General features: G+C 50.1%; 4 protein-coding genes across 5 annotated transcripts; all 4 read right to left on the bottom strand.

The window, feature by feature from the left end:
- Positions 1-323: 323 nt before the first annotated feature.
- Positions 324-26,756, bottom strand: LOC142257228 (indolethylamine N-methyltransferase-like). 2 transcript variants are annotated; one of them, XM_075329381.1, is made up of 4 exons: positions 26,655-26,756; positions 8,790-8,990; positions 4,047-4,254; positions 324-2,174 (listed from the first exon to the last, which is right to left on the bottom strand). In XM_075329381.1, the coding sequence occupies exons 2-4, from the start codon at positions 8,938-8,940 to the stop codon at positions 1,745-1,747; spliced, it is 789 nt and encodes a 262-aa protein (XP_075185496.1). In that variant the 5' UTR covers positions 8,941-8,990; positions 26,655-26,756; the 3' UTR covers positions 324-1,744. The 2 variants fall into 2 exon arrangements, with proteins under 2 accessions (XP_075185496.1, XP_075185495.1); XM_075329380.1 differs by lacking the exon at positions 26,655-26,756 and adding an exon at positions 23,908-24,119.
- A 5,145-nt stretch (positions 26,757-31,901) lies between these two features.
- On the bottom strand, positions 31,902-37,035 carry LOC142256598 (indolethylamine N-methyltransferase-like). The gene is made up of 3 exons (XM_075328353.1): positions 36,838-37,035; positions 36,070-36,277; positions 31,902-32,444 (listed from the first exon to the last, which is right to left on the bottom strand). The coding sequence occupies exons 1-3, from the start codon at positions 36,989-36,991 to the stop codon at positions 32,006-32,008; spliced, it is 801 nt and encodes a 266-aa protein (XP_075184468.1). The 5' UTR covers positions 36,992-37,035; the 3' UTR covers positions 31,902-32,005.
- Positions 37,036-50,142: 13,107 nt separating this feature from the next.
- Positions 50,143-57,168, bottom strand: LOC142256596 (indolethylamine N-methyltransferase-like). The gene is made up of 3 exons (XM_075328351.1): positions 56,916-57,168; positions 56,153-56,360; positions 50,143-53,708 (listed from the first exon to the last, which is right to left on the bottom strand). The coding sequence occupies exons 1-3, from the start codon at positions 57,067-57,069 to the stop codon at positions 53,270-53,272; spliced, it is 801 nt and encodes a 266-aa protein (XP_075184466.1). The 5' UTR covers positions 57,070-57,168; the 3' UTR covers positions 50,143-53,269.
- A 15,608-nt stretch (positions 57,169-72,776) lies between these two features.
- LOC142256597 (indolethylamine N-methyltransferase-like) lies at positions 72,777-77,698 on the bottom strand. The gene is made up of 4 exons (XM_075328352.1): positions 77,403-77,698; positions 75,906-76,151; positions 74,672-74,879; positions 72,777-73,398 (listed from the first exon to the last, which is right to left on the bottom strand). The coding sequence occupies exons 2-4, from the start codon at positions 76,057-76,059 to the stop codon at positions 72,960-72,962; spliced, it is 801 nt and encodes a 266-aa protein (XP_075184467.1). The 5' UTR covers positions 76,060-76,151; positions 77,403-77,698; the 3' UTR covers positions 72,777-72,959.
- Positions 77,699-121,896: the final 44,198 nt, after the last annotated feature.

Here is a 121,896-nt window from a genome sequence, read left to right as displayed (position 1 = left end):
CCATGGGTTCCCGACTTAAGGCAGTGATTGCCTCCAAAGGATTCGCAACAAAATATTGACAATAAAAATATTTTGTTTGGGTTTGGTTTATTTGTCCAATTACTTTTGACCTCCTAAAATGTAGAGTGTTTGTAAAGAAATGTGACAATTCCTACAATTTCTATCAGATATTTTTGTTCAAACCTTCAAATTAAACGTTACAATCTGCACTTGAATTCTGTTGTAGAGATTTCATTTCAAATCCAATGTGGTGGCATGCAGAGCCCAACTCGCCAAAATTGTGTCACTGTCCAAAGATTTCTGGACCTAACTGTATGTCTTGGTTGTGATATATATATATATATATATATATATACACACACACACACACCCCGTATTTTTCGCTTTAAAGGACGCACCTGATTATAAGACGCACCCCCAAATTTGGTGAAGGAAAAGATAATTTTTTTCTTTTTTAATGTTAAATGGGGTCCATCTTATCATGCAAATCATATAGGGTTATGTCCCTCATAGCCCCCCATCCTAAAATTAGCCCCCCTTAATCTGGATATGGCCCCGTTATATTGAATATAGCCCCCTTGTGCTGGGACACGTCCCCCTGTGCTACCCATGGCCCCTATAGATGGCACACCTCCCCTGGGTTTGATATGGCCCCCATGTGTGCTGCCCATGGCCCCTATAGATGGCACACCTCCACTGTTAGATATGGCCCCCATGTGTGCTGCCCATGGCCCCTATAGATGGCACATCTCCCCTGTGTTTGATTTGGCCCCCATACAGCTGCCCATGGCCCCTATAGATGGCACACCTCCCCTGTGTTTGATATGGCCCCCATACAGCTGCCCATGGCCCCTATAGATGGCACATCTCCCCGGTGTTTGATATGGCCCCCATACAGCTGCCCATGGCCCCTATAGATGGCACATCTCCCCTGTTAGATATGGCCCCCATACAGCTGCCCATGGCCCCTATAGATGGCACATCTCCCCTGTGTTAGATATGCCCCCATGCTGCTGCCCATAATAAAATAAAACACTCTTTCCTTACCTTCTCAGCGCTGTCTCTCCGTGTCTCCCACTTCGCAGTTGAGCTCCGGCTTCCTTACTTCCTGGTTCTTGCTGCCGGTCATGTGATCGGCACGGCAGAGTGATATCATCTCTGCCTTATCACAGACAGCAGCAACAGGAGACTGAAGATCAGCACTGGAGGTGAGTAAAGCTTTTTTATTTTACTATGGGCAGCAGCACGGGGGCCATATTAACACAGGGGGGATCATGTGCGATCAAAGCAGGGCGTAGGCAGATATAATATGCCCCGCTGCCCCAGCCCCTTAGCGTGATGCAGTTTCAGCACCACACTGCTGGACAGCGGCTGTGCATATTATATGAGCGGGAGCAGGAGATCAAACGCTACCGCACGCAGCTGTCACCTGCCCCCAGCACCGCTCCAGAGCGGACCCTGCAGTATATATATATGTAATGTACACCCCCCCCCCGTAAATTCGGTTTATAAGACGCACCCCCTACTTCCCCCAAAATTTGGGGGAACAAAAGTGCTTCTTATAAAGCGAAAAATAGAAAAATACGGTGTATATTATATATATACATATATATATATATATATATATATATATATATATATATTTTATATCTCTATCTATATATCTAATCTATATATCATGCAAAGCAGATTTCGATAAGGATTTAAGCTCCTGTAATAACACCGGGAAGATGCTCCCTACTTCTTACTTTGGTTTTCGGGCACAAATATAATAGTAGCCTCTATAGTCACAGACGTCCATCCTTGATTGATCGTTACGCGGAGCATAGATGGCTTTTTCAATCTCGTATCCCGCCTCTTTAAACGCCTCCTCCAGCTCCTCCTTTCTTGTGGTCATACTGGAAAAATAGCGGTTACCAACATAGTAAAAAGTGGCATCTAATATACTTAAGATCAGTAAGTGGCCTCCAGGTTTAATCAGGTCTTTGAAATTTTTCAGAACATTGCAGAATGACTTTATGTCTTTACAAGGGGCTTCAAGGCAGAGACAGGTAAGGAGACAGTCAGCAGGTTGCAGAACAACGGGATCGAAAGGCTTTGTTTTCAGAGCATCACATTTCAGGACTTCTTTCACCTTACTGCGGAGCGTCTCAGCTTTTTTCTCATAATTATCCCTTGGAACACAGAAAAATAAAATTGTATTTATTCCCATATTAATATTTTTACATTTTTGAATATTTTATTAAATCAGATCTCGATTTATGAATTTTTAGAGGATATACACTTTAATATCCCATATTTTTCCACAACTCCCCCCACCATCTACTAGGGGAAAAAAAGATCCAAACCTACAGGCCCCTGTGTGAAAAAGTGACTGCGCCCTCCCCACCTCCCTATTAAAACATAAGTTAACCGTGGATTATCACAACTTGGGAAGCAGAGTTCAATTTCCTTTGCCACAGCTGTTCTCAATCAAGAAATCACTTAAACAGGACCTGCCTGACAAAGTGAAGTATACCAAAAGATCCTCAAAAGCTAAACATCATGCCACGATTTTGAGAAACAAATTAATTGAGATCTATCAGTCTGGAAAAGGTTATAAAGCTATTTCTAAAGCTTTGGGACACCAGCGATCCACAGTAACAGCCATTATCCACAAATGTGAAAAACATGGAACAGTGGTGAACCCCTTTCCCAGAAGTAGCTGACTGACCAAAATTACCCCAACAAATCATCAAATAGGTCACAAAAGACAATATTAACAATATGGACACAATTTGGAAATTTTCACTTAGGTTACAGGCCCTTGTGTAAAAAAGTGACTGCGCCCTTGCCACCCCCATTAAAAGATAAGTTAACTCTGTATTATCACAACTTGGGAAGTACAGTTCGATTTCCCTAGCCACACCCAAGCCTGATTACTGCCACACCTGTTCTGAATCAAGAAATGACTTAAACATGACCTGCCTGACAAAGTGAAGTATACCAAAAGATCCTCAAAAGCTAAACATCATGCCACGATCCTGAAAAACAAAGTAATTGAGATCGATCAGTCTGGAAAAGGTTATAAAGCCATTTCTAAAGCTTTGGGACTCCATTGAACTACAGTGAAAGCCATTATGCACAAATGTCAAAAACATGGAACAGTGGTGAACCTCTTTCCCAGAAGTGACTGGCTGACCAATATTACCCCAACAAATCATCAAAGAGGTCACAAAAGACAATATTCACAATATGGGCACAATTTGGAAATTTTCACTTAGGGTGTACTCACTTTTGTCCTTGGAAATTAGACTGAAGTCAGATGTCATCAGGTTTTTGCTATGTAATCTGACAGCAGCATGATGTAGGGGCCAAGACACGGATTCCACAGAGACAGTATATCTCTTTGTTTACTGGGTGCAGCAGTTGTGAGAGTGAGTTTTTTCGGCTGCGGATCTAGGAATGCTGAGCTGTGTATAACCCCGCCCACATCACTGATTATTAATGATTGAAAATGGCTAATCAGTACTGGGGGTGGGGTTGTACTAGGAGGCACAAGGCCAGTTGTCCTGTAGTGATAATCTCCTACTGATAAAACACAGAGCCCAGTAAGTGACATCACTGGAATCAGGGTCTCTGCATTATACTGCTCTCAGATTACATAACAAAAACCTGCTGACAGATTCTCTTTAAAGGGGAATTTCGACAACTTTTCTTGAATTTATACATGACCTGAGGGGGCTTTAAAAATGATAAATAGAACAAATTTGATTACTATACCGCTGGCTGAATCCCCTACTCGTCTGCACAACCTGCCCTTACACTCCTGGCAGTATGTGACAACTGCAGCTAATTAGTGGCGGCAGTGATGATGCATTGGTTGACATTGTGGCCAGGTCACTAATTGGCTGCAGCAATCCCAGACCAACAACTCCCGAAAGAGGAGACCGACGGGGGACCCGGCCAGCGGCACATTATGGCAATAGGCAAATATGTGCTATTAGCTTTCTAAACACGCGCTGACCACATAGAAAGCCCCTTTAAGTTAGGAATCATCCTCATACCCGTCTCCTTCCAGCTCACACACTCGTTTTATAGCTGCAGTCCAATCAAAAGCATCCGGATCCTTCTTCAGCCATTTTTGCAAAGCGGCACGATTCTGCTCCAGGAAATCAGAGGTGATAATTTTATCAAACACTTCGCAAGCAGAAAGTAGGTGATAAATGGTGGGTCCAGCGCCAAAGTCAATGAGAGTATCTCCTTTTACTCCACCTTTGAAAATGAATAATAATGAATAAATAAATAATTAAATAAGGAATTGTAAAAAAAAAATAAAAAAAATTATATATATACTGTATATATACGGCTCAAAAAAATAAAGGGAACACTAAAATACCATTTTGTTGTTTAAGTGTTCCCATTATTTTCTTTGAGCAGTATATATATATATCACAAGATCACAAGAACACAGAGTTTGTGTAGTGCGACCCCGGTAACTGTGTACAATGTAGAAGATAGGGATTAAGTTTGGAAATGGTACCGTACATGTAATAAATACATCATAACACGGTCACTCGTCCTCAGTAGCCGTTTGTGAATTCTAGCGGGTAGGACAGATTATATCTTTCAGATCCGTGGGGTCTGACCACAGGAAGAGGGACTGAAAGGACCCCCATTATGATGCCTATATACTACTACTGTATAGTAAAAGTTTTTGCCCAGGGTCATTTTACTTACAGGTTTAGCTGCAATACCAGGAACAGCAGAGGGACAAGGGTGGCGCTGTTTGCCTAACTGGACACATAGGTTTTAGGAGCAGGTCTGCTTTACAAACACCTGAAATATTACTTAAAACACTCCTCCTATTCATTTCGATGGTAATCCATTTTGCTGCTCATACGTTCAAAGTATATGAGGTTTCGTTGTTTTTTTCTTTCTTTTTTTTCTCTCTGCTTCAGATTTTGAAAAGCGTTTACTGGAACAAAGAAAGTGCGTGTCACGATGGTTTCTCTGGTGTCTGGGAGCAGCACAGGCAGACTCAGGTGTCGACCTGCTGTGTGCTGATTCATAGGCAGGCTAACAGGAGTTAATCTGTGCTGGTCTGCTTGCTCCTTTGGTCGCATGTTGTGGGGAGGCCTATCACATCTGCTCCCCTCCTATTTATCTGCTCCCCTCCTATTTATGCTGGTTGAAACTGTCCACCTATGCCATCTATAGTTTATTCTGTGTTGGTCTGTGAGGTGTGGTGTTCCAGACTTACTGGTGAAAGTTGTGCTCATTGCTTGATGCAGTTGTGGAGTTTACCCCTGCTGTTTTGTAGCTTCCTTCATGCTCTTATTTTTTTCTCCTGAATAGAGATTCAGGAGTGTGTGTGTGTGTGTATGTGTGTATATGTGTGTGTATATATATGTGTGTGTATATATATGTGTGTGTATGTGTGTGTGTGTGTGTGTGTGTATATATGTGTGTATATATGTATGTATGTATGTATGTATGTATGTGTGTGTGTGTGTGTGTGTGTGTGTGTATGTATGTGTGTGTGTGTGTGTGTGTGTGTTATGACAGAGTTTTGATTTTCCCTTGTCTGTCTTTATTTGTGGATTTCATCACACTCCTGTTCTGTCCCTACCTGCCAGGAGGGGGAATCAGATCAGGAGCAGGGCCAGGAAGGAGACTGGCATCTCCACTATTAGGAGTATCCCTGAGATTAGGGATTGCATAGAGCCCCTTAGCTTTAGGGACAGAATAGGAGCCCCGGTTCCCCTCTATCCATAGTCTTCTTGACATGCACAATGCCTCTCTGGGGGAAAAAAAACTCATAAAACTTTGCTTGGAGGAATTTTGAAAATATACCTATAAATTCACTTTGCTTCCCATTACCGGCTGCAGATATAAATTGGGTTTTTATTGCATGGAGACTGTTCTGCGGTTCTCAAATACTTAATGTTACGGACTCTGATCACCATAAAAGTTGGTTTATTATTAATCAAAATTAACGTTGCCCCAGGCTCATCACGCTGTGCCACATCATGGATTTGAACGCTTCTATACAAAAAAGAAGAAAAAGGGAAGGATCTGCATTCTTGGGCTCTGCAGATCGGCTCTGATTCATTTGATTTTCACTCTTATTTTCTTTATTTATATTTTATTTTATTTATATTCTTTATTTTCTGATTTTCAACTGCTAAACAGAATTCTAGTTTTCATTAGAGGGGGGCACACAAGTTGAGTCTACGGGTGTCCGTCCCCTGCAGCAAAAAAGCAAAAATTCTGTTCGGGGAGAGGGAGGGGTTAAGGGTCCCCTCTTTTTTTTTTTTTTTTTTTAATTTTCTATATAAGTACACCAGCCCCCTCAGGTCTGAGATATTGATTTAGTAATGTATATAAATTGCTATTGTGAAATCCAGTTACTGATACTATTTAAAAGATTTGCAATAAATACGGTATGTACAAGTAGCAATTTTTTATCTGGTGTAAATGCCGCCGGCCTACTGAATCTGGAGTTGTTTTTGGGGGTTTTTGGGTTCCTCTCCGCTCACAGGGACCTTTTTCCTTGCATATAAATCTAGTCTTGTTACCAAGTGGGTGTGATCATCAACTCTTTATGGGCATCTTCTGTATAATCACACGTACTTGGTTTGCAAGAATATTTACAAACAGTGAAAAAAGGGAAATGGAGAGGTGCAGGAAAAAAAAGAAGAATAACAGCTCCAGATTCAGGATCACAGAGGCTTTTATAGCAGTTAAAGGAGTTGTCCGACATAAACTTTTGGTAAGCTAATCTGTGCTGTATTGTCATATAAAACACCCCTACATTGTTATTTTTTGTTTTCTAACTTTTGTTCCTCTTGAATTCACCCTTTATTCTCTGCAGCTCCTTGTTTTTATTCAGCACAAGCAAACTGACCACTTCCTGTGCAAAACCTCAGTCAGAGCTGGCACCGCCCGGCCTCAGTGTCCAGCCCCACCCCAGTGTCCAGCCCCACCCCAGTGTCCAGCCTCGCCCTCTGCCCGTCCCCTGCACACACATTCCCTGTCAGTATTCAGCCTCAGCACTGACCTGTTATCACTACAGCATTGCAAATAACAGCCCCACATCAGGCTCTGCACCGCACACCTCATCGGGCTCTGCACCGCACACCACATCGGGCTCTGCACCGCACACCACATCGGGCTCTGCACCGCACATGCACATCGGGCTCTGCACCGCACACGCACATCGGGCTCTGCACCGCACACCACATGTGGCTCTGCACACCACACACACACATATGGCTCTGCACCACACACACGCACATATGGTTCTGCACCACACACACACGCACACATATGGCTCTGCACACCACACACACACATATGGCTCTGCACCACACACACGCACATATGGTTCTGCACCACACACACACGCACATCGGACTCAGCACCGCACACCTCATCAGGCTCTGCACCGCACACCACATCGGGCTCTGCACCGCACACCTCATCAGGCTCTGCACCGCACACCACATCGGGCTCTGCACCGCACACCACATCGGGCTCTGCACCGCACATGCACATCGGGCTCTGCACCGCACACGCACATCGGGCTCTGCACCGCACACCACATGTGGCTCTGCACACCACACACACACATATGGCTCTGCACCACACACACGCACATATGGTTCTGCACCACACACACACGCACATCGGACTCAGCACCGCACGCGCACATCGGACTCAGCACTGCACGCGCACATCGGACTCAGCACCGCACGTGCACATCGGGCTCTGCACCGCACACGCACATCGGGCTCTGCACCGCACACGCACATCGGGCTCTGCACCGCACACGCACATCAGGCTCTGCACTGCACACGCACATCAGGCTCTGCACCGCACACACACAGAGCTCTGCACCGCACACACACAGGGCTCTGCACCGCACACGCACACCTATGGCTCTGCACCGCACACGCACACATATGGCTCTGCACCGCACACACACACGGCTCTGTACCGCACGCGGCGCTCTGCACTGACCCCCACCATCCCCATCCCCATCCCCATAGGGAACACATGTAGGGAGTACATACTCACCCGTCCTCGGTCCCCGCCGCTCCTGCACGTTCGCATGCTGTCTGTGCTCTGGTCATATCAGCACAGTAGTGACGTCACCGCTGTGCTGAAGAGAGCACAGACAGCGGAACAGTGATGAGAAGCTGCGCTGCTTCTCATCAGCACTTTCAAATGTACCGGCATCTGTGATCTGCGATGCCGGTACATTTGAATGTGTGATCCTGAGCAGGGGGCCCGGTGCTGGAGCTGACACCACGGCAGCCGCCGCCAGGCCCCTCCCCCAGGTCACGGACCCCACAGCAGTGCAGGGGGAGGTTGCGGGGAGAGTAAGAGTTGCGGGGGAATGTATGGGAGGGTGCAGGGAAGGGGGGTGGGGCTCATCGCACTGTACAGCCCAGCAGGGAGGCGACATGCTGTTCCAGATTTGCATGTCAACATGGTCCTGCCCATGTTGACATGAAATGACCGGAAGCAGCAAAATCGCGGCAGGAGCGGTCACATGACCACTCTGAGCCGGGGAGAGGGGCTGACAGCAAGGCAGGTAAGTGCTCACTACCTACTTACCTGCCCCAATGTAGCCCAATAGGGTAATAAAAAAAAAAAGTCAAAAGAAGCTGGATAACCCCTTTAAGCAATTACATGTTATTGACAGGGTCTCCAAGTTTAAGCTCTAATATAAAGCTTGATCCCAACATTCAGGTTCTGTAGCAATAATCCCAAAACAACAATCATTTCAGTATTGTCATTACCTGTAGTGAACGTCTCATGAAGGTTCCTCAGTACAAAATCTGTCCATTCTCCACAAATTACGCCTTCCCCTTCTTTGTAGTACGTCTGAAAATAATCCGAGGCGCTAAAATCATCGATGTAGGATTGCTGACTGCTAAAAGGGGTCTCCATGTCATCCTTTTCTCAGGATCTCTGTATTGTAGATACTTTGGATTATAATCCTACGTATAAAATAAAACCTTTAATTCTTATCCCAAACAAATCACCACAACGATACGTATAAGAAATGGTGAAAGTAGAAGGGATTTTGCTAAATTAACTTAATCAATGAAGGGAATCTGTCATCCGGTTTTTGTTAATCTGAAAGCAGCATGATGTAGGGGCTGAGACCCTGATTCCAGCGGAGTCACTTACTGAGCTGTTTGCTGTCATTTTTATAAAAACACAGTTTTCTCTACCGCAGTGTCATGGTCATCTCCCTCTGTTTGGAGACTAGTGACAGCATTAGGACTGGAGTCTCTCATCTCCATCTGGAACTCTATATTTAAATGTTGTTTCGTTTCTCTTGGTGCTAGCAGCTTCCCAGAAGTGCATGTCAGCTGCAGCTGCTCTGTAGCCACACCCCTAGGGGTTTAAGTAGCTAGGTTTCCCAACAGTCTTTGCTGTAATATAAATCCATTTATATTCTGGCTGCCTTGGTGGAAGGAGCTGCTGTGGATTCTTCCTGAGGTTGTATCTTCTCCATTCTGTTTTTTTGTCCCATTTATCTCACCTTTCCTCTTATTGTATTAGTGCAGCGGTGGGTCTAGTGTATCTTACTAGAGTTGAGCGAGTACCTAACTATTCGTAGTCGCTATACTCATAATGAGTACTGTCTAATACTCGCGTATCCATTCGAAATAGTGCGTGCAATGTAAGTCAATGGAGAAAACCTCCCAATGTAACGAGTAACATGAATTCCACACTGTTCACTACTCGCACAAATAGTATGACATTCAGGTTACTCATTACTTTGCGAGTATTCCCCATTGACTTGCATTGCACACGCTATTTGGAACGAATACGTGAGTATTAGACAGTACTCATTATGAGTATAGCAAGTACAAATAGTTAGGTACTAGCTCAACTTTATACCTTACCTTCCCACTCACTAGCCAGGATTATTGTAAGGTCACTCAGGGCTGCAGGTTCCTGCTTAACAACAGGTGAGAAACCTGTATAGGGTCTGGCTAGGAGTGCAGGGTACAGTGGCAGGTAAGGGCAGGGGGGTCCATCTACCCTCTCTCTAGTGCCAGTGTCGCGGGCGGGGGGGGTGCGCCGCTGCTCGCGCTGCACGCACGGGTCCGGCGCTGCTGCGATGGCTGCTCGGTGGCTCGAGCGGTGGGCCGGATCCGGGGACTTGAGCGGCGCTCCTCGCCCGTGAGTGACAGGGGTAGTTTGGTTTGGGGGATTTTGTCCGTGACGCCACCCACGGTTTGTGGTGAAGGTGGGCACCACCGCTGCTGGTGACGGGGATCCCGGGAGCGTTGTTAGGGAGCAGCTGAGATGTTTTCCCCCTCCGTGGGTAGGGGTTGGTGGTCCCGGGGCCCGGTGAGGTGACGGGGAAGCAGGGCTGGCGAGGTGCAGGGTCGCGGGGACAGCGCGGCGCGGTGCCGGATGGCACTGGTGTACTCACTCAGCAACAGATACACGCAAAGTCTCTGGTAAACCAAACGGCTGGATGGACGGGTCCCGCAGCCGGCTGCTGTGGCTTCTCCCGGACAGTTGATGGCGGCTGTCTTTCCCTGCACCTGTTTATGTGTTCGGCTCTGATGGCTTTCCACCGGTAACCCGCTCCCCAGCGTATAGGTGCCGGAGGAGCCCCTTTTGCCCGCAGGCTCTGGCCCTTGGAACTCTAGCTGTGGCGGTAGCTGTATTTCCTTTCTCTGGTCGGACGGTTTCTATCGGGTCTTGGCTGCTAGGAAACCCCTGGGGTTCTGGTCACTGATGGATTTGACCTTTAACGGCGGCTCCAAGCCTGGTCGGGGTCCGCAGGCCCTGCCTGTGTGTGCTGGCTTCACTTCGCTCCCCGGTTCAGTACCGGCGGGCCACCGCCCGTCCCCGGTCCTACGGTTCCGCGTTGATCGGCCTCTCCTGCAGACGGCCACCACCGTCTGCCAACCTTGCAGTATGTGTCCGGGCCACGCACCCGGACACGGTCAGTTTGCTCCTCCACTACCACCTCTCTAACTGATCTGCCTTCCTTTTCCCGCCTCCAGGACTGTGAACTCCTCAGTGGGTGGGGACAACCGCCTGGCTCCACCCCACCTGGTGTGGACATCAGCCCCTGGAGGGAGGCAACAAGGATTTTGTGTCTGGCTGATGTGCCTGTCTTAGGGTGGGGGTGTGTGTTGCAGTACCTGTGACGACCTGGCTTGCCCAGGGCGCCACACCAGGGACTACCGTTGTTATTGTATTTCCAGTGTCCCCCTTGCTAGTGGTGTTGTTGTGGTGTGTTTTTCATGGTGCGTCAGACATCTGTTAGTCTGAACGCACATGCCATGTACATAGCGTGACACGCAGATCTAGCAAAGCTCTGTATAACCCTGCCCACATCTCTAATTGGCAGATTTCTGCCAATGCACACAGAAAACTGCCAATCAGTGGTGTAGACAGGGTTATACAGAGCAGGAGTACTACATGGCACCAGACACCTAGTCCTGTAGTGATAACCTCCTGCTGATAAAACACTGATTTTACTGAGACAACAACACAGTCTAGTAAGTGTCACATGGCTGGAATCAGTTTCTCAGCCCTTACATCATGCTGATCTCAGTTTACATAGCAGAAAACTGCTGACAAATTATATTTCAATGACCCCTGTGTGGTACCAAAGTAGTCTGATTGCTCTGTACAACCCTTCTATTACCAAAATCAATGGTGGTCTAAGGCCAGACTTCAGTAAAGTGATTTCACTTTATTTACAAGATATCAGAAAATCATTTTACTTGCAGTTCTCCTTTAAAAAAGGTAAATAGAGAATGTAGATGACAAAAAAAAACCAAAAATCAACAACAACGAAAAAACTTCAAATGTGAATCTAAAATAAAAATGCTAAGAAGATAAATTGACAGAAACTCAGAGCAAGATACAGGTTTTCTCCAAGATGATAAATGGGGAGGCTCCTTTAGATGGGGCTTAAAAAAATAAACAAAAACACAAAAAAACAAAAAAACAACAAGCAAAAAGAAAAAAACAAAACAAAATCAAGCAAAAAAAACAAAACAAACCAAAAACAGCGAAAACAAGCAAAAACAAAAAAGAAAAAACAAACAAAAAAAACCAAACAAACAGAGCAAAACAAATAAAAAAAAACAAAAAAAAACAAAAATTGGCCAGCCCCTCCAAAAGGAAAAAAACAAGTGTGAACAGGTGCAAGCTGCTATGATGTAAAATATACATGTAAAATAATACAGGGACCTCTGTGAGTGCCAAGATATATGCAACCACTTAGAATATGGAGTTTGGACGGCTTTCATACGGCATAGTCCACATGTTTGAGGTCCGCAGCCTGCACATTCCCTGGATCGCTTACGTTGGGACAGAGCCAGGCTTCAGAGGAGGACATATGCGTTTTCCTTCTAGTGAATAGCAGAGAATTACAAACTGGAAAAATACTTAAAGCCGCACTCCAGTGTTTTTTTATTGCACGACTGTAGTGGAGCTATAAATCTCAGCCCCCTGGTCATATACTGACCCTCCGCCGTCTTTGTTTTTTATCGCCGCTGCTCCGGTTTGCCTTTTTTTGTGCACACTACATCCGATAATGTTGTTTTTACCCCAAATAGGACATAAATTAAAAGTAAAAAAAAATTTAAAAAAACACACCAGGCAACAGCCAACAAGGGTCAGATAACAAATGCACTTTTGTGGCGCTCCTGAGGCTTCCGTCGCCACAGAGATATTACACCTCCGCCAGAGGTGTGGTATCCCATCCTGGGTAAGAATGGGGTCAACTGCCGGTGTACAGACAAAACTTGCACACACACCAATTGGCAGGCATACACCGGGTCAGGGATAGTGGCAACAATCCCCATAGATTTAGTCATGGGGCCGTAAGTGCCATTTCTGGAGTGGAGAAGGGTGCAGCCGAGCGTTGGGGGACGAACGCTTGAGAGCAGACACGAGCGGCAACCGGGAAGGCTGCAGGAGCACAATGGCAGGGTGCTCAGGACCCAGTACACCCGGGGAGGCATGGGAGGAAGAGTGCGATCCAGGCATGAACTACCGGATGATGGAGATGTGGCAGCTGGCCCGCCAGTTGCGGAAGCTCGTAGAGGACGCCGAGCGGCAGGCGGGAAAAGGCACTTGAACCGGAGTGCGCAGGCGACCGCCAGGTTGTATCTAGTGGAGCAGAGAGCCAGGAGTCCCAGACCGCTGCAACCAGACCGGGTAAGGGAAACATCACCCCCGCCGAGCTAGACACGGGATCTCCCGCAGCGCTCCTGCCTAGTCCCCCTGCTGGTGAGCCAGAGGCTGCTGCGGATTGCCTAAAGGCCTGGGCTGCCGTCGCGGAACCCGGTAGCGGATGCACGAGCCCCGGCAGGCAGAGCCCCGATCTCCTCCTGGGGCCCTTACCCAGCCCTCCCACTGGGGAGCCCGGTGCAGTCTCACCCGGAGTAAATTGGGACGCCACACCGGTCTGCGAGAGTGGACTGGCGGTACCCTTACGGCCGGAGATGACCAAAGTGGCCACGACCCTGGTGTGCCAGCGGCAGATAGAGCAGTTCAGGTTGGAACGAGAGCGCCGGGAGGCGAATTGGGCCAAGAAGGAGGCTGCCAACCTGGGCCAGAATTCCGGAAGGCGAAGAGAAGCAAGCACGGCCCAATCCGGAAGGGCCAAATTATAGACTTTGACTTAGAGAGAGGCTGGGGCTTTATACGCGAGCCTGGTCTGGGCAAGGACATCTTTGTGTCCCACCGGGACAAAGAAGAGCACCTACATCAAGGCCACCCAGGGCGCAACGTCAAAATCGGCGACCGGGTCGAGTACACCCGCTTAATGGGGACCCGAGGGTGGTATGCCCTGGATGTGCATGTCCACCGGGAGGATGCAGCACCAGTCCCTCTTCTTGCAGCCCTAGCTTGAGCATCACAAGTCAAGGGACTCAAACCAACCTGGCATTGGCATTTGTGCTGCCAGAAGATGAGCCCGAAGATTGCTAAATGAACAGACATTTCATGTAAATAGTCCCTCTTCAGCCCCCTCCCTTTGTTCTTTTTGAAGAAGCCACCCTTTCCTGAATCCTTGGCCCCTGTTCTTTTTGAAGATGTCCCTACCCCCCCACTGTTTATGTTTACCGGGCCACTGGACTTAAGGTGGTCGGCGGTTATATGTATATCGTGTGTTTTCAGTGATATAAATAATTATGTTGATGGACAACTGGGCCACTGAACTATGTGTGGCCAGGACTCTAATATGTAAATAGTTGCACCAGTTGTGCACCCTACCAGAATTATGGTGGGAAAGTATTCCACAGCACTTGTGCATTTGGACAGTAAAGTGCACCAAAGACTCTAAAGTTTAAAATGTTTTGCAACATTCAAGAAAAGTGCCTCCCATAAAGGGATGAAAAGTTTATTGCTATTACAGCATACAAAAATTTTGCAGTTAACACCACTGTATTTTTGTTTCAGCCCGCGGACGTGCTGGGATTTGCTGTGGGGGAGTGTGGCGCCCCTGAGGCTTCCGTCGCCACAGAGATATTACATCTCCGCCAGAGGTGTGGTATCCCATCCCAGGTAAGAATGGGGTCAACTGCCGGTGTACAGACAAAACTTGCACACACCAATTGGTAGGCATACACCGGGTCAGGGATAGTGGCAGCAACCCCCATAGATTTAGTCATAGGGCCGTAAGTCCCATTGCTGGTCCCAATGGTGTGGGTGGGGCCTAGTCAGTGGGTGTGTGGGAGGAGTCAGCAAGTGAGAGTAGACAAAGGGAACTAGGAAGTTCAAGTTTAGTCAGAAGAGTAGTCTGTCAGAGACAGCGAGTGAGTGAGGAGGTGGGCTGTCAGGAGAGGACAGCAGACAGAAAGGACAGAGACAGAAGGAGGTTCCTGGTGAAGATCTTGGGGTCTTGTTGGGCCCAGGTGACACCCAAAGAAAGAAAGGATTCCAGGGCCACGGAAGGGCCATAGTCCCGTGACCTGTTCCACTGACAACATCGGGTGGAGGGATCTGGCTGCATTCAGGGACAGTCCCTAGACAGAGGGAAGAAAGACAATTCCTCAAAAGTAACTCCGAAGGCCTGGGAGATCGTTGCAAGCGCCATGGGCCACTACCCGCCACAGATCCCCTGTGAAGGGGGCAAGATACGACTGAGGTCAGCCCCCTTTGTATAGGCCCTGTGGTGGAGGCCAGAGACCAGCTAAATCAGTCGAAGGCTAGGAAGCCAGTCAGAAAAGGACACAAACAAACAAAAGGGGTACACCGGGACTGACCCTTGACCTATCCGGGATCGGCGGCGGCCCCGGACAGCGGATCCTGGCATTCCGTGGGTAACCGGTCAACTGCAGTACTGAGACTGAAGAGTGAGTAAAACATCTTGACTGCAAGCCCTGTGTAGTCTGGTTTATCTGCACTTCATCATTAAACACCATAGACTTTACCAAGCACCCAAATGTTGCCCAGGGGTACCCGCTGTACCTGTGGAGAGCAAGAAAGACCTTAGCTGCCATAACATCAACCCCAGAGGTCCCTCCCAGCAGCTGCGGCTTCATAGCTGCAAATTACCACAGGTGGCGTCACGAATCTTAAATAAACATTATCATCACCTCCCCAATATCGCCACATTTTAATTGACTCCACCAGGGTCACGGAGTCGGGCCCCGCCACTGCTGACTACCCCGGATTAGTCCGGCCCGACACCGAGTCACCTAAGGCCCTGTGGTGGGTGAGTCACTTGCAGGAAGCAGCAGCCCCCACAATAAAGGCGGGGGCAACACAGGTGCAGAATACCGATGAGACAACCACTCTCAGCCTACCATATCATGGAGGGGGTGGCTGCTGGTATTAGACACACAGATGAGGTTTGTATAGGGCACCAGTCACACAGGCACATGCAATGAACAGTGTACTGATAACGCCCATACTAATGTGAGATATTTGTTCATATTTTGACCAAAATACGTACCTGTGTGACTGGCGCCCTATGCAAACCCCATCTGTGTGCTTGTTTAATACCAGTAACCACGCCATCCATGATATGATAGGCTGAGTGGTTGTATCATCAGTATTCTGCATCTGTGTTGCCCCCCACCTTTATCATGGTGGGCTGCTGCATCCTGATAGTGCATTTGCTTTTAGAGCCTTGTTGCATTGCCAATGTATGTAAAGTGCTGTGGAATTGATAGCGCTATATAAATGAATACAATTATTATGAATTATTATTATTATGGCTGTTTCTGGTGAGTTGTCACCCCCAGTGGGAGCAAGAGACTGCAAGCGGCTTGAACGGGGCTGAGTACCTGAGCACAGCGATGCTCGCTTGAGTGGTTAACATGTAATGTGGTGAAGAGTTAGGCCCATCTCTGCATCTGTACCTGGCACACTTATGGCCTGTAACTGTAAATGCTTTGTATAGTTGGCAAGCAGGTGGCAGTGTTGCAGTGTGCATGACCTGGTTAGGCAGGAAGAGGAGAACAGGGACTATATAAGGGAAAGTTAAGGAGAGGTAAGGAGGAGAGTCCCCAGGAAGATGAAGCTGTAGGAATCCCCCTATTTTGATGATTTGGACCCTATGGGTCACCCCCACGGCTGCGAAGTGTGGGTTTCTGTCCAAATTGTGGAACCGCGTCCCCCACAGAGAGGGGTTTAGTCAGACGTTAAGAAGCCCCACTCACAGAAAGGTCAGTGCGCCCCCTGGTAGTGGGGTATGTCTGGATGGCCTGGCATGAAGGAGAGACCCCTGTGCGGATATGAAGTGTAGTGAGGGAAGGAGGAGCCCGGGTGTCAGAGATACTGATTGCTGTGAAATTATGTCAAGTGGGAAGAGTAGAAGGAACCCCCATGAGACGGTTACCGGTGCCGGCAGGATGCGGACCAAGGTGTTGTGAAGATTCCAGAAAGTTAATGTGTTTAAGAAATAACTGAGACTGGACTTTATTCTCTGAAGAAGTGAGAGACTGTGGTGTCGTCTGAAACTGTTATGGAGTCCTCCTGTGTGTGGTGCAGCAACGAGGAGGCGAGGGGTTAATGACAGGCTGTGCTCTGGTCGGTTGTTGCCCTGTATGCATAACTACTAATGCTGCCTGCCCCGTGCCCTCCACCATATTTTGTGTAGTCAGCAGGATATTCACAATACCTCGGTCCGCAGCATACATGAAAAACCTGAACTCCAAATTTGAACACTGATTATTTTTTTGGGGGAAAGTGCCTAAACTTTTACTGTTTGGGTTCGTTCCTCTCTCGTCAGGACTTCAACTGTGCCCCCTGGAGACAGCTGCAGTTTAATACAATGGTGGAGCAGAGAGCCATCACATCCCTGCTCCTCCATTACATCTGGGCATAGACTGAAGGATCTACCGGTCATGTGAAATTCTCCGGTCAAATCACTGGGCAGCAAAGATGAGCTCAGTAGCAGAGAAACAGATGTGAAAGGACACTGGCGAGTGGGACGCTTGTATGGGGGCCACTATGGGATCATCATATTGCATCAAGGAGTTTTGTGGATGTGTGCCGCCCCCGTGCCAGCAGCCGGCGCTGCTCAGGTCCGAGCCTTCAGGGGTGGTGGCTCGAGGGTCTCCAGACCCGGGGGTCTCGCGGACACGCCGAATAAAATGGGGGAGACGTAGATGTACGGGCTAGGCCCACGGTGTGTGGTGAAGTGGGACACCAACGCTGCTGTTACGGGGCGCCCGGGGGAGATGTTGTGGAGCAAGATGTTAACCCCTCCGTGGGCAGGGATGGTGGCCCCGGGACCCGATGGCTCTGGAGAAGGGGGAATGACAACCGTAAGGGAGTGCTGGTGTACTCACTGTCAGTAGTAAAATGCGCAAGTCTCTGGTAAACCAAGGTGATGGTGGGCGGTGCCGCGGCCAGTTGCGTTCGGGATCCCCCACCCGGCTGGTGGTCTCTGTCCTTCTCCTGCACCTTTTTGTGTCAAATGGAACTTCCCGGTGTAAAACTTGGGAGTCCGCTCCCGGCTGGATGTGGCCTAAGGAGCCGTGCCTGCAGACGCTGGCCCGTGGGATCTCTGGGCCTTGGCAGTGACTTTTTATCCTGAATTGGTGGGCTGTTGTCTTCTATGAGGGACTTTGGGTGGGACAGGACCTCTAGTCCTGGCCTCAATTGGTTGATTAACCAGTTCCAGTAGGTGCTGTCTTCAGGGTCTGAGTACCTCCCTTTGTGCACGGTTTTCGGTCGGGTCCCCGGTGTAGGTACCGGCGGGCTACAACCCTGTCCCAGTCCACCTCGGTTCTGCCGAGCCGTCTTCCCATCTCTTGCTGACGGAGACCACCGTCTGCCTCCTAGCCAGTGGCACCAGGGCTCCTACCCTGGTACCGCTCAACTTGAACTTCACTGCTGAAGCTACCCCTAGCTCCAGCCCACACGCCTCTGCAAACTGAACTACAAACTCATCTGTCTGTTTTCCCGGCCCGGGCTGTCTAGACTCCTCGGTGGGCGTCTTCCAACCACCTGGTTCCGCCCCCTGGTGTGTCCATCAGTCCCTAAGTGGGGTGACTAGGGTTTTAATGGTTGGCTGTGTGTTTCCTTGTGAGGGAAAGGTGTAATGCAGGGGCCTACCTGTGACTACCTGGCCCTGCCAGGGCATCACAGATGCATTATACTTGGGGGGGGGTGAGGGGGTAATTGTATTATGGGCACATTCTGTGTGTGGTGGGCACTGAGGAGGCATAATGCTGTGTGGAAACTCTAATGTGCTTCACTAGGAGTGACATTTGTGTGGGCGCATACCAATAGGTCAATAGAAACCTGATACAAGGAGCAAAATAAGGATTCATCAAGTGTTACAAACTTTTAATAAACTTTAAAATCCATCGTTTTTGGCAGCACATGTGCTCCCGAGAGTGTGACATTGTAACAGTGTGTCCCTCCCCCGCCTGTGCTCATGGTGTAATAGTCTGTCTCTCCTTTGTACTGCTTCTGGTGGGAGATTGTCATTCTCAGTATGGGACTCCTGAAATCCACAACTTGGTAGACAGAACAGAGCCAGGACGTCTAGAGTCCTTTCATGTATCAAATGTCCAGGGGAGGTGGGCCCTTCTGCCCCCCTTAGGGGCTGATCCCAGGAGAGGAGAACAATGAGACAAATGTTAGTTCAGTTAGTTGGATCTCGGCTGGAGAAGGACTAGGATCTATAGTTGAGGCTAGATCCTAGTGCCTGTGTATGGACTGTTACAGATTGGAGATTGTGTTTTGTTGTTCACCCTGTTGCTCAAGGAACTCATATAAGGACCATTGCCATTTTTTCCCTGGCATCGGAATACCGGGAGGCGCCCCTGGATCTGTTGTTTTGTTGTGGACTCCTTGCAGACTTTAAGGATTTATATTCATGTTTGCTGCTTTATCTTTGTGGTGCCAATAAAACCCTTTGGATTGTTCTTCGGCCTGGCGTCCCTTACTGCTCTGTCGCATACCCTGTCACAGACATTCTATGTGCAGAATGACTGTATTAACAGCAGACTGAGGCTCCTGTCCTAAGAAAAAGACTGATGGCACATCCTATCTTTCTAATGTGAACAGGTTCAAACTGAACGTAAAACCTAGTAACAAAAATGAGACAGTTGCACTCTGTAGTGCTAAGATATGTGTAACAATGAATATGGGAATATAGACATGCATTACTGCTATGAAAAAACATGTAAAAATTGAGATAATTAGCACACAAAACTGGCCAGTTTTATATGAGACCAACAGCCAGTGGCAAGGTGACCTTATTTTTGTTTGGTCCCTATCAAACTAATGCCTCTGTTTGGGTTAAAAAAAAAACCCCTACAATTTATGGGCGGAGAGGAACATGCACATGGAGAATTAAAATAACCTAAGGCTGAAGAGCAGGAGTGCTCAATCAGAAAGCATGACCCTGTAATCTAAGAAAAAGACTGATGACACATTCTACCTTTCTAATGTGAACAGGTGCAAACTGAATATGAAACATAGTAATAAAAAGGAGACAGCTGCAATAAATAGTGCTAAGATATGTGGAACAATGAATATGGGAATATAGACATGCATTACTGCTATGAAAAACATGCACAAATTTAGATACTTACCATACAAAAACGGCCCATTTTATGTGAGCCCAACAGCCAACGGCAAGGCGACCTCATTTTTGTTTGGTCCCTATCAAACTGATGCCTCTTTTGGGTTAGAAAAACTACAATTTATGGGTGGACAGAAACCTGCAAATGGAGAATTAAAATCGGCTGAGGCTGAAGAGCAGGAGTGCTCAATCAGAAGGCATGACCCTGTAATCTAAGAATAAAAACTGATGGCACTTTCTACCTTTCTAATGTGAACAGGTGCAAACGGAACATGAAACATAGTAACAAAAAGGAGACAGCTGCACTCTGCAGTGCCAAGATATATGTAATAATGAATATGGGAATACAGATGTGACGCCCTGGCAAAACCAGGTAGTCACACATTAGGCCCCCGCATAACACCTTCCCTCAACTAGGTCACATACAGCCGACCTGAAACCCTAGCCACCCCCCTCAGGGCAAGAAAAACACACCAGTGGGTGGGACCAGGCGGTTAGGGAATGTCCACCTAGGGGACTAGACAGCTCAGGGCGGGAAAACAGTCAGTCTAAGGCAGATCTAGTCTGTAGTTCAAGTTGAGAGTAGTGTGGGCTGGAGCTAGGTGTAGCTCCAGCAGAGGAGAAGTTCAAGTTGAACGGTGCCAGGGTCGGAGCCCTGGTACCTTGGCTAAGTGGTAGACGGTGGTCTCCATCAGCAGGAGACGGGAAAATGGTTCGGCAGATCTGAGGAGGACCAGGACAGGGTTGGAGCCCGCCGGTACCGACACCGGAGACCCGACCGGAAACCGTGCACAGAGGAGGTACTCGAACCCTGAAGCCAGTACCGAAACCAACGGCCTAGCTAATCAACCGATTGAGGGCAGGAATACAGGTCCTGTCCCAACCAAAGTCCCAAAAGCAGACAACCACCCACAGATAGGGATAGGGCAACCGCCAGGGCCCATAGATCCCACGGGTCAGCGTCAGCGGGCACGGCTCCTCAGGCACACAGCAAGCCAGGAGCGGACTCCCGTGTTCCATACCGGGAAGTCCAAACACACAGCCACAACCAGTGCAGAGGAAGAGACGGCCACCACCAGCCCGAGTGGGGGACCAGAGTACAACCGGCCGCGGCGGCCAGCAACCAGCACTTTGGTTTACCAAAATACTCGTGTGGTTCATTTACTTGTGAGTAACCAAACATCCCCTGCTACGTATGGGCGCGCAAGCCCCTGCCACCGCCATACCCTGCACAGAGACATTGGGCCCCGGGGCAACCATCCCTACCCACGGAGGGGTTAACATCCGGCTGCCATTACATCTCCCCCGGGTATCCCACAACAGCAGCGGTGGTGTCCCACTTCACCATACACCGTGGGTGTTGTCACGAACCAAATACGGTCAAGGCCATACAACTACGTCCCCCTTTTCATTCGGCGTGTCCACGTGACCCCCACGTCCGAAGGATCCCTCGATCCACGCAGTGGGTCCGGATCCAAGCAGCGCCGGCTGCTGGCAAGGGGGCGGCACACAGACATGCATTACTGCTATGAAAAAAACATTTGATAGGGACCAAACAAAAATGAGGTTGCCTTGCCGCTGGCTGTTGGGCTCACATAAAATCTGGCCATTTGTCTATTCTAAATATCTAAATTTTTTAATAGCAGTAATGCATGTCTATGTTCTGATATTCATTGTTCCACATATTTTAGGCTACTTTCACACTTGCGTTGTTTTGCATCTGTTGCTATCCATCGCCTTGAGGAAATACGGTATCCTGCAAAATAATTTGCAGGATTGCGTTTTTACCCCATAGACTTGTATGGACGACCAATTGCGACTGATGGCATTGCGTTGCATCTGCTGTGTGATGGATCTGTCGTGGAACGACTGACCGTCGGGCGGCAGGAACGCAGCATGTAGCGTTTTTTGAGCGTCAGAATCCTTTTTTTTTCACTGCGCATGCTCAGTTCTTGTGGTTAGTAATTGAAATCAATGTTTCTCTCTCTCGGTGGCCGAACGATCAACTGATCGACCGGCGGCGGCTTTTGTGAGCAATCAGCTGATCGCCCGGCTTTTGAGAGCGATTAGCTGATCGCCCGGCGGCTGGCTTTTGAGAGCGATTAGCTGATCGCCCGGCAGATGGCTTTTGTGAATGATCAGCTGATCACACGGCGGCCGGCCGGGGTGTGAACTCACAGGCACATAGTAACCAGGTCTCCCACTTTCACCTTTGAAGGGACCCCTGGGGAATCCAGGAGGGGGCGTGGCCTCCATCTCCACTCAAGTGGTGTGGTAGAGAGGCTGGTTGCTATGTTGCAGAGGCAGGCACAGAGGGGAGGTAGTGGTGAGACAATCAGTTAGTGAAGCTCAGGGAGAGGAGTCGTAAGAAGCAGACCCTGCAGGCTGTCACTAGTCAGACACCGCAGGTGCAGTGGTTGCTGGCGGGGGAGAACGGTCACCTTGTAGTGCCGCCCAGAAAACCACCTGAGGCCGGAGTGCAGAGAGGTGGCTGAGTACGGGGACTGCCAGGTGAACCAGGCCCGCACGGGGTTACAGGTCCCCAGAGCAGGGGCCCATTCAGTTGGCCTGCTCAACCTGCTGGTGAGGGCACTTCATACCCTTCACCTCATCAACACAGAGTCCGCAGCCACATAGCATCGAGAGGGCCCATAGGTGACAAGAGGAAAGCAGCCGGAGTTACCTTGTCCAGGCTACAAGCAAACGGGCCGAAAAGGGGAGAACAGGCGGAAGCAACATCCCTGGGTGACCCCGTAGGACTTCAAGTCTGGGTGACCACAAACAAAAGAGGGCTCGGAAGGCGAGTCAGCAGCCACCCCTAACTGAATAGGATAACTGAAGTGAGCACTAATATATATATTATGAGTGCAAGCCAAAAATTACATACTATATACGGATAAGGCTGCACATCAAACTTAGATAATAGTATAATGCCTCAAGCATATGGACAAATATTGAAATATACAATGAAAAATGCTACTTGCTAATTTGAACATGTGAATAATGAATTGCATACCTGCCATGAATATTAGGAAAAAGGAGATATTTAGCAATCGCATTGATCAATGTAACTGAGCCCCAAGGCCTCGTCAAGGCATATCTCTATATTGGGGTCCCTAGCTCTGTGACCCTAACTGTGTGTCATCTCATTGCAATTAAAAACTGCTATGGGTGGAGAGGGGTAACTAAGGACTTTCTTATATAGGAGATGGAAAAAACATGGCCATGTTTTTTCCATCTCCTATATAAGAAAGTCCTTAGTTACCCCTCTCCACCCATAGCAGTTTTTAATTGCAATGAGATGACACACAGTTAGGGTCACAGAGCTAGGGACCCCAATATAGAGATATGCCTTGACGAGGCCTTGGGGCTCAGTTACATTGATCAATGCGATTGCTAAATATCTCCTTTTTCCTAATATTCATGGCAGGTATGCAATTCATTATTCACATGTTCAAATTAGCAAGTAGCATTTTTCATTGTATATTTCAATATTTGTCCATATGCTTGAGGCATTATACTATTATCTAAGTTTGATGTGCAGCCTTATCCGTATATAGCAGCCACCCCTAAGTCAGCCTGAAGGAGCCTGGTTCCCCTCTTGGAGCATCACAGCATCGCCCGGGTTAACTCACCCCTGCCATCTGAAGTGAGTAAAAACCCTGAAAGACATCCCTGCTGTGCGTGTGAGTTCTTCTGCGACCTGTGGTACCACACACCTACACCGGGCCCTGAGGCCAGCCTCACTCTCGGGAGGCCACCACATCTAACTGCACCTACCATCAGCCCCAGGTGTCCCCTAAACTGCAGTGGCGGTCGCCCTGACCGCTATACCGAGAGTGGCGTCACAAATCCCATAGAAGTCAACCTACCTGTGACAAGAAGAATCCAGTACGTGGAGTCCCTGAAGACCCTGAGGCGACCTGAAGGTAACGGGGCACAGGGCGACACAACAACATCAAGGGATAGCAGTAGGGGTCAGCCCATCTCGCAGTTACTGCCAGAATTCCCAGATGGCCAGTCCAGCCTTGTTGCTGCTACAATAAAAACCCGGCACAAAAACTTCCCAGTCCACGCCATCAGTCTGGCTATAGTGTAATAATAAACAACTTGCAATACCCAGATTCCTTCACTAGGTGGCACAGGAAACAGCTTGCCTGAATTGAACTTGGAACATACAGTAGAGAAAGTATTTATCATTTATGGCTTCCTCTGTATAAACAGGGGGGGGGGGGAAGCAAAAAAAAAAAAAAGACATAAATAATCAAATAACAGCGTTTGGGTCATCATCCAGTACAGACCAGCATCTAGCCACAAAGTTATAAAATTAAAGAGTGCCAAAACTGCAATTAATTCATAGAAAAGATGCAAAATTTGCAGAATTCAAAGGAAGATTCGAATATTCTCTGAGAAATGAATGTTCCTTATTATGCTCTGCAGTCTATCCACACCTGAGAACACAATGTATATGGAATATATATGTACAAATGTATTTCAACCCTTTACCGACATGTGACATACTGGTATGTCTTATGCTGGCTCCCTGACTTTGATGCAGCAACTTTTGACCACACCAATCTATCTGCCATTACTTTTTACTCTGGCAGGAGGAGTTGTCAGAGGGGCGGGGGCAGTGAGAGACATTCAGCAGACGCCCTGGACTGAGGGCGCAGATCCCAATCCAGGACGGTCGGCTGCATCCAGGACGTTTGGGATTAGAGCTGAGCGGATTGCCTCACGGGACTCTGGTCAAGATCAGTGGTCCCCGGCGTCTGGACGGGAGGCCAGCAATCTCTCACCTTCCGGCGTCTGGTCGGGAGGCCAGCAATCTCTCACCTTCCGGCGTCTGGACGGGAGGCCAGCAATCTCTCACCTTCCGGCGTCTGGACGGGAGGCCAGCAATCTCTCATCTTCCGGCGTCTGGACGGGAGGCCAGCAATCTCTCATCTTCAGGCGTCTGGACGGGAGGCCAGCAATCTCCCACCTACCGGCGTCTGGACGGGAGGCCAGCAATCTCTCACCTTCCGGCATCTGGACGGGAGGCCAGCAATCTCTCACCTTCCGGCGTCTGGACGGGAGGCCAGCAATCTCTCACCTTCCGGCGTCTGGACGGGAGGCCACCAATCTCTCACCTTCCGGCGTCTGGACGGGAGGCCACCAATCTCTCACCTTCCGGCGTCTGGACGGGAGGCCACCAATCTCTCACCTTCCGGCGTCTGGACGGGAGGCCACCAATCTCTCACCTTCCGGCGTCTGGACGGGAGACCACCAATCTCTCACCTTCCGGCGTCTGGACGGGAGGCCACCAATCTCTCACCTTCGGTGTCCCCGACGGCTGGACAGAGTGCACCAATTTCTCCCCTTCGGCATCCCCAGCAGCTGGACGGGAGGCCGCCAACCTCTCAAATGTTTGCAAATTTTTTAAATTATTTTTTAGTAATTTTATAGGAATAAAACAATATGAATATTTGTTCACCTCTAGAATTCTGGTAAATAGCGATACCTTACTATGTACAGATGTATCTCTATGTACCTGTATATTCTGCTTCTGGGTTTCCTGCCTATACTACAGATCAGCTATGCCAAATCCTCCTACTCTATCTCCATCAGTGTGTATAGTGGCTACAGACAAGGATTTCATAGGTTCGGAGTCTGAAGGATACCAGATATGGCTATGTGCACACGCTGAAATATTGGTGCAGAAATTTTCAGCACCAAGAAATGCACCTTGTGGCAGAAAAATGCACCAAAAAAACATACATTCTTGGTGCGTTTTTGCAAAATCAATGGCTGGAAGGACTAAAAAAACAAAATACAGGAAAAAATGCCCCAAGACTTGCACACACTGAGTTTTTGGTGCAGAAATTTTTCGGCAACAACAAAACCCCCAAAAAATGCATCTTGTGGTGCACAAAAAACAACTCCTTCTTTTATGGGTACTTGTTTGTGTAATGTTTTTTTTTGTGAAATGAATGGCTAAAATGTGCGGGAGAAAAACACAAGAAGAATTGACATGCCACAGTTTTTTCTGCAAGCAAAACTGCAAGGAAAAACTAAACAACGTGTGCACAGCTCTTCAGAATTCTCATTGACTTTGAAGATGTGGGCCACAAATTGCACCAATAAATGCTTTAAAAAAAACTGCACCGTGTGCACAAGGCCTAAGAGAGCTGTTTAATTTATGAGCAGAAATATGTTGTTTCGAGGAGGAGGAGCTATGGAGCTAGGCTAGGTAAGAGGAAGTCGGGACAAAGCCCTGACTGCCGGGACAGCGGGACTGAGCTCTCAAATCGGGACAGACACACTGAATCCTGCCCAGTTGGGAGCTATGGGCAAACATGTCAGAGGAACCAACTTTACAGCTGCGGACAATAGCATATTGTTTATGTAGAATATTATGCTGGTATAACAGAATACACTGAGGACCTCCATATAACGAGTACAAGGCCACGTGGGTCAATGTGCATTGCTGTGATCACTGTACCTAAACTAGTTTCTTCGGTCTATCTTCCAGCTGACTACTCCTTACTGATGTGCCCCAGCCTGGATTTCTTCACAACGACCTCCAAAACCTTGACTCGCACTCCTAAGCCTCTTTCTGACAGGTGCCCCAGCTTACCTGCTCTGCAGAGAACTGTGCCCGCTGTTGCTTGATGTTGGAGACGTGAACTACCAGGTCTGGTCTGCACTCACCCAAATACGGCTGCTCCTCTGAGAGCCTCTTGTCCTCATCTCACACCAAATACTAGAATCAAGAAATGATCTTCCCTTACTCTGCAATTCCACCCCCCATCTGTGAGCTGGAAAAGTGTTAACCCTGTCACTGCTGCCAATAGGGGAACAAAAACCACACAAAATCACAAATAAAACAGCAAGTCCAAAAAAAATCCCATATCAGATTTTCTCCACCTTTACATACTGTACAAGTAACAGAGAAGAAGCAGCAATTTATTTTTTATTCTACATGAATAATTAAAGGGAATCTGTCAGGTCCAATATGTACCCAGACCCACAAGCAATTCTGGGTACATATGTCAAATCCCTGCCTAACCGTCCCTGCCTCTTGTAGCATAGAAAAATAGATCCTTAGAAAATGTATTTCTAAAGATTCTTTATGATATGCTAATGAGGGCATGGACTAGTCATGAGGGTGTTAGTTCCCTTGGCTAGTTGGCCCCCTTAGCATATTAGTATGTCCCTGTGGGTGTGCTATCATGCTAATGAATGTGCAGTATTAGAGGATGATCACACTCACCTCTCTGCTGCCATCGTGTCTGAGTTTTGGATTTGAGCTCTGTGCGCATGATCCTGGACTTTCGGTCATGGGCACTATGAAGCCGGGTGTACACGTCCTGGCTTCAAACTGAAATAGTGCGCATGACCCAAAGTCCAGGATCATGCGCACTGAGCCGAAATCCAGGAGTTGGATAGGATGGCAGCAGAGAGGTGAGTGTGACCATCCTCTGACGCTGTGCATCAATGGGGCACGAACATGCTAAGGGGGCCAACTAGCCAAGGGAAGTAACATCCTCACGACTAGTCCCCGAGCTCATTAGCATAAGATAAAAGAAATACTTTTTCTAAAGATCTCTTTATCTATGCTACTAGATACAGGGACAGTTAAGCACGGATTAGCAATATACACCGAGAACTGCTCATGAGTCTTGGTGCATATTGCACCTGACAGGTTCCCTTTCAATCACAGGTATGCCCAAATTTCAGTTTATGATTTTTTTTTTAAATCCAATGACTGATTCTTATGTTTACTTATGGTTGGTGGTTGGTGCACAGTGCCGCACCACAAAGGCTTAGGATAGGGACCCACTCTAGAGGTTCGCCGTGACGTGATAGTGGGCTTAATACAGTCTGATCAGAATGGTAACTAAGAACCTCACGTTCTATTTAAATTTTTGCCTAGCGGCTTTAGATCAATGTATTTTTGGGATGTGCGATCCATGTCTTTTACTCCAATTGGCATATTTATATATAAAAATGTATTGAATATTCATTCTGCAACTTTATTAGAAATTAATTATTGCGCCTTTTTCTTTTATCTCGATCCCTTTCCTCTAAAGGCCCCGTCAATTGCTACGATTTATCTGCCGATCTCATGAGCGACGTGACACGCCCAGATCGTATTTACGATTTGCGGAGAACGTTCATAGGTCGTTTATTAGCGGTCACACGTAACGATCGTACAAACGACACAACAGCTATCAGTGATATATTGGTTGGCCAAGACGGTCGTTTGAATGTTGTTCGTCATTGGCAGGGTGTCAGACATACTAATATGTCTGCTGCGATCCAAACGATGAACAATATTATGAAACTGAACGACGTGTCAACGATCCATGATCTTCAATCTATTTGCGATCGTTGAGAGTCGCTCGTAGGTGTCACACGCAACGACGTCGTGAGCGATGCCGGATGTGCGTCACGGAATCTGTGACCCCGACGACATATCAGCAGATAAATCGTAGCGTGTGATGGGGCCTTTAAGGCTGCGGATGTTCTCTGTGGTTCCCCCATCATCTTCACGTTCCATCTACCTTGGTATTGCGTCGTTCCATCCCCTTGATATCTTGATGATATCTTTCTCCTTGCTCATCGCAAACCGCATCAAGCTTTTCAGGAAGTTCATCGAAATGGGAATGTAAAAAATATAACTTGAGATTCATCAGACAACCCAAGGCTTTGAAACATTTCAGTATGTTCTCCACAGTGGACTTCAATTTTGGATCTTTGTTGTTACCTAGAAATTTCTTCACAACGTCTATAAGAGAATCCCAAGCCCATTTCTCAACAACTTTCATTTTGGTTTGGAACACATTGTCCTTCATGAGTGTCCCAATATCCGAACGTGCAAAAATGTCTTCCTTCACTTTTGCTTCAGACAGCCCATTAAACGTTGTACATAGGTACTTAAGTCTCACCTTCTTTTGGTAGAGCTTTCAATAATGGCTTCGCCAGTCCAAGCTTAATCTAGAGTGGTGGCAGGAGAACTTTAGTGGGATCAACTAAACTTTCCGCAACTATGTTCTTGAGTTCAATTTTCAAAGATGTTCTCGTTGTCCAACTTTTTTGGTCTCCAGTGATGAGTTATATCTGGGCTGTCCCATTCACACAATAAGCATGGGTTATTGGCAGTGGCGTAATTAGAGGTCGATGGGCCCCGGTGCAAAGTTTGGAAGAAGGCCCACCACTGTACACTGACACTCGGGGTATGGGAAAATGATGACGACACTCGGGGTACAGGATAATTACGCTGACACTCTGGGTACGGGATAGTGTTGCTGACACTTGGTTCTTTCCCTCAGCACCCATGTTTCCCATTATCTGAAATCCCTCTTTCTATCAACCCCCAGCTTTCCTATGTTCTGATATCCATCTTGTCTCCAGCATACACCTTCCCCATGCTCTGCTATACATCTTTTCCTCCGCACACAGCTTCCCCATGCGCTAATATACATCTTTCCCCCAGCACTCAACTTTCCCATGATATCAGTGCATGGGAAAGCTGGGTGCTGAGGAAAAGCTGTATAGCAGAGCATGGGAAAGCTGGGTGCTGAGGGAAGGAGCCTCTTTTCCTCTGCACAAAATTATTATTATTTTCCAGGATAACCTTGTATGCGGCTTGATTCAGAAGTTCTTCGCAAAGTTTAATCTGCCCAATTTCTAGAGTAAGGTAATCTTCTCAGATGAGTCTAATTTTCAGCTTTGCTCAACACCTGGTCATCTAATAGTTAGACAGAGACCTGGAGAGGCGTACAAGCACCCACTGTGAAATTTGGTGGAGGATCGGTGATGATCTGGGGATGCTTCAGCAAGGCTGGAATTGGGCAGATTAAACTTTGCGAAGGACATATGAATCAAGCCGCATACAAAGTTATCCTGGAAAAACAGTTGTTTCCTTCTGCTCAGGCAATGTTCCCCAACTTTGAGGATTGGTTTCTCCAGCAGGATTATGCGCCATGCGACACAGCTAGGTCACTCGATGTGTGGATGAAGGACCACCACATCAAAACCTTGCCATGGCCAGCCCAATCTCCAGACCTGAACCCGATTGAAAACCTCTGGAATGTAATCAAGAGGAAGATTGATAGTCACAAACCATCAAACAAAGAACTGCTTATATTTTTGCACCAGGAGTGGCATAAGGTCACCCAAAATCAGTGTGAAAGACTGGTGGAAATCACACATGAAACCTGTGACTAAAAATCATGGTTATTCCACAAAATATTGATTTCTGAATCTTCCTGAGGTAAAACATTATTAGTATTGTTGTTTCTAAATTATTATGAACTTGTTTTCTTTGCATTATTTGAGGTGTGAAAGCAATGCATTGTTTTTTGTTATTTTGACCATTTCTCATTTTCAGAAAATAAATACAAAATTTATTGCTTGGAAATTCAGAGACGTTGTCAGTAGTTTATAGAATAAAAGAACAATTTACATTTCCCTGACAATTTTGCAGTGGTCTCTTAATTTTTGCCAGAGCTGTATTATAATGCAGACCCCATAGTTCTCCATATTTTATAGTGCACCCCATAGTCCTTCATATTGTGTTATACAGCCCACATGCTGTTTAATGCATACCATTAGGCCTCCATATATTATAATGCAGCCCCATAGTCCTGCATGTTTTATAATGCAGCCCCATAGTGCATGTATAAGGTGTCCTTCATATTGTATTATGCAGCCCCCTTACCATTTAATGCACCCCCATAGGCCTCTGGCCACCGTGTACTCACTGATTAAAAAAAAATAAACAAGTACTCACCTCTCCTCGTTCCCCCCTGCTCTGGTCAGTGTTCCCTGCTTTGCAGTCTCAGCTCAGCAGCGCACAGTAGTGACATGCACTGAGGTGTCGTGTGCAGGCACAGGGGGAGAATGATGAAGGATGGAGCAGAGCGCTCCACTCCATCCTTCATCATTACTTTCTGTGATGTCAGGCAAGGGGGTGTCGCAGCTGGCACCGGGCCCCCCTGACTCATGGGCCCCATAGCGGCCGTGTGGTCTGCCACTGAATAGCGCAGCTCCTCTCTCACAGAAAGAAGCCAGCTGCTTCTCTGCAGGGCGCATGCCTGGCCCAATCAGAGTCGTAATCTCTGCGACCGCGACTGTTATGTCCGTGGTCCTTGATGTATCAGCCACACATAGAAAAACCTGCACCAGCAACTGCATGTAAGATTCCAGTTTTGGGCAAAAGAGAGATTTGTACATAAATGCTACAAGAAATCTGCAACACAAAAAACTCAACAAAAGCTGATTGTTTGAACTTAGCCTATTGCCGGCGTCACACGGGACGATCTATCGTGCGATCGCACGAGCGATCGTACTCGCCCCCGTCGTTTGTGCGACACGGGCAATTAGTTGCCCGCGGCGCACAAAGTCATTAACCCCCTGTCACATGCACTTACCTCCCGGGCGACGTTGCTGTGGGCGGCGAACATCCTCTTCCTGAAGGGGGAGGGACGTTCGGCGTCACAGCGACGTCATACGGCAGCCAGCCAATAGAAGCGGAGGGGCGGAGATGAGTTGGACGTAACATCCCGCCCACCTCCTTCCTTCCTCATTGCCGGTGATACGCAGGTAAGCTGTGTTCGTCGTTCCCGAGGTGTCACAAGGCGCGCCGTGTGCTGCCACGGGAATGACGAACAACTGGCGCACAGAAGGAGGAACGACATTTTGAAAATGAACGACGTGTCAACGAGCAACGATAAGGTGAGTATTTTTGCTCGTTCACAGTCGTTCGGAGGTGTCACACGGTACGATATCTCTAACGATGCCGGATGTGCGTCATGGATATATCGTACCGTGTGACGCCGGCATAAAGGAGTTAATAAAAACAATGTTTATTTTACAATTGATTTAAGGATTTAATTTTGTGAAGCTATTATATACGTATTACTAACGCAGCAATGATCATCAATAAGCGAATATTCATAAATCAGACTTCTCTTTCTCCGGCTACAGATCTTTAATCTTGCGAGCCAGAACGAACAAGCTGGAGTCGTGGTCGCACAGCTCGTACTGGTCCTTGTCGTACTTTCTGTAGATGACTTCCAGGTCTACGATCTCATATCCTGCCTCGGTTATAGCGCTTCTCATAAAGTCCTCTGTCAGCACCACACAGGACAACCTCTTACCCCCGGATACGTAGGAGCTGCAGTTAAGGATCTCTGTTATAATTAAATGCCCTCCTGTTTTTAACAAAGAAGATACATTTTTAAGGACCTTTCGATAGGTGTCCAGATCGCTGCACGCACACTCCAGACACCCGAGAGACATCACACAATCAGCCTGGGGCAAAACCAGCGGTTCTAGTGGGTTAGTGTTCCGGACATCACATTTCAGAGTTTTCGTTACGGTGTCTTTGAGCTTTTTCTTCTTCTCTTCTACGGACGTCCTGAAACAGAATCACAGATAATCTTGAAATCAGTTATGTAATATCATGTAACATGTCCCCAGGTCTCCAAGCTTTCCTTATCATGAGCTAAAATCACGGCTTGTTCTCCAAACCTGCTGGAACCAGAAATGTACTTTATGAAGTACTTCCTTCCAATGTTTCTTCCTTCCTTCCTTCCTTCCTTTCTTCTGCTTCTTTCATTCCCTCTGTTCCCTTCTTTACTTCTTTCCTTCCTTCCTTTCATCCTTCCTCCCTTCTTCCCTCCCTACACTTTCTTCATTCTATCTGTTCCTTCCTCCCTATCTTCTTCCCTTATTTACTTCCCTCCCCTTCCCTCATTCCCTCTGTTACTTTCTTCCCTTTCCTTCATTTCTCCCGCCCTCCCTTGCTTTCATCCTTCCTCCCTCTTTCCTTCCCTCTCCTTCACTCATTCACTCTGTTCCTTCCTTCTTTCATTCCTTCCCCTTTACGCATTCAACTGTTCCTTTCTTCCTTCATTCCTTCCTTCTTTCCTTCCCTCCCCTTCCCTCATTCCCTCTGTAATTTCTTCTCTCCCTCCCTCCATTTCTTTTATCCTCATTCCCTTCTTTCCTCTCTTCTTTCCCTCCTTCCTTCCCTTTCCCTCATTCCTTCTGTTCCTTCCTCCCTTTCTCCTTTTCTCCCTTCTTTCCTTCCCTCTGTTCCTTCCCTTATTCCCTCTGTTCCTTTCTTCTCTCTCTTCCTATCTCCATTTTTTTCATACTCATTCACTTCTTTCCTCCCTGCTTTCCTTACCCCCTATTCCCTCATTCCCTCTGTTCCTTCCTCCCTTTCTTCCTTCCCTCCCCTTCCCTCCCCTTCCCTCATTCCCTCTGTTCCTTTCTTCTCTCCCTTCCTTCCTCCTTTTATTTCATCCTCATTCCCTTTTCTTCCCTTGTTTCCTTCCTTCTCCTTCCCTCTGTTCCTTTCTCCCTTCCTCCTTTTCTCCCTTCCTCCCTCTCTCCCTTCCTCTCACCCTTCCTCCCTCCCTTTATCCCTTCCTCCCTCCCTTTATCCCTTCCTCCCTCTCTCTCTCCCTTCCTCCCTCTCTCCCTTCCTCTCACCCTTCCTCCCTCCCTTCCTCCCATTCTCCCTTCCTCCCTCTCTCTCTCTCCCTTCCTCCCTCTCTCCCTTCGTCCCTTTTTCCCTTCCTCCCTCTCTCCCTTCCTCCCTCTCTCCCTTCCTCTCACCCTTCCTCCCTCCCTTCCTCCCATTCTCCCTTCCTCCCTCTCTCTCCCTTCCTCCCTCTCTCCCTTCGTCCCTTTTTCCCTTCCTCCCTCTCTCCCTTCCTCCCTCTCTCCCTTCCTCCCTCTCTCTCTCTCCCTCCCTTCCTCCCTTCGTCACTTTTTCCCTTCCTCCCTTCCTCCCTTTCGCTCTTCCTCCCTCTCTCCCTTCCTCCCTTCGTCCCTTTTTCCCTTCTTCCCATTCTCCCTTCCTCCCTCTCTCTCTCTCTCCCTTCCTCCCTCTCTCCCTTCGTCCCTTTTTCCCTTCCTCCCTCTCTCCCTTCCTCCCTCTCTCTCTCTCCCTCCCTTCCTCCCTTTCTCCCTTCGTCACTTTTTCCCTTCCTCCCTCTCGCTCTTCCTCCCTCTCTCCCTTCCTCCCTTCGTCCCTTTTTCCCTTCTTCCCATTCTCCCTTCCTCTCTCTCTCTCTCTCCCTTCCTCCCTCTCTCCTTTCGGCCCTTTTTCCCTTCTTCCCTTTCTCCCTTCCTCCCTCCCTTCCTCTCTCCCTCTCTGCCTTCCTCCCTTCGTCCCTTTCTCCCTTTTTCCCTACCTCCCTTCCTCACTTTTTCCCTACCTCCCTTTTTCCCTTCCTCCCTTTCCTCCCCTTCCATCATTCCCTCTGTTCATAATTCCCCTCCTCCCTAATAACTGTTACCAGCATTTAAGCGTTTGTGCTTTGACTGGTTAAAAGAAAAAGGTTTTGGTACCGTGTTAGCCAGTTGAAAAATGATTGAAGAGGAAGGAAGGAAGGAAGAGACCTGAGATGTCTCGAAAGCTCGCTTTATAACATCATACTTTATCTTAGTTAGCCATTAAAAGGTATCACAACTACAAAATTTTAATTTTGTTTCTCTCACTGAGAGCAATCAATCATGCTTTGACTGGAACATTTGTTTGGTCACATATTTCCCTCCCCCCCCCCCCCCCCGACATCTCAGAGAGTTGATGGGGGGGGCGTTGAATGCTCTTGTGCCTGACATGTGATGTCTCCTCTGATGTCCAGCCACAGACAGGGCAAAAAAGTTAAGGCTGTGCTTGAAAATAATGGTGGCCACCCAAAATATTCATACTTTGGCATACTTTGGGCACAATTTGGCCATTTTCCTTAGTGGTGTACTCACCTTTGTTGCCTGCAATTGTGGCATTAATGCCTGTGTGAGTTTTTTAGTGGACACCATATTTACCGTGTTGTACAAGCCGCACACTGATTATTACTGGAAATGACTCGCCCACCCCAGGGCCTTAGGTGACTCGGTGTCGGGCCGGACTAGTCCGGGGTAGTCAGCGGTGGCGGGGCCCGATTCCGTGACCCTGGTGGGGTCAGTTAATGTGGCAGTATTAGGGGAGATGATAGGGTTAAAGTTTATATAAGATTCGTGACGCCACCTGTGGTAATTTGCAGCTATGGAGCCGCAGCTGCTGGAAGGGACCACCGGGGCTGATGTTATGGCAGCTAAGGTGTTTCATGCTCTCCACAGCTAGAGCAGGTACCCCGGGGCAACCTTTGGTGCTTGGTAAAGTCTATGGTGTTTGTGGACGAGGGACAGGGCAGTGGAAAGGAACAGACACAGACAGTAATTTCCTTTTACCTTCTCCTTTACTTGTCCAACCAGTGAAGTCCAGGGAGCCTGTTACAGGTGGCGATCCAGTGGCCTGGAAGCAGTCGGGGGTCTCACACTGGCCCGGTGAGTAATGAGGCCTGCTCCCTACACTCTGTTTGTGTAAACGGGGTCCCACTGTTTCAATATACTGAGTCCCGTTCTGCTGCTCTGAGGTAATTTGTTACCTCTCCCGTATGGCGGGCTGCGTGGACTGTCAAGGGTGCCGTTCTTTCTATCTGGGCTCCCAGCTCTGGCTTTGCAGCTGCACCTCCGGGTGCGGGGTGGACAGAGACCTGCAGTCCTCTTGTCCTCCGGATGCGACCACCGGTACTCGAGTGGCCCTGAACTCCGATATTCAATTTCTTTAGCTATGTCGGGGTGAGCTGGCTGCGCTCCACTCCCAATGTTCTCCTTTTTGCCTCCCTGTGGATGTGTTTTCCTGGGCCGAGCAATCTGGCTCAGCTCCCAGCTCACACACCACACTACTCGAGTCCTTGTCTCTCTGAACTCTCCTCACAGACTGACTAACTCCTCCCCCAGGTCAGGGCTTAAGGAAGACTCCCTGGAACTCCAGGTTTACAGCTCCCTCTGCTGGCCTGGGAGAGAAACTGTGTTGAATGATGGTACTTACTGGCCAATGGATTTCCCCAACTACCTCAAGGCTCAGCATTAACCCTTTTGAGGAGGGCAACACTGCTGTGGCAACCAGACCGCTGGGGCGCCACAGTAGTTCTTTACCTCTCACCCTCTAACCAAATTTTGAGACACATAACAATGGCACCTACCCTTTCCCTTCCATGATGCAGACTTTTTGGGTGGTATCGGTCCAGTCGAACGTTCCAGGTTCGTCCCTCAGGCTTCTTTCATAGTACTCTCGGTTGCGATCAGTGTATTCGGCACCAATGATCTCATCAAAAGATTCACAAGCCGAGAGGTCCTGATAAATGGTCGGGCCATGGCCAATATCAATCAATGTTTTACCCCTTACACATCCTGGAGGCAAAAAGGGTTGACACGCGTTACCTCCCTGACATTTGAAGTCCCAACCTGAATTGGTTGGTAAGTTTGACTCCTACATTATATTTAAAGGGGGTTTTAAACATTAGAAAAAGGGTGGACCGTTAACCATGAACAGTCCTCCTGTCCACGAGAGTCTGGGATTACAACTCATGCACATTCTAATCTTGGTACAACCTATTGATATGACGGGGGGTGTTTTTGGAAGAAAAAATAGATCCTTCTTCGAATTCTGGATATCCCTTTAAAATATCAAAATCTGCAACTTTTTGGATAAAACGAGTGATGATATCAGTTATGTCTATTCATTTCCCACCCAAGATATTTCTCATTCTTTGTCAGTTGACATGGACCTCCCGGACCCCAAGATTGCTCCCACCTTCCGAGTCATGAGTGCCAACCAGAACAATCTACAAAACAACTCTATATCTAGACCTTAGGGACCCAGAACTGTGATTACGACCAACAACTTATCTATAAAAAGTAAAAAAAAACACTTTATAGACCAATATACGGTATACACCAGATGCACTTACTTGTATTGAAAGCCTCGTGGAGCTTCTTCAGTTCAAAGTCAAGAGTTCCATCAAGCACCAAAATTCCTGATTTGGGATTATAATAGGTATGTAAGTATTCTTCTGGATCAAAGATTTCTCCATAAGTGTCATTATCAGTAAAGGCTGTCTCCATTTTTGCAGTCCTCGCAGTAAACTGAAGCTAAGAACACAATGTACTATCTATTATATGTTTGGCTGAGCCATCTCCCTGTACAGGCGGTAACAGGCTAAAAGTTTCAGTAAAGTGGTGGCATCTGGCCAGTCTTCTGTGAAAACCTTAAATGGAATCTGTTTCCAGATTTTTACCACATAATCTGAAAGTAACATGATGTAGAGATAGAATCCCTGATTCCAATGATTTGTCACTTACTGGGCTGCTTGCTGTAGTTTTGATTAAATCACAGATCTACCAGTTCTATGAATGCTGAGCTTGGAATAACCACCCTCACATCACTGATTGACACTGTCATGATTCATGCATGGCTCTGCCGTCCCTGAGCTGGTGCGTGTATTCTGCCTCTGGGGTTTAGGTCCCTTGGGAGGGGCCTGTTTGTTCTGGCCTCATACAGGGTGTTGTGCCGCCATATCTTGGTGCTGCTACCTCCGGGACGCCGCCAGTAATATTTCCGGCCCTGCTGAGTACATTGTTCCTGAGAGAAGATCTCTGTTTCTTGTCCTGCTACCCGGTACTGTTTGTCCTGACCTCCGTCCCTCCTGTTCTACCTGACATGACCTCCGTTCCTCTTGCCTGAACTAACTTCCATCCCTCCTGCCCGACCTGACTTGACCTCTGTTCACCCGACCTGACCTCTGTTTCTCCGGCCCGTCATGACCTACATCCCTCCTTTCTGACCTCACCTCCATTCCTTCCTGTCCTCCAGACTTCGGTCCAGTTCCGTGTCCTCCACTCCCTCCCCTGTGCTTACTTGCTCTCCCGATATTCGACCTTGGCTTTGTTCTTTGACTTTGGCTTGTTTTCTTCTCGGTACAGACATGACATCCCGGCATAGACCCTAGCTGATCGACTATCTCTGCTCTTATTTTAGCGTCCTCTAGTGGGTTTCTGTCTTACTGCACTCGGGAGTTCTCTTTCTACCTGAGTCCCAGCACCCCCTAGCCGTAGCTTGACAGGCAGCTTTCTGCCTAGGCACAGTGTACACAGAAATTTGTCAATCAGTGGTCTAGTCTAGTTGGGGTTATATATAGCTTAGCATTCAGATCTCTAAATTGGAGGAAAGTCACACTTTTTCACATTTTTGGGTGCAAATTAATTAACTAAAGTGAAATAAGATGAGATGGCTTGAATTCCTGGGCACCGACTAGTAATCCAACATCCTTCTAACACAATTTTGTGACAACATCCAACAAAGACCATACTTTCATCACATATATATTTTCTAATCATTGGCATGTCTTAAGCATTGATCCCCTATTGAGGACTCGGTTCCAAAAAGCCCTAAAGGGTGCTTTACATGCTGCGACATCGCTAGCGATTGCTAGCGATGTCGAGCGCAATAGCACCCACCCCCATCGTTCGAGCGAAATTTGGTACTCGCTGCCATAGCGAACATTATCGCTACGACAGCGTCACATGCACATACCTGTTCAGCGACGTCGCTGTGACCGCCGAACAATCCCTCCTTCAAGGGGGAGGTGCGTTCGGCATCACAGCAACGTTACAGCGGCGTCACTAAGTGGCGCCCAATAGCAGAGGAGGGGCGGAGATGAGCGGGCGGAACATGCCGCCCACCTCCTTCCTACCGCATTGCCGGTGGACGCAGGTAAGGAGATGTTCGTCGTTCCTGCGGTGTCACAAACAGTGCTGTGTGCTGCCGCAGGAGCGACGAACAACATTGTACCGGTGACCGCAGCGATATTAAGGAAATAAACGACGTGTCAACGATCACCGTTTTTTAAACGATTTTGCGATCGTTGATCGTCGCTCATTGGTGTCACACGCTGCGATGTCGCTACCGGATGTGCGTCACTAACGACGTGACCCTGACGATATATCGGTAGCGATGTCTCAACGTGTAAAGTACCCCTAAGATTGCATATCTAGAGATACCTTAACCAACAAGAGGCTTTTTCTTAGCATCCTAACGGACGTAAAGAGGAACTGTCACTTGCTCAAAAATTTAATCAATTACCTTATAAATACCCCTGAGATTCCCGGATTCTGACACTGCTTTCCATTTTGCGCTGCATTGCTCCATTGCAGAAATATTCACATTTGTTTGTTTTCTTTCTGGAGCGCAGCATGTGAAATCTCTGCTCGTATCACAACTACGCATTTCTACAAAGTCTTCTCTGGAGTTGTGCGCATTCACACCTCCCTCCACTACTAAACACAGCTCAGCTGCTGATCTAGCAGTGTCAGATGCCGATCTGGGATTGGCAGTATATAAGGAGGGCTCGTCAAAGTGCACACTGCCAGTGAAGACTCTAAAGAAATACCCAGTTATACTCTGAGTATAGATTTCACATAGTGCACTCCAGAAGAAATAAATGTGAATATCTCTGGAATGGAGCAACACAACACAAAACGGAAAAATGCAGCTGAATTAGAGGAGCTCATAGATTTTTACAAGGTATTTAACTCCAATATTTAATTTTTTTAATTTTTCATCATTTTCTGTTCCAGCCAGTTTTCATATTTGCCATCATATTTCTTTATCTAGTACCACAAGTCCCAGCATTTTCTGTTATTGTATTCATAGTAACTACTTCACCTTCTCTTTTTAATTAACCAATAGAGTGTTAGGCGGGCTTTGCACGTTGCGATATTGGTAACAATGTGTTACCGATGCTGCAGCGATAGTCCCTGCCCCCGTCGCAGATGCGATATCTTGTGATTGCTGGCGTAGCGAATATTATCGCTACGGCAGCTTCACATGCACTCACCTCCCCTGCAACGTCGCTCTGGCCGGCGACCCGCCTCCTTCCTAAGGGGGCGGGTCGTGCGGCGTCACAGCGACGTCACACGGCAGGCGGCCAATAGGAGCGGAGGTGTGGAGATGAGTGGGACATAAACACCCCGCCCACCTCCTTCCTTCCGCATTGCAGCCGGGACGCAGGTAAGGGGATGTTCCTCGCTCCTGCGGCTTCACACACAGCGATGTGTGCTGCCTGCTGGAACGAGAAACAACATCGTACCGTCGCTGCACCGGCATTATGGAAATGTCGGACCCTACACCGATGATACGATATTGACGCTTTTGCGCTCGTTAATCGTATCAAAAAGGCTTTACGCACTACGATATCGACTGCAACGCCGGATGTGCGTCACTTTCGATTTGACCCCACCGATATCGCACCTGCGATGTCGTAGTGTGCAAAGTGCCCCTTATAGTTTACACCTTGCAATTAATTTGCAGTGATTAGCATTCTCATCAGCATGTTTGTGATGCGCACACTGGGCCTGGGGTTTTACTCGTCACCGGGCCGGTGTAGGATTTGGGTTGTCACAGCAGCCTGCCCCAGTTTCGTGACCCCGGCGGTATCAATATAGATGAAAGGGTTGGGGAATGTTGGGAGTAGTTGTCTCGTGACGCCACCTGTGGCATGCAGCTACGATGGGACCCGCCGCTGCTGAAGGTCTCTCACTTCTGGGGCGGATGGTAATGCAGCTCGGGTGTTGAAGGTCTCCACAGGGAGGATGATGGTGATAGTAGCCGATGGCGCGAGGGCTCCGGCGCCGACAATGATGGGAAGACAGTGGCTGCGGTCAAAGTCTTTACTCACTAAGCTGTCACCAGCTTTGGAGTGCCGAGGTCCACTGCTATGGACTCCAGCCAATCCCGGGTAGTTCGGAGGTCACAGCCAATGTTCCTTCTGTGTGTCCTTTCTGGTTGGTGTTCCCTCCCCTCCAGGTCCTGGACTGAGGAACGGGCCGTGGGTGCTCACTGCACTCACCGCTAACCCTGGGATCCCCTTTCTGTCTTGAGAACCCGGCTGATCTTCCAGCTCCAAGCCTCGGGTCCTTTGCTGCCCTTCCGTTCCTGTGGTCTCCCTGGACCGAGGTCCCGACTAGACTGACTATGTGTCAATGTTGCTTCTGCTTCCCCCCAGGTGTAGCCTCACAGCCCGGATGCTGACTAGTGAGTGGAAACTCCCTTCCTCATGACGGCCACCCCCAGTAACTACCCTAGCCGAGTCCCGGTGGCTGGCTACTAAGCTGTGTGTTGAATGAATTGTGATAAACACTGGTGACTAACCTCCTCCTCACCCGGGATGAATACTACACCTCGGTTGCGGTACAGTACCCTGTGGCACCGGAAGCCGCAGGGGAGCAACATTTGCACGTGTCCTCCCAGTAGAAGTTCCAGTTTTTAGTGTTTCTTTTTACAGAATTGACAGTTTACATAATTGTAGTCCAAATCTGTATCATACATTATTTTGTTTGATATTATACTTAATTATATATCATTTTTACTAATTACCGTATTTTTCAGATTATAAGATGCACTTTTCCTCCCAAAAATTTGGAAGGAAAATGAGGGGTGCATCTTATAATCCCAATGTAGCTTACCAGGAGGTGGAGAATGGGCGCTGTGCTGGCTGCGTGGGACTGCACAGACTGTGGTGGCGGCTGTGCTGGCTGCGGTGGGTGCTGTGCTGGCCGCGGTGTGGGTTGTGCTGGCTGCGTGGGACTGCACAGACTGTGGTGGCGGCTGTGCTGGCTGCGGTGGGTGCTGTGCTGGCCGCGGTGTGGGTTGTGTGGCTGCGATGGGGGCTGTACAGGCTGTGGTGGTGGATGTGCTGGCTGTGGTGTGGGCTGTGTTGGCTGCGGTGGGGTTGTGCTAGCTGCGATGGGGGCTGTGCTGGCTGAGGGCACCGTGCTGGCTAGGGTGGGTGCTGTGCTGGCCGCGGTGTGAGTTGTGCTGGTTGCGAAGGGGGCTGTACAAGCTGTGGTGGGGGCTGTGCTGGCTGTGGTGTGGGCTGTGTTGGCTGCAGTGGGGTTGTGCTGGCTGCGATGGGGGCTGTGCTGGCTGAGGGCACCCATGCTGGCTAGGGTGGGGGCTGTGCTGGCCGCGGTGTGGGTTGTGCTGGCTGCAATGGGGGCTGTACAAGCTGTGGTGGGGGCTGTGCTGGCTGTGGTGTGGGCTGTGTTGGCTGCGGTGGAGTTATGCTGGCTGCGGTGGGGTTGTGCTGGCTGCGGTGGGGTTGTGCTGGCTAGGGTGGGAGCTGTGCTGGCTGCGGTGGGGGCTGTGCTGGCTGCGGTGGGGGCTGCTCTGGCTGCGATGGGGGCTGCGCTGGCTGCGGTGGGGGCTGCGCTGGCTGCGGGCACCATGCTGGCTGTGTGTAGCAGGGCGGTGTGGCGGATGTCCCAGATGCTCTGTTGGTGGTGTGGTCTTCAAATAATTGCGCCCGGAATTGAGACATGTGCAGATGGATCTCTCGCTTCAAGATCTCATCTGTGCACGTGACGCCTCCGGCCCATTAACCTCCCAGCAGCGAATTTAAGGAAAATGGTGCCCGGAGGTGGTGCATGTGCAGATGAGATCTCAGCTTGTCATTAAGCTGATGGCTTAATCTGGACACGTGTTGACTCCAAGTGCCATTTTCTTGCAGTCAGGGGCGTAACGACTGCGGTCGCAGAGGTCGCCACTGCGACCGGGCCAGCAGGGTTATAGGGGCTCGGCAGCCGCTCTGCAGAGCCGGCTGCCGGGCCCCTATGTGTAGTGCCGCTGTGTAGTGGCCGACAATGCGACCGTCAGGGGAGCCCAGTGTCAGTAGAGGGGCCCCTGACCTGGAGGGGCCACCAGCCGTGTCTGAGCTGCAGCAGAGCAGGAGTGCTCCTGACCTGCACAGCAGACGGAATTAGTGATGGGTAGTTCGTGAGTGAGTAGTTTAAAATGAACTACTCCTCAGAGTGAACTAGTTCATCTATCACCATCCTGACAGAGATTAGTTCATTATGAACTAAACAGCAGTGTGCGGAGACAGCGAGTGACCCGTGACCCTCTACAGCTCCAGGAGGCTCCTGCTCTCACACTGGCTCTTTATAGCTCCTGATGCTGGAAAAGAAGGTAGTAAACCCTATACCACACATCAAATACAAATATAATAGTAATAATAATATTAATTAAAACTGAACTTGCACAGTAGACAGACACAGCTCATATGTGTGTATGAGAGAGAGAGTGTTTGTGTGTGGTTCATGCCCCTCACCTGTCTGTGTGATAGGAGCAGCCTCCTGTAGAGGATCGTCCTCCTGTAGAGGATCGTCCTCCTGTAGAGAATCGGCCTCCTGTAGAGGATCGGCCTCCTGTAGAGGATCGGCCTCCTGTAGAGGATCGGCCTCCTGTAGAGAATCAGCCTCCTGTAGAGGATCAGCCTCCTGTAGAGAATCAGCCTCCTGTAGAGGATCAGCCTCCTGTAGAGGATCACCCTCCTGTAGCATAGATCAGTCTTGCTAAAATCGTTACCACTGGCTCCTGTTCTGTTCTCAAAATGGTGGCTGCTGAACTGCTTCTCAGCTCCCTCATACACATTCATTATGAGTCAGTACTCTACACTACCACAGGGGGCGCTGCTGGGCTCAGTGAGATGTGTGTCGCCCGGGGACCAGGGGGTACTCAGATCCGGGCCACGGGGTCACTTCAGTGGGTATCACGGTGGCGTGACCCGGTCTGTGATCCCAGGCTCCACAGTAAAAGGGGTTTTGTTAAGGGAGATTGTCCGTGACGCCACCCACGGTTGTGGTGATTTGTTGACACCACCGCTGCTCTTTATGGGGATCCCGGGAGCGGTGACAGGGAGCAGCTTGGTTGTTATTTCTCCCCTCCGTGGGTAGGGGGTAGTTGTCCCGGGGCCCGGTGATGGGGTAAGCAGGGAGCAGGGCGCAGTGCTGTGGTGCGGTGCCCGAGGGCACGGGCGTACTCACAAGTATTTCACACAGAGTCACTGGTAAACTAGGAATTGCCGGTGTCCGCAGCCTTTGGTACGGGGGTGTTAGTGTCCCACACACGGTGCAGCAGCCCTTGTTGTTCTTTCCCTGCAGCCAGGTGCCTTTCTCTCCACTCTCTTCCTCTTTCTCCTCAGCCGGGAACAGGGAATCCACTCCCCTGCAGTGATCCGGGTCACCCAGGTACCGGGGGGGCCACTACCCTGCCCGGCTACCTCTGGCCCCTTCCTCACTCACAGCCTGTCCCGGCCCTCTCGGAGCACGCTTCACCATCAGCCTGGGAGCTACAACTCCAGACTCCTCTTCTGTCTGTCTCTCCACACACTCTGCTCCAGCCCCTCCCCTCTGCTCTGCTTTTCTCTTACACTGGGGGCTGTGGTTTGTCCTGCTGCACTGCTGTTGTGAGATCAGGTTACCAAGGAGGATTAACTCTTTCTGAGACAACCTGACTTTGCCAGGGCGTCACAGATGCATCAGACTGAACTATGCCGTCCTGATTCATTCTCAGTAGAACATTTAGTTCAGCAGTTCATATAGTTCATTTAGTTCACAGGTCACATGATGCATTTCCTGTCAGCTCCTCACAGGAGAGGGTCAGAGAAATACTCAACTAAATGAACTAATCTTTTGAACTAATCACCAAAATGAACTAGATTTCCCATCACTAGACGGAATAAGCCATCCTGCAGGACCTGCGATGATGTCACGCCCATGTGACTGTGTGGGAGGAGACACAGGATGCCGGGCAGAAAGCAGGAGATAGTGAATCCTGAAATAGATTTGGAGGACACATGACTGGTAATAAGAAAAGAGGGGACATGAGGGGGAGGGGGGCTGCAGGGTGAGTGGCATATGAGGGCTGCAGACTGTGACAGAAGGATGTGAAGGGGTGCAGAGTGTTTGAGAGGGGTAAGTTGGGGTACAGGCAGGTTGAGATATGTGGGCAGGGTGTGTGAGATATGGGGGTGCAGTGTGTGTGTGTGTGTGTGTGTGATATGGGGGTGCAGGCTGTATGGGGAGCAGGGTGTGTGAGATGTGGAGTTGTAGTGTGTGTGATATGGGGGTGCAGGCTGTATGGGGAGCAGGGTGTGTGACATATGGGGGTGTAGTGTGTGTGTGATATGGGGGTGCAGGCTGTATGGGGAGCAGGGTGTGTGAGATGTGGGGGTGTAGTGTGTGTGATATGGGGGTGCAGGCTGTATGGGGAGCAGGGTGTGTGAGATGTGGGGGTGTAGTTTATATGATATGGGGGGTGCAGGCTGTATAGGGAGCAGGGTGTGTGAGATATGGGGGTGTAGTGTGTGTGATCTGGGGGGTGCAGGCTGTATGGGGAGCAGGGTGTGTGAGATGTGGGGGTGTAGTGTGTGTGATATTGGGGTGCAGGCTGTATGGGGAGCAGGGTGTGTGAGATGTGGGGGTGTAGTGTGTGTGATCTGGGGGGTGCAGGCTGTATGGGGAGCAGGGTGTGTGAGATGTGGGGGTGTAGTGTGTGTGATCTGGGGGGTGCTGGCTGTATGGGGAGCAGGGTGTGTGAGATGTGGGGGTGTAGTGTATATGATATGGGGGGTGCAGGCTGTATAGGGAGCAGGGTGTGTGAGATATGGGGGTGTAGTGTGTGTGATCTGGGGGGTGCAGGCTGTATGGGGAGCAGGGTGTGTGAGATGTGGGGGTGTAGTGTGTGTGATCTGGGGGGTGCTGGCTGTATGGGGAGCAGGGTGTGTGAGATGTGGGGGTGTAGTGTATATGATATGGGGGGTGCAGGCTGTATAGGGAGCAGGGTGTGTGAGATATGGGGGTGTAGTGTGTGTGATCTGGGGGGTGCAGGCTGTATGGGGAGCAGGGTGTGTGAGATGTGGGGGTGTAGTGTGTGTGATATTGGGGTGCAGGCTGTATGGGGAGCAGGGTGTGTGAGATGTGGGGTTGTAGTGTGTGTGATATGGGGGTGCAGGCTGTATGGGGAGCAGGGTGTGTGACATATGGGGGTGTAGTGTGTGTGATCTGGGGGGTGCAGGCTGTATGGGGAGCAGGGTGTGTGAGATGTGGGGGTGTAGTGTGTGTGATCTGGGGGGTGCAGGCTGTATGGGGAGCAGGGTATGTGAGATGTGGGGGTGTAGTGTGTATGATATGGGGGTGCAGGCTGTATGGGGAGCAGGGTGTGTGACATATGGGGGCAGCGGCGTAACTACCGCGGTCGCAGGGGTCGGAAGGAGAAGAGAGGTACTTGTTTTTTTATTTTGCTGGCTGCATGACACATGGAGGCCTGGGGGTGCTGGCTGCATGATACATGGAGGCCTGGGGGTGCTGGCTGCATTATCAGTCTATGGGACTGCATAATAAACATGAAGGACACCTTATACATGGACTAGGGGTGCATTATACATGGAGGAGTATGGGGCTGCATAATACAATATGATGATTTATGGCGCTGCATTATAATACATATAGGACTATGGGGGCTACATTATAATATATGGAGGAAAATGGAGGCTACCTTATACATGGACTATGGGGGTGCGTTATAAAACATGGAGGACTGTGTGGTGCAGTATAATATATGGAGAACTATGTGGGGAATTATAATCCATGGAGAACTTTGGGGAAATGCATTATAATACATGACGGGTTATGTGGGACCCTTTATACTATTTGGAAGGCTATGTGGGGGCCATTATAGTATTTGGAGATCTATATACAAGGGGGGACAAAGATACAAGCAGGAGATGGGAATGTTTTGTGCTGAGGGAAAAAGGCTCTTTCCCTCAGCACCCAGCTTTCCCATGCTCTGCTATACATCTCTCAGCACCCAGCTTTCCCATGCTCTGATATGGGAAAGCTGGGTGCTGAGGGAAAGATGTATAGCAGAGCATGGGAAATCTGGGTGCTGAGGACAAGATGGATATTAGAACATAGGAAAGCTGGGTGCTGATAGAGGGATTTCAGATCATGGGAAACCTGGGTGCGGAGGGTAAGAGCCAAGTGTCAGCGTCTTTATCCTGTACCCCGAGTGTCAGTGTCATTATCCCATACTCTAAGTGTCAGTGTACGTTGAGGGGGGCCCCGGTCCAAATTTTGCACCAGGGCCCATCAATCTCTAGTTACGCCACTGATTGCAGTCCACGCGACAGAGCATCTGGGACAATCGCCGCATTGCCCTGCTCCACACAGCCAGCACAGCTCCCACCACAGCCAGCGCAGCACCCAACGCAGTGCCTGCAGCATCACCCTACTTCATCACCGCCCCTGCCTCCTGTGACCCCTGCTCCACCACTGCTGCTATCCCCCTTCGGTAAGACACCACCGGAGTATAAGACAGACCCCTTTTTTTACCTTTTTTATCTCTAAATTTGGGGTGCATCTTATAATCCAGTGCGTCTTATAAAACAAACAATACGGTATATATATGTATACTGAACTTTGATCCCATGATGTCATTGGTAGCCTTCTTTTAGCATTTTCATTTTAACATTGAAAATTTGTATTCTTATGTTCAACGTTTATATAGTACTGTACCATGTGTTAGCACTATGTGTCATTATTATTATGTAACTATTTCTTCTGCACCTGAACCATCACTTGGGAAGAGCGGCAGCTGAATCACTCCATTCATGGCTTTCCAATAGTTTTGTGCCTGGTTTTTGCACATCCATTAAAGGTGAACCACTACTACTACCGTATGTCCCTTCTGTGCGCCTTCACCAACTTAATTTCGATTACTCGATTCTGGAGCCCTCTGCCATGATGATGTGTACCACCCCCGTGTCAGCAGCCGGAACTGCTCGGATCCGGATCCGCGGTGGCTCGAGGGGTCTCTGGATCTGGGGGTCGTGCGGCTACTTAAAACGAAAAAAAGGGGGTATTTACAGGGGACTGTATAGTTAAAGTTCGTGATGCCACCCACGGTGTTTGGTAAGGCGGAGTACCACCGCTGCCGTTGGGAGCACCCGGTGGCGATGGGATGGCAGCCAGGTGTTTGACCCCTCCGTGGATAGGGGGATGCCCCGGGGCTCGGCAAATGCTGGCGGAGGGATACCGTTAGGGAGGGAAGGGGTCACTGCGTACTCACTCAGTCTAATAACGCTGACACCGACAACTTGGAAACCAAAGTTCTGAGCACCACTGTAGCAGGGAGGGAGCACGCATGGATCCCGTGCCCATTGGTATTGCTTGTTGGCTTGTGACCTTTTCCTTGGCACCTTTGTACTGATTGGCCCCTGTAGTGTAAAACTAGTCGGGTCCCGTTCACCAGTGTGGCTAACTGGGTGAGCTTGCTCTCAGGGTTCACGCTTGGGATTTTCTGGACTGCGGATTGGGAAAGTCCTATCCCCCTCGTTGCGCTAGTACCCCGATTTTTGGAGCGGGTTGAGGACGAATCTTGAAGGCTCTGTCCTCGTCGGGTGAATTACCAGGAAGCTTGAAGCTACTTCCCGACCTAGGGTCCACGTACCCCATCGTGTCCTGGCCCCTGCCCGAAGATGGCACAAGGCCGCCGGCTACCCTCCTCGGCAGTTCCGTGATCCTTGTCACGATCCCCTGCGACTAGGGTTTCAGCTCCTACCAGGCCCAGACCAACGTCTGCCACCTAGTAAACAAGGAGCCGAGCTCCTGACCTCTCCTCTTGAGAGTCACCACACAACTACTGTCTCCTAACACTCCTGACCTCCCCTTAACCAAACCTCCAAGTGGCCAACCCTATTCCCTTCAGGGTGTCCATTGGTGTGTCTGGTGGGTGCGGTGCAGAGTGTTCCTAGGATTTTGATTAGCTTGTTCTTAGCAACACCAAAGGCCAGGGACCCGTAACCAAGGAGGATCGGATACCGTGCAGAAGGGCAGATTGCACAATGTCCTGTGACGACCTGATAGGCCAGATGCACTTCTAGCTTTTCAGCCTAACGCTGTATTTCCTACCTAGGAGCACCCTCCTCTGGTTGATTGACAAGTTATTTGCCTTGGAACCAGGCCAATGACCTGTGAATCATCAAAAGGAGGGTGGTGCTTGGTAAGAAATACAGCGTGAGGTTTATAAGCTGGACGTGCATCAACACGCCCCAATGCACTTCCAGACACAGCTACAAAACGCGTTATCTCGCTACAGGACAAGTGTTTTGTGATCATAAAGGAATTGACTGGTTTATTATTTATAGGGCTACACAATCAAATTAATAGTTAAAAAGTGGTTAAAAGTTTTTCAGAGATTCCATTTAACACTTTATAACATTCTATTTATTAAAAAACAAGTTTCACAAGGGTGCATGCTTTATCAGGGAAACAGTAATGGATAGATACATGGTATAAAATAGTCATGATATATAATTTTCTCTTCGTATTGCTTGTTATTCACATTGTATGATGTGTAATTAGAAATGTACATGTTCTTTTTATTTTAAAATCCCTTTATTTGTTCTTTATTGGAATGAATGATTCCGAGCTGCTATACCAGCTACAACCTGTGGTCAAATGTGGCGCTGTTTTAAGTTAAAAGCGGCTATGCTTTCTAATCATGTGCAACCCCAACAGAGTACTGTGTGTCAGTGAAAATATTTGCTCTGAGACCGGTATTCTTCTCATGATTCTCTTGTGCCTCTGTTATTGCTGAGCCATTGTGTGTGTTTGTCTTTCTATTATCTGTATTCTCCGGGGGTTATGTCCGACGGGAGGGGCTCATTCTATCGTGTCTCGCTCCAGGGGTCACGCTGCCTTATCTTGGAGCAGTCTCCCTCGGCACTCCACCAGTAATAGTTCCTGCTCGGCATTGTGCGCTCTAGTTCCCGCGAGTCCTGACCTTGTCCTGCTACCTGTTGTTCCATTCCCTGACCTCTGTTCTCTCTGTCTTGTCAGTGTTACTTATCCCCTTGACTCGCTCCCTGTATTGTTACCCCATCTCTGTTCCCTCCTTCATACTGACTTGTCCTCTCGGTTTCCGACCCCGGCTTCGTCCCTGACTACGGCTCCGGATACTTCCTGACTTACTGACCTTTTGACTTCCTTGTGACTTCGGCTTCTCTTACTCCTCTGTTCTGACTTTACGTCAAGACGTCTGACTTTGGCTCTAACGACCATTCTACTCCCCTCCCCGTTTAGATGATAGTGACCTCTAGCGGGATAGCTCCTCACTACACCTAGGAGTTTTACATCCTTCTAGTGGATCGGCACCCCCTGGTGGTGAGCATCACTACTCTTTTCAAAACGTTGAACTTGAGTCATACAGTCAGGGCCAGAAATATTTGGACAGTGACACAAGTTTTGTTATTTTAGCTGTTTACAAAAACATGTTCAGAAATACAATTATATATATAATATGGGCTGAAAGTGCACACTCCCAGCTGCAATATGAGAGTTTTCACATCCAAATCGGAGAAAGGGTTTAGGAATCATAGCTCTGTAATGCATAGCCTCCTCTTTTTCAAGGGACCAAAAGTAATTGGACAAGGGACTCTAAGGGCTGCAATTAACTCTGAAGGCGTCTTCCTCGTTAACCTGTAATCAATGAAGTAGTTAAAAGGTCTGGGGTTGATTACAGGTGTGTGGTTTTGCATTTGGAAGCTGTTGCTGTGACCAGACAACATGCGGTCTAAGGAACTCTCAATTGAGGTGAAGCAGAACATCCTGAGGCTGAAAAAAAGAAAAAATCCATCAGAGAGATAGCAGACATGCTTGGAGTAGCAAAATCAACAGTCGGGTACATTCTGAGAAAAAAGGAATTGACTGGTGAGCTTGGGAACTCAAAAAGGCCTGGGCATCCACGGTTGACAACAGTGGTGGATGATCGCCGCATACTTTCTTTGGTGAAGAAGAACCCGTTCACAACATCAACTGAAGTCCAGAACACTCTCAGTGAAGTAGGTGTATCTGTCTCTAAGTCAACAGTAAAGAGAAGACTCCATGAAAGTAAGTACAAAGGGTTCACATCTAGATGCAAACCATTCATCAATTCCAAAAATACACAGGCCAGAGTTAAATTTGCTGAAAAACACCTCATGAAGCCAGCTCAGTTCTGGAAAAGTATTCTATGGACAGATGAGACCAAGATCAACCTGTACCAGAATGATGGGAAGAAAAAAGTTTGGAGAAGAAAGGGAACGGCACATGATCCAAGGCACACCACATCCTCTGTAAAACATGGTGGAGGCAACGTGATGGCATGGGCATGCATGGCTTTCAATAGCACTGGGTCACTTGTGTTTATTGATGACATAACAGCAGACAAGAGTAGCCGGATGAATTCTGAAATGTACAGGGATATACTTTCAGCCCAGATTCAGCCAAATGCCGCAAAGTTGATCGGACGGCGCTTCATAGTACAGATGGACAATGACCCCAAGCATACAGCCAAAGCTACCCAGGAGTTCATGAGTGCAAAAAAGTGGAACATTCTGCAATGGCCAAGTGTATCACCAGATCTTAACCCAATTGAGCATGCATTTCACTTGCTCAAATCCAGACTTAAGACGGAAAGACCCACAAACAAGCAAGACCTGAAGGCTGCGGCTGTAAAGGCCTGGCAAAGCATTAAGAAGGAGAAAACCCAGCGTTTGGTGATGTCCATGGGTTCCAGACTTAAGGCAGTGATTGCCTCCAAAGGATTCGCAACAAAATATTGAAAATAAAAATATTTTGTTTGGGTTTGGTTTATTTGTCCAATTACTTTTGACCTCCTAAAATGTGGAGTGTTTGTAAAGAAATGTGTACAATTGCTACAATTTCTATCAGATATTTTTGTTCAAACCTTCAAATTAAACGTTACAATCTGCACTTGAATTCTGTTGTAGAGGTTTCATTTCAAATCCAATGTGGTGGCATGCAGAGCCCAACTCGCCAAAATTGTGTCACTGTCCAAATATTTCTGGACCTAACTGTACTTCCCAATTGTATATTTCTTTTGGAGGGACACTTTATACTTGTGATTTTTTTTCTATTTGTCTTTGCACCATAAATATTGCTCTTTATGCCTTTATAGATAGATCCTAGGCATATCATGTTTGGTTAATAGCCTTAGGCAAGCTTTGCACATTGCGACATCGCAAGCCGATGCTGCGATGTCGCACGCGATAGTCCCCGCCCCCGTCGCAGGTACGATATCTTGTGATAGCTGGCGTAGCGAAAATTATCGCTACGCCAGCTTCACATGCACTCACCTGCCCTGCGACAGTCGCTCTGGCCGGCGACCCGCCTTCTTCCTAAGGGGGCGGGTCGTGCGGCGTCATAGCGACGTCACACGGCAGGCGGCCAATAGCGGCGGAGGAGCGGAGATGAGCAGGATGTAAACATCCCGCCCACCTCATTCCTTCCGCATAGCCGCCGGCGGCAGGTAAGGTGATGTTCCTCGCTCCTGCGGCGTTATACACAGAAATGTGTGCAGCCGCAGGAGCGAGGAACTACATCGTACCTGTCGCTGCAGCATAATTATGAAAAAGTCGGAGCCTGCAACGATGATACGATAACGACGCTTTTGTGCTTGTTAATCGTATCATCTAGCATTTACACAGTACGATCTCGAAAGTGACGCCGGAAGTGCGTCACTTTCGATTTGACCCCACCGACATCGCATGTGCGATGTTGCAACGTGCAAAGCCGCCCTAAGGCTACTTTCACATTGTGCTTTTACCTCCGTTCCGTGCTCCCGTCGAAGCTTCCGTCCGAACACCCCCACAAAACGTGTTTCCAACGCATGCGCCGACGTGGTTATTGACTGTAATGGTGTAGACGGAGTCAGCGTGTGCACTGTCTTGCACCATTTTCGGGCGTATACGCTTTCTGCAGGCAGACACCCGGACGTAGCAGACTACTTATCATGTCAAGGGTAGGAGGAGCATGTGACCACCCTTGCCTATCAGTCTCTTCCAATAGAAAAACAGTTTTCTTATGTTGAGTGTTTTTCAACGGGACGAGGCTGATAGGCAGGTCTAGTCACATGCACAGGCTCTGTGTACTGCCTTATGGGCTCTGCGTACTGCCTTTTGGGCCTTTCTGACTTCTCTACATTGCTGTACAGGTGATCTACACTGCGGTACCGGTGCCCCTCATTGCCGTGCAGACTCCATACACTGCAGTACAGCCATCGCTAATTGCCATGCAAGCTCTGTGCAATAGATGGCCTAAAGATGGCCAAACACATGACCTATCTCTCCTGATCAGGAGAAGAAAGAAACTGACACATATCTCTGGTAACAGATTATTTTCACTAAAATTAAAAGGATCGACCATAAAATTTCAACATCCTGATCCTTCATTATGCATGAGCTGTTGGGATAGTTGGGAGGCCCCATACTCATCAGATGGTAGGCCAGTTTTGCCTACTTTGGTGGGCCTTCCATCTTGGTGGTGGACAATGTGTTGGGTCCTGTATATGTTATTTGTTTTAACCTGACAACCCCGCTAAGTCTTTCCACCCTTATCCCAAATTTTAGCACTGATAATGTATGTGATTTTTGTTTGCATAGTTCCATCACTGACCATCGAATACAAATAAGCGAATATTCATAAATCAGATTTCTCTTTCTCCGGCTACAGATCTTTAATCTTGCGAGCCAGAACGAACAAGCTGGAGTCGTGGTCGCACAGCTCGTACTGGTCCTTGTCGTACTTTCTGTAGATGACTTCCAGGTCTACGATCTCATATCCGGCCTCGGTTATAGCGCTTCTCATAAAGTCCTCTGTCAGCACCAGACAGGAGAACCTCTTACCCCCGGATAAGTACGAGCTGCAGTTAAGGATCTCCGCTATGATTAAATGCCCCCCTGTTTTTAACAAAGAAGATACATTTTTAAGGACCTTTCGATAGGTGTCCAGATCGCTGCACGCACACTCCAGACACCCGAGAGACATCACACAATCAGCCTGGGGCAAAACCAGCGGTTCTAGTGGGTTACTGTTCAGGACATCACATTTCAGAGTTTTCGTCACGGTGTCTTTGAGCTTTTCCTTCTTCTCTTCTACTGTCATCCTGAAAGAAAATCACAGATAATCTTGAAATCAATTATTTAATATCATCTAACATGTTTTGATGCCTTCTAGCTTAAGATCATGGTGTCACACCAGAAGAGAGAGGACTCCCGGTGAGTGATGCAACACAAAAGGGAAAACCAAGGAAGCAAAACCATGGAAAACCCTGGTGATAGGGAGGTGGAAGCGGGGTCGCCTTCTAACACTCGCCTAAGGCTGTTTCCTGCACTTCCTAACATCCCTAGATGGGTCCTTCCCCCATGTGCCATCACTTGCCTAGGCCCTCGCTGGCCCTGAACTCACCCTGACTAGTGAAGGCCAGAGAGACGCTAATCTCGCCACTGCAAGAAGACAACATGAGGAATATAAGAAAAGCCGGTTGGGAAAGTGCCACATAGACAGTGGTGAACTCCGTGTTATACCCAGCTATGCCACTCGCCACGCTACTATACTTTCTGAGGTCTGATGAAGGTCTTCTGACCGAAACGTCTGTGCTTGTGCTGGTCCTACAAGTTCTTCACACTAAAAAACACTATTCACATTGATCTTGAGTGCCAAGTTTCTACATCTACTCCAACTGGTTGCTTTTGAAGCAAGAACTTCTCAGCTGCAACAGAAGTGAACACTTAAGCTTCTCCAGAGACAGGCTACATCAAAGTGAACAGTATAAAATGAACTATAGCTGGCATAGGGAGGAGTGAATATTTATAGTACAAGGGAGTGGGAGATGGAAATGGGAATGGCGAAGGAGGAGACGGGCATAGCAGATGAGATTACAACTACCTGTTAGATCACAGCAGGATAGAAAGTAACCTTATCCCTACAACACCACATGGAATTAAATAAGCTCCAACTCAGGGTAAATGATAAGAGGGCACTAAAGAGGATTTGCAATCAACTATATGCTGTGACTTTCTGATCCCAAATCCCCCCTAGATCACATCAGGCAGTGACACACACGTGATGCATGGCTTGTCCTCCTAATATCACCCTACTTATTGTCTAGGTTATCCAAATTTGATGGAGCCAGGAACTCACTATAATTGTAGTTGTCTGTCTGTCTATCTATCTATCTATCTATCTATCTATCTATCTATCTATTGATTAACAGCCTTCCTTGCATTAGTGTGCATATAGCGATCTCACTAATAAAGACCACCACTGGACTCCTAATATCAAAAGACTGCAAGAATTGAAATTAAATTATTAATAAATTATAATTTATACTAACAAACGAAGTGGAGGAAAGCTTGACATGCCCAATGGAATAGGTCACCACACATCCATGGAGTGCAACGACATGAAGTCTGCCAGGTGGACTATAACTTGAATTGGAGGAAAAAATATCGGCACATCCAATGTAAAATAATTTCTTTCTTTATTGTCACATGGTATTAAAAAAGTCCATCCGTATTTAGAAGACCCTGACGCGTTTCCGACACAAAAGAGCGTCCTTAAGATTAAGGACGCTCTTTTGTGTTGGAAACTCGTCAGGGTCTTCTAAATATGGATGGACTTTTTTAATACCATGTGACAATAAAGAAAGAAATTATTTTACGTTGGATGTGCCCATATTTTTTCCTCCTATTCAAAATATAATTTATACTACGGTATATCTTTTCCCCATAGATCTACACTGTATAATTATTTGCTTTGCATCTACTGCCCACAGTTTACCTGTATAATGCAATACTTTCCCTTCAGTATTTTTTCATGATAAAGCCACACCAGGAGCTTTAGGAACAGAGTCCTTGATACCTGAGTATATATGTTGTACCTTACATTTTAGATTACTAATTCTAATAGTTGCTAAAAGAATTGAGTTTTCCAAAATTTGGGAACGGTTCCTACACTATATAACAATACGGAATATTCGTAGCTTCTCTGCGTAGAAATTGAGCAGCTACATTTTTTCTCCGAGAATCGTGTAGGGTGCAGCATGTTATTTATATCAGATTTTTAATTCTAAAGTGTCACGACTATCTTAGCGGGAGCTGGTGTAACGTGTGGGTGTGACCGGTGGTATCCACTATGAGACTACCAAGTCTGTCCAAAAATTATTACAATGACCCAATGTAAATCTCACACTCTTGGTTCTTATTACCCAACGCTCCCCTCACCCTGTGACGCCACGATAATTGCACTTTATGCCTCTTGTTATTGTTGTCCCCACCACCTCTTGGTTGCTATTTTTTTTAATTCAAAGAAATGCAATTTCCCCCAACCCAATGTGAAAAGTAAACTGTCCACACAGGAATCCTTCACAGTAAACCCTATATCTTGTACTGATAATATATTTTCCGTGACACTCAGGTGCTTCTTAACCTCTAACCATCAACCCAACTTCTAAAGACTACGGTCATAAAATAGCGGCACATTACATGAGTTAGTTCTTTACCTCTCTCTCGCTAACCAAATTTTGAGTTACATAATTATGGCACCTACCCTTTCCCTTCCATGGCGCAGACTTTTTGGATGGCATCGGTCCAGTCAAACGTTCCAGGTTCGTCTCTCAGGCTTCTTTCATAGTACTCTCGGTTGCGATCAGTGTAGTCGGCACCAATGATCTCCTCAAAAGATTCACAAGCCGAGAGGTCCTGATAAATGGTTGGGCCATGGCCGATATCAATCAGTGTTTTACCCCTTACACATCCTAAAGGCAAAAAGGGTTCACACGTGTTACTTTCCCTGATATTTGAGGTTCCAACCTTACTTGAGTGGACGATAGACATTTTAAGACAACATTATATTGAATGGGATTTTTAAGGGTTAGAAAAAAGTATCAACCAAGAGTCCATAATTACAGCTTATCCCCATTCTAGTCTTGCACAACCTATTGATACGAGTGGTGTTTTTGGAACAAAAAGCAGATCCTTTCTCTAATTCGGGCCATCCCCTTACAGTATTATAACATATAGTGACAACCTATGTAGCTTTTTGGATTTTGGACATAAACAGCTCATGATATGATGTCTTATCACTTACCGCTCGCCCAACAGATGTCCTATTTTATGCCAGTTGACATGGACTTCATCGACCCTAGGATTACTCCCACCCACCGAGTCATGAGTGTCAACCAGAATAATCTACAAAACACCTTGATTTCTAGATCATAGGGGCATAGAACTGGTTTTTGGATCAACTGTGCAGCTATAAAAAGTTAAAAAACAACTTTATAGACCAATATAATCACCCGTGCTCTACTTACTTTTATCGAAAGCCTCGTGGAGCTTCTTCAGTGCAAAGTCAAGAAATCCATCAAGCACCAAAATTCCTGTCTTGGGATTATAATAGGTATTTAAGTATCCTTCTGGATCAAAGATGTCTTGATAAGTGTCTTTATCAGTAAAGGCTGTCTCCATTTTTGCAGTCCTCGCAGTAAACTGAACCTATGAACACAAAGTACTTTGGATTGAACGTCTGGCTGAGCCGTCTCCCTGTACAGGAGCTAACAGGCGAAAAGTCATAGCAAAGTGGTGGCATCTGGCCAGAGTCTTCTGTACAAAGCTTAAACTCGAGGCCATTTGCGATCCAATCAGATTTCTGAATTGGAGGGAAGCCATTTCTTTTTAACCCTTTTTTGGTAAAAATATAATAACCATCTAGATGGAAATTGAGACGGGCTGAATCATACCGTCCTGATTCCTCATTAGCTATAGCCTTTCTCAAAGCACACCAGTTGGTATTTGCTTAGATTGGAACTTTCTACTCAGCTAAAGAGGTATTCTAGCCAAAACTAATGTCACCAAAAATATTCAATAACTTCTAGATCAGCGTCAGTTACAGAATATTAGAACTTGGGACCGGTGTCTCTCCTAGTTTTACCCTGGCTGATTGTGGCGTGATAGGGCCACTAGTACAACTTGCGGGTACAATACATGCTCTGTTTCAATGTGTAGGCACAGAGCGGACACTATTGTGATATATTGATGCAATGCACGCATTATTTATTACTATATGAATGCACAATAGGGGCACAATTACCCCACGGGGCACAGAGAGGGCACTATTACTATATGGAGCTACAATGCAGCATAATTACTATATTGAGGTACATTGGGAGTGTTATTACACCATGGAGATATAATAGGGCACTATTAGTATATGGGGTACAGAGGGGGCACTTTTACCATATGAGGCACTAATACTGTATGGAAGCACTGAAGGTGCACTATTACTGTATGGGAGCACAATTACTGAATGTCGGTACACAGGGGGCATTATTCCTGTGTGGTGGCACTATTGCTGTATGTGGGTACAGAGGGGCACTATTACTGTATGTGTGGCGCCCCTGGGGCTTCAGGCGCCCCAGGGTATTACACCTCCTTTAAGGGTTAATATCCATCCCAGGTTGGGAGGGGGTTAACTGCCGGTGCCTTCACAAAACCACACACATAAAATAATAAGGTGCTTCCCACGGGAGGGGGGGGGGGTACTAGGGCAGACAGGGAAGTTGGCCATCGGGAGACATGGGACTTCCCCGGTCACTGGGACAACCACTGAGGGCAGGCGCCGCTTGGGATAGAAGAAGTAGGCGCAACCATCTCACTAGAGCAGACTTTCCCGGGCACAGCTTGGGATAACATCTCGCACAGACAACAGGAGTCGAGTGTTTCTCTTTCTTCGTGGGGCCCGTGGCTTGGAGCTGGAGGCTCAGCCCGAGTTCCAGATAGAAAACGGGGGACACTCCACTATAAAGACTTCCATGGGCACCAGCGGTTACCGCCGAGTATCCTGGATCAGCTGGAGCCCATAGTGGCAAAGACGGGTACTCTGGGGCAGCGCCTGAACTACCAGTGAGTAAAAGATCTGGAACCGCAGCCCCTGCCTCTGCCTCTCATTTGCCGTCGCCCAGTTCTGTGGCGCCAACGGGGACCACTGTCACCCCCGTCTGTCCTCCATCATCCTACCCGGGGTAACCCCTCTCCGCCTGAGGGGAGCGACACCATCCCGGCTGCGACCTTCACCATCAGCCCCGGAGAGCAGCACCCGCAGCGGCGGCCCATCTCTGGCCGCGGACTACAGGTGGTAGCACGATCTAAACAGACCTTCCTCGCCGACACTACCACCCCCATCCTCCATCCCTCCGCTTATCCACTGCCTGCCCTCTCTCCTGTACGCCTCGAGGTCACGAAACTGGGCCAGGCCAGCCCGTGATGATGCAGAGGATCTGCAACCCCTGGCCCGGCGACGAGTTGTGTAAAAACCCCTCGACCCCAGGGTATTACATATGCAGGCACAGAGGGGCAGTATTACTGTATGTGGGTACACAGGGAGCATTATTCCTGTGTGTGGGCACTATTACTGTATGTAGGTACAGAGTGGCACTATTAGTGTATGTAGGTACAGAGGGGCACTATTGCTGTATGTAGGTACACATGCGGCATTATTCCTGTGTGTGGGAACTATTACTGTATGTAGGTACAGAGGGGCACTATTACTGTATGTAGGTACACAGGGGGGATTATTTCTGTGTGTGGGCACTATTACTATATGTAGGTACAGAGGAGCACTATTAGTATATGTGGATACAGAGGGGCACTAATACTGTATGTGGGTACACAGGGGGCATTATTCCTGTGTGTGGCTACTAATACTGTATGTGGGTACAGAGGGGGCATTATTACTGTACGTGGGTACAGAGGGGCATTATTACTGTACGTGGGTACAGAGGACAGAGGGGCACTGTGTGTGGGTACATAGAGACAGTATTAATGTATGTGGGTACACAGGGGGGATTATTCCTGTGTGTGGGTACTATTACTGTATGTGGGTACAGAGGGGCACAATTACTACATGGAGGCACAAAGCAGACACTAATACTATATAGAGGAACAATAGGGGCACTATTACTGTGTGGAGATCTAAAGGAAACATTATTACTGTGTGGAACACAAAACAGAGGTACTAAAACTGTGTAGGGCACATTAATTTTTTAGGGAACTATGCATGGTTACAGCACTATAGAGCTTGTGTATATATGTGAAAAACGCCAAATCAAACATGTCTGTTCGTTACATTCTAAAGAGACCAGTCATGGTCGTAGTCATCATTACGATCTGGGCTGGATGGAAAAGAAAAGGGAAAGTGAAGACCTACAGTTAGACGAGGCGTTCCTTTTTAGGAACCGAATTTTAATGTGTATGGTCTGGAGAATTATTTGGTTAATGGTTGGTGATATTGTTTGTAGTATAGTGGCTTTTGTTAAAGATTGTTCTCTTGTCTGAGGGCCGTTTCACACATCCGGCTTTTCGCCGGATTGACGGATCCGACGCACTCGAGTACAGTGTGAAACAGTACAATGGCAGCGCAACAAGCTCCGGTCATATGCTGTCATGTAACCGGAGCATGAGACCCGGAAGTTGCCGCGCTGCCATTGTACTGTATCACACTGTACTCGAGTGCATCGGATCCGGCAATCCGGTGAAAAGCCGTATGTGTGAAACTGCCCTTATTGGTAATTTTATCTTTGATATCAGGTTTATGAGTAACATGCTGATGGTGGGACCCAGACATAAAAGTAGTCCTAAATCTCTGAGGGCTCTAGTCACTCCTCTGGTTGATCTGGTGTCTCTCTAAACTTATTCTGATCACCCCACAACATTATTAATCACGTTGTCAGTGGTAATGAGCGGGCAACACCATACTTGGGTGCTTGGTACTCGTAACTAGTGATGAGCGAGCACTACCATGTCCGAGTGTTCTGTACTCGTAACTAGTGATGAGCGGGCACTACCATGCTCAGGTGCTCAGTACTCGTAACTAGTGATGAGCGGGCACTACCATGTCCGAGTGTTCTGTACTCGTAACTAGTGATGAGCAGGCACTACCATGCTCAGGTACTTGGTACTCGTAACTAGTGATAAGCGGGCACTACCATGCTCGGGTGCTCAGTACTCGTAACTAGTGATGAGGGAGCACTACCATGCTCGGGTGCTCAGTACTCGTAACTAGTGATGAGCGGGCACTACCATGCTCAGGTGCTCAGTACTCGTAACTAGTGATGAGCGGGCACAACCATGCTCAGGTGCTCAGTACTCGTAACTAGTGATGAGCGGGCACTACCATGTTTGGGTGCTCAGTACTTGTACTTAATGATGAGCGAGTACTACCATGTTCCGGTGCTCAGTACTCGTAACTAGTGATGAGCGAGCACTACCGTGTTCGGTTGCTCTGTACTCGTACTTAGCGATGAGCGAGCACTACCATGCTAGGGTGTTCGGTCCTGGTAACTAGTGATGAGTGAGCACTACCATGCTCGGGTGTTCGGTACTGGTCACTAGTGATGAGCAGGCACTACCATGCTCGGGTACTCGGTATTGGTAACTACTAGTGATGAGCGAGCCTTACCATGCTCAGGTGCTTGGTACTCATAACTTGTGATGAGCGAGCACTACCATGCTCGGGTCTTCAGTAGTGATAACTAGTGATGAGTGGGCACTACAATACTAGGGTGCTCAGTTCTCGTAACTAGTGATGAGCGGGCACTAACATGCTCAGGTGCTCGGTAGTGATAACTAGTGATGAGCAGGGCACTACCATGCTTGGGTGCTCGGTAGTGATAACCAGTGATGAGCAAGCACTATTATGCTCAGGTGCTCAGTACTCGTAATGTAGCGCCCCACGGGGCCTTAGGGTACTCGTCACCGGGCCAGTGGTTTCTTGGGGTATGCTGTGACTGGCCTGACCCGGCTCCGTGGCCCCGTCGGCTACATGAAAAGACAAATGCGAAGGGGGATGGAAGGAGGGCGAAGGGTCCCTGGGAAGCATGTCGTCGGTTGCAATGGCGACTGGGTCTTGGCAGCCGACCCTTCCTGCGACTTTTCCTCTCCTAGGAGCGGTGTTGGATGGGAATGGGGGATGCTTTGCAGCGCCACCTGTGGTGTGCGGCCAGGAATTAGCCGCTGCTGCAGAGTCTCTCTCCGGGGCAGGTGTTGGGTGCAGCCAGGATGATATCGCTCCCCACAGTTGGAGCGGGACTCCGGCAGATTGGTGAGAACGGGGCGGCAGTCCACGGAAGCGCCGGAACGCAGAGCGGCAGCATTTACTCACAGAGTCACCGGGCACGGGTTCCAATTGCTTTTATTCTCTGGTTAAGATGGTATTGCACCCCAGGTGCTGGTCCTTGCTGTCAGAGATTCCGGTCGATCCCGGGCAGGTCAGAGGTCCGGTCCGGTAATCAGTGGGCTTTCTCCTACGTGCACAACTCTGTACTTCGTGGGTCCCCGTGGTCTGAAACGTCTCTCTCACTCTCTGTCTTGGCCCGTATGGCAGGCAGCTTGAACCTCTCTTGGGTCGGACCTCTTTTCCCGTTCCCAGGTTCCCTCTTTGCTGCTGTGCCCCGGACACTAACGTCGGTGAGGTCCTTGTTGGTCCCCTCACCGGGCAGAATTTTATCAGGTGTGCTTGAAGCGTCCTCCTGAACTAGGGCTCTGTACCCTGCTTGTGCTCAGTCCCATGAGTACTCACACTGTACTCTCCCTGGCGACTGTACTCCGTTAGCCCACGATTACTGATACCGGGTCCCGTCCCTCCAGGGGTTACTAGCCCCGGTCTGGCTGGCTCCCCTCTGCAGGAGACTCCTGCAGAGGTGGGTATGATGTTACATTGCAGAGAGTTCTTTTCTGCCTCCCCGAGGGGTGCCTGGCAGAAACCCCTCAGGGAACTGCTCCACAACGTGTCTGCTCTGTCTCTGTCTGACTGGAACTGACTCTACTTCCTGTCTGCTTTGTAACTTACTACTACTCCTGCCCCCTCACCTTTGCAAAGATCCAGATCGTTGTTATGGTGACCTGGAGTTCCCCCAGTGCCTGGGCCTGCTCGGAACTGGCTGAGTCACTTCCTGACTGTGTTTAGATGATCTATGTGAGGTGTGTGTAAATTTACCGGGTTAACCTCTTCCTGCCCCGGAAGGATATAATGATATACCCTGTAGCGACCAGTCTCAGGGGCACTACAGTAAGGGCGGCCTTACACGAGACGATATATCGTGCGATCGAATGAGCGATCGCACCTGCCCCCGTCGTTTGTGCGTCATGGGCAATTCATTGCCCGTGTCGCACAAAGTCGTTAAACCCCCGTCACATGTACTTACCTCTCGAACGACCTCACTGTGGGCGGCGAACAACATCTTCCTGAAGGGGGAGGGAAGTTCGGCGTCACAGCGACGTCACACAGCGGCCGCCCAATAGAAGCGGAGGGGCGGAGATGAGCGGGACGTAACATCCCGCCCACCTCCTTCCTTCCGCATTGCCGGCAGGACGCAGGTAAGCTGTGTTCGTTGTTCCCGGGGTGTCACACGGAGCGATGTGTGCTGCCTCGGGAACAACGAACAACCAGCGCTCAAAAGGAGGAACTGTGGCGCCCCTGACCTGGTCAGGCACCACTGAGTACTGCACCCATGCTGGGACAGTACAATACAGGTAATCCAGAAGGCTGACCGAGGTGTGACTACACAGGCGCATAGTGATCAGGTCTCACACATGTACCTATGAGAGGACCCCTGGGGATCCCAGGAGGGGGAAAAGCCTTCACCTCCACTGCAATAGTGGAGGGGGCCAAAAGCCTCCATCTCCTCTCAAGGGGTGTGGTAAGAGAATCTGGTTGCTAGGTGGCGTAGGCAGGCACAAAAGGGAAAAGAGAAGGAGGAGTAAACAGTCTGCAGCAGAGTGTGGAGGAGTGAGGAGCAGGAAAGTGAAGCTCTGACAGGAGCAGCAGTGAAGGTCCCAGATGTGAGCCGGTTCAGAGCAGAGTCCAGGGAGCTCCGAGGAGAGCTGACCCCTTCCCCTGGGCTGCTGTAGTCTGACAGCGTCCGCGCAGTGGCTACCGACGGGGGAGAACGGTCACCTAGGAGGGCTACCCGAAACCCAGCTCCAGCTAGAGAGAGAGCACAGAGTGGGAAGTAAGGAGACTGCTAGGGAGAACCAGGCCCAAACGGGCGGCAGATCCCGGAGTGGGGATAGATCCACCTTTCCCTGCTAAACCTGCCGGTGTGGGGCCCTCAAAGCCCACACCACAACACCACAAAAGCCGCAGCCACGTAGCCACAGTTAGGGCCCATAGCTCATAGGAGGCAAGCAGCTGGAGTGAGCTGGTCCAGGCCACAAGCAAACGGCAAACGAAGGGGAGTGAGGCTTCAGCAACTTCCCTGGGTGACCCCCATAGGGACTAAAAGTCGGGGTTACCCCAAACCACCAAGGGCTAAGGAAGGCGAGTTGGTAGTCACCATCAGAAGTCAGCCTGAAGGATACCTGGTTCCCGCCTGGTTCATCCCAGCTACGCCCGGGTTACTCACCCTGCCACCTGAAGTGAGTAAAAACCCTGAAAGACATTCTGCCTGTGTGGAGTTATTCTGCGCCTTGTGGTTCTACGCACCTACACAGGGCCCTGGGGCTTGCCTCACTCTCAGGAGGCTATTCCAACTAACTGCACTCACCATCAGCCCCAGGCGTCCCTCAACCTGCAGTGGCGGTCCCTACTGGCCGCAATACTGAGAGTGGCGTCACGACAAGAAGAAGATCTCCTACCTGTGACAGGATCCAGCCGAGTGGAGTCCCTGAAGGTAATGCACCGACACTACACCTGTGGGGCTTCACATCTGGCGTCACGAACAGGATAAGGACTAGACCTGTCCAGACAGGTGACCATGTGCCTGGGCGGTCCGCTTGAAAAATTGGAAGCGCCGCCATATTGCCACCATGAAAAGCGCGCTGAAAAACAACAGCAGCCCGCGCTGGGAGAAGTTACCGCCCACGAAGAGGTGTGGCTACCCAGAGATCCCCTGCAGAGTTCTGACCTCGCAAGTGAAGAGAGCGGAGGCGTCCAGAGACGTCGGGACAGAAAGGGAGCCAGAAGCCTGCTGCTGGAAGAGGCAGAGCAGAAACTGAAGAGCCTGCAACTGGAGGCAGCGACGAGTCCGCTGCTGGGAAATCGTGCAGAAGAAGGCGCAGAGGAAATGGCGTCTGAACGCAGAAACCCAGAACCAGGCTCCGCTGCCTGGTGGTATCGGGAGCTTGCCCAGTTCTGCGACCGACTGGAGACCCGGGTCGTGGAGCAGATCAGAGAAGAACGCATGGAACTTCTGGAGATGGCTGCCGCGGTTCAGGCCTATGAAGGGAGAGCCGCGCGCCGAGCGCCAGACCGAGTGGCAACGACTCAGACCCCGATGCTGCCACCGATGGGTGAGTCCAGTATTACCCCTGCCGGCCCGGATGCCCCGATCCCTGCTGCCACGCCCGCGGTCCCTGAAGAGGCGCCCGGCGCGGCGACGCTGAGCCAGGCCGCAGCCACGCCAGGTGCGGCCCGCCAAACCCAGGCCGCCGCCTTGCTAGGCCCGGCCCGCCGAGACCCCACCGCAGCAGCAACGCTCGTCCGCGCCGCAAGTGAGGTGCTGAACCAGGCCGCAGCCCCGTCAGGTGCGGCCCGCCAAGCTCCGATCGAGGCAGCGACGCCCAGCCCAGCCTGCAAAGACCCCATCGCAGCTGCGACGTCGATCCAAGCTGCGCCAGAAACGCCCATCCAGGCCGCCGCCATGCCAGGCGCGGCCCGCCGAGACAAGATTGCATCACCATTTTCCCCGGCCTGCAAGGCCAGAGCAGACACCGCTCCCCAGTCCAAAGAGGTCCCTGCTGGAAAGCCCACGCTGGGGGAGGACCCCGCATACTGGCAGCTGAAGGCTGACATGGAGGCCAAGTTTCCACAATGGTTGGTGGACCAGTACATACTCCCTCCGCATACCCCCAAGACGACTCCTGCAGCAATCATGCCAAAAAGATCCCTGCCTGGGCCTGCTGAAGAAAGTCCATCCCCAGCACTGCCACCAAAGGAGTGCTTAGAAGAACTAAGGGGGAGGGGAGGCCAGGAAGCTGAGGAGCTGACCCAGGAGCCATCAGCAGTGGATCCATGCCCAGAGCCGGAGATGTTGCCATATTCTCGCTGGGATGAAGAGGAAGATTTATCCAGCAACCTCACCTGGGAGCCTGCCAGCAGTGAAGCAGCCACCCAGCAGAATCAAGCCCGCAAGACACGGCGCCGTAGCCGAAACCAGTTGTCACCTGCTCCGCCATCCCCAGAGCAAAGAGATGACATAACGGCCAGAGACCTAGAAGAAAAACGGTTCCTGAGAAGAGCCAAAGCACAGGTCAGAGGACCCCTTTGTAGAGGAATTGTGGAGGACTTCAGCCTAAAGTCAGGATACGGCTTCATTGTTGCACCTGGTATCAAAGAAGGTATCTTCGTCAATAGAAGAGATGTGAGAGCTCATCTGCCCAGAGGACACCCTGGCAGAAACTTAAAAATGGGAGACTCCGTACAATTTACCCTGCATCAAGGCGAAAGAGGCTGGTACGCGCTAGATGTAGTACCATGTCCCAAAGAAGAAAGGAAAGACAGCGATAAAGAAAGAAAAGACAAAGAACCTACTGACGAGACTACCACAGATGAAGAAAGAGGTCAAGGAAGCAACAGGTGCCGCAGCCCTACAGGCCCAAGCCCTGGTGAAGAGGAGTCTGCATAAGTTAAAGTAAAGCAAGTTACCAGTTTGAAAAGTTTGTTTTGCAACGTTTTACAAGTTTAAGAATGTGCCCACATAAACTGATGTGAGAAATGAACCTTAAGGCTATGAACTGGCTATAGCCACAAACTCTCGCAGTGTAAATAGTTACACCAGAGGGCACCACCACCACCAGAGTCAGCCTGTTTAGGGGCTTGGCTCGTCTGCAACCAGGGGGCCCGTCCGTATATAGGGCCTTGGCTTACCTGCAACCAGAGAGCATGCCTGTTTATGGGGCCTGGCTCTCCACCACAAAGAGGGTACCTGGTCAGCACCAACTGTGGAGGCCGCCTCTACACCCTGCCAGAAGAGGCTGAAGGCGCGGATCCACCAGGCCAGGTATACCCTGAAGACCACCAGCCCATGAAAGCCGCCTCTACATCCTGCCAGAAGTGGCTGAAGGCGCGGCCAACGTGAGAGGGTTTTGGGTGGGTTAACGGACTTGTGGGTGGAGGGTGGTGATGTATGGTACCTGGTGCTTTTAAAAATGTTTTACATGTTTTAATGTTTTATGCATTTTAAAATGTTGTCTTGCAGCCCGAGGACGTGCTGGTGATAACTAAGGGGGAATGTGGCGCCCCTGACCTGGTCAGGCACCACTGAGTACTGCACCCATGCTGGGACAGTACAATACAGGTAATCCAGAAGGCTGACCGAGGTGTGACTACACAGGCGCATAGTGATCAGGTCTCACACATGTACCTATGAGAGGACCCCTGGGGATCCCAGGAGGGGGAAAAGCCTTCACCTCCACTGGAATAGTGGAGGGGGCCAAAAGCCTCCATCTCCTCTCAAGGGGTGTGGTAAGAGAATCTGGTTGCTAGGTGGCGTAGGCAGGCACAAAAGGGAAAAGAGAAGGAGGAGTAAACAGTCTGCAGCAGAGTGTGGAGGAGTGAGGAGCAGGAAAGTGAAGCTCTGACAGGAGCAGCAGTGAAGGTCCCAGATGTGAGCCGGTTCAGAGCAGAGTCCAGGGAGCTCCGAGGAGAGCTGACCCCTTCCCCTGGGCTGCTGTAGTCTGACAGCGTCCGCGCAGTGGCTACCGACGGGGGAGAACGGTCACCTAGGAGGGCTACCCGAAACCCAGCTCCAGCTAGAGAGAGAGCACAGAGTGGGAAGTAAGGAGACTGCTAGGGAGAACCAGGCCCAAACGGGCGGCAGATCCCGGAGTGGGGATAGATCCACCTTTCCCTGCTAAACCTGCCAGTGTGGGGCCCTCAAAGCCCACACCACAACACCACAAAAGCCGCAGCCACGTAGCCACAGTTAGGGCCCATAGCTCACAGGAGGCAAGCAGCTGGAGTGAGCTGGTCCAGGCCACAAGCAAACGGCAAACGAAGGGGAGTGAGGCTTCAGCAACTTCCCTGGGTGACCCCCATAGGGACTAAAAGTCGGGGTTACCCCAAACCACCAAGGGCTAAGGAAGGCGAGTTGGTAGTCACCATCAGAAGTCAGCCTGAAGGATACCTGGTTCCCGCCTGGTTCATCCCAGCTACGCCCGGGTTACTCACCCTGCCACCTGAAGTGAGTAAAAACCCTGAAAGACATTCTGCCTGTGTGGAGTTATTCTGCGCCTTGTGGTTCTACGCACCTACACAGGGCCCTGGGGCTTGCCTCACTCTAAGGAGGCTATTCCAACTAACTGCACTCACCATCAGCCCCAGGCGTCCCTCAACCTGCAGTGGCGGTCCCTACTGGCCGCAATACTGAGAGTGGCGTCACGACAAGAAGAAGATCTCCTACCTGTGACAGGATCCAGCCGAGTGGAGTCCCTGAAGGTAATGCACCGACACTACACCTGTGGGGCTTCACAGAACGACTTTATGAAAATGAACGACGTGTCAACGAGCAACGATAAGGTGAGTATTTTTGCTCGTTCACAGTCGTTCGGAGGTGTCACACGCTACAATATCAATAACAGTGCCGGATGTGCGTCACGGAATCCGTGACCCCGACGACATATCGCCCAATATATCATAGCGTGTGATGCTGCCCTAACTAGCACTACCATGCTCGGGTGCTCGGTACTGGTAACTAGTGATGAATGAGCAGTACCATGCTCGGGTGCTCGGTACTGATAACTACTGATGAGCGGGTTACGAGTACTGAGCACCCGAGCATGGTAGTGCTCACCCATCACTAGTTGGTGTACTTTTTTATATTTGTCCTGTTGGCCAGATAAACTGCCCTGGCGACAACACTTAGGTACGCCGGTGCTCCCTTCAGCATGCAGCGGTCTACCAGAGAGTGTCAATGTGGATGCTTATATTGGGAGGCAGACATGGACACGATGGCATTAGTCAAGGGGGTGATCTGGGATTTCAATAAAATAGGCTAACTGTAGATAAAACATGAAAAAAAAACACAACTTTTTACTTATATATCAATACACAATTGCTTTTCGTAATTCTCATGGGTATCTATAATTCCTTCCCTATTTTGTTCCGGTCTTAGATTATCAGATAATATTTGATATCGCAAAATCTTCAGAACAATGAATAATTCCAGGAGCTGAAAACATTTATGTGAAAGTTTAGATTTTTAAGTATAGTCGTTATATTTGCTTTAAGATAAAATCTGGCGTTCTCCAAGTATTGTGCAATCGGCTACAAGTTAAAACTCCCAGTCCGAAGTTTGTTCCCAGTCTGCTGCCAAATTTTCTATCCCTGCTGGCAAAGTAATAAGAAATCATTGTTGAACTTTTGAAAGAGAGAAAGCTGCAAATATCGAATATAAAGATCAAAAATGTATTTGAATTTTCACTTTTATTATTTATCAAAGAGATCAGGGAGGAAATAAATTGATATAATGCAACGTCCTCAGGATCGAACTCAATGAACACCCAAAGCTTCCCTCAAAGACGTGTCTTTCAGCTGCCCAAATATGCAGTGCTGCCATTTTCCTGCTGTCACAACTACGGTACTTTGCACCTATCGGTCTAGTCAGTGGCAGCACATTCCCCGACTTGGCACTGATACTGCACATGTGGGAAAAGCTTCCATATATCAGGACTGTGCTCTTCCTGACTGAGCCCTCGTGAACTAGACCATCCAAATGTGCCCCCTCCCAGCATGGCACCTGTGGCACCCTGTGCCTGAGTAGCCATAAATAATAGCTGCATGTGAATTTCAATATGTATAACATGTATTGTCAGCTTTAATGAGATTTGGTTTTCTCTTCTGTTCACCACATACACACATTTGCCTACACTCCCTTACTGGGGCTGTTCACCACCTACACACATTTGCCCACACTCTCTAACTGGGGCTGTTTACCACACACACACGCACACACACACACACACACTTGCCCACACTCCCTTACTGGGGCTGTTCACCTGAGCTGATAGCAAAGCTTGTGTATGCGCCCTAGAAGAAGAAAGGGGAGGAGCTTGTGTGTGCACCCTAGAAGGAGAAAGGGGAGGAGCTTGTGTGTGGACCCTAGAAGGAGAAAGGGGGGGAGCTTGTGTGCACGCGTCCTTGAGGAGAAAGAGGAGGACCTTACTTGTGAGGAAAATCAGAGAATGGCAGTTGAAGTTGGTGTGAGGTGAAGTGAGGAGTGTAATATGGAGATGGTCCTGTCCTGAGGAAACTGTTGAAACCTCTGGAGGGGCCAGCTACAAATTAGCAGGGTATCAGTCCCTAGGCCACCTGGACTTTCAAGGTCAGTGGCAAACTGAGAGACTGCTATTAGCCTTTTCATAAGGAGCAGTGAAATTGCCAAGGAGCTCAGCGATATGATTGAGTCTGGAAACTTCTAGAAGAAACGGTGAGTTTTCCCTCAGGATTTGATTCGCAGCTTGCTGGAAGGGATCAAAGATCCTGAGTTTTCTTGTCTTGAGAATCCCAGGATTTCAAGATACCTTTTCCCAGGTAGGGAAGTAGCGGCAGGAGGAATACACGACCACCACACACCAGAGAAACCGAACTCTCATTGGGGCAGGTCAGACCAACATCATTGTAAACGCTGTAAGGAATGTTCTGGAATGTTCTGCAGAGCTTCAGTAACAGGTAGAAGCTCCCTTTCCTGTTTATGGCTGAATTATTCTCTTCTGCGCCATCACTACCTAAACACATCCCCAGGAACCAGCCCTAGTTGGGGGGGCAAAGGGATAACCCTCTGGTACTGTGCATCATCACCTAACTCCTGAGGACCTTCAGCAGTGCCCGGCCATACCACAGCCGAACATCCCAACTGGCATCACAAACTCTTTATTTATTTTATTTTTATCTCGCCCTTTTCAATATTATTTTTAACCCCCATCACAAAAGCATGTCGCACGCACCCTGTACGGCCCCATCACCACTCGGATCCACCACCGTTGCATCAGTGGTCTACTGGGGCCGCAACACATCAATGGATGACTTTCCCCATCACCACATGTGTAGATCCACAACCTAAACTGCCAACAGGTGGGTGATGTATGGCAGTGACGTCACACTCTGCCCATAATGTCAGTTACTGGCCTCTGATTGGTCAATGGCTTGTACTGTATAGTGATTGCGGTGCAGAGAGCTGGCGGTTCTCTACACAGCAATACATTTCAGCTGAATATGCATCCAAGGACACATATTCATCTGAAAACGATGCTGACATTAGCAGGCCCCTTGATAACACGGGCTCAGTAGCGAATGCACCCTTTACAACCTCAATTGTTACACCCCTGCTCTCTACAATACTGGTTGGTAAAACTGTAAAGATGTCATAGTCATTTCTCTATCTTTGAAGACTAGTGACAGGTTCAGGACTAGAGTCACTCATTACCATCTTAGGCTCTATATTTAAACATAGTTTCATTTCCTTTGGGACTTAATTTAATGTCAGTTTTGTTGCCAGCAGCTCCCAGCAGAGGATTTCAGCTGCAGCTGCTTTGTAGCCCCTTCAGGTATACATAGAGATGTTTCCCAGCAGTCCTTGCTGAAGATACAAATCCATTTGTTCTCTGGCCACCTTGGTGGAAGGTCCTGTTGAGGAGAGTTCCAAAAATTGGACTTTACCTTTTTTTGTTGCTGTATTCCCGTTTGTGTTACATTTCCTTATGTTATATTAGTGCAGTCGTGGGACTAGCGTCTCCAACCTGCCAACACACTAGCCAGGGCATCTTCAGGGTTTCTCAGGGTCTTAGGTTCCTGCTCAGCGACAGTGGAGGAAATTGTATAGGGCCTGGCTAGGAGAGTAGGGACAGCTGTAGGTGAGGATAGGAGGTGTCCCACCTAACCCCCTCACTGGAGCTAGGGCTCACAGTTGTAATTGTGTCCCCCGCTCTTACCCCATACTTATTGTATTTTTTCAGTGAGTCAGGTTTCCTATAGATCTGAACGCACAAGCCATGCTTGTCATACTCGGCATCGTGACAAAAGATCAATTGACTGAGCTCCTTAATAAAATTAAATCGCCGCTCTCACGTCCTGTTGATCAACTCTTACATGAGCTGTCGGGGGTAGAGAAAAGGCGGCGGAGATTATGCTCGGGGCGTCACAACCTCACATGAACCCTGGGAGTGTGAGCACCGACATCACTGGAACTGTGCACGCACAGGAAGTGAGTATTTAATATTATTATTATTATTTTTTATTATAGCGCTATTAATTCCTGGGCGCTTTACAAGTGAGAAAGGGTATACATAAAACAATCATTAACAGTACAAAACAGACTGGTAAAGGAGGATAGAGGACCCTGCCCGTGAGGGCTCACAGTCTACAGGGAATGGGTGAGGGTACAATAGGTAAGGACAGAGCTGGTTGCACAGTGGTGTACTGGACTGAGGGCTATTGTAGGTTGTAGGCTTGATGGAAGAGGTGGCTCTTTAGGTTCCTCTTGAAGTTTTTCCCGATAGGAGAGAGTCTGATATGCTGGGGTAGAGCGTTCCAGAGTATGGGGGATGCACGGGAGAAATCTTGTACGCGATTGTGGGAAGAGGAGATAAGAGGGGAGTAGAGAAGGAGATCTTGTGAGGATCTGAGGTTGCATGCAGGTAGGTACCGGGAGACTAGGTCACAGATGTATGGAGGAGACAGGTTGTGCATGGCTTTGTAGGTTATGGTTAGTGTTTTCAACTGAAGTCTTTGGGCAATGGGAAGCCAGTGAAGGGATTGGCAGTGTGGTGAGGCTGGGGAATAGCGAGGGGAGAGGTGGATTAAGCGGGCCACAGAGTTCAGGATAGATTGGAGGGGTGCAAGAGTGTTGGAAGGGAGGCCACAGAGCAGGAGGTTGCAGTAGTCGAGGCGGGAGATGAGGAGGGCATGTATTAATGTTTTTGCTGATTCTTGGTTAAGGAAGGCACATATCCAGGAGATACTTATGAGTTGTAGTTGGCATGAGGTGAAGAGGGCTTGGATGTATAAGCTGTTTTTTTAATGGCACCAAACATGGGGAATAAGAGATGGTTTTGCTAGTCGTAGAAACCCCATTTAATCCTATGTGTAAAGTCTTTTCAATGAGGTCCGAAAGAAAACAACAATTATCCAAAAACATCCTATTAGCGTTATGAGAAAAAAAAACACTTTACAATTATTAAGGTTATAAAGTATTTTATTGATTTTCAGATTTATTGATGTAAAATTAGAGATTTTCTTTTACTTCTACATTTTAGTTCTAAATATCACATGTGCATGCAAGAATCCAAAGCGTAGTGCTGCTGCCCCCTACTGGTACCAGAGCAGTAATACATGCGCTCTTCCCAGTATTATTCTGTCACCGTATTATTTACACATCTTTGACTTTTTTAGCCAGGATGAAGATGCCAGAGGTGTGATTGCAGATATCAAACATGGGCTTATCAAATTCTCGAGGGAGAACTTCCAAGTCTTCGATGACAAATCCTGAATCTGTTATGACTTTTCTAAGGAATTGATCGCTTAGGTTAATGAGGGAGAATTGCTTGTTTCCGCATCGGAATATGGTGCTCCCTAATATGCTACCAATTATCAGGTGACCCCCCACTTTCAGCAAGGAAGAGAGATTTTTTATAACATTGCCGTAACCAGCTTCATCTTTGCTGGCACATTCAAGGCAGCCTACGGTCAGGACACAATCGGCTTTGGGTAAGACGAGTGGGTGAAGCGGATTGCTATTGGTCACGTCACATGGCACCACTCTTTTCAGGGTCTTCCTCAGTTTATCTTCCTTTTCAGCTATTTTTCCACTAAAACAGAAATTCATAGTATTATCATGGATTATAATTGATTTTATAATTTTATCCCTTTAATTTAAAGGGAACAAATCAGGATGATTTTACTGAATCAAATTTTTGGTATGGCTGTGTAGATAAAAATATAATGATAAAAATGACATTAGTCTTGTAGCAATCCGATGTTCCAGTGCTGAGAAATCGAGCTTTGAAGCCACATGCAAATTAGCTTGGATGTAAATTGACACGCCCCCAGGTTACTTTGCATATAGCTTCACAGCTTGATTTCTTAGCACTGGCACATCAGATTGCTACAAGACAGGTGTCATTTTTATTATTATATTTGGATCTATACAGCCATACCAATAGTTTCTATAGTAAAATCATCCTGGTAGCTTCCCTTTAAAGAGGTATTCCTATCTATGAAAATCTATGAACCCGCATGTGCCATTTTTAAAATTTTTGAAGAATACCCTAACAAAAGTGAAGTAATTTAAAAAAAAAAGTGCAAATGGTGAATTCCATAGATTTAAAGGGGTATTCCCATCTCCAAGATCCTATCCCAATATGTAGTAGGTGTAATAATAAGAATATTAGGAAATACCTCCAATTAGAAATGTAGCATAGTTCTGATATAGCCATGTCTCTTAGCTCATGTGCAGGGCATTACAGTAGCTTAGGTATCCAACGTTACAGCCATGCATACAGTGACAGTTAGTTAATTGGTAGTGGTCGTAACCATGGATACCTAAGGTTCTGCAATGCCCTGCACATGAGGTAAGTGACAAAGCTAATCAGGAGAAATTTACTACATTTCTAATTGGAGGTATTTACAAATATTATTATTATTACAACTACAACATATTGGGATAGGATCTTGGAGATGGGAATACTCCTTTAAATCTATGCGATTCACCATTTCCAATTTTTTTTAATTTCTTCACTTTTGTTAGGGTATACTTCCAAAATTTAAAAACATGGCACATACGGGTTCATAGATTTTGCACAAAATAATAAATAATAATAAAAAAAAATCACTGGAGTAAATTTACAAAAAAATAATTTGCAACTTTTAAAATAGTCAGAAATAAAGAACTGACCCCAAACACCTGGATTACAAAAAAAAAAGCCCACAATGGTGAACAGAGAAAAAACAAATGGGAATATAGACTTGAAAAATGGCTGAAGAATTTGATGCCAACCTCCCCAAAAACAGCCTTAAAAATGGAAACAAAAAATGCAATAATGAGCGGAGCCCTATGTGTATATCTGAAGGTTAAGCTCTTACCTGCGGCCTTCTAAGTCACAGACTAGGTTTAGAGAAGGCGTCCAGTCAAACAATCCAGGTTCGTTCTTTCTCCATTTCTCCAGATATTCCCTGTTCCGATCTGTAAAATCTGCGGCGGTAATTTCCTTGAAGGCCTCACATGCGGAGAATTCCTGGTAAATGGCCGGACCAGGGCCGATGTCAATCAGCATGTCACCTTTTACACCCCCTATTAAAATAGAACACATAGAGGCAACGCAACAATACATCAACATTCCGACCCCTTAAAGATCCCAATCTTACATAGATAGATGGCTGGATAGCTGGATAGATAAATGATGGACTAATAGATAGATAGATAATAGATAAAAGAAATGGATAGATAGATAAATGATGGATAGATAGATAATAAATAAATAGATAGATAGATAGATGGAGAGAAAGATGGATAGATAGATAGAGGGATAGATAGATAGATAGATGGAGAAAAAGATGGATAGATAATAAATAAATAGATAGATAGATAGATGGAGAGAAAGATGGATGGATGAATAGATGGATAGATAGATAGATGGAGAGAAAGATGGATGGATGGATGGATGAATAGATGGATAGATAGATAGATAGATAGATAGATAGATAGAGGGAGAGAAAGGTGGATGGTTGGATGGATGGATAGATGGATAGAGAGAAGGATAGATAGCTAGAAGGATGGATAGCTAAAAGGATGGATAGATAAATAGATAGATAGATAGATAAAAGGATGGCTACATAGATAGATAGATACATAGATAGATAGATAGATAGAAAGGTAGATGGATGATGGATAAATGGGTAGATGGATATATAGATTGATTGATGGATATACAGTATATATAATAGATAGATAGCTGGATGGATAGATAAATGATGGACTAATAAATACATAGATAATAGGTGGATGGATCGATAGATGAATAGATAGAAGGATGGATAGATAAATGATGGATATATAGATAGGTAGATAGATATATAGATAGATATATAGATAGATATATAGATATATAGATAGATAGATAGATAGATAGATAGATAGATATAGATAGATAGATAGATAGATAGATAGATAGATAGATAGATAGATAGATAGATAGATATATAGATAGATAGGTGGGTGGATGGGTAGACAGATAAATGATGGATAGATCTTTATTATAGATAGATACAATCAATTATATATTAATCTGTGAATTATTAGATTTGTTCTCATAGTTACCTGATGTGAAGGTTTTGTGCAGCTTTTTCAGGATGAAGTCCAGATATCCGTCCTTAATGAAGACTCCATTCACAGCCCCATAATATGTATCTAGATAAATCTGGGGATCAAAATTATCTTGGTAGACCTTTGGGCCAGTGAATGTAGTTGCCATCTTTGCTGTGACAGTTGCCCACAGTCCTGTGAATGTGACACCAAACGTGTCCAGATCCTTTTATAGTTTCCTTCTGTGCTGCTCCCATTCAGCTGTTAATAAGTAGACACATTGGGACACATTTTGGCACTTGATTGTTTCATTTTATAAGTAAAACGACCCACAAGCAATCACAGAGGGGGATCCATCATGTATCCATGCAATATGATGGCTAATCCTTGGTATTGGCTGCCAATGATGAATGATTGGGATAGCTACCTGATCTGTGGATGAGTGATACCCAGCTATGGGCTCCCTGATCTCTCATTTGTAGGGTGCAGATGGCTTTAAGCCTTAGGAGAGCAGAGGTTGGCACAGGATGTCAGTGACCTGGCACGCTTCTCCTTGGAGAAGACTTGGCCAGTGATCTTGATGAGGCCATGGCAAGAGAAAGAATATGGGCAGTTTGTGTAATTTGGGAAACAATGGGTAATAGTTGATGATGATATGTGAAAAGTGAAATGTATCAGCTTTGCAAACTTTCCAGAAGGATTAAACTTTGCAATGGACGTATGAATCAAGCCACTTACAAGGTTTTCCTGGAAAAACAGTTGCTTCCTTCTGCTCAGGCAATGTTCCCCAACTCTGACGACTGTTTTTTTCTAGCAGGACAATGCGCCATGCCACACAGCTAGGTCAATCAATGTGTGGATGGAGGACCACATCAAAACCCTGTCATGGCCAGCCCAATCTCCAGACCTAAACCCCATTGAAAACCTCTGGAATGTAACCAAGAGGAAGATGGATAGCCACAAGCCATCAAACAAAGAAGAACTGCTTACATTTTTGCACCAGGAGTGGCATAAGGTCACCCAAAAGCAGTGTAAAAGACTGGTGGAAAGCAGCCAAGACGCATGAAAGCTGGGATTTAACATCATGGTTATGCCACAAAATAATGATTTCTGAATCTTCCTGAGATAAAACATTATTAGTATTGTTGTTTCTAAATGATTATGGACTTGTTTTCTTTGCATTATAGATCTGAAAGCAATGCATTGTTCTGTTATTTTGACCATTTCTCACTTTCAGAAAATAAATACAAAATTTATTGCTTGGAAATTCAGAGACGACGTCAGTAGTTTATAGAATAAAGAACAATTTACATTTTACTCAAAAATATAAAGAGAAAAATCAGAAAAACTGATAGTTTTGCATTGGTCCCTTAATTTTTGCCAGGGCGGTGGTTATATATATATATATATATATATATATATATATATATACACATATATATACAGTATATATGTGACGCCCTGGACTAGCCAGGTAGCGACAGATAGTAAATGGTAGAAATTTCAGCTCACCCATATGCAGTCTTCAAGGCAAAGGTGGATGCCCGCAGTTCCCGGACAGGCCCGTAATTCAGAGATGTAGAAAAGAAGCCTATGGGACTCAGCACCAATGTGGTAATAATAAAACTTGGAACTTTATTCGGAATTTTTTTAAAAGAAAAGTACACAGGTCATCCAAAAAAAATCCCATGCGATTTGCCAAGCGGCTTTGCGCGTTTCGGACAAACAAGGGGAAATTAAAACCAGTCCTTAGTCATAAGCCATGGTATGTGAGAGGCAAAAGGTATATATAGCACTACAAGTATGGAAAAGAGGAGAAGCAAGCCAGGAAAACAGGAAGGGAGTTCACCTGAGAAAATGCAAATGAAAGAAGGAAGAAAATGGTATAGGAGACAGAATAAGTTAACCCTTTGGGCACCGTATATAGCAAAATATGTAATAATAAATGATATGTGAATATAACCACGAAAGGGGTGTGTGTATATATATGTACACACACACGTGCATATATATCACAAGTATATTTATATAATGCCATCAAGTTTAGCAGCATATATAAAAAAAAAACAAAAAAAAACGATGTGGGTGAATGTGACAATGTTGGGTTAAAAACATAGGTACATCAGTTTGATACTTATGATTCAATTATATTTCAGAATAAATGTGTATAAGTTTAACACCCAATGCCATCAAGTTTAGCAGCATATATATATATAAAAAAAAAAAAACACCATGTAAAACACATGAAAGTCATACAATGTATCGTAAATCAGACCGATAATTGAGTCCTTTAGGGTGTCTGGTGTCCAAACGCAAAATCCACTTTGCCTCAGTGTACAAGAGTTCTTGGAACCAGTCCCCTCCCCTAGGTGGCCTGTTCACTCGCTCAATACCAACAACGTTCATCATGGTGAAGTCTCCATTATGGAAATCCAGAAAATGTCTGGTAGGACCAGATATAGATCTCTTATATCTTGGAGGATCTGAGGGGGATGAAACAGATGGAATATTAGTGTGTTCAGATATTCATCTTTTTAAGGGTCTGGAAGTACATCCGACATAATTCTTGGAACATGCTCCACATGACGTATCTATAGGGATAAGCCGGTCTCCAATGTGAAACTTCCCTTACCAACTGTACCTAAAATAACGACACAGACTACGACTTTATTGCACGAATGGCCACAGCTTTATTTAACAGTATATATGTACCCAAACTCGTGGCTCCACATGCCACCCATTGATAACACATAACCTGTACATAGATACTTATTCTCCACAAACCACACCTGATAGATCTGTCCGAGAGGCCAACCATCATTCCTATCCCCCGGCTGTAACCTCCAACCGGCCCAGAGGACCACCTCGGCCGTGACCAACCGACCCGAGGTGTGGGGTAATAACGTTCCATCGTTAATTACCCCTCCCCAGAACCTGCAGGACCTCCGCCCACAAGTTCCCATCCAAACCGAAGCCAGTCCCCCTGAGTGGCTTCATACCAACAAACCGACTGTCGGTACTCCCAACCTCTCTGAACGGACCTATCACGCCGCTGTGACAACAAAAAACTTTTTCTTTCTTTTTTTTTTGTTTTTTCTTTATTATTATTTTTTTTTCTTTATCTTATTATCTATTCATCATTTTTTTTTTTTTTTTTAATATATACATTATTACAGGGCGGGCGGGTGGGACACACTGATTGTATGACAAAAGAGGCAGTGACCTATGCACAGCCCCCTTTATACCCCCTGCAACACCCCACCCCTTCCAGTCTATCCCCTAATCCCCTTTGCCGTTTCTCCCACCAATCCAAAAGCCCCATATACAACCTTCTAGCCATATACCTTAACCCTTTCCTACCCTGAACCCTCCCGATCGTCATGGGGCCTGTTCACCCCTATGGGGCTCACTGGCCATCTTGACGTATCTTTAGGGATAAGCCGGTCTCCAATGTAAAACTTCCCCTTACCAACTGTACCTAAAATAACGACACAGACTACGACTTTATTGCACGAATGGCCACAGCTTTATTTAACAGTATATATGTACCCAAACTCGTGGCTCCACATGCCACCCATTGATAACACATAACCTGTAGATATATACTTATTCTCCACAAACCACACCTGATAGATCCGTCCGAGAGGCCAACCATCATTCCTATCCCCCGGCCGTAACCTCCAACCGGCCCCAGAGGACCACCTCGGCCGTGACCAACCGACCCGAGGTGTGGGGTAATAACGTTCCATTGTTAATTACCCCTCCCCAGAACCTGCAGGACCTCCGCCCACAAGTTCCCATCCAAACCGAAGCCAGTCCCCCTGAGTGGCTTCATACCAACAAACCGACTGTCGGTACTCCCAACCTCTCTGAACGGACCTATCACCCCGCCACAGACCGGCCAAGTGACACCTTACATGGCCCAGGCCCTCCACACCCCCATTGCTTGCTCTAAGCCATCCCACAAACCCAACATCCACAAATCCAAACCTATGTCCGTGAGATGGACCCCATCTCGCCTCAAACACTGCTCGGTGGACTCCTCCAGCTCTCTATGTCGGTCCACCAATTCCCATTTCGCGCTACGAACCTGCCAATTGCCCGGTTCAATTTTTTACCCGGGCCCTGTTAATTCAATCCACCGACCTCGCGAAACGCCACTGTCTCCGGCTATGATATCGGACTCTACAATCAAATACTAGGGAACGCCTTCCACAAATGCAACAAGTCAAACTTGACATCCCTTTCCAACTCTCTCGCCGCCCTCACTCCAAGGACCTTCCTTCCCACATGCAGAATTAACACATCCGGTTCCCGATCAATACGGCTATAATACGCCACCTCAGGGCGAGCTCTCCCCCAGGTCATGCCCCGAATTCCAAGCCATTTCAGACGGACTTCCGTCATCGCCACTCCGAGTTGGCGACCGTCCTGACAAACATCCGTCCGCAAAGCTCCCCACCATCTCCCAATCCGCCAAATCCAATCCTCACTCAGCCCCCACCTAGCGGCTTCATTCGCTGCCCCAATCCGGAAGGAGTGCGACCCGTAATCCCTTGGCCCCTCCCCCACCCGTACTCAAGCCGTCTGCAGCACTGCGATAAATTGGAATCGCTATAAAGCGGATCCATCCACATGCCTAAGGAAAACACCAGGGTAACCAACCCGCACCTTCAAAACTCTGTCACCTGTACCACCAGGCATAGCTGGTGCCCTGGAAATTCAAACAACACCACCAGGTGTCCACGGCCCACTTGATCCGCCTTTGAAAACCGTAGCCGGCATTCCACTTTATCCATCCCAAGTCTCACATCCTCCATCAACAGTCCGCCTACAGCTTGCCTAGCCGGGCTAACCAATTCTCTAATGCGAAAGGCCCCAAAGAACGCCAATACAACGGCAACCGTGAACAAGGCTCGTTCATAAGGAGACGAGCATATATCCCCCCAAACACCCCACCAAACGAACCAACAATGGGAACGTTATAGGCCGCCTTGTGTCCAGCGACTGCTTTCGAAAACCCCTCATTGCCTGCCGCTCCAGAAAATCCTTTTGTCGCGTCCCGAACCCCATTCATTTTTTAAACAAGAAAGCCCACGCCGCCAACTCGTAACCTATAACCGAAACAGACCGACCTGCTGAAAATTCCACTAAACAACGACCAAACCCCCAACACTCGTCCCATGTAACCAGGCTCCATAAAATCCGCCTTCACCAACTCCACCCATTCCTGCCACACCGACCGGTATCGGCAACAAGTAGCCTTGGCCCCCGATCTCCTAATTCCCTCAAATGCTACACAGACGCCAGGTCCCACAGTCCTTCCGGGCATAGTTCTCCATCCTCGTCTGCTCCCGGCACCAGTCGCCGGAACCTGTGAAACTGAAACCGAGATAGCACATAAGCCACCTCCTTTTGAACCCCGGGCACATACCGCGCCACCACACAAATGTTTAGCGCCAAGCAACACAACACCAGATGCCTCAAGTACCCCACTGTAAGGGGTGGACGGACCCCTAGTGTGGAGAAGACGTTTTTCCCCCCCTGAAGACGCCACAGGAGTATGGTGGCACATTGTACCATGTTATGTGTTATGTACGGTTCTTTCCCCCCCCCCCCTAGGTGCCAGTGTAGTGAGTGGTTCCCCTGGTAACAGTGACAGGGAAGGAAGGGGCAGGGCAGCCTAGGAGGGAAGAGAAGGGGGGTTGGGCTCTGAATGCAGGGCAGTGTGCTGTGAGATGTAACATGGGAGTGAGCTGAGGAGAAGTGCCGGGGCAGAGTGCAGGAGTGGGTGCTGTGGCAGTGGAGCGAAGAAGTTGGAGCTAATCCGGAGCCGGTAGTGAGTACTGGAGCCGTCCCCTAGTTCAATACAAATCCCTGGGAAAGGGCTGGACTAAAATCGGGATAGGAGTACCACTGCTAGGGGGATAACAATTGGCCCCTGCAGGCAAAGGAAAGTGCCCGTAGAGGAAAAGGAAACCGTTTTTGTAGAAGAGGGCTTGTAACTTGTAACGTACTAAAGTAAGCCTGCTGCAAACAAAAAGATGGAAGCTTTGTTTAATAAATCGGTGTTTGGTTTATCCGCTGCCTGCAATTGTCTCTTTCCTGAAAGTGAAGAAGGAGCTGGAGAGCACAGAAAGAACGCTGTCATGAATGGGCCCCATGCATCCACACTCTGCCCCAACAACACACCTGTTTTGCAAGTAACGGTCGGGCCAGGGTTCAGCCTGCGGCCCACAAGGCGAGGGGACCCGACTACACCCCCTGAGGCGCCCCCTGCCCCCGTTACATTTTGGCGTAGTCGGCAGGATCGGGCTCGCATGCGAGAGACCCCGACCAGAAACTGTGAAGATGACCAAGTGGTGCCTGATGTGCTGTACGGGCCACAAAATGGCGGCAAGATGGCGGCCGTCTTCATGGGTTTACTTAAGGCGCGAAAATTTGGCGCCAAACGAAAAGTGCTGGGCTGGCCTGGGCGGAGGAAGAAGCCCAGAGTGAGCGGAGTGCACCGCCCAAAAAGGGGAGGTACCGGCCCCAAGAAGCTGCAGAGGTCTGGAGATGTGGGCGGCGCTGCAAGAAACAGAAGGCATCGCCAGCACAGCATGGACCCGGTGAGTGAAGCCGGGGGCGGAGTTTGGGCCGAATCGGAGAAAGAAGTACCGGAGCCACAGCCATGTTACGAGCCATTCCACAGGCTACCCTGCTTACCTGGACAATCCCTCTCCGAATCTGTGAGGGCCCAGCGGGCTGAATGGCTGCGTGCATACCACCCAGCGGGAGGGTTAATCATCTGGAAGAAAAAGATCTGTTTGTTGTCGAAAGCCGGTACTGTTGGAAGCCGGGGAGTGTTTATGGTTAAAGCTACGTTAAAAGAACTGAACCCGGGAACAGAAGAATGCAGGGACTATGCATGGACTTCTCCCGCGACTGTTAAGTAAAGAACCCTTTTGTTTCTGTTGGTCGCGGCTCATCTAAGACCGGGAGCGCTTGAGGAGAGCCTCCGGGCAGAAGATCAGCCAAGACCGGGAGCTCCCCTGGAGGGACTCCGGGCACCGGACTTGTGTGCCAATCTGGTGTGCTTTGATACGTTAGTTTTAAAATGTTTTTTTTTTATTGATAAGAAAGAAAAAGAATACTGCTGAAGAAACGTGTTTGTGTTTTCTATATGCGTTGTCTTGCAGGTGCAGAACCTCGCCAGTAGGCTGAGGTTAAAGAGGGGAGGAATGTAAGGGGTGGACGGACCCCTAGTGTGGAGAAGACGTTTTTCCCCCCCAGAAGACGCCACAGGAGTATGGTGGCACATTGTACCATGTTATGTGTTATGTACGGTTCTTTCCCCCCCCCCCCCCTAGGTGCCAGTGTAGTGAGTGGTTCCCCTGGTAACAGTGACAGGGAAGGAAGGGGCAGGGCAGCCTAGGAGGGAAGAGAAGGGGGGTTGAGCTCTGAATGCAGGGCAGTGTGCTGTGAGATGTAACATGGGAGTGAGCTGAGGAGAAGTGCCGGGGCAGAGTGCAGGAGTGGGTGCTGTGGCAGTGGAGCGAAGAAGTTGGAGCTAATCCGGAGCCGGTAGTGAGTACTGGAGCCGTCCCCTAGTTCAATACAAATCCCTGGGAAAGGGCTGGACTAAAATCGGGATAGGAGTACCACTGCTAGGGGGATAACAATTGGCCCCTGCAGGCAAAGGAAAGTGCCCGTAGAGGAAAAGGAAACCGTTTTTGTAGAAGAGGGCTTGTAACTTGTAACGTACTAAAGTAAGCCTGCTGCAAACAGAAAGATGGAAGCTTTGTTTAATAAATCGGTGTTTGGTTTATCCGCTGCCTGCAATTGTCTCTTTCCTGAAAGTGAAGAAGGAGCTGGAGAGCACAGAAAGAACGCTGTCATGAATGAGCCCCATGCATCCACACTCTGCCCCAACAACACACCTGTTTTGCAAGTAACGGTCGGGCCGGGGTTCAGCCTGCGGCCCACAAGGCGAGGGGACTCGACTACACCCCCTGAGGTGCCCCCTGCCCCCGTTACACCACTACCGGAGGTGATTTAGCCGGCAGTGAAGTGATACAATGCACCACCGCCATGTTATCCCAATGCATGCAAAGCTTCTTGCCTGCAAATTAGGGGCCCCATGACTCCACTGCCACTATGATGGGAAACAGATCCAGCAGCGCGAGATTCTTTACCAGGCCCTTTTTCACCCAAAGCCGTGGCCATGTCCCAACACACCAATGTGTCTGAAAAATTGCCCCAAAATCCGACACCCCCGCCGCGTCCGTAAATAACTCCAGCTGTCTATTTGACAATGCCTTGCTCATCCATAACATCCTTCCATAGTCTTGGTCGAGAAACGCATCCCACACCAGAAGATGGCTTTCTTTCCTTTCATCACCTCCGTCACGCTGCCAAAATGATCCGGGGCTGTCACCCCTGCAGTTGCCCTCGCCAATCACCTATTAACTATTCGCCCCATCTGCATAATGCGACCGGCGAAAATCAATTTTTGAAGCACTGGCTGCAAATCCCGCAACCGCACCTTCTTAACCTGTTACAAAACCGCACTGACGCCTTCAAATCACACAGCTTGCCCACCGGCAATCGGCATTCCATAGCCACCGTATCAATTTTGATGCCCAAAACCCTGAGCCGTCACTGGCCCTTCCGCCTTTTCCTTTGCCAACGGAATACCCAGGCTTCGCGCTATCCGCTCTAACGTAAATAACACAAGGAACAAACCAAGGAGCCCGCCGGGCCAATGCAAAGAAATCATCCAAATAGTGAATCACTGAATGGACTCCTGCCACATCCCTGACTACCCATTCCACGGAGAACTAAACACTTCAACATAAGCACATGAAATGGAACAACCCCCCTGGGCCCCCACCTATCCACCCAGTATTCACCATCCCACACGCACCCTAAAAGCTGCAGACTCTCTGGATGCCCCGGAAGTAAACCAAAAGCTGTTTCCATGTCCGCCTTGGCCATCAGGGCCCCCTGCCCGGCTACCCGCACTGACTCCAATGCCGTGTCAAGCGAAACCTACAGACCGCAGACAACTCAGGTGAAATCCCATCGTTCACTGACAATCCTGCCGGATAAGATAAATGGTGAATGAGCCAAAATTTGTTCGGCTCCTTCTCGGGTACCACCCCAAGTGGCGAAATCCTCAAGCTGGAGAATGGCGGGTCCTTGAATAGGCCCGCCCTCCTCCACAACTCCACCCCCTTCCGCAGCTTTTCCCCTACCCCCTCCAGATGTTCTTTTGCGGACCTCAAATTACCCGGGCGAAACACCGGCGCCTCGGAGTCAAACGGAATCCGGAAACCCTCCTTAAAATCCGTCACCAAATGCTCCGCCGCCCGAACATCAGGATATCTATTTAAATAGGGGAGCATCGCCTTTACCCACACTGGCGGCCTCCCTTTCCAGACCCCTCCCCCAACTGTCCTTTACCTTGTTTGAAACAACTGGCCAAAGAGCGGGAACTTCCACAACCGGAACACTCGTATTGCAACCAACACGACGCCCCAAACTTACATTGCCCCTCATTAAATTGCCAGCATGCCCCTCTTTGTCTGACCCGCCGGGGACCCGCCGCTCGCACCCGAGCTCCCGGCACCCCCTCGAAAGGGCTGAGCCAGGGCTGTCATTAATCGTATCCACAATGACATATCTTCGTGGTCCCACCGGATGTCAGGCCGCAGAGCCTTCCTTTGCCGGAACTGCTCCTCATATCGCAGCCAGCCTAAAGTACCATACACTCTGTACGCCTCGCCGCTCGAGTCTGTGTCGCCCTGGGCAAGCCAGGGGACACAGGTCACAACACCACCACACCCCACACTCCAGGTAGGCACATCACAGCTAACCAGAAATCCTTGTTGCCTTCCTCCAGGAGTCTGATGATGCACACCAGGGGGTGGGCCAGGCGGTTGGCTCCACCCACCGAGGAGCTCACAACTCTGGAGGCAGGAAGTCCAGGCAGATTAGCTCAGGGGGAGCTTGAGTGAGGAGCTAAGTGAAGGAGTTAAGAAAGTGAAAGTAGGAAAGTGGAAAAGGAGAAAAGGAAGTAAAGTGGAACAAGAGAAGGAAAGCTTGGAAGGTCCAGCTCTGTGTAGGGCCAGAACAGCAAGGTCAGCGACGGCGGTGACTGTCTGGAGGGGGACCGTTTGGAAGTTCCTGGAAGGACCCCGTTGGCTGTGTGCCCGGTGGTCTGGAGCAGTGTTCCGAAGGACAGTCAGCACCAGGGCAGGGGCCTCTCGGACCCCGGCAAGGCTAGGAGTCGCCAAATTTGCCGAATCCGTCAGTGAAGGGGACGTAGATCCCCCAACAACCAAGTCCCGATTGACGGCAACAGCCCAACCGTTACGGGGGAGACACCGCCACCGCCAGGGCACCAGTTTCCCCAGGGCCAGCGCCTGCGGGCAAAGTGTAGAGCTCCTCCGGCCCAGATTGCAGTCGGGGAGCGGGTAACCGGAGGGAATCCACCGCTACCATCAGTCAACACAGGTGCAAGGAAGAGAGACATCACCGTCACCTACCGGGAGTGCAGGTGCAGCCGTCTGTGGGACCGTCCTACCAGACGTTGGTTTACCGTACAAACTGTGTCTACGTCTCGGGCTGAGTGAGTACCACAGTGCCGCAAGGCACAGCGCTGCCCCCGCGTCCCTGCGCCCACCAGGCCCCGCACATCCTTCTCCACCACCGGGCCCCGGGATCACCAACCCCTGCCCACGGAGGGGCAACACAACACCTGGCTGCTCCGCATCACCATCCCCGGGATCCCCGTATTGAGCAGCGGTGGTGAAATCACCACAACCGTGGGTGGCGTCACGAACTATAACAATCCCCACACCCAACAAACCCCACTTTCACTCACGGGCGAGGAGTGTCGCTCGAGAAACCCCGGGATCCGGCCCACAGCTCGAGCCACCACTGAGCAGCTGCCGGACCCGAGCAGAAGGGGTGAGCGCGGTGTGCTGACACCCTCCTCCCCGCCCGCGACAAGTCCATGTAACCGAAAAGGGGCGGAACGATGCTCCGGCTCCTTCTTCCCACTCACACTGGCTAGGGTCGCAAAGGCCTGTAGCCAGTTAGTAAAAATTATCGGGATCAACCTATACTTCCTTTTTTCCTCATCCTCCTTTTCCTTCTTGCAGTCACTTGGCTTCACATTGTCCAGGTTAAACTTTTCCAAGGGGAGCAGGGAAAAAGTTTCCACATACTCCCCTTTCCGTATCTTCTCCCTCACCTCCTTTTTTTTTTTTTTAAAACGCACCCCTAACGGACTTACAAATCACACGCATACTTCACTCTGTGCCTTATCGTCCAAAGGAACAACCCCGTCCTCCTTTTCTTTTTCCACGTCCTTGCTAACCACCGCCTCAGCCGCTGTGCCGTCCGCCTGACCCGCAACAACCGCCAGCACAGCTTCCTGAGCCCCTACCTCGCGCCCCGGCGCCACCGGCAGCACACCCACCGGGGGGCCCACCCACATCCCCCCGCCGGAGACCTAGGCCCGCTCTGTCCTAACCGTTCAGCCAACAACCCCTGCAACACCCCCCAACAGCCGGCCCCAAAATTCCACCCCGGGTAACCCCGACTGACTGACCGCACCCGCACTCAGCATACTACCCCCCGCGGAGGAACCCCCACCCCCCCGCTACCCACAACATCAAACATATTGGTCGTCCTCTCACCGGGCTGCCTCTGAACCGAATCCGGAGCAGCCGTAACACGAACGTCCTGCTGCCGCTCCCTCCGTCCAGCCGCCTACTCCGGTCCTTCTTCCTCGCCGGCTTCAGAAACGCCGCTGAGGTCCTCAGGGGGGACCAGCGAGGGGACAGCCTGCCTCCAGCGGCCGTCAACCCCCACGGTCACCGCACCCTGCTCCTCCAGGCTTCTCCCGCTGGGCCTCTTTCTTTTTCCACGACGCGGCGTCCTGCCGCCGTTCTTCTTTTCTGCCTCCACTCCTGCCTGCTGCGCCGTCCCTATGTCAGTCACTTTAAGGGTCTCCCTCCCTGCTGACTGCAGGGAGGCCGTGCCGCTCCCGAAGTATGCAGGGAACTCCCCCCAGCCCGATCCCAGCTGGGGGGGGACCGGTACCACTGACCGGAGCATCCGGCCCTGCGGACTGCAGGGCCCTGCTCCCGGTCCTCTCTGGCTGCCGCTCCGATCTGCGCCGCCCCTTACTCTCCAATCGCCGCCCTGCCGCCTGCAGGGGGCCTCCGCTCCCGCTCCACAACACTGGGCACCACCCCCAGCCAGCACTTCACTGGGGGCTGCCGTCGCTCCAGTCCGGGGCCGTGCAGGCCGCAAACCGGAAGTAGGCCTCGCCGAAGCTCCGCCCACTTGCGGCCCACGGAATCTCCGGTGAGGATTCCTCCCGGTGGCCGGTGCCTTCCAGACAGGTAAGGAGGGCTCCGCTGCCCCGAAGGGTCCCCGAGGGGGCTCCTGGCTCTGTTCCTCCTTCCCCCGCCGGGGGAGTCGCGTACCGGTGGTCGCGCCCGCCGAGCGCGCAGCGCAGGCCCGGATGCAGGAGCAGCAGGCCTAACCGCTCCAGCCCCGCAGACCGCCGCCAGCTGCTCCCGCAGCGCGGCCACTCCAACGACTTCAGCGGTCCCACCAGCAGTGCAGCCAGGGCCGCCATCTTGCATGTCAGCGATGCAGCAGCACAGGTGGGACACACTGATTGTATGACAAAAGAGGCAGTGACCTATGCACAGCCCCCTTTATACCCTCTGCAACACCCCACCCCTTCCAGTCTATCCCCCAATCCCCTTTGCCGTTTCTCCCACCAATCCAAAAGCCCCATATACAACCTTCTAGCCATATACCTTAACCCTTTCCTACCCTGAACCCTCCCGATCGTCATGGGGCCTGTTCACCCCTATGGGGCTCACTGCCCATCTGGACGCTTGGTAGATGACGTGTGTGGTGGAACAATTTATGAAACTTGAAATATTGTAAGAACCGTCTCCAACAGAAATGGAAAGTGTTTTTTTTCATAAATTTACAGAGGCCACATCGAGGCAGAGCACATTTATGAGAACCTTTTGCGCTTAACCAAGTTTCATTTTTGGTCTTTGATATAAACAAACTGGGGGATACGATGTTACCTATGGTCCTTGCCTTTCTGGCTACTATATTAATACCACCAGATAATATTTGAGCGAGCTCAGGATCCTGACGCAAGAGGGGGATGTAACGCAAAAAAACTCTTATTTTTGGAAAGTCCACATTATAAGGAGTGGAAAAGGTCATAGAACGGACTTGTTTAATAGATGTGCTTCTATTGAGAAGGAGATCACCACGTGTTTTTTTGCCAGTGTCGCGGGCGGGGAGGAGGGTGTCAGCACTGCGCTCACCCCTCTGCTCGGGTCCGGCTGCTGCTGCTCAGTGGTGGCTCGAGCGGTGGGCCGGATCCCGGGGGTCTCGAGCGGCGCTCCTCGCCCATGAGTGAAAGGGGATTGGGTTTTGGGATAAAGTATATTGTCCGTGACACCACCCACGGTTGTGGTGATTTGTTGACACCACCGCTGCTCTGTATGGGGATCCCGGGAGTGATGATGTGGAGCAGCCAGTTGTTGTGTTGCCCCTCCGTGGGTAGGGGTTGGTGATCCTGGGGCCCAGTGATGAGGTGGGAGATGCAGGGCTTGGTGGGCGCAGGGACGCGGGGGGCAGCGCTGTGCCTTGCGGCACTGTGGTACTCACTCAGCCTGAGACGATGACACAGTTCTCGGTAAAACACACGGCTGGAAAGACGGTTCCCATGGACGGCTGCACTTGCTTTCCCCAGTAGGTGACGGTGATGTCCCTTTTCCTGCACCTGATGTTCTTGTGTTGGTAGCAATGGGTTCCCACCGGTAACCCGCTCCCCGGCTTGGATATGGGCCGGAGGAGCCCTACTTTGCCCGCAGGCGCTGGCCCCGAGGAACTGGTGCCCTGGCGGTGGCGGTGTTCCTCCTTAATGGTTGGACTGTTGCCTTCAATCGGGACTTGGTTGTTTGGAGACAGACGTCCCCTTCACTGATGGATTTGGCAAATTATGGCGACTCCTAGCCTTGCCGGGGTCCGAGAGGCCCCTGCCCTGGTGCTGACTGTCCTTCGTATACTGCTCCAGACCGCCGGGCCACTACCCGTCCGCGGTCCTTCCAGCAACCTCCAAGCAGTCACCCCTGCGGACTGTCACCGCCGTCTGCTGACCTTGCTGACACTGTCCTGGCACACAGCTTTACTACTCTCACTTACTCAGACCAACTTCAGGCTTTACTACTCTCACTTTTACTCCTTTTCTGTTACTTCAGCCTTTCTCTTTAGCTCCACTACTACTTCCTTCTACTTCACTCCCCTCAACTCTATCTTTGCTCCACACTCAAGCTCTTCCCTGAGCTGACTGCCTGGTTCTTCCCGCCTCCAGGGCTGTGAACTCCTCGGTGGGCGGAGCCAACCGCCTGGCCCACCCCCTGGTGTGAACATCAGCCCCTGGAGGAAGGCAACAAGGATTTTTGGGTTAGCTGTATGTGCCTAACTGGGGTGTAGGGTGTGGTGGTGTGATGACCTGTGACCCCTGGCTTGCCCAGGGCGTTACATTCCCCCTTAGCAAAATGCAGACCGTCCGCGGGCTGCCCGTCCAACACCGGTTTTATTTTCTGTAAATATATAAAAGTAAAACGGTAACATATATACATTTTTATTACTTCTTCCCATAACGGGAGGCACTTTACTTAAACGTTGCAAAACGGTTCACGGTTACGGTTTCCGCTCTCTCCCACCCAAGCAACCTGGCCCTGATGCTGCCCCTAAAACCCAGGCAGCACCCCTTGTCCCCAAGTCCAGCACACGTTACCCGAGCGGGATCTGTCCTTCCCATCCAGAGGGTAGCCACCGGTCCCTGTGGTGGATGGGCCGCAGCCTGCTCTGCTGCGGGCCCTCCCTCCAACCTGCCTCTCCGGAGGCGGCATTGCGGAAACGGTAACGGTAAACAGCTTATTTACAAGCCACTAACGTTTGTGGTTGCCCTGCAAGTTCACGGGCTTGTCCATGAGCAGTTCCTCATGCAAACTTTTAAACGGTCCCCACGGGGACTACGGTGCCGGCAACGGCCGGTTTTCCAAATCACGGTCAATCAGGTTACTTCTTCGGTTATCATTGCTTCCATCATTTTTTTTCAAAACTTTCAAACAAACACAACTCAGTGGTGGTCCCAACGGGGACTGGACAACGATGCTCCGCTGCCCTTACTCAGATTCTTCTGCTGAGGCGGACCCATCCTCTACCACCAGCATATCAAACATGCACTGACATGCCTGCTGTGACAGGGGTACCCGGTACCCATTTCCACCGGTACGCGGGGTATGGACAACCACAGGGTCTCCTACATAGCGGGAACGCTTACTTGCCTCTGCAAACTCAACAGCGGACCCGGGGCTGGGGCAGGAGTCGTCATCTCTTGTTCCTGCGTCAGGCGGGTTGCCGCCAGCTGTCGCAGCCTCCTGGTCTCCAGCATCCAGCATTTCAGACCCTTCTGCGGTAGCACGGGGCAGCAGATTAGGCGAGCTTACACTGAGGCGCCCCATAAATAACGGCAAGGGTGATGCATAGGCCGAGACTAGGCCGGGCCCCTCAGCCGCAGCGGCCGGTCCTGGTAGGACATAGGGACGTGGGTCACCAGTCGGTTCTACTACATCCATTTCCCTTCCATACATCGGGGTAGTTGTAATCAGCATCTCCACCTCGCTGGTCCACTGCTCCATCATCTGGAGGATTTGTTCCTGCTGACGCTGGTGGAACTGAATCACTCGGGCCCTCATCCAGGCCACGGTCTCGGGCTCAGGGTCTGACACAGTCTCTACTGGGACTTCTGGCACCATGCTGTTAAGGGGCCGCGGTTCTAGCGGTTCCCCCTGGTGTACTTCAGGGACGTCCCGGATGTCTGCAGCCGGCTGGTCCGCCGGAGCGGCTGGGCAGGGTATCGCTACCGGTTGGGCAGGTGGCGGGCCTAATGGCGGAGCGGCAGCAGCTATCACGGGTAGCGGGGAGAGAGGAAGGGTGAGCGGAAGCCGGCCGGGCCCCTCAGCTTCAATGGCCGGTCCCTCAGGAATACAGGGGCGTGGGTCGCTTACCCGCTCCTCCAAATCCTCTTCCACCTCGCGTCTCCACATAGCAGCCACCATGTCCGCCATGTCGGTCTCCCACTCCTCCAGGAGGAGTTGCATATGGGCCTGCAGACGATTACTCAGCGGGACAGTCCGGTCCCTCAACCACGTCGCCGTGCCGGGCGCGGGGGCTTCCTCGTTGGGAGTTGGGTTGTACATCTTGGCAATCGTGCCTTCCAGGAACCCGGTATTGCTGCAGAGTCCTGGCGTCTCTGCTTTTATAGCTGCTCTCACATGCAGCCAGCCGCCATCGCGTCCCCCTTAGCTTCTCTTCCGCCACTCCTCTATCGGGGCGGGGTTTTGGCCTTCGCGCCTCTGCTACTCAAGAAGACGCTCGAGCGGGGACTTTTCGCGACAAAGATGGCGGCTTCTGAAATTTTCCTGCCGGACACCTCCGGCGGTAAAAAGGCGCACCTCTACCAGACGGCAGAGCGGTAAGATCCTGTTCGTGACGCCAAGTTGTCGCGGGCGGGGAGGAGGGTGTCAGCACTGCGCTCACCCCTCTGCTCGGGTCCGGTTGCTGCTGCTCAGTGGTGGCTCGAGCGGTGGGCCGGATCCCGGGGGTCTCGAGCGGCGCTCCTCGCCCGTGAGTGAAAGGGGATTGGAATTTGGGATAAAGAATATTGTCCGTGACGCCACCCACGGTTGTGGTGATTTGTTGACACCACCGCTGCTCTGTATGGGGATCCCGGGAGTGATGATGTGGAGCAGCCAGTTGTTGTGTTGCCCCTCCGTGGGTGATCCGTTGGTGATCTCGGGGCCCAGTGATGAGGTGGGAGATGCAGGGCTTGGTGGGCGGAGGGACGCAGGGGGCAGCGCTGTGCCTTGCGGCACTGTGGTACTCACTCAGCCTGAGACGATGACACAGTTCTCGGTAAAACACACGGCTGGAAAGACGGTTCCCACGGACGGCTGCACTTGCTTTCCCCAGTAGGTGACGGTGATGTCCCTTTTCCTGCACCTGATGTTCCTGTGTTGGTAGCGATGGGTTCCCACCGGTAACCCGCTCCCCGGCTTGGATATGGGCCGGAGGAGCCCTACTTTGCCCGCAGGCGCTGGCCCCGAGGAACTGGTGCCCTGGCGGTGGCGGTGTTCCTCCTTAATGGTTGGACTGTTGCCTTCAATCGGGACTTGTTGTTTGGAGACAGACGTCCCCTTCACTGACGGATTTGGCAAATTATGGCGACTCCTAGCCTTGCCGGGGTCCGAGAGGCCCCTGCCCTGGTGCTGACTGTCCTTCGTATACTGCTCCAGACCGCCGGGCCACTACCCGTCCGCGGTCCTTCCAGCAACCTCCGAGCAGTCACCCCTGCGGACTGTCACCGCCGTCTGCTGACCTTGCTGACACTGTCCTGGCACACAGCCGGACCAACTTCAGGCTTTACTACTCTCACTTTTACTCCTTTTCTGTTACTTCAGCTTTTCTCTTTAGCTCCACTACTACTTCCTTCTACTTCACTCCCCTCAACTCTATCTTTGCTCCACACTCAAGCTCTTCCCTGAGCTAACTGCCTGGTTCTTCCCGCCTCCAGGGCTGTGAACTCCTCGGTGGGCGGAGCCAACCGCCTGGCCCACCCCCTGGTGTGAACATCAGCCCCTGGAGGAAGGCAACAAGGATTTTTGGGTTAGCTGTATGTGCCTAACTGGGGTGTAGGGTGTGGTGGTGTGATGACCTGTGACCCCTGTGGGCGTCACACCAGCAATATTCAAAGCACGATTAAGGACCTTGTCACTATAGCCTCTGCGCCGCAGACGTGTTTGCATAGTCTCAGTCTCAACGAGGTAAGCAACGTCCGTGGAGCAGAGGCGACGGGCTCTGAGAAATTCGCCAAAAGGTAAATTATTGATGGTGTGTTTGATATGATTACTGTTTACATGTAAGATAGTGTTCCCACCAAGCGGTTTTCTATACCGAGAGGTGTTGATAAGACATGTTTTAGGGTCACCAGTGAGGTACACATCAAGAAAAGGGGTGGAGTCTTCAGAAAAGATAACTGAAACTGAAATTCATCTTATTGGAGTTCAAATATGAGAGAAAATTATAAGGTAAATCCTTGGGCGAGTTTTCCTTGCGTTTCCAGATCATTATCAAATCATCTATATATCTAGCGTACCAAAATATTTGGCCCAAGAATGGATTGTTGGACGTATATATGTAGACGCCCTCCCATGAGACCATATATAAATTGGCTAAAACGCAAGAAAAACTCGCACCCATTGGACAGCCATTCACCTGCAAATAAAATCGTTGATTGAAACAAAAAAAAAAATTATGTTTCAAAAGAAATTCACATATCAAAATGACATATTCTTTGAATATGTCACTAAGGTTAGTTAGCTGGGATAAATGATCAGAAAGAGATTTAAGAGCTAAATCATGGGGAATGCAAGAGTATAAAGATGTGACATCACTTGTGACCCAAAACATGTCATTAGTCCAGGTGAGATCAGGAAGGGCTTGCAGTAAATGTTTGGTGTCTTTAAGGCTACTTTCACACATCCGGTTTGAGCACTGCGGCTCAATCCGGCTGTGAAAACTATGCAACGGATGCGCCGAAAACACCGCATCCTTTGCATAAGTTTTTAAATGCGGCCCGTCCGTTTTTTTCCGGTTGCGGCATGCTACTGAGCATGCGCAGTGGAAAAAAACGCATGCGGCGAGCGGATGCGTTTTTTTCCGCATAGCGCCGCATCCGGCTTCCATAGGTTTGCATTGAAAAATGCGCCGCAGCGGCCGGATGCGGTGTTTTTTGCCGGAGCAAAAAACGTTGCAAAGAACGTTCGATCCGGCCACGGCATCGGCTAAATCTGCCGCATGCGGCAAAAACCGGACCGAACGCAAGCCCCTGCGGCACAATACAGCACTAATGTAAGTCTATGCAAAAAAAAACGCAACTGGCGTTACAAAAGCCGGTTGCGGTTTTTCTGCAGAACGCCGTATTGTGCCGCAGAGCAAAAATCCGGATGTGTGAAAGTAGCCTAATATAACCAGCGGATCTTTTGACAAGGGGCTGCAAGATGTTATCCAGCCAGTCCGAGACTCGACTGGTAAAAGAATTTGTGCTGGCCACAATTGGGCGCAGCGGGGGAGGAAAGAGGCCCTTGTGTATTTTTGGAAGTCCATGGAAAATGGGACACATGGGAACTTCATTCATTAAATAATCATATGTTCGTTGGTCAAAAATACCTAAAACTAACCCCCGATCTAAGATGTCATTTAATTTTTCAGAAAAGACTTTGGTGGGATCACAAGTAAGTGGTTTATAGGTGTTGGTATCTTCCAACGTGTGCAGGATCTCCTGACTTAGGAACGTCTGACTGGTGGCCCTATCTTGCCGTACTGACCCAAACCAGTTATCCACCTACTACCGCTTTTCAACCCAAAATAAAACACAGACTGCGTGACATTGGATGTAAAAGGCCACAGCAGCCTCGTTTATTATCACCAAAATAATCAATAACATTTTATTCATAAATATAGTAATAACTCCATAAAACATAACCACCAACAAAGGAGGGGGGGTAAGTGAAGAGTCCTGTTGTACATGATTGCAACACCAGCTTCACCATGTGCCCTCAGCCGCACTACACCGGCTCGAGGACACCCAGCCGATTGTTGCTCCACCATGTGCCCTCAGCCGCACCACACCGGCTCGAAGACACCCAGCATATTAACATGCCCTGCTGTGACCCAGCACAGCAGGGTCCCACGTTAACATGTCCCGCTGTGACCGAGCACAGCAGGGACCCACCAACCATACCATTGCACCACCAAGGGTAACCCGTTCCTGCACTGGGTTCCCCCCCGCTCTTTGTGCAATCCAGCGACTTCAAATACCCCCCTCCTTTACGCCGACTGCTGCGACAAGGTCAATCCTCTTCGTCTCTCCATGTCGATCTCCAGAAATCTTCCAAAGGGGCGGGTGGGCGGGACAATTCCGGACGTCTTCAGGTAGTGAATGAACCTCCCACCTCATACTACAGCCCTATATATACTATCCTACAACTAACAACCCCTTGGCCAATTACATGGCCCCACAGCACTTATAACTCCACCTCCCACTTTTCCCGCACAAAACTGCCCTACACCTTAACCCCTTGCTAACCCTCAGGCCTAGCATCCCTCCTCAGTCATGTTGCCCTCCCTTGAGCCCCTTCAGGGCAGGCGTCCGGGCTTTTCTTGACTTAGGAACGTCTGACTGGTGGCCCTATCTTGCCGTACTGACCCAAACCAGTTATCCACCTACTACCGCTTTTCAACCCAAAATAAAACACAGACTGCGTGACATTGGATGTAAAAGGCCACAGCAGCCTCGTTTATTATCACCAAAATAATCAATAACATTTTATTCATAAATATAGTAATAACTCCATAAAACATAACCACCAACAAAGGAGGGGGGGTAAGTGAAGAGTCCTGTTGTACATGATTGCAACACCAGCTTCACCATGTGCCCTCAGCCGCACTACACCGGCTCGAGGACACCCAGCCGATTGTTGCTCCACCATGTGCCCTCAGCCGCACCACACCGGCTCGAAGACACCCAGCATATTAACATGCCCTGCTGTGACCCAGCACAGCAGGGTCCCACGTTAACATGTCCCGCTGTGACCGAGCACAGCAGGGACCCACCAACCATACCATTGCACCACCAAGGGTAACCCGTTCCTGCACTGGGTTCCCCCCCGCTCTTTGTGCAATCCAGCGACTTCAAATACCCCCCTCCTTTACGCCACAGCGAGCACGTATGACACCTTGTACGTGCGAGTCCCACCACCAAAGACCAACCAGGGCCGTGACCACGGCTCCATTAACCAATGCCTTAATTCCAATACCAATGGAACTAAACCGAACACCATTAGACCGCCCAATTCACCAGAGACTGAAACTCCCCTGCCCCGAACCATCTTTGCAAAAAAACCGACCAAATATGTACCTGTACCCAGTTGGCACCCAGGGTCCGATCCTTCACCCAGCCTGCGCGACCAGTCACCAACGAGCAGCCTGAGTCGCCGACCCGACCCCGAAAGAATGGGACGCGCACTCAGCCTCGTTGAGACAGCAACACTGCAGGCACCTCAAAAAGCACCCCAACTAATAATTCAACCAAGCCAACCTGCCTAATGATAACAAAGAGCACACGCCATGTTTCCTTGCTCGCCGGCATTTCCCTGACAACATGCCATGGCGACAAACCCGGCAAGCCTCCAAACAAGTGATCCATTGCAACCGAACACACGAGCACAAACACCTTGGCGGCATACAAGAGGCCCAAAGCCGGCACGCCTGAGGAACGGAACAAGACCAGGGACCTCCCAACGCCCAAGTCACTGCCACACAAGTGCCTTGTCAAGTCATCCGGAGGTCCCTCCTCCCAAATTAGTAACACCAGTCCTAATATAGCTCACTATATGACCATAACCAAACCAATCCACTAATGATCATGGCCACCCTGGCAACACCAAAAACAAACCACTCAACAATCCTAGGTCTGAAAAGACCCCCATACTGTTGCCATTCGCCAAACCTAAGATAAAGGAAGCAAACCCCCCACTGCCATGCCCTGCTCGACCGCACGTACAACGTGTAGGTCTGGCGTACCTCCGCGGCCAACCGCATAATCACAACCAATCGTATCCCTTACGGGAAGCCTGGAACAAGTAGCCACCGCCACTGCCCCTTTTACCAAACGAACACGAAGTCTTTTCAATACCGCCACTAAAACGCCTACCTACCTGGGAATGCTCCCAAACCGCAGGAAGACAATAAGGCTCATCCCAAAGTACCCAAAGCATGTGAACCACAACCATGGAAGACCGTTAGCGCATTTCAGAACCACAAAGAAGCACACGCCACCCTTATCAAATAAATGTGACACAAAATCCTCACTATGACCACCCCGGTAAAAGGCCCGTTAAATACATGCCCACCACATGAAGGCGACCAACCCAACCCGGGATACCAAAAGGGTCTAAAGGCCCACCCTGCTATTCAAGAACTGGGGACACCGTTAACCACACTTTAGCCTGACCCCGCATATCCCAGTACCCGGCACCAACACAACTAAGCCTTAGACTACCATAACCAACGCCAGGCCCTATTCGTGCCACAAGCCTTAGTTGCTAACCGCAATCACATTACGGCAACCAAACAAAATACTTGTCCATCGCCAGAACTGAAAACGCCCTCTGGGGGGAGCCCCCAGCAAATTATCCACTGAGTGCGCCAAAATGGCGCCCGACCCACCGCCGACTTCAAAAACCCTAAACCCCAAGCAACAAGCCTTCAATCCCGGGATCTTTTGTGTCATAACCTGCCGCGACCCCGCCAACTGACGCATGAAGCCCTAGTCCCTGCTTGCTTAACCAAACCACAATAACCACTCCAATACCGTTTAGCGGCTATACAATGTGGGCTCCTGACATCCAGCACAGAAAACCACTGCCTCAAACCCACCGGCACCCAAACTGAATCACAATTATGTGGCGACTGCCCTTGAATGAAAATGGTCCCCCTTAAAGCAATACAAAACGTCACACCTACGGGCGCCAGATACCCGCCCAGTGAACCGTCGGAAATGGCCACCTACAAATCAGGCCTCCCAACCGATAAGTAAAACCCACCACACCACCAGTAATCCCAGACGCACTGATCAGCCCGCAAAATCCCCCTAACATTCGTCACCCATACTTCGCGCACCCCGACCCCAATCTGCCGGGGCTGCGCGATGGGAAACAAATCCAACCGGGCAAAATATGCCTGACCACAAGTTTAGCCTAGTCCAGCCCAAACCTGGGCATCGAGATCAGCAAGTAGCCTGAAGCCCCAGCCCGTAGTAATCATAAACCTAAATCTCACGTAAGAAACCTCTTGCAGCCACGGTGCCTGTGTATTCCAAGGATGGAAACAAAACAAAACCCTATCAAATCCACCACCTGATACCCTGGTAAACGACAGGTAGAATCACCGTACTTGCCCGCGTACCAGCCAGTGAGAAGGTCTCTCCCACGCAGACCCAGAAAGTGCATCTGATAACCGTCCCCAGAAGCAACGGCGAATATGCCGTCAAATGCAGTTAGGCCACCAAGCACCTTACTCGCGCTTATAACACGGGCCCCCGACAAGCAGCCCACTATCCACCAAAAGCCAATTAGCAACCGTCAACATTTTCGCCAAGGAACTGGCAATATAAAAACCAAACACCCCACTGTGTCTACAAACACCTCAACCAAGGAGCACCCTGGCCCCTGGACCCAAATAAATCACGGGCCCCTTACTGATACCACCCATCTTCCACCAGCCCGAACCCAGCCAATAACCAGAACCAATGGGGTGGTAAACCTACAACCGAAACCCTGTACTCGATACTTATGTGCCCCAACCAACCCCCCGGTGGGCACTTAACAGTAGCGGCAACCAGCAAAACATGGCCGAGAATATCCAGTTCAGCCATGGAGGGTCCCTACTACCCCTTATACCACCCACAGCTCCAATAATCTGCCATAGACACAGGCAACGACTCCCCGGACATGGCCTCCTGCACTAAATAAGCTCAAATACAACATGCAAGTAGATAATGCCTAAACCAGTAGCATTCCTGCGTAGGAACAACCCCAGTGAACAATGAAGAGATCTGCTGCCTCAGCGAAAGAGGGGGGAAACCAAGGGCATGTCGGCAGACAATACACCAGACAACACACCCCCTTTCCATCGACTGATGACAAGCAACCTCCCTGTACCCATCATCACCACCAATCAACAACCAACAAAACCCCGCACAAACACTCAGCCCCTGTTCTGAGACACCTAACCAAAATGGATACCCACAGCCACACTCTCAGGGAACAACACCACGGTCCTTAATGATCCAATCGTGAGTGCAGACCCATCCGCCAAAAGGCCCCCCCCAACACCTGCTACTGGACCATGAAACCCCCAGAGGTGCGGCTAATCATCGCGACCCCACAAACCACCCTGAACCTCACCATAGTACCGCCTCATAACCGTCCACCCTGTACCAATCACGTCCGTTATTAAAACCCCGCAACGCCCAGAAACATACGACTTAACACCAGCCAACAACCAGAAGTATTTAAAACCCCCACCACCAACAAATGGCCAAAACCTAAATAAGAGGTGCAAGTGAACCTTAAGCTTACCAGGCTGACTCCGGGGTGGCCCCCGGAACAGCCGTCACGTGTCCTCCGCGTCGAGCACCGTTGGTATCCTCCCCGACCGACGCAGGCTGTCCTCCTCCCGGGCAGAAAACAGGCGACTGGGACCTCACCAGCAACAGCCAGCGAGATGAACCTGCTGCCCAACCCGGGGGACGCCTCAGGAGATGGTCACTGACCCAGAGCCGTAAACGGGGGGGGGGGGCTCCGGCCGCGCATACGTAGACTGCCTCCATGCAGGGATCCAACCGCTCCTGGGTCCCCGCCGAACCCAGCTTCAAGGTCTCAGGGGCCCACCCTAACTCGGCACCCCCAGCCCGCCATGCTCTGTCAAGGTGTAGCTCTGGCTCAGCACTGACATGCCGCCGCTGCTCGATGAACCCTGTGCGGATTCAGAGAACCATGATGCCAGGGGCAGGTGCTCACGCCGCCAGACCACGCACCGCGCCCTGGGTGACGTGGCCGCGCCGCCCATGTTGTCACACTGACCCCTGCGCCGTATCAACATGAACCCGCAAGGGCCAGTGATGTCACTCACCACTGCCCGCACCGCTGCTGGACTGCCGTCTGGTCAGCGAAATCCTCGGCCACCTATTGCTCTCCAGCCGACGATCGCTGCAGGGTTCAGCGATGACACTCCCGGGTCAGCTGACCCCGGCGCCGAATCACGTGACCGCGTCGCCAGACCACGTGACCGCGCCGGGTCACGCGGCCGCGACGCCCGCGTCACCAGTGCGCGCCGCGACCCGGAAGTGGAAGGGAGGCCGGTCACATCGGTCACCGCCCCGCTGCCGCCGTCCCGATACAGTCTCCGCGATGTCCTCTCTCCCAGGTCCACACGTGAACGCGCCGCCGCCCGCGTGACCACGCCGCCAGCCCAGGTGCCGCGCCGACCCACATGACCGCGCCGGGTCAGGTGGGCGCGGCGGGGCAGGTGAGCGCGGCGGGGCAGGTGAGCGCGGCGGATCACGCAGCCGCGACACCCCACTGCGACCCGCGAACCGGAAATGGAGGGGAGGCCGGCCACGTCACTCACCGCCCCGCTGCCTTGATGCCCGCGGCCTAGCTTCCGGCCTGGGCCCCGCGTTGTCCCGTCTCCTGGGTCCGCCACCGCTGCCGTGGGTCTTCCGCTGGGGCTCCGCCGCCCTCTCCTCGGTGTCGTCTCCAGGCTTCGGCGCTAAGAAAGCCGCGATCTGCGCTGCCGCTTCGGAGGCGGGGGGTACCATCTTCAGCGCCACCGACGTCGCCGGACCATCATCGCTGCAGCAGCTCCTCCACCCTCCTCTTGGTCTGTACCACGAGGCCCTCAATCTTCGGGATCCCAGTGAGTCAGCTACAATTCCGGACGTCTTCAGGTAGTGAATGAACCTCCCACCTCATACTACAGCCCTATATATACTATCCTACAACTAACAACCCCTTGGCCAATTACATGGCCCCACAGCACTTATAACTCCACCTCCCACTTTTCCCGCACAAAACTGCCCTACACCTTAACCCCTTGCTAACCCTCAGGCCTAGCATCCCTCCTCAGTCATGTTGCCCTCCCTTGAGCCCCTTCAGGGCAGGCGTCCGGGCTTTTCTTTCTCATATAGAGAGCTATCAAGAATGACTACTGAGCCACCCTTATCGGCGGCTCTGGTAGTAATATAGGGATTATCTCTCAGATCTTTGAGGGCTTTGCGTTCATGAATGGTGAGATTATTTATAGGTCCTGCATTCGAGGAAAGAATATTTTTAATCTCTGCCTCCATTAAGTCTTGATATGTGTCCATGATTGGGACACGTGAGGCTATAGGGTAGAAACCACTATTGGTAGTCTTGAAAGAAGGAATACAGAGTTTAGGAGTATTGGAATCATCTAATTCTGACAGGGTTTTAATGGAGACATGTTCCTGAAGACCCATATGTAATGGAAAATTGGGTTCATCCAGGGTAGCATTAGGTGTCACAGCAATATCCGTAGAGCTTTGTTCAGAAGAAAAAAAAATGTTTTTTAACTGTCAAATTTCGAATAAATTTATTTACATCCTTTATGGTTTGGAACAAGTCAGCTCGAGACGTTGGAGCAAAATTTAAACCTTTTTTGAGGACTTGTAGTTGATGGAAATTGATGGAACATGCTGATAAATTTATAACGGAAAATTCAGTTCTATCAGATGCATTTAATATCTCCGGTATTGATTCCTGCTGGTACGACGAGGAAGGGATCTTGCTGCGTCTATGGTGCTTTCTTCCTCCTCTATGACCACTATGTTTTTTGACTTTTTTGGTCTTTTGGGAATGGCACCTTCTATAACATTTTCAGAGTCCAGTGAGCTGCCTTTATTATTACATATTTTGCTATATACAGTGCCCAAAGGGTTAAAGGGGTTGTCCGACATTAGCTTAACAAAAATGTTTGAGTTTATCTGTGCTGTATTGTCATATAAATCACACCTACATTGTTATTTTTTGTTTTCTAACTTTTGTTCCTCTTGAATTATACCTTTATTCTCTGCAGCTTCTTGTTTTTATTCAGCACAAGCAAACTGACCACTTCCTGTGCAAAACCTCCCAGTCACAGCTGTCACCGCCCAGCCTCAGTGTCCAGCCCCACCCCAGTGTCCAGCCGCACCCTCTGCCCGCCCCCTGCACACATTCCCTGTCAGTATATTCTTCCCCAGCACCTGACCTGGTATCACTACAGCATTGCAAATAACAGCCCCACATCGGACCTTGCACCGTACACGCACACACATGGCTCTGCACCGTACACGCACACACATGGCTCTGCACCGTACACGCACACACATGGCTCTGCACCGTACACGCACACACATGGCTCTGCACCGTACACGCACACACATGGCTCTGCACCGTAAACGCACACACATGGCTCTGCACCGTAAACGCACATACATGGCTCTGCACCGTAAACGCACACACATGGCTCTGCACACGCACACATATGGCTCTGTACCGCACACATATGGCTCTGTACCGCACACGCACACATATGGCTCTGCACCGTACACGCACACACATGGCTCTGCACACGCACACACATGGCTCTGCACCGTACACACATGGCTCTGCACCGTACACGCACACACATGGCTCTGCACCGTACACGCACACACATGGCTCTGCACACGCACACATATGGCTCTGTACCGCAAACGCACACACATGGCTCTGCACACGCACACATATGGCTCTGTACCGCACACGCACACACATGGCTCTGCACCGTACACGCACACACATGGCTCTGCACCGTACACGCACACACATGGCTCTGCACCGTAAACGCACACACATGGCTCTGCACCGTAAACGCACACACATGGCTCTGCACCGTACACGCACACACATGACTCTGCACCGCACACGCACACACATGGCTCTGCACCGTAAACACACACACATGGCTCTGCACCGTACACGCACACACATGGCTCTGCACCGTAAACGCACACACATGGCTCTGCACCGTACACGCACACACATGACTCTGCACCGCACACGCACACACATGGTTCTGCACCGTACACGCACACACATGGCTCTGCACCGTAAACGCACACACATGGCTCTGCACACGCACACATATGGCTCTGCCAGCCCCCCCATCCCCATCCCCATAGGGAACACATGTGGAGTACATACTCACCTGTCCTCGGTCCCCGCCGCTCCTGCACGTTCGTGCGCTGTCTGTGCTCTGTTCAGCACAGTAGTGACGTCACCGCTGTGCTGCAGATTGCACAGACAGCCGGAGGGACAGTGATGAGAAGCAGCGCTACGCTCCCTCTCATCAGCACTTTCAAATGTACCGGCATCGGTGATCTGTGATGCCGGTACATTTGAATGTGCGATCCTGGGCAGGGGGCCCGGTGCTGGAGCTGACACCACGGCAGCTGCCGCCAGGCCCCGCCCCCAGGTCACGGACCCCCACAGCAGTGCAGGGGGAGGTTACTGGAGGTGCGGGGGAATGTGTGGGAGGGTGCAGGGAAGGGGGCGGTGACTCCTCGCACTGTAGACACCCAGCAGGGAGGTGACATGCTGCTCCACATTTTCATGTCAACATGGCCCTGCCCATGTAGACGTGCAAAGACCGGAAGCAGCAAAATCGCGGCAGGAGCGGTCACATGACCGCTCTGAGCCGGGGGAGAGGGGCTGACAGCAGGGCAGGTAAGTGGTCTCTATCTACTTACCTGCCCCAATGTAGCCCAATAGGGAAATAAAAAAAAAGTCAAAGAAGCCGGATAACCCCTTTAACTTATTCTGTCTCCTATACCATTTTCTTCCTTCTTTAATTTGCATTTTCTCAGGTGAACTTTCTTCCTATTTTCCTGGCTTGCTTCTCCTCTTTTTCATACTTGTTGTGCTATATATACCTTTTGCCTCTCACATAACATGGCTTATGACTAAGGACTGGTTTTAATTTCCCCTTGTTTGTCCGAAACGCGTAAAGCCGCTTGGCAAATCACATGGCGGTTTTTTGGATGACCTGTGTACTTTTCTTTTAAAAAAATTCCGAATAAAGTTCCAAGTTTTATTATTACCGCATTGGTGCTGAGTCCCATACGTTTCTTTTCTACAGTGACAGATAGTGCCCCGCATAACACCGGTCCCCTAAAAAGGAGTCATCAGCCAACCACAAAAACCCTGGTCACCTCCCTCAGTGCTTGATGGACACACCAGGGGGGCGAAGCCAGGCGGTTGGCACGCCCACCGAGGAGTTCAGAGGGCCTGAGGCAGGAAAACACGGTTCAGTTGTAGTCAGATCAGTTTTGAGTGTTGATGAGTGAGGAGGTGAGGCCTGTGAGACAGGCCGGTAGCAGTCTGACAGGTGTGAGGGTCGTAGCCCGAACACCTTGGCTAGGAGGCAAGTGGTAGCCTTAGCCTGCAGGAGTCGGGAAACCGGTTCGGTGGAACTGTGGTGGACCAGGACAGGGTAGTGGCCCACTGGTACCGACTCGGGGAACCGACTCGGAAACCGGAGCACACAGGGGGGTACTCAGACCCTGAAACGAGGTCCAGAATCCACTGTACTGAGTTAATTAACTGATTGCTGTCTGGACTATAGGTCCTTTCCCACCCAAGTCCCGACTGAAGACAACAGCCCACCGAGGGGGATAGAAAGCCACCGCACAGGCAGAGAGATCCCACGGACCAGCGTCTGCGGGCAAACGGGCTCTCCCGACATACACACAGCCGGGGAGCGGACTCCCGTCCCTGAAGCTCTGGCAGTCTACATCTACACAACATGGTGCAGGAGAAAGGCAGAGACCACCATCCGGGTGGGGGACCCGACCACAGCCAGCTGCGGGCACCGACCACCATCAACTTGGTTTACCAGTGACTCGTCTGTGTCAATAACAGTGAGTACAACTGTACCCTCCGGCCGCGCACATCGCCCTACACCACCCAGCTCTCCCCAACGGGTCCCGGGGGCCATCATCCCTGCCCACGGAGGGGTTAACATCTGGCTGCACTACCATCTCCCCCGGGTGCCCAGTAACTGCAGTGGTGGTGTCTACACCTTCACCACATCCCGTGGGTGGCGTCATGAACTGAAGCGCGGTTCCGGCCGTGCACCTACCTAACCCCCCACCAAAAGCGCCAGCATCCCCTTTCAGAGCGACGTGACCCCTGGTCCGGAGGCGCTCGAGCCACCCACCAACGAGCCCGGATCCGAGCGGCTCGGCTGCGGCCGAGCGCGGGACGGTACATTATATATATATATATATGTATGTATATATATATAAAGACCGCTGCTCTGGTCAAAAAAAGTGACACTTCACTTATGAGTCTAATATATATATATATATATATATATATATATATATATATATGTACTAGAAGGTGGCCCGATTCTAACGTATCGGGTAGTCTAGAATGTTTATGTAGGTTAGCAGACTGAATAATAATATAATCATCAAGTCTTGAATAATGATGGTTCATTTCTTGCTCGTTGGTCTCCCGCTGTGCAGCACGCATCGGCGTGTTTGACAGTGGGAGACCATCGATCTGAATGGGCAGGGAGCCGGCGTACACTGGTAACCATGTTACACAATCGGGTAAGTATGCAAAGCGCTTTGCTTAGTTACCCGATGTGTACCATGGTTACCAGCGTACGCCGGCTCAAGCACACGTGATAAGGTGGTAACCATGGTACACATTGGGTAACTAACGAAAGCGCTTTCCATAGTTACAGGATTGTGTACCATTTGTTACCAGCGTACGTCGGTAAGCTGATAACTATGGTACACATTGGGTAACTATGCAAAGCGACAGTGCTGGTTTATTTTTTTTCTTGTTGGTCTCCTGCTGTGCAGCACGCATCGGCGTGTTTGACAGTGGGAGACCAACGATCTGAATAGGCAGGGAGCTGGGGTAAGCTAGTAACCATGGTACACATCGGGTAACTATGCAAAGCGGTTTCCATAGTTACCCAATGTGTACCATGGTTACCAGCCTACGCCGGCTCCGGCACACGTGTGCCGAGAGCCAGGGTAAGCTAGTAACCATGTTACACATTGGGTAACTAAGCAAAGCGGTTTCTATAGTTACCCGATGTGTACCATGGTTACCAGCCTACACGTGTGCCGGGAGCCGGGGTAAGCTAGTGGTTTCACACATCCAGCTTTTCTCCACTTTGTCGGATCCGGCGCGCTGCCGTAGGCTGGTTTCAGACGTCCGTGTTTTAGGTACGTGTGACATGCGTTTTGTAACACGGATGTCACACGTACCCATGTTTTCCTCTGATGTGCCTCACACGTCCTTGTTTGCACACGGACCGTGTGACTTTTCATGACCCCGCACGCACACACGCAGGCATCTCCGGCAGCACGGATGTCACATGGATCGCACACTGATGTGATCCGTGCGACATCAGTGTAAAACATACCGTAGAAAATATGGGTCTTTTTAATGAAAATATTTTCTATATTTACCTTTCTCCAGAGATGCTCTCTCCGGCTCTGCTGCCTCCCGCTCCTTATCGCCGCTCATTATACTCACTGAATGAATATTCAGTGCCCTGAGGAGCTGGAAGCAGGAACAGCGCTGGGGACTTCAGTGCCAGGGACCGCATCGCTGGGTGATTGTACAGCAGAGTGTGTGTGTGTGTGTGTACATGCATGTGCGGTATGTGTGTATGCGCTCGGTGTATCCATGTGTGTCTGCTGTGTCTGCTGTGTGTGTATATACTTGCATGTGTGCTATGTGTGACACGGACGTCTGAAGGCAGCCGTACACTATGTACAGGACAGTGGCTGCGCCGCAACTTCCTGGTCACATGACAACATGTGATCGGAGCTTGTCGCACGACAACTGTAGTGTACACAGTGCACGGCAGCGCGCCGACAAAGTGGAGAAAAGGTAAGTATTAGGCCCTGTGCGCACTGGAAAATGGAATTTTCTTAAGAAAATTCCGCAGGGTCTGAAAGATTACCGCACCTGCGGTAAAAAACCGCAGCAAACCGCACCCAAAAACCACATGCAGTTTGCGGCGGCTTTACCGTGGTATTGTTCGCGGAATTGCCGTGGTTTTGCCGCGTGCGGATTGGTACATGTGTTTTAATGCATTCAATGCAATAAAGCACATTGAAAAAAAAAAAATTCCTTCTGAGATAGAGGGATAGATAGAGAGATAGATAGATAGATAAATAGATAGATAGATAGATAGATGATAGAGGACAGATTGACACGCTGCATGTCTCCCGGGCGGTAGTGTGTTTATATTACCGGCCGTGGGAAATGACCTGTAATTACCTCTACAGGCTCCCTGCGTGGCTGCATTCTTTCAGCGCTGTTGTCAGTCTCAGCTGGATGCAGGCATCGGAGGACGTGGATTACGTCGGAGCTGTGTGTTTTGGGGGACTTAATAAACGGGTGAAAGAGCTTTTTGTTTTATTTAAAGGGGTTGTCCGACATAACAAACATTTTTGAGTTTAAGCTAATCTGTGCTGTATTGTCATATAAAACACCCCTACATTGTTATTTTTTGTTTTCTAACTTTTGTTCCTCTTGAATTCACCCTTTATTCTCTGCAGCTCCTTGTTTACATTCAGCTCCAGCAAACTGAGCACTTCCTGTGGAAAACCTCAGTCAGAGCTGGCACCACCCGGCCTCAGTGTCCAGCCCCTCCCCAGTATCCAGCCCCGCCCTCTGCCCGCCCCCTGCACACACATTCCCTGTCAGTATATTCTGCCCCAGCACTGACCTCTCATCACTACAGCATTGCAAATAACAGCTCCATATCAGGCTGTGCACCGCATACACACACACACCAGGTTGTGCACCGCATACACACACACACACACATCGGGCTGTGCACCGCATACACACACACACACACACATCGGGCTGTGCACCGCATACACACACACATCGGGCTGTGCACCGCATATACACACACCAGGCTGTGCACCGCATACACACACACATCGGGCTGTGCACCGCATATACACACACACACACACATCGGGCTGTGCACCGCATATACACACACCAGGCTGTGCACCGCATACACACACACATCGGGCTGTGCACCGCATATACACACACACACACATCGGGCTGTTCACCGCATACACACACACACCAGGTTGTGCACCGCATACACACACACACACACATCGGGCTGTGCACCGCATACACACACACACACACACCAGGCTGTGCACCGCATACACACACACACCAGGTTGTGCACCGCATACACACACACACACACATCGGGCTGTGCACCGCATACACACACACACACACACACATCGGGCTGTGCACCGCATACACACACACACCAGGTTGTGCACCGCATACACACACACACACACATCGGGCTGTGCACCGCATACACACACACACACACACATCGGGCTGTGCACCGCATATACACACACACATCGGGCTGTGCACCGCATATACACACACCAGGCTGTGCACCGCATACACACACACATCGGGCTGTGCACCGCATATACACACACACACATCGGGCTGTTCACCGCATATACATACACCAGGCTGTGCACCGTATACACACACACATCGGGCTGTGCACCGCATATACACACACACACACACATTGGGCTGTGCACCGCATATACACACACACACATCGGGCTGTGCACCGCATATACACACACACACACATCAGGCTGTGCACCGCATATACACACATCGGGCTGTGCACCGCATATACACACACACACACATCAGGCTGTGCACCGCATATACACACACACACACATCCGGCTGTGCACCGCATATACACATACACACAGACACACACACATCGGGCTGTGCACCGCATATACACACACACATCGGGCTGTGCACCGCATATACACACACACATCGGGCTGTGCACCGCATATACACACACACACACATCGGGCTGTGCACCGCATATACACACACACACAGACACACACACATCGGGCTGTGCACCGCATATACACACACATTGGGCTGTGCACCGCATATACACACCGGGCTGTGCACCGCATATACACACACACACATCGGGCTGTGCACCGCATATACACACACACACACATCGGGCTGTGCACCGCATATACACACACACATCGGGCTGTGCACCGCATATACACACACACACACACATCAGGCTGTGCACCGCATATACACACATCGGGCTGTGCACCGCATATACACATCGGGCTGTGCACCGCATATACACACACACACATCGGGCTGTGCACTGCATATACACACACACATACATCGGGCTGTGCACCACATATACACACACACACACATCGGGCTGTGCACCGCATATACACACACACACACATCGGGCTGTGCACTGCATATACACACACACACACATCGGGCTGTGCACCGCATATACACACACACACACATCGGGCTGTGCACCGCATATACACACACACACACATCGGGCTGTGCACCGCATATACACACACACATCGGGCTGTGCACCGCATATACAAACACACACACATCGGGCTGTACACCGCATACACACACACACATCGGGCTGTGCACCGCATATACACACATCGGGCTGTGCACCGCATATACACACACACACACATCGGGCTGTGCACCGCATATAAACAAACACACACATCGGGCTGTGCACCGCATATACACACACACATCGGGCTGTGCACCGCATACATACACACACACACACATCGGGCTGTGCACCGAATATACACACACACATCGGGCTGTGCACCGCATATACACACACACACACATCGGGCTGTGCACCGCATATACACACACACACAGACACACACACATCGGGCTGTGCACCGCATATACACACACATTGGGCTGTGCACCGCATATACACACATCGGGCTGTGCACCACATATACACACACACACATTGGGCTGTGCACCGCATATACACACACACACACACACATCGGGCTGTGCACCGCATATACACACACACACACACACATCGGGCTGTGCACCGCATATACACACACACATCGGACTGTGCACCGCATATACACACACACACACATCAGGCTGTGCACCGCATATACACACATCGGGCTGTGCACCGCATATACACATCGGGCTGTGCACCGCATATACACACACACACACATCGGGCTGTGCACTGCATATACACACACACATACATCGGGCTGTGCACCGCATATACACACACACACATCGGGCTGTGCACCGCATACACACACACACACATCGGGCTGTGCACCGCATACACACACACACACATCGGGCTGTGCACCGCATACACACACACACACACATCGGGCTGTGCACCGCATATACACACACACACACACACATCGGGCTGTGCACCGCATATACACACACACACACATCGGGCTGTGCACCGCATATACACACACACACACACACACATCGGGCTGTGCACCGCATATACACACACACACACACACATCGGGCTGTGCACCGCATATACACACACACACATCGGGCTGTGCACCGCATACACACACACACACATCGGGCTGTGCACCGCATATACACACATCGGGCTGTGCACCGCATATATACACACACACACACATCGGGCTGTGCACCGCATATAAACAAACACACACATCGGGCTGTGCACCGCATATACACACACACATCGGGCTGTGCACCGCATACACACACACACACATCGGGCTGTGCACCGCATATACACACACACATCGGGCTGTGCACCGCATATACACACACACACACACACATCGGGCTGTGCACCGCATATACACACACACATCGGACTGTGCACCGCATATACACACACACACACATCAGGCTGTGCACCGCATATACACACATCGGGCTGTGCACCGCATATACACATCGGGCTGTGCACCGCATATACACACACACACACATCGGGCTGTGCACTGCATATACACACACACATACATCGGGCTGTGCACCGCATATACACACACACACATCGGGCTGTGCACCGCATACACACACACACATCGGGCTGTGCACCGCATACACACACACACATCGGGCTGTGCACCGCATACACACACACACACACATCGGGCTGTGCACCGCATACACACACACACACACATGGGGCTGTGCACCGCATACACACACACACACATCGGGCTGTGCACCGCATACACACACACACACACATCGGGCTGTGCACCGCATATACACACACACACACACACATCGGGCTGTGCACCGCATATACACACACACACATCGGGCTGTGCACCGCATATACACACACACACACACACATCGGGCTGTGCACCGCATATACACACACACACACACATCGGGCTGTGCACCGCATATACACACACACACATCGGGCTGTGCACCGCATATACACACATCGGGCTGTGCACCGCATACACACACACACACATCGGGCTGTACACCGCATACACACACACACACATCGGGCTGTGCACCGCATATACACACATCGGGCTGTGCACCGCATATATACACACACACACACATCGGGCTGTGCACCGCATATAAACAAACACACACATCGGGCTGTGCACCGCATATACACACACACATCGGGCTGTGCACCGCATACACACACACACACATCGGGCTGTGCACCGCATATACACACACACATCGGGCTGTGCACCGCATACACACACACACACATCGGGCTGTGCACCGCATACACACACACACACATCGGGCTGTGCACCGCATATACACACACACATCGGGCTGTGCACCGCATATACACACAAACATCGGGCTGTGCGCCGCATATACACACACACGCACACACATCGGGCTGTGCACCGCATATACACACACACACACACATTGGGCTGTGCACCGCATATACACACACACACACATCGGGCTGTGCACCGCATATACACACACACATCGGGCTGTGCACCACATATACACACACACATCGGGCTGTGTACCGCATATACACACACACACACACATCGGGCTGTGCACCGCATATACACACACACACACATCGGGCTGTGCACCGCATACACACACACACACATCAGGCTGTGCACCGCATATACACACACACACATCGGGCTGTGCACCGCATATACACACACACACACACATCGGGCTGTGCACCCCATATACACACACACATCGGGCTGTGCACCGCATATACACACACACACATCGGGCTGTGCACCGCATATACACACACACACACACACACACACACACATCGGGCTGTGTACCACATATACACACACACACACATCCACACACACATCGGGCTGTGCACCGCATATACACACACACACATCGGGCTGTGCACTGCATATACACACACACACACACATCAGGCTGTGTAGGCTCCCATAGGGAGTACATACTCACCCGTCCTCGGTCCCCGCCGCTCCTGCACGTTCGCATGCTGTCTGTGCTCTGGCCATATCAGCACAGTAGTGACGTCACCGCTGTGCTGAAGAGAGCACAGACAGCCGGGCAGTGATGAGAAGCAGCGCTCGTTCTCATCAGCGTTTTCAAATATACCGGCATCTGTGATCTGCGATGCCGGTACATTTGAATGTGCGATCCTGAGCAGGGGCCCGGTGCTGGCGCTGACATCACAGCAGCCGCCGCCAGGCCCCTCCCCCAGGTCACGGGTCCCACAGAAGTGCAGGGGGAGGTTGTGGGCAGAGTACGGGGTGCGGGGGAATGTGTGGGAGGGTGCAGGGAAGGGGGGCGGGGCTCATCGCACTGTACCCGCCCAGCAGGGAGGCGACATGCTGTTTCCAGGCTTGCATGTCAACATGGCCCTGCCCATGTTGACATGAAATGACCGGAAGCAGCAAAATCGCGGAAGGAGCGGTCACATGACCACTCAGCTGGGGGAGAGGGGCTGACAGCAGGGCAGGTAAGTGGTCACTATCTACTTACCTGCCCCAATGTAGCCCAATGGCGGAATAATGAAAAAAAGTCACAATAAGAAGGATAACCCCTTTAAAATAAAGGATTTTTTGGTGTTTGTGTTTATTCACTTTAATTACAGGTTTTAATCATGAAAGCTGTCTCATAGGCGCTGCCATGATTAAAAGCCGGGACTTAAATGGCGGCAATGCGCTGTCATTCAACTCCTTATTACCTGGACTGCCACCGCATCACGGCGTCTGGAAGAGCCGGGGACACTCCGGGACCACCGCATAATGGATGCGACAGTCCTGGAGCAGCTGCGGGCTGATATTCTCGGCTGTGGGAGGGGGGGGGTACATTAACGCTGTCCCTCGCTCTCCCCAGCCTGAGAATACCGGTCCGCCACTGTGTGTTTACCGCGGCTGGACGGTAAAAATACAGCGGAGCCCACGTGTTTTTTTTTCTATATGTCCGTTTGATTTCTGTGTGTATTCTATATGTCTGTGTCTGTGTGTGAGTGTGATGTGTGTGTATTCTGTGTCTGTGTGTGATGTGATGTGTGTGTATTCTATATGTCTCTGTGTGTGATGTGTGTGTTTACTCTCTGCTCCGCTTCCTCTTCCTGTCATAATGACATCACTTCCCTGCAAACCGCAGGGCAGCGATGAACATTACCGCAGGTAAACCGCGAAATACCGCAGGGAATAACACAGGAAAATGCAACGAACCGCACAGAATTTGCTGCTTGCGTTATTCCCTGCGGGATTTCACGATTACATTGGAGTCAATGTAGTGAAATCCCGCAGCTACAAAAAGCTGAAAAGAAGTGACATGCAATTGTTTTCGCTGCGGGAATCCCGCAGCAAAACATGCATCTGTCATAATCCGCATAGTGCGCACAGCATTTTTTTTTTCCATAGGTTTTGCTTTTAATAAAAATATTTTCTATATTTACCTCTCTCCAGTGATGCTGTCTCCGGCTCTGCTGCCTCCCGCTCCTTATCGCCGCTTATTATACTCACTGAATATTCAGTGCCCTGAAGAGCTGGAAGCAGGAACAGCGCTGGGGACTTCAGTGCCGGGGACCGCATCGCTGGGTGAGTGTAGAACAGAGTGTGTGTGTACATGCATGTGCGGTATGTGTGTATGCGCTCGGTGTATCCATGTGTGTCTGCTGTGTGTGTATATACATGCATGTGTGCTATGTGGGGCGTCTGAAAGCAGCCGTACACTGTGTACAGGACAGTGGCTGCGCCGCAACTTCCTGGTCACATGACAACATGTGATCGGAGCTTGTCGCGCGGCAACTGTAGTGTACACAGTGCACGGGAGCGCGCCGACAAAGTGGAGAAAAGGTAACTATTAAAAGCGACAGTGCCGAAGTGTGCGGGACCCGGGGTAAGCTAGTTACATCGGGTAACTAAGGAAAGCGGTTTCTATAGTTACCCGATGTGTACTATAGTTACCAGCCTACGCCGGCTCCGGCACACGTGTGCCAGCAGGCGGGGTAAGCTAGTGGCTGTTCTCCACTTAGTCCTGCCGGTGTGGGCTTCCGGGGCTGCAGTGTGGCGCCCCTGACCTGGTCAGGCACCACAGAGTATTGCACCCATGCGGGAGCAATGCTTCCAGGTAATCTCCAAAGGCCAGGATGAGGTGCACACACAAACATATAGTGATCAGGCCTCCCACATCACCAGAGGGGACCCTTGGGTAGCCAGAAGGAGTTAACTTTCAATTCCCAGCTAGGGGTGTGTTCAGGGGCTGGTTGCTAGGAAGCAGGGCAGAGAGAGAGAGAGAGGAAGTGAGAGTGTCGAGAGGAAGAAGTTGAAGTGTATGGAGGGGGAGCAGAGAAGCTCCCGTGTGGACAGGTCCTGAGGAGTGCTGTAGCTGAAAGCGGAGGAGAACGGAGTACTGTGGGTCGGCCTGAAGAGCATCCAGAGAAAGAGGGGTGGCTGAGTACGGAGATCCCGGTATCCGAGCACACAAGGGGCACTAGGTCCCCAGTACAGGCAGCAGATCATCCAGAGCTGCTTAACCTACAGGTTGGGGGGGTACTTCATGCCCTCACCACGACTACACAGAGCTTGAGCCAAGCAGCACACCAGGCCCATAAGGGGACAGGGCCAGAAGCCATCCCACCAAGGCCACGCTGCCGGCAGACGAGCCAGAGAGAGGGGAGCAGGGTGGTAACAGCTTCCCTGGAGGGGTCCTACCACGCTTCAAGCAAAGGATCCTCCTAAAACAGAAAGAGTGCAAGGAAGGCGAGTGGACAGCTACCCTCAGAACGGCCTCCTGGAATTCCTGGTTCCACCTGGTTATCACAGTGTCGCCCGGGCATCTCACCGTGACCTCCAAACAGTGAGTAAACACGTTAAAAGACTTCTTGGACTGTGTTTGAGTCATTCTGCGACTTGTGGTACTACAAACTCACACCGGGCCCTGGGGCTTGCCTCACTCTCAGGAGGCTACTATATCCGACTGCACCCACCATCAGCCCCAGGCGTCCCCTAACCTGCAGTGGCGGTCCCCACTGACCGCAATACTGAGAGTGGCGTCACGATCAAAACTGAAGATTCCCTACCTGTGACCAGCACCAGCTACGTGGAGTCCCTGAAGGTATGCACCGATACAACACCTGTGGGGCTTCACATCTTCTGGCGTCACGAACAAGATAAGGACTAGACCTGTTCAGACAGGTGACCGTGTGCCTCAGAGGTCCGACCGCAAAAATTGAACCGCCGCCATATTGCCATCTTCAAAAGCGCGCGCTGCAGCCCGCGCGAGGGAGAAGAGCACCGCCCACGAAGAGGTGTGGCCGCCCCAGAATCCCCACAATTCAGAGAGCGTTCTGACCCAGGAAGTGGAAAGGGAGCGCGCGGATTTTCTGAAGAAAAATGGACGCTGCAGGAGGTAATGCCCCTGGTCAGGGCGACGCAGCCCAAGTGATGCCAGCCCCTGTCGCGCTGGACGCCGCAGCGCCTGGTGCCGGTGCCGCGGCCGAGGTCGCCCCCATAATGCCAGTGTCCTTGTTGTATGCCCCAGGGGCGCAATGGCTGCCTCAATACGCCGGTAAAATAGACACGCTGACCGGGTTTAAGAAAAAGATCAACACCCTGCTAGACATGCACGCGATGACTGGTAAACAGAGGGCCGCTGTGGTGCTGGGACAATTGACTGGAGCAGCAGAATTGGAAGCTGAGTCCTGGGCCAATGATGACCGGAGCTCTGTTGAGACCATCTTTGCCAAACTAGCAGCTGCTTTTGAACACCGCACGGAGGGAGAGCTGAGAACGGACTTCTATCACTGCCGTCAGAAGCCCCAAGATAGTATAAGAGACTATGCCCTCAGGCTGCAGGCTGCACTACGGGCTCTCAAGCTGGTGGACCCTGTCAGTGACCAGGAAGGAAACCGGATGATGAAGGAACAATTCCTGCGGGGCCTGCGCTCTCCTGAGGATGGGAAGCAGATGAAGCTGTGGTCCCTAGAACACCCCGACGTGGACTTTGCCATTCTGAAAGACCGGGCAGTGAAAGCACTCCAACCCCCTGTGGACACAGACCCTGCCAGTTCCACGGCTGCAGGAGCGGAATCCTCCACGCAGGCCCTGATGACTGCAAAAGGACTCAACGCGCCAGCAGAGACCATAAGTACGCTATCCTCCCAAGTGCAGCAGCTCACTAAGGACGTCGCACAAATCCTGAAAGCAATGCAGTTGCCCTCAGAGACCAAAGTCCCTCATCAGATCCTGCTAGCCGACAACCCAGAGGACGTCCCTTGGATGTGGAGGAGAAGGGGTCCCCCAACTCGAGGCAGGAGCAGTGATCGCTATGACTCAGCTGGACAACCCATCTGTCGTCGTTGCCAGAAGGCAGGTCACTATGCAAGGGCCTGTCCTTTAAACGAGTCAAACCTGGGGCCGAGGGCCAGTCCTCAGGATTAAGAAGATCAGGCCCAAGTCGCTGCTGTGGTCAGTACGTGGGTGGACGTCCTGTCCTGTCCATCGTCTTGGACGGGATCCCTACCCCGGCATTATTGGACACCGGCTCTCAGGTCACCACGATCCCGCATGTCCTTTATCGGAGGTTTTGGTCGGACGGCGATCTCCGACCACCGGACCCCTCCCTCACCATCTATGCTGCCAACGGACAACCTATAGACCAGATTGGGGTCAAAGAGGTAACCATAAAGGTGGGAAGGCAGGAAATGAAGGGACAAGGACTGATTGTTGTGGACACTGATATTAGAGAAAGGAACCCGCAAATGATTTTAGGCACTAATGTCATAGAAAATTGCCTGGGGGAAGTGTTGTTGTTGCTTCACCAGATTGTTGAAGGTGCTGACGGCAGGTCGCAAAGAGCCTTGCAAAAGGAGATCCGAATCATTCTGAGGAAGCAACAGGTAAAACAGACTGGCGGTGAGATTGGTAGTGTACGGGTGATGGATGCAAACCCCATTGTGATACCCCCACGGAGTGAAATGATGATGTGGTGTAGAGCAGCGGTAGGTCTCAGAGGACAAGATTACCAGGCTGTACTAGAGCCCACTCATTCAGACCACTGGCCCACGATTCTGACAGCCAGGGGGGTAGTTGATGTACACAAGGGACGAGTGCCTGTACGAGTGTTGAACTGTGGGGAGGAGGAAGCCAGACTACCAAGGTACGCTACCATAGCCAAACTGTTTACATGCTCAGATGACGCCATAACACCTGTAGGTCCCCTGACACAAGCTGACTCAAAAGAGGGCGAGACCTCCCAAAAGCAGTTAGAGGACTGGTGCCAGAAACTACACGTGGGGACTGACTCTACACCCGACTACCAGAAACATGGGGTTTACAGGGTCGTGCAGGAATACGAGCAGGTCTTTAGTAAGAACCCACTAGACTTTGGTAGGATCAAAGGGGTGCAACATCACATACCCACAGGCAGTCATCCTCCCATTAAGGAAAGACATAGGCCTATTCCACCAGCCCATTACCAGCGCACAAAGGACATGCTGAAGGACATGAAGGAGGCAGGAGTCATAAGGGACAGTTGCAGCCCCTGGGCAGCTCCCCTAGTCCTGGTAAGAAAGAAGGATGGCACGATGAGGATGTGTGTGGATTACAGACGGATAAATCAGATAACACACAAGGATGCCTACCCTTTGCCAAGGATAGAGGAATCCCTCGCTGCCTTGAAAGCCTCTAACTACTTTTCTACCCTAGATCTTACTAGTGGCTACTGGCAAGTATCTGTAGCAGAAGAAGATCGGGAGAAGACGGCCTTCACCACCCCAATGGGCCTCTGTGAGTTCAACAGCATGCCATTTGGACTCTGCAATGCCCCCGGGACCTTCCAGAGGCTTATGGAATGCTGCCTAGGGCACCTCAACTTTGAAACCGTCCTGCTCTACCTGGATGATGTCATCGTGTACTCCAAGACCTATGAGGACCACCTGAAACACCTGGCTGAAGTCTTTGAAGCACTATCCCGATATGGAATGAAGCTGAAACCATCCAAGTGCCATCTACTGAAGCCAAGGGTCCAGTACCTAGGTCACGTGGTCAGTGCAGAAGGAGTAGCACCGGACCCAGAGAAGGTCACAGTCATCCAGGAATGGCCCACACCTACTACCGTCCGGGAGGTACGTCAGTTCCTTGGCTTGGTAGGCTACTACAGAAGGTTCATCAAGGGCTACACGAAAATGGCAGCGCCTTTGCAAGAGCTCCTGGTAGGCCACCCAAATAAGAGAGGAAAGATCTCCGGCCCGCCATTTCACTGGGGAGAAGCAGAAGAACACTCCTTCAGACAAATGAAAGGGGCCTTGACGGGTGAAGAGATCCTAGCCTATCCTGACTACGGTCTGCCATTTGTACTGTACACAGATGCCAGTAATGTGGGACTGGGAGCAGTGCTTTCACAGGTGCAGGGAGGCAAAGAGCGTGTGATTGCTTACGCCAGCAGGAAGCTCAGGCCTACCGAAAGAAACCCAGAGAATTATAGCTCATTCAAGCTGGAGTTCCTGGCCATGGTATGGGCTATCACAGAGCGGTTCAAGCACTACCTGGCAGCCACCAAATTCACTGTCTTCACGGACAACAACCCCCTGACCCACTTGGATACTGCTAAATTGGGTGCCATGGAGCAGCGTTGGGTAGCCCGACTGGCGAATTATGACTTTACTGTCAAGTATCGAGCTGGCCGCAAGAACGGCAACGCAGATGCTCTGTCCAGGATGCCTCACCTAGCAGACGAGGGTGAAGATGAAGATGATCTGGAAGAGATTGAGCTGCCAGCGTTCCATCGCCATGGAGCAAAACAGTGTCGGCAGTCGCGTGCCAACCGCCAAGAGGTGACCCTGAACCCACTACCTCACTACAACTGGAAGGAGACCCAGGAAAATGATCCAGCGGTAGGCTTGGTAAAGAAACTGATCAGCCAGCCTGGCGCCAGCCTTGACAAAGGAGCCCCACCTGAGGCACAGTACCTATGGAAGGAGAGGGGTCGATTATTCATCTATCAAGACAAACTTTACAGGAGCATCATTGACCCGAGGACGCATGAGAAGGTGTGGCAAGTGATTGTACCACAGAAGGATACGAGGATGGTGCTAGAAGCCTATCACAATGGTGCAGGCCACTTTGGTTGGAAGAAACTGGAGGCCCTACTTAAAGTAAGATTCTACTGGGTGGGCATGAGATCTGCCCTAGAGAAGTGGTGTCGAAACTGCGGGCCTTGCAATCTTAGAAGAAAAGACCAGCACCGCCAGAGAGCACCACTCCAGCCCATCCAAACTAAACGGCCCCTGGAGATCGTGGCCCTGGACCATGTAAAGTTGGCACCCAGCAGACAAGGCTACAACTACGCTCTCACTATGGTTGACCACTACTCCAGATTCCTGGTGGTAGTACCAGTCAAGGACTTGACAGGTCAAACCGCAGCCAAAGCTTTCCAGACACACTTCTGTCGACCACATGGCTATCCAGATCAAGTGCTCACTGACCAAGGACCAGCCTTTGAAGCTGAAGTGTTTAAGGAGTTTTGTAACCTATACGGCTGCCAGAAGATCCGTACTACGCCTTACCATCCTCAGACCAATGGCATGTGTGAGAAGATGAACCACATCATTCTCGATCTTCTGAAGACGCTCCCATTGGAGGAACGAAGTCAGTGGCCAGAAAAACTACCCGATCTAGTGGACATGTATAACAACATCCCTGTGAGTTCCACGAACTGCACACCGGCATACCTGATGAGGGCCAGACCAGGGAGATTGCCAGTAGATCTGGAAATGGGAGTTGAGACCCCTGAAGACCATCAACAAGGTGCTGATTGGGATTCCAACCGCCAAGCCCAATACAAGAAAGTACAAGAGTGTGTGGAGTGAAGCCTGACTCAGCAGCGTGAGAAACAAGAAAAGGCCTACAATCGAAAAGCACCTGCTGTTCCTTTGATGCCAGGAGATATAGTTCTCAAGGGAAAGAGAAGGCGTCATAAACTTGACAATCACTGGGAAGAAGAACCCTATACTGTGTTACCATCAACGCTTAGCAATGAAAAGACATGCCTTATCAGCAAAGATGGAGGAAAAACAACAGCTGTCGTTTCTAGAGATCGCCTAAAGAAATGTCCTGAACAACTAAGAATCCCTGAAGAAATTCCCAACCCTTTGCCAGTTCAAGAACCAAAAGAAAGGATGATCCATACTGCGCTTGGAGATTTTCCAGCAAGTTGGCCTCAATACAATGGAGCAGTTGTTATTCCAGTCATTACATTCACTCAATCTAGAGAAGTAGGAGACCTAGAAGCACCTGTTCAGAACCTAGAAGTGCCAAATGTAGCTGAAGCAGAAAACCACGCATTGGTATCAGTGCCCAGTACACCCAGAATTCACATTGAGACACATACATCGGGTGGGAGGACACAACCTCAGACAGATGACAGTATAGTACTGCGTAGATCAACCCGCAGCAACTTTGGTCAGCTCCCATTACGCTATAGACAAAGTACAGTTTAGTTGAAAGTGACGGTATGAAGTGTAATGTTTAACCTGTTATAGTTAAGCAACGTTTAAGCGAAATGTGCCCACAAGGACTATTGTGAGACTTCCTTAAAATGTTAGACCACTGGTTATGAACTGGCTTTAACCACAAACTTTGCATTGTAAAAAGTTGCCTTCTTGGTACCAACCCCAGAGTCTGCCTGTTGAGGGGCATGGCTCTGCACCAACAAGGGGGCACGCCTGTTTATGGGGCCTGCCCTCCAACACTCGGAAGCGGGTACGCCTGTTTATGGGGCCTACCTTACACCACTCCCCTCAG

The sequence above is a fragment of the Anomaloglossus baeobatrachus genome, chromosome 11 (assembly GCF_048569485.1).
Source record: "Anomaloglossus baeobatrachus isolate aAnoBae1 chromosome 11, aAnoBae1.hap1, whole genome shotgun sequence".
Classification (NCBI taxonomy): Eukaryota; Metazoa; Chordata; class Amphibia; order Anura; family Aromobatidae; genus Anomaloglossus; species Anomaloglossus baeobatrachus.
This window is presented reverse-complemented; position numbering and strand designations above follow the sequence as displayed.

Coding starts and splice junctions, on each gene's coding strand:
- LOC142257228 (XM_075329381.1), bottom strand. CDS start 8,940: ATGGAGACCCCTTTTAGCAGTCAGCAATCCTACATCGATGATTTTAGC. Junction 4,255..8,789: donor TCATGAGACGTTCACTACAG/GTAATGACAATA, acceptor TCATTTTCAAAG/GTGGAGTAAAAGGAGATACT. Junction 2,175..4,046: donor TGTGAGCTGGAAGGAGACGG/GTATGAGGATGA, acceptor CTGTGTTCCAAG/GGATAATTATGAGAAAAAAG.
- LOC142256597 (XM_075328352.1), bottom strand. CDS start 76,059: ATGGCAACTACATTCACTGGCCCAAAGGTCTACCAAGATAATTTTGAT. Junction 74,880..75,905: donor GCACAAAACCTTCACATCAG/GTAACTATGAGA, acceptor CTATTTTAATAG/GGGGTGTAAAAGGTGACATG. Junction 73,399..74,671: donor TGTGACTTAGAAGGCCGCAG/GTAAGAGCTTAA, acceptor TTTCTGTTTTAG/TGGAAAAATAGCTGAAAAGG.
- LOC142256598 (XM_075328353.1), bottom strand. CDS start 36,991: ATGGAGACAGCCTTTACTGATAATGACACTTATGGAGAAATCTTTGAT. Junction 36,278..36,837: donor CCACGAGGCTTTCAATACAA/GTAAGTGCATCT, acceptor TTTTGCCTCCAG/GATGTGTAAGGGGTAAAACA. Junction 32,445..36,069: donor TGCATCATGGAAGGGAAAGG/GTAGGTGCCATT, acceptor ATTCTGTTTCAG/GACGTCCGTAGAAGAGAAGA.
- LOC142256596 (XM_075328351.1), bottom strand. CDS start 57,069: ATGGAGACAGCCTTTACTGATAAAGACACTTATCAAGACATCTTTGAT. Junction 56,361..56,915: donor CCACGAGGCTTTCGATAAAA/GTAAGTAGAGCA, acceptor TTTTGCCTTTAG/GATGTGTAAGGGGTAAAACA. Junction 53,709..56,152: donor TGCGCCATGGAAGGGAAAGG/GTAGGTGCCATA, acceptor ATTTTCTTTCAG/GATGACAGTAGAAGAGAAGA.